The sequence below is a fragment of the Chrysoperla carnea genome, chromosome 1, assembly GCF_905475395.1.
Source record: "Chrysoperla carnea chromosome 1, inChrCarn1.1, whole genome shotgun sequence".
NCBI classification, from domain to species: Eukaryota; Metazoa; Arthropoda; class Insecta; order Neuroptera; family Chrysopidae; genus Chrysoperla; species Chrysoperla carnea.
The window spans coordinates 2574258-2718436 of NC_058337.1; the positions used below are offsets into that span (position 1 = coordinate 2574258).

The window sequence follows — 144179 nt, forward strand, 5'->3', positions numbered from 1 at the left end:
TCTTGTATGAGGAGACATTGTACCTATACATGTAACTGACTTTAAAACTTATTTAAATTTCTCACGTAACTGTCAACTAAGATTAATAGGTTATGTTTCAAACTTATCTTAACTTATATCATCATCTATCTATATAAACGAATATGAGAAGATAAAGCCATCATAATATTTTAAAGTGGAAACGAAGTGTAAATATATAATAATTTTACGAAATAATAATAGAAGAAACGCTGATAAGACATTCATGGTTCTTTTATAAATTTAATAGAAATGTTATCTTTAGCAGACAAATTTATATTTTAATTCTTCAAATCACTTGTCTTTCGTACTATACAATCATTACTTCACTTGTGATGAAAGAACATCTCACGCTATTGCGAAAATCGAACTTATTAAATCGAATTTTAAAAGTTATTAAAGTAATTTAAGGTTATAGTTCTAGTAAATTAAACTGTCTGCTGCTTGGTGAATAACTCTTGATTCGATGTGAAGGATTTTCTCTCATAGGGCATATGTATGGCAGCGCGGCCATTTTCGAGATAGAAGGAGAGGAGATTGAAACTGAAATGAGTAAAACTTGAAAAAAGTTTGGGCTCCTGGCCAAATAAGTGCCCTAACGACGGAGTGAAACGTAATGCTAGTAGACGTATCCCCCTTTCCCTTCCCGACTAAAATCAATCAAACCATGTTATCCCTTTTCGTGAGTTTGGGAAGAGGAAGGGGGTGGAATGTCAGCCAGCAATATGTTACGTTTATGCGATCAAAATGGAGCTGATTAGGCTAAGGACAGAAATTTTTCTCAATTTTTTACTAATTTTATTTTGCCCTTTCCCTCTATTTCGAAAATAGACGCTCTACCATATACATGGCCTATGAGAGAAAACGCTCCAAATTCCTAACTGTATTACTTCTCCATGCTGTTTTTCTCTGTTTACGCGATTATCAAATTCCATGATTTACCTTCTTCTCATATTTCAATTTATTATTTAATTTGAGTTCACCCTCATTTAAAACCTTATCGGGCTTCCTAATGACAGAAAATAGACCCACAGTCTGAAATGTACCGATTAGAAACAAATAAACTTGGAAAATAATATAAGGATTGAGTTTGGTTCATTATGTAATTTTCGTATCACATCTGTAATAAAATTGCCTATAAATAAAAAGAGAGTAAATTACTGACTTAAATATTATTTCTCCTTTTATCCACGAATATCGCACTGGTCGAGCTAGTAATTCGTAATGTTAAGGATGTATGAGCATGACAACAATGTTTGATTTAAAGGCTCAAAATTTGATTATAGGTAGACTTTTACTCAAAGAATATGTGGTTAAAATTTCAGCTTAGGTAACCGTGCAAATTTTTAAGAAAAAAGTCATTGAAAATCGATATAAAATACATTGGCTCTTATGGAGGAATCTCAAAAAACGAAATATTTTGGAAGTTATTGATAATTTTCATTTGGAATGAATGAAAACAAATTTAAAAAAAAACTTTTTAATAGAAAGTAAACATATTAGCAATGAATTAGAAAAGAAAAAACTAAGTGTCAACGTCCATATAAGGAATGTAAGAGCAGAGTAGATTTAGGGTTGATATTATTTTTATCTTATTTTCAACTTTGATGATGAATTTTGTTATAACTTCATGAATGTAGACGAAAAATAAGAATAAAATTTTTCGATATGTGCCTTGGTTTTCGAAATATCGAAAGCTGAATAATTAAACAAAATTTTCAATTTTCGATATTTTGAAAATTACGCCAGGTATTGAAAAATTTTATTTTTACTTTTGGTCTTGTATCGTCAAGTTATAATATAATTTATCATCAAAATTGAAAATATATATTTTTTAAATTTGTGCCCCCACTACCGTGCTGATACATCCTTAATAACGAAAAAATCAACGTTAATTCGCCGAATTTTATGAAATCATTCTGTTTACATGTTGATTACGCCACTTGATATAAAATTGTGTATTCTTCCCAACCTTTTTCTTTGTTAAATAATAACCACGCGTACCACTGAAATATAGAGATACCTATATTTCAGTGGTGCGTACACTTGTACGTCATCACTTTTAATTTTTTCTGTTTTTTATATATTCTTTTTAAAACAATATTTTTTCATTTCCTCATTAGTTGTCTGTTCTTTTTGTTTTCTCATACATATTATTATTGTTATCATAATAATAAAAGTAGTCATTTATACTAAAAACTTGAAAAAAAATAAATAATAAAGAAATGCCTATTTTTATCCACTTGACTCTCTGTCATTTGTGTGTTTTAATATAATTATATTATTTTAAATATTTTTCTCATCAGTTTTAAATATACAGGAGAAAAAAACAAAGTTTATTATTTTTTTTAAATATTTCGTTTTCATTTTATACCAATTTATCTTTTAACTTCCATAAATAGCTTTCAAGACAGTGACACACCATACCAGGCTTGGGCAAACGGGCCTCACAGAGACTGAGATAGGTAGAATAGTCGTATACTTGTTATTGACTGCTGATCGTTATCCTGCAGAATAAGCTCATAAAGACGAAGGAAAAAGTTATTTTCCACTTTTGGATTTGAGGCCTACTTTGCGAGATAATTAACAAAAAAAATTAATATATCTTTAGCGAATCACAGTTCAATAACATTTTGAATGAAACCAATAAAACACTACTTAAAGAGAGGATGTGCTTTATCATAGTGGAAGGCGTCTCTAAATGCAAAATTAATACAAAAAAACTCTATTTGGCTACTTTTGTTATTATAAAAACTAACCCATTAAAACCTACACTACGTTTCTTGGTAAATTAAGTGTTGTACGCAACTAATCGTGCGAATATCACATACGTTAGGCATATATTTGGCAAGACGGACGATTGTCCGTTTTGATAAATATATGCTGAGATACACATACACGGAGACAAACCAAAGTATGTATGTTGTGTGTTGAAGTTTTAAAGTGAGACAATGTTTAAGATTTTGTGTTCTGTATTACACTATTTATTCCCCCCTGCCCCGTACCTATATTAATATATAATTTGATACCTCCCACATCAAACTGGCTATTGGTGATTTATATTTTTGTTTTCTTTATAAATAATAACAACAAAATAGTTTTTTTTTGTATTCACTCCCCAATTAAATCAATTATTGTTTTATGATAGTCTCCTCTAAGTGACACCTACTAATTTAATGAATTTGATAGGTTTGTGAATTCATAAATCTTTCTATTTTCCCATAGGCACATCTCCCGAATCTGGCCTCAGATCGAAATTTGGTAAAGAGCTTTTTTGTTCGTCTTTATGAGCTGATTCTGTAGGAAAAAGATCTACAGTTAATAACAGAACGCCCTGTATATGTATGTCCTATGAAATAAAATTATATTATTCAACAAGTTAGGGTTCATGAATGTTTTGACACGCCATATCCTAAACTAAATTGTTATCAATTCGCAGCCTTTATAGCCACGTTATTAAATATGAGAAACTACAAAAATAGTCACCATTAAAGGACAACTACAATATAGAGGTCTTAAGAGTTTTTCACACCATTCCATTTCTTTTTCGGTACAAATTCATTTTCAACAATTTTCTTTCTATATAATTTTTTCTTTTTCATTCTTTATTATCAAAAACATTATCATTTCGGTATAAATAATTTTTGTTTTAATGAAGATTTCTGTTTTTAAATTAGACATAAATTTGTGTGCTATTATTATCCACTCTCCTCTATTCGTACAAGAGCATTGTAATTGAAATCTTTTTTTTTTTTAGTATATGAGTAAAAAAGTCTACGTTTTATTATTATACTCGTAATGTATATGGGAAGAGTTTTTAAATTGAGTTAAAATTAGCTGTAATTTGTAAGCATTACCTGTTATTTTGTACGTATAAGGAAATTTATTATAATTGAGCCAGGTTAATTTTCATTGTCATTTGAAGGGAGAATCTTTGGTAACAAGCGGTTTCAAGGACAAGTGAAGTTTAATTTTAACGAGTTGTTAAAGGAAATGAAGGTATTGCTTTTGTACTGATGAAGGAATTTTGAAAACCGCTGGGTCTAGAAGCCTGAAATTTTGTACACATGTTCCTTGAATAACGTAAGTGAGCACTAAGAAGGGATTTTTGGAAATTCATCCTCTAAGGGATAAAAAAGGGGATGTGGATTTCGTATATGAGAAACCCATGTTAATAATTTTATAGACAAATATAGATCAACGTATTTTATAATGTTACCAAGGTTTTTTTAAATATACAATATTTACAATAATCAATATCATTTTTCTCCCAAGCGGTATGATATGAATGCTTCTTTATAAATCGAAAATAATGTTTGGTTCGTTTGGAACTCCAAAACAAATTTTTGTTTTGGAATTTCATGAAACTCGATGGATGGGGTAATTTTGAACCAAAAAGTATAAAAATCAAGTGAATTTAATGATTGTATGCAGAGTTTCTGGGATATCGCAATATTTGGATTGATTTTAGTCCGTATCTCAAAAAATATTCGACAAGTAATCAAATGCACCCGATTTTTGAACTTTTCGGGTCAAAATTACCTTATATACTGATATTTGTCGAAATTGGAGATTAAAAAAATGTCTCGATTTTTTGCAATTTTTTTTAAGGGGTACCCCTTTGAAAAAATCGGGAAAATCGGAAAAAAGTTTTTGTTTTGGAATTTGATGAAACTCGGTGGATGGGGTAATTTTGATCCAAAAAGTATAAAAATCAGGTTAATTTAATGATTGGATGCAGAGTTTCTGGGATACAGCAATATTTGGATGGATTTTAGTCCGTATCTCAAAAAATATTCGACCAGTCATCAAATGCACCCGATTTTTGAACTTTTTGGGTCAAAATTACCTTAAAAACTAAATTTTATCGAAATTGGATATAAAAAAAAATGTCTCGATTTTGGCCCTTTGAAAAAATCGAGAAAATCTTCAAAAAACTTTGGTTTTGGTATTTGATGAAATTGGAGATTAAAAAAATATATATCAACGTTACAAACTTGGGACTAAACTTAAGTATACCTTGATATATTGTATATACATAGTATAAAAACTTTTAACTCTCATTGTACAAGCAACATATTTCTGAACAGTAACAAAACAACATATTTTATTTACTCTATTTATCTTTTTACTCTCCTTATTTTTGTCTCATTATATCCATTAAAAACTGGTAGAACGTCGAAGCAGAAGAATAAAATGTCTAATGTCTTTGACCATATATTCTTGTTACAACATTTCTGATATAAATAATATGTTCAGTCTGTTCTGTTTCTCTGTGTATTTATATCAAATGATAAAAATAACAACATATTACTTTTAAAAAGGATAACTTGATCCTTTTTACTTTAACTTGTTAAAGAATTGTATGTAAGTAAAGAATACGTTCACATAATATCAAGTTGTTGATATGTTAGTATGTTAGTGTATGTTCTTTACAATTGTGATTGAACTAACAAAGAATAACATTTAGTTGCCACTAAAACCAATAATATGAGATTGTATAGTTGTAACTGTTTATTGTAGGACTATCGAAAATTTAGATAAGTAATGAAAAGTCTTAAAGAGAGACAAAATGTTGAATGCATGTTTGGCAGGAACAACGAAGATCTTATCATTAACAACCAACCCATAGAGCGTGTACGACAGTTCCAATACCTCGGAAGTATTGTTTCTGAAAATGGCGGCACTGATGAAGATGTAGAACAAAGAATCAGAAAAGCCAAGGCAGCGTTTGCGCAACTTCGATCAATCTGGAGATCACACCAACTCAGAAGACATACTAAATTGAAACTATTCGAGACTAATGTCAAAAGTGTTCTTCTGTATGGATGTCAAACCTGGAAAGTCTCGCAAAGCATCACCAGACAACTGCCAGTCTTTAACAACAGTTGTCTCAGACACATCCTCAACATTTATTGGCCCAACACGATTTCCAATGAAAACCTGCTGGACACCTGTCACCAAACTCCAGTAGCACACACCATCAAGCAACGCAAATATGGTTGGATTGGTCACACACTCAGGCGAAACAACAGCATTGCCAAAGAAGCACTTGAATGGAACCCCCAAGGAAAAAGAAGGTTGGGACGACCTCGTCATACCTGGCGGAGAACCCTGGAGCAAGAAATTACTGAAGAAGGCAAATCCTGGGGAGAAGTCAAGTCCATGAGTTCGTTGGCGAGCATTTGTTGAGGCTCTACGTCCACCTCGGGATCATAGGACATAAATATGTTTGGCATACGAATAAAATGCACTAAAAAGTAATAAACGGTCCGAAACATCGGACAAGACTTTATTATATTTTAAAATTGATATATTATTCTTGTAATATTTTTATTGAAATTTTGGGTAGGGTTAATTCGACCACTTTTGATTCCATCCCCTCCAGGTCCACGACTCCAAGGCTGATACGATGTTTCACTGCTGCCCCCTCAGCCTCTCCATAGAAAATCCTGGAAATGTGGCTTAAATTTACAGAAAGAAATTATGATTTAGAGAGGGAATAAAGAACAGTTGAAATAAAGAAATTCTGAAGTTTCTATTTTCTAAATCTAGTTAATGTCTAGTAAAATTGTTATTTTACTAAATTTGTATACACAGAAGTTTTTCTACATATTGCAGCATATGTATGTACTTCTGAATGAAATAATACTTTTCTGATATGATAATATTTTCTTCAAATAAAACAAATATTCGAATAAATAACTAGAAATGATAGAAATTTCAACTGTATTTTTATATTATTAGAAATTGGATTTCAATAAAAATATAAAATTTAAAATGTCTTCTGTCTGTGTTTGTCTGTTTAATATTATCAAATCATTGTAAAAAACACACAACAAAATAAACGCTGAATACGAAAATCGAATTCATTTCTTATCAGAATAAATATGTACCAACTAGAAGCCCGTTAAGTTATTCCGTATATTTTTGTTGATAAAACTCTATAATATATACAAAGCTCAATAATCAAATAAGCTCGATGATCTTGTCGTTTTGCGACATCTCTTATACATTGTTTTGTTTTTCCTCACCAAGGGCCTGTAAAATTGGAAAAACGAGAGGCGTCGTGGGACACCCGGCTAGAACTATGTTCCTATCGTATTTTCATATATTATAAATGTAGCGCTTACTTTTTTTTACTCAGATTTGCTTTGATTTTTTTGCTAATTTGAATTATTGATTATGTACATGTTCAATTCAAAGTTTGACTGCTCAAATTTTTCGAACTTCATTGCATTTTGTTTCTGCGACAACTGCAGTTTATTTTAAAAAGACATTCTCTAGAGAAGCTCGATTAAGTACTCAATTTAAAAACTAGGTTGGTACATGTGAGTCAGAAACTTATTAAATTTGTATTATGTGTAGAGTGGAGCAGTTAGTCTATCAGACTTAGTTTCAACAATATTGGATACTATTTGGCTTGTTGGTAAAGTCTAACTTATTTTAGAACAGCGTCTAGCCTAACAGAGGATCGTGACACTATATCGTGAATGACTTTGACGGTTGTTTCACAGATTATTACAGAAATACATAGGCAATTCAACTGGACATGTCTAAAAAGTCCCTCTGGAGGAAGGCACTTAAAGTGAACTATTTTCTTAAAATAATGGAGGGAATTAGATATTATTTGAATTACTTCTATTCAGTTTATTTCCTTTTTTTGTACTTATTTATCTTCTAAATAAATAAAGTGATTAATAAAATAATAATTTATTGCAATATTTGAAACAAAATAGCATTCATTTTATTATTAACATATTTAAAATTATCATTTACTAGTTTGGTGTAAGTTAAATACAATTAAATACCATTTTAGTTCGTTGAGGATGTATGAGCATGGTAGTGGGAGCACAAATTTAAAAATAGATATTTTCAATTTTGATGATAAATTTATATTATTACTTGACGATATAAGACGAAAAGTAAGAATAAAATTTTTCGATATCTGGCTTCATTTTCAAAATATCGAAAATTGAAAATTTTGTTTAATTATTTAGCTTTCGATATTTCGAAAACCAAGACACATATCGAAAAATTTTATTCTTATTTTTCGTCTACATTCATGAAGTTATAACAAAATTCATCATCAAAGTTGAAAATAAGATAAAAATAATTTCAACCCTTAATCTACCCTGCTCTTACATCCCTTATATGGACGGTGACACTTAGTTTTTTTTCTTTTCTAATTCATTGCTAATATGTTTACTTTCTATTAAAAAGTTTTTTTTTAGTTTGTTTTCATTCATTCCAAATGAAAATTATCAAAAACTTCCAAAATATGTCGTTTTTTGAGATTTCTCCATAAGAGCCAATGTATTTTATATCGATTTTTAATGACTTTTTTCTTAAAAATTTGCCCGGTTACCTAAGCTGAAATTTTAACCCCATATTTTTTGAGTAAAAGACTACCTACAAACAAATTTTGAGCCTTTAAATCAAATTTGTTGTCATGCTCATACATCCTTAATAGTCAATAATAATCACTAATAAACACGACTTAAAGGTAATCAACACGATTTACAAGACCTAAACACTAAAATAAACACAGCATATAACATAAAAAGATTCAGAAAATATTGTAAACACACCCAAAACGACGTAAACTAAATTACACTAATTAGTTAGTAATGAACACAATGAAAACTGTATCTAAATGTGTAGATCAGATGTATAACCCTTTCGCTGAGCTAGTTCTCGGTCTATAACTATAACATTAACCTATCATCATTATTGTAGCAACATGAAGTGTAAGTATTGTAAGTATTGTACATGTATAATGCATGTCGAAGCAAAATGTTTTATTTAATGGAAACAAAAATAACACAATAATATTCTCTCTAGAGTGATATTTCTCGTCACTTTGTAATACAGCCATATTTAACTTTATTTTTCGTACAGAAAGTTAAAGAGGTAATACTTCCCTGTCTCCCAATAAGAAGGTTGTGTGGGTAATTCACATTTTTCTTGCATAATTCAAAAAATTCAGTAGCACAAGAGCTGCGTTAGCTAAGCGAATTTCCTCAGAGATTAAAAAAATAACACATTTTTCCTTAAAATCGAATACTGCATTTTTAATTTTTCAAGTATTTTAATTTCGAAAACTAACCTCCCAGAGAAAAAATTCACAATTGTATTTTTCTGCCAAAAACTGATTAAAAAAATACCACAATATTTTTTATTTTGAAAAATTCAAAATTTTGTACCTTGCTTACCTCTTTCCATCCCTTGCTTTTCGTTCGATTTTTCTCATTAACGAACTTCACCTTTCAAATACCAAAACCCATTTTAACACCAATTTTTATTCAAATCGGATTTAAGTTGCGACCGTTAGAGAGTTTGCACTTTTTCTAGGCACATAAACGTATAGATATATATTTTTAGGGGATATTTTGAGCATGCCTTCAGTCTAAAGCCGACTTTTCGAATTCGTGGAGGTGGGGGAAGATAACTGATAAAAACCCACTCATCCCTGTAATATTGGCAAGGGGTTGTATCTCCTTCCACCACCACGAATACTAAAACTCGGTTTTAGACTCAGGGCAAGCCACCAAACACTCTCTCAGCCATTAAGTTTTCAGCCATTAAGTTTTTTTTAAAGTAAAATACCTTTATTTAATTGTATTAAGGATGTATGAGCATGACAACAATGTTTGATTTAAAGGCTCAAAATTTGTTTGTAGGTAGTCTTTTACTCAAAGAATATGTGGTTAAAATTTCAGCTTAGGTAACCGTGCAAATTTTTAAGAAAAAAGTCAGATATAAAATACATTGGCTCTTATGGAGGAATCTCAAAAAACGACATATTTTGGAAGATTTTGATAATTTTCATTTGGAATGAATGAAAACAAATTTAAAAAAAACTTTTTAATAGAAAGTAAACATATTAGGAATGAATTAGAAAAGAAAAAAACTAAGTGTCACCGTCCATACAAGGGATGTAAGAGCAGGGTAGATTAAGGGTTGAAATTATTTTTATCTTATTTTCAACTTTGATGATGAATTTTGTTATAACTTCATGAATGTAGACGAAAAATAAGAATAAAATTTTTCGATATGTGTCTTGGTTTTCGAAATATCGAAAGCTAAATAATTAAACAAAATTTTCAATTTTCGATATTTTGAAAATGAAGCCAGATATCGAAAAATTTTATTCTTACTTTTCGTCTTATATCGTCAAGTAATAATATAAATTTACCATCAAAATTGAAAATATCTATTTTTAAATTTGTGCCCCCACTACCATGCTCATACATCCTTAAATGGAAGGAATAACCAAATACATGATCAATTTTCTTGGACTAAATGATAATATTACATCTTTAACATTAACATCAATCGAACTAAGCTCAGTTAACATAACCTAACATAACATTACAATTTGATTTAATATTAATAGTTTCTTTGCCTTCAAGCGCAGCTTGGAGTACATACATACATAGTTCTATTAATGTGTAGTATGAAGCTGTTCTGTTAACTAGCTTGGTTTGACTCCACTGTGTCGTTAGCTTGGCTTGCTATTCTTGAAGCTTTTAGAATAACGTATAACGTATATAGAGCTTCAATCACAGTAACAATAAATAGTTCCTATAATAAGTTCCTTTATAATCACAACAAATTGATATCATCGTACTATGAAGATGTAGAATTTTGTTGAATGTCCTATGCTTGATTGCTGAATGGAGTTCGATTGGAGAAAAATTGTCTCTAACTCGTGTTAGAGCCGGTCAATCGACTTCAAATTTTGTTGGTACATGTATTAATATATTCTTAATAAGTATAAACAAATTTAGAATTAGCTGTCGACAAGTACATAGCGAGACAACCGCCTGAACTCAGTCCATTACTTGTTTTCACTAAAATTTCTATTTATGCCCCAATTTCCTAGATCAGTTATTTGTATTTTTAAAATACGTATTTTCGACTACCAAGTAGTCATCATCAGTAAGAATTAGCTAGTGATTACTCTTATTATGAATGTTACTCTTTGCTAATTTGGTGGCGGACTGCACAATGATACTTTCGTGTATTTACAATTTATACTGTTCACAGTATCTGTCAAATTGTAGTATCAGTGGCGTTAGCCAATCAGCTTCCATCAGTTGACTAGTGCTTGGCCAATGAACGTGATACTTGTGCGCAAGCCTATTCGAGTATTTTTTGACGTTTAAAATAATAAATTACAAATCCAACCTAAATTAAAAAACTATAAATAAATCATGAAAATAAATAATCCTTTATTTTTACAACGTATTAACAATTTTAGAAATTCAACTTTGATTTTGCAATTTTTATTAGATCCGAATTTGGAATAGGTCCTTTGTCCAAGTTCATTGTTTCATTACTCAGCTTTTGAATGAAGATGCTTTCATAAGCGTCTAATTCGCAAGGATTGGGTACTGATTTCAGGAGCTTAAGACTTGATTTGTCAATTTTGTGGTCGTTTTTGATAACGTGAGCGGCTACACATGATTTTTCAATTCTTCCATATTTTAAATGGCCCATATGTTCTTTGAATCTTGTGATAATTTGTCTTCTACTTTGGCCTACATATTTCTTCGAACAATTTTGACATTAAATGCAATATATTCCCGATTGTTGTTCCATGTTGATTTTATCTTTCGGATTTCCAATTAACTGTTTTAATTTTGTTCTACTAATGGGAGCTATTTTTAGGTTATATTCTCCAAGATCTTTTGTTAATTTGTTGACGTATGGTTGAAAATATGTAAGTTTGCACCATTTCTTCTTATCGATGCCGTTCTGTTCTGGTTTCAAAGTTGTTGAATTGTTTGTTATCAAAAATTATATTATTAATTTTTCAATTAGTTTCATTCATTTTCAATTTCCTGCTAATAATATTAATAATAAGCCTAGGTAAAGGTAATGATGAGTAAATAAGTAAATAGTAAGTAACTACATTTATGCAACAACATTACATATTAAAGCATATTGATTTTATTACCTACTCTTATGTTTATGTTTATGTTTATGTACATAAATATGTAAACATAAATATGATTATATTTAATAATATTCTCTGCGATTTGTTTATAAAATAATACTAAAATCAACAAATATAATTAATTAAGATATTTCGAATACTATGGGAGAGATTAATTCAATGTTTTAAAATAATAAAAAAAACTTTTAATAATATATGTTTAACTAACCTATAAATAATGGTTATAGGTGGTGGAGGAGCAACTCTACAAGATATGCCTTCCAACGAGAGAGGACTGGAAGGTCAGCGGAGGACCAAGACATGGCCAAACCGCAGAGGGTGTTGGCGCGGGGTTTTACGGCCCAAGAAGGGCTAATGATACATCCATCAAGTTGGACAGTTACAATACTGTATTCCAGGCAGAGCTGGTAGCTATCATGAGATGTGCTGACCACCTCCAATTGGCCAATTTGAAGGATGATGTGATTAGTATCTGCACAGACAGTCAAGCAGCACTCAAAGCGCTATCAAACTGTACAGTGTCATCGCGACTCGTCAAGGAGACTAGAAACAGTCTAAACAACCTGGCGAGGCACAATACAGTCAATATTACCTGGATCTCCGGACACTCTGGTTGGAACGGTAATGAGAGAGCAGACAAGCTGACCAAACTGGGTACCACCATGGCTTCCACTCAAGACAAGCTTGCGAGGATGCCATACCAAGAAGGTCTTAACAGATTAGAAGATAATCTGAAAACTTATGCTTATCTTATGCGCATAAGAGTAGGATGGGGACATTCTCTCACTCTCTTGCACGGTACTCAGTCACCGCTGTATTTCTTATTGGTTCATAGTACATAGTAAACGCTGAGTAGGTTTTGTATGTATTTAATTCGACGTATTTTGAGCGGCTGAATCCGAATTTTTTTGCTTGCTCATCGCTCATAATGAGGAGATATTTTTACAATTACAGAATAGTTGACGCGAGTCCTGACGAGTTAACCATAGTATAATTATACGATAATCACGCTCTGCAGCCCCAAAAAACTTTATTGTTTTTAAAACCTTGCCGAACAGTAAAAACGCGTTAACTTTTCATCGAATCCTCTATTCATGTTAATAAACTTTAAACTACCATGTCTTTGCTTTTTACCGCCAACAATCGGCCACGCAAAATTTCCAAACATCCAAATCTTTTGTTACTTTTGGGACGCCCAATATACACTTTAAAACTGTATTCCCTAGAATGTTGCTCTAAACCTGAAAACACTAATTAAAAGACAGTTTTTCTTTTATGTTTTGTTTTGGTGTTTTGTTTTTTTTTTTTTAATTTAATTTATCAACTAAACTAAACTATGACTTTGCTGTATTTAATCAAGTTTTGGAAATACCTGACACAGCGCTTACACATAACGTAGGTAGGTAAAATACTAAAACTAACAAATGATTATCAACAAATTTAATTAAATCAAAGATTTTGTGTTTTAATAAGAAAGTTTTGTTACATCTAACATCAATATACTCATACTACGGGTGCAAATTTATAAGTACTGGTTAATCGAAATAGTTTGATCATAGTTGTGTTTCATTTTTGGTGTGATTCATAATCTTTTGTAATTAATTTTCCATAACATATTCAACTGTTCTATTTTAGAATATGTTAGAATTTTATTTCAGTTGACACATCATGTTTGGATAAGTTAAAAATTAGCAAAGAGTTACATTCATAATAAGAGTAATCACTAGCTAATTCTTACTGATGATGACTACTTGGTAGTCGAAAATACGTATTTTAAAAATACAAAAGACTGATCTAGGAAATTGGGGCAAAAATCGAAATTTATTAGGAATAACTTTATTTTTTTTAAATTCAAATTGTGTATCCAAAGAAAGCATTAAGATTTAGTTTTGAAATTAATCAACAGATTGCGTTGTTAATAGATCATTAAATACTTATTAGTACTTCAATATCTATTTAGACGATAAACTAATTTTATCGAATACATAACTTTAAAATAAAGTTTATGTTTTATGTAGTATACTAGCTTGATACCCGCCTGTTTCACTGGACTTAAAAGTTAAGAACACCACTTTATAACCTCCACCTCTCTTGATGTGCACAGATTACAATTTTGTTAAATGTAAAATAGTCATAATTCATTGAGTATATCAGAAAAGTTGGCCATGAATGGTTTGACATTTACTATTTTAAATTTTTACAGAATACTTTAATTTTTAGTTCAAAATGATGATTATCTGCTCTATCTATAATCATCATTTTGAACCATAAATTAAAGATTTCTGTAAAAATTTAAAATAGTAAATGTCAAACTAAATTTCATTTTTTTAAATATATATTTATAAATTATAGCTCATGTGTTATTATGAAGTATGGGCTATATTTCTGTACAGTTTCTTTAAATCCATTCGCTAGTATTTGCGTGAAAGCGTAACAAACAAACATGCTTACTTTCGGATTTAATATATATAGAGTTTGAAAATATATTTAACGTGTGTACACTGATCGGTAAAGAAAATAAAACCATGTATATATGAAATATATCAAGATATACTAAGTTTAGTCCCAAGTTTGTAAAACTTAAAAATATTGTTGATATCGAAAAGAGATGTAAGAGAAGGGTAGATTAAGGGTTGAAATTATTTTTATCTTATTTCAACTTTGATGATGAATTTTGTTATAACTTTATGAATGTAGACGAAAAATAAGAATAAAATTTTTCGATATGTGTCTTGGTTTTCGAAATATCGAAAGCTAAAAAATTAAACAAAATTTTCAATTTTCGATATTTTGAAAATTAAGCCCGATATCGAAAAATTTTATTCTTATTTTGCGTCTTATATCGTCAAGTAATAATATAAATTTATCATCAAAATTGAAAATATTTATTCTTAAATTTGTGCCCCCACTACCATGCTCATACATCCTTAACAAATCTCATTTACTATGTCTCTCAGTGTACACATAGGTACACTTATAATTCAAATGAATGATAAATAGGTAAATACGAGCTAACTAATATAATTTCCTTTTCATATATCTGTAGAACATATCTATCTAAATTAGCTTTATATATTATTAGCTACCAATTAAAGCTATATAATATCAAGAACTATATAGATATAGATAAATCTGGCCTGTATAATATCGGTAAATATTAATAGTTAGTTCGATAGGTTAATATGTAATACTGATTTATTGAATGTTAACAATAAATATTAGATAGATACTTATAATAAATATTATAGCTATATCTATTTATGTGCGATGTTCAATTTTAACAAATCATAAATTATTAAGGATAACGAACGATTTGGTAAGTAGTTAAAGTTAGAAATCGATATGTTATTAATATCTGGATATGATAAATGTGATTAAGGAGGATCCCTCACCAGTAATAGAAAAAAATAAATTAGTAGAAAATGATCCAAATTTTTAGTATGTTGTAGTTAACGATACATATTATTAAATCAAAAAAAATTTGGGTATCTTATCGATCAATTAAGAGAAATTCTTAACGATACACATTAAAATTAATTATATAACGAAGTTTCTCTTCTGTTTAAAAAAGTCATATTAGAAAGAATTTTGTTACAATTTGAATTCTTGATTTCAAAATGGATTTCGAAATTATGCAACGAAATATAAAAAAAAAATATTATATGAAATGATTTCCTCCTGGAAAACCGTAATAAACTTCCAAAATTACGTTTTTCAGTTCCAATGGCAATGAAATTTATTTACTAATAACTGACTTTTGATTTGTTGCAATAGAAGTCCTGTAGGTACACTCCATAAACAATTATGGTAGCATAATAATCCCATAAAAGTGTAAATACATTCGAACAGCATCATGTATGAGATGCTTTTAGTGGCATAAATATATATTAACGTCAACATTTAGCTTTTAAATACATCAACAAACACTTTAGATTCTAAATACCAGACTGTTGAAAATATATGAAAGAAGATTTGTGAGTTGTAGAGCTACGAGTACCTATGTACTTACGACACTTGTGGATATAGAAACCGTCTATTTTACCCGACTTCAAACAAAAACGGAGGAGGTTATCAATTCGACTGTATTTTTTTTTAATTTTTCTTTGCTTGTTACCTGAGAACTTTCGACTGGGTGAACCGATTTTGATGATTCTTTATCTATTTAAAAGCTCGTGCTTCCCGTGTGGTCTCATTTTATTTTGGTCCAGTTTTGACAACGGCATCTATGAGAAAACTATAAAAATCTTAAATTTACATTAAGTATGCACGACAAGAAGACGAATAACTCAATATCACACCAACCGATTTCGATGATTCTTGTTTTAGTGACAAATGAGCTAATGTACTTCAAATTCACTTAAATTCACTAAATAAAAAAAACTTTTAACAAAAAGAAAACCGACTTCAAAAGAAAAACTTTTCCAAAACAAATTAATATGCAGTAAAAAGTAAAAAAATAATTTATGATATAATGTAGTTAAAATTATTGTTATTTTTGGAGTCGGTGTCAGCCAAGGAAACAACTCTGACAGAACAGTTTGCTGCATCAGCTTGGCTGACACCGACTCCAAAAATAACAATAATTTTAACGACATTATATCATAAATTATTTTTTTACATTTTAGTGCATATTAATTTGTTTTGAAAAAGTTTTATTAAATCTATTTTACACACAAAAATTTGCTAAGACAATATTCAGCTATTTCAGCTAGGAGCTCGCACATCCTCAAATAAATTAAATTCTCAAATGTCTTGACTTGGTTGAACTCATGGACTATGAATTGAATTGGATTTGATTGAATCGTTTAATATTTATAACAACTTTAGGTAATAAAAAAACGAATTTTAATGACATACAAAATAATAAACACTCTGAAGCTGTTCATTGTTTTGTTTGTGTTAATATGTTTTAGACAATTTTATTTATAGCTTAGTAAATATTTATAGCTTAACTCATAAACAATATACATTTATACTTGAATTTATTTAGAAATTGTCTTCTATCTAGAGTTCTAGACGATGCGATGATGAAGATGATAGAATTGTATGAAAAGAATATTATTGGAATGGTTCTTTTATTGCTGAATTTATTGCTGAATGTATTGGATTTATATAAATCTGTGCTATGCGAACCCCTCACAGGTTAGAAAAATGGCTTTCCTAATATAGCAAAATTATTATTGCGTTAAAATAGTCAACAAATTGTTCATACAAGTTATGGTTCACCGGACATTAACCCAGCCAATAGTTTAACTTTGTAAAATATAATTTCTACTTAGGTAGGTTAGGAAAGAGTGGCTGTCCTTGGGTGGGACACACTTATAGATCATGGGGTCCGTTGTGATACCGAAAAAGGGTTGGCCCATCCATGGCCACTACTCCATGCACCGTTTGGACCTGTTTAAGAACAGCAGGAGTGATTTCACGTCAACGGACTTTAGATCAGAGAGGTCGTCAAAGAGAGGCTGGCTCAAATAAGTCCATCTCCTCATGGCAAGAGTACCACAAGTACGTTCCTCCCTCTATCAAAGATTGGCCCTTTTTAGATATCCTCTTTAAGCAGCAGCTTGCAGTTTGTAAATGGAACTCCCGGATGCTTGTGTCCGACGGCATTGCGCCATTTCTAGCAAGCGGATTCACAATTTCTACATAATTTTATTTTTTAATGCACTAGCTAATTAAAAATAGTTTGATTACGTGATTATTGAATGAAAACAAATGATTTTAACAAATTTCACCATAAACGCTTCTATCGCAAGTTTTTTTAATTTACTGAGTATGACTTATATTAAACTTACGAAAGTAATGCGAACAGGCCCGAAAAGTTCCGAAGTGAATATGTTTTTGATTGCATCTTTACTCTCTTGTGATAGGATTGAAAAAATATATTTTTAAAAACTCTATTAGTGTTATCGTGTTGACAGACAGACAGACAACCGAAAAGGAACTAATTAGGTGATTTTATAAACACCTATACCAAAATTTTGTTCATAGCTTTAATATTTCTAAGCGTTACAACTTAGGACTAAACTTAGTATATCTCGGTATATTTCATATACATGGTATAATATGTTACATCTGGTTATCAGATGGATGATGGTCGATCCTATACCAAACATTTATAACGGTGACCACTTTATTTTTTACGATCATATAGCAAGCACAACCTTTGATCGTATTCTGTAAATTAAAGATTTGCTTTTTATTCCGTTTCTTCAAATTGAATACAAGCATTTATATAAAATATATAAAACATTGAATGGGAATGGATGTTTTTATTTACTGTCTATCAAGAAGGAACTAGCCATAAAAAATATATTTAATGTGATTTTTCCACATTATGATTTTCACTGCTTTTTCAATTCCAACAACTTTATATTAATACAGAATGTCACAAACAAAAGTTTATGATTTTCAGGATGCATTAATCCGTCAGTATTCGCGTTATGATCATTTTTCTTACGCTCGACTTAAAATGATTGTAAACCTACAGTATTGTCAAAAAAAGTTTTGCTATATTGCACGGTACATACACATAAACCAAATACATGGTTCGTAGTCAATTAATGAGTTATTTTTGGATTACAATACCACGCAACTACAAAAATATATAATATATTGTGTGTAAATGATGCTTATAAATTTGATTATATAGATATCGCTCTTCAATCATTAATACTCTTACTATAGTTGTCTCTGTTCATCAAATGATGGATCTTCGATGAATTCATAATTAAATTAAAATTTTATTTTTATATTATCGACAACCTTATATTTTTATGGTATTATTATAAACTAAAAGATTGTCTAAATATTTTAGATAGTGTTTGCTAATATGATAGATATTCAATTCATTTTTTATTTTAAATTTATGACAAATTCAACAAAATCCATCTTTATTATTTTGTAAATCAAACCAACGACGATGACATACATTACATACTTCAAAATTCAAATTCTTTTGAGCAATCTCAAAATTTACTGCATACATTTTAAAATTAATATCATCTTGATAAAGATATAATTCTTCTTGATCTTGTTTTCGTCGTTTCCGATCATCACCCATTAATGATCAATTACAATCACGCTCTTTACGACCCGTCAACGTACGACGTTGGGGCATTTTATTGCTAAAATTACAATTAATTAATAAATAACTTTAAAATTATAATAACTATAATTAAAATTTTTTTATTACTCGTATTAATATCACTTAATTTTTTAAGTTATTCTACTGTAGAACTGCAAAAATTAATTGTTTATGTTTTGTTATCACGTTTTTTGTATTTTTCATTTTGACGTTTTTTAATACTTGAAAGAATCTACAGATGGCCACTCAATTAAAATTAATATTAAATGCAGCCAATTATATATTAGTATTAGATGTAGCTCACGGATGGTGCCACTGTCGCTGCATATATACATACATGTTATGAATAAAAAATACTGTTGTTTTTTATTATTTATTATTTATATAATTTTTTCTAAAAATTATGATTGATAACACATCTAGACCCAATTATATGGAACTACAACATTTCATTTCACGTCTAAATCTTTTGTATTTTTTTTGTACAGTTTACCACCAAACAGTTACATTTTAATCAGGCGAGCGAAGCGAGGGCCACTCTGTATATCTCTTTCAATTGATGTTTGTAGTGAGATATCGTCCATTATAATGAAACAAAATCATTTTAAATTAAAATGTTTATACTCACTATTATATTACTACAACACATTTATACTTATAAAATATTATCTATCATACAAATAAAAAAATATCTTTTTTACTCTGAATCTCATCTCACACATTCAATAATAAAAAGAATAAGGATCTGTCCTTCTACACTTGCTTCTTCTTCTTATATATCATAAAATTTTCATTACATCTTCATCCTTTCTAGATTCTAGATTCTGTGTGTGTTAATAAAATTTAATGTTTTATATTACATAACTATTTTTTTTTTTTTTGTGTGTGTGTTGGGATCTGCTTCTTATCTTTTACACACTAACTTAACACTAAAAAAACTAAAACTAAAAACACTAAAACTTTTTGTATATTAAATTATCATCATTCTAATACTTCCAACTCCAGTAAACGAGGCTTAAACTTCTAAAATCTTTGCTTTAGCTTTGATTGACCTGTTCACTCTCTGGATCAAAATTTATATGGAGCCGAGCGGTGCTTTTGCCTGGGGGGTGGTAACCAAACCTTCTAGGGGGTCGAAAAGTTTATGTTGAAAATGGCATCGGAAAATAAAAGAGAGATCAAATCTAACCAAAAGAGAAGAAAGTCTTATTCAAGTATATTTCGAAAATTCAATGTTTTCCGAGTTATTGGCGATTGAAATTCGGAGTATTTAACGTTAAATAACTGAAAATTTTGATGGTTTTTGAAAAAATATGTCGTATACTTTGTAAAGTACTATGAAAAAACTTAAAAATGAAAAAAGTTTCAAATCATTTCCATGAAAATTAATGGAGTTATAATGAAAAGAAAGTTTCTCGTACCATTTTTTTTAAAGTTTTATTCAGCACAAAAACTAATGAATTTACAACGGGAATTAAAATTAATGCTTGTCACTTTCCAATTTACTTTATTTAGGCAATGACAACATGCTCAAAAAGTTCTAAGAGTTTCGGATATAATTTTTTTTTAAATTACACTTTAAAGGTAAACAAATTTTTCCCAAAATAAGCAAGAAAATTTATTTTATCGTTTAATAACTGGAAAAGTTAGAAAACAGAATAGAGGAAAATTTAGGCCTTTCTCCGCATTCTGTTCTGGGTTTGATTTTCTAAAAACTAGGGGCTTAATTTTTACCTTTTTCTACCAAAAATAATATCTGTTTAAAATTTTTGTGTAGATAGATTTTTGTTTTTGCGAGTTTAAAATATTTCACGGCCATCTTTTCTGATATACTCAATGAATAATTACGACTATTATACATTTAAAAAAATAGAAAACCATACATATATTTTATCTGAGAAAAACAATCTTTACCATTATTTCGAGTGTTATAGAAAGGTAATAAGCGAGAACAATCTTTATCAATCTTTACTCTTAAACCCAGCGAAGCGGGTGAGTATCACTCTAGTATAGAAATAAAAATTACCAGTAGTTTTCGAACATTTCTAACAACAATATTATTGTAATTTAGAAAACTTTTTTCGGTATATATCTATAATAATTATCATTAAAACAAAGTTTATCTAGCTTGTACCTTTTCCCATTTTCTATGATAATAATCAAAAACTAACAACTGATGTATTGTGTATACAATCATCATTTTATACCCACAAAAACACAAACAAAAGTTTTACAAACAACAACTCAAAACATTGGATATTGGAAGTAATGATAACACATAACAGCTAAACAATTCATTTTCTATTTTCACCATTTTCAGTATAGTATAGTTATAAAACTCTAAAACCCATAAATGATTTTATTCCCTAAATAGTAATTTTTATTACAGATACAGGAATATATTCTATATGTATATATAGTTAGCCCATCCAGTGAAAATCACAGTATCAGTTCGTTAGAAAATATTCATAATATGTTGGAAATTTATTATTTACTTGATGTATTTTTATTTTTAAGTTGTAAAACACTTATTATTATACCATGTATATATGAAATATACATAGTATATTAAGTTTAGTCCCAAGTTTGTTACGCTTAAAAATAATGATGCAAGGAAAAAAATTTTGTTATAGGTGTTCATAAAATCACCTAATTAGTCCATTTCCGGTTGTCCGTCCGTCCGTCCGTCTGTGGACACGATAACTCAAAAACGAAAAAAGATATCGAGCTGAAATTTTTATAGTGTACTCAGGACGTAAAAAGTGAGGTCAAGTTCGTAAATGAGCATCATAGGTCAATTGGGTCTTGGGTCCGTAGGACCCATCTTGTAACCATTAGATATAGAACACAAGTGTTCCTTATCAAAAATTAAACAACTTTTGTTTGAAACATTTTTTCGTAAATATCACTGTTTACCCTTGAGGGCGCCAATTAGGCGAAAATTTTATAATATATACTATACTTGATTAACAGATATGTATGTGTCACATGTTTGTATGTGTAATGTGATAAAGAAATCAACACTGACTATGCATGATATTTCAACAATTAACTCGGTCAATTGTTTGTTTTCACTTGTCTTTAGTTAATTTTCCTATAAATAACGCAAATATGAGGGTGTCTTCATCTTAAATACAACACACTGTATTAGGGTTAATAATTATGGTGGGAGCGTAAATAAATATTTTGTGTGTAGTATGTGATCATATGTTGGATAACTTATCTGCGTTCCCACCATATTTATATTACAATATAGTGTGTTCATTTCAAAAGTATCCACCTTTAGTAATTCTTGATGTTATTATTGTTTTGAGTGAAAACACTTCGATTTAGACATTGAGGGGTAAGTTCAAAAATATTTAATAAATAAATTATGTGTCAAAATTTATTATGAATGAAAAACATTTATGAATTTTTTTTTTAAATAATCTCTATATATTATAAATGTGAAAGTAATAATGTTTGTTCGTTTGTTTGTTACGCTTTCGCGCAAATCTAATGAATAGATTTCAATGAAACTGAACAATAATGTAGCTCATACATCAGAATAACACATGAACTATAATTTAGAAAGATATATTTAAAAAAAAATTAAATTTAATCTGACATTTTACTGCCTCATCTATGATCATCATTTTGAACTATAAATTAAAAATTTCTGTAAAAATTTAGAATAAGAATTGTCAAACAATTCATGGCCATCTTTTCTGATATTCTCAATGAATTATGACTATTTTACACTTTAAAAATGTTATGGAAAGTCGATAAGTGAGATCAAGATAGATGGTCGCTATAAAGCGGTAGTTTTCACTTTTAAAGCGGGCGGGTATCAAGCTTGTTAAACAATATTTTAGTGATACAACAATTTTTTTTTCTTTTGCGTTGGAATTCAATTCGCTAGCATTAATCTTCTTAGCTTTGTGGTGAATTGTTATCCAACGTTAATGACGTTGGATAACTGTCCAACGTCATAATTGATGAGTCTTGGGTTAATGGGATTATTATTTTGAGTCAAAACACGTCGATTTTGATATCAACGACAAAGTTCTAATATAGTATCTAGAGAAGTTTAGGTCTCATCTCATCAACACCACCCACCGGGATTTTGAAAATTCAAATAGCATCTTTTACCTTGTGATACCTCATTTGGAAGGTAAATTTCTGAATTCTTTCTTCAACCATGGTAAAAAAAATTAAATCGATCGATTGGCTCTCAAGGTAAACTACACAGAAAGTAGAATTTGAAATGTATATTCTGAGTAGTCTATCTTAAGAACCAATAGATCGATTTGGTTTTTTTATCATGGTTGAAGAGTCAATTGTATGCAATATCAAATGAGGTATCACAAGGCAGGAGATGCAATTTGAAATTTCAAAGTTGGGTAGGGACGAAGGTATAATACCTAGAACTTTTTAGATACAAAATAAAATAAAAACATTTTGAATCAAATGTAGTGTCAGTCACATATGGAATCACCCAAAAAATTAAATTGAATAATTTGAACATTTTATTTTAGTAGAAAAAAAATGAAAGGCTACAAAAGTTTCCCTTTTGACACGCGCCATATAAATATTATATGATAAATCTGAATATATTTAAATCTCACCCCGTAATTTATCCTGTCGTTTATTTTACGGGATAAATTAGGGAAAAATATTTTATAAAATGGTGTATTTAATCATAATAATAATAAGGCATAAAAAACAATTCGTATTATTTACAAAAAAAAATAATTAATCACTATTTAAAATAATTATCATAATATGGTTTTTTTTTTAACAAAATATTACAAAATATAAATAAACAAAACAGAAACAAAAATTCTTAAAACATTCACCACAAAAAGCTAAGAAGATTAATGCTAGCGAATTGAATTCCAACGCAAAAGGAAAAAAAATTGTTGTATCATTAAAATATTATTTAACTAGCTTGATACCCGCCCGCTTTAAAAGTGAAAACTACCGCTTTATAGCGACCATCTATCTTGATCTCACTTAGCGACTTTCCATAACATTTTTAAAGTGTAAAATAGTCATAATTCATTGAGAATATCAGAAAAGATGGCCATGAATTGTTTCATATTTGCTATTATAAAATTTTACAGAAATTTTTTATTTATAGTTCAAAATGATGACCATAGATGAGGCAGTAAAATGTCAGATGAAATTTAATTTTTTTTTTTAAATATATCTTTCTAAATTATAGTTCATGTGTTATTCTGATGTATGAGCTACATTATTATTCAGTTTCATTCAAATCTATTCATTAGATTTGCGTGAAAGCTTAACAAACAAACATGATTACTTTCACATCACTACATAGTATAAAACAAAGTCGCTTTCTCTGTCCCTATGTCCCTATGTCCCTTTGTATGCTTAAATCTTTGAAACTACGCAACGGATTTTGATGCGGTTAGATAGAGTGATTCAAGAGGAAGGTTTATATGTATAATAACATCCATTAAATAGTGAAGAAGTACTGCTATTTTTGAGGTTAATAGTTAAAAATGTAAAAAGTAAATAAGTAAAAATGTAGTGTATGAATTTAGCTATTCCAAAGATAGCAGGAAATCTTCATGGTATAGGGAAAGGGGGATTGTTTTACTCCAAATTTAACGCGTGCGGGCCACGGGCAGTAATGAATAAATCAAAACTACTGGATCGATTTTAATCACACAGGCTATATATTTTATATCCGTGCGAGAGCGGGCCGCTATGTTTTTATATACAACGTTCACAGTTTTTCTGTAGTGTATTTAGTATCAGCATTGCACCCGTGCGAAGCGGGAGCGGGTCGCTAGTTTATAATATATAGAGATTATTTAAAAAAAAAATTCATAAATGTTTCATTCATAATAAATTTTGACACATAATTTATTTATTAAATATTAAATATTATATAATATTTTATTTATGTTTTCTTTAAAAACATTTATTTATTAAAATTGTTTGATATTAATTGGTATAAATATTCTGAATATTTAAATTAATTACCGTTGAAAACAATTTATTTTATAAAATATAAAATGAATGGATATAAACATGTCATCTTTATATTACATTCATCAAACGAAGATATTTATTTATTCGTTGTGTGCGTAGTTATGGTAGGGACAATAAAATCGATGCCAGCGCTTTAAGTGAAAAATTTTGGAGTTAAAGGGGGCTGTTATTACTAATTTGCAATTCTTTACATGTTAATGTAATAGAAATGTCAAATTAAAATTATTGAAAAAAACGAATTAATTAAACTTAATGCATTAAAAATTGTGAAAATAAGAAATCAAATTGCACAAATATTATTTTTCAAATGTAAATTATCATAATTATTTATTTAAATTTGTGAGACAATAATATTAAATTTTAAATGAAAGTCTTAAATACAATCCATACAATTATATATGCATCCATACAATTCTATAATTAGAGTAGTGTATCGTTACCATGGAAACGAAACTCACGCACAGAGCGAATATGAAAGGTACGATTTACTTTGATGAGTTTTATTCTAAATATTGCCATAGTAACGATTTATACATGAAAAAGATTTATGAATGATTATATAAGTCTATGGACTGCAAAATATTTTAAATGGAAAATTTTATATACTGTTTACTAACTTTCAATAACTTATTCTAACTTTCTGAACGTTGGCTTGCCGACTATTAGAGGGTTCAAAAAACGTTTTTTTCGCTATTCATTGTTCGAAAAAAATTTCTTGGAACCTAATCGCAATGCCACTTACCGGAGGATTCCATTGCGAATATAAACCAGGAACCCACTCAGACACAAACACAAAATTTTATCAATGTTGATCCATTCATAATAAATTTCGTACAAATTGCATGTAAACAACTGAAGAATTTTCATTTTTTGTATAAAACGAATTTATTGCTCATTTCATACGGTAGATAGTATTTCGATCGATTCACTTGTCTCCCAGTACGAATATAGCCCGCCTGTCACTTAAATAAGTAATAACATTTTTCCAAATAAATCGGATTCGCTCAATCGAATGGGTGATTGCTGGTTCTAGCACGAAAAAGGAACATAATTTCCGAAAAAGATGAAATACATATAAAAAAAAAATGGTTTTCTGGCTGAAGAATATTAAAAGAAAACGGAAATGAGCAAAGAAAAATATCTTGGGTCAAGAACTTTTTCTTCCGAAAATCAATAAACAAAATCATTACTTCTATGATAGAGATTGATTTTAGTTTAAAGACATGCATTTTATTGATGGAAAATAAAATTGGTTTTACTTGGAACATATAATCGTGTAAATAAAGCGAATCGACGAAAGATACGAAAGATAAATATAGAATTTGGCTACAACGAACACATACCTGTCATGTCTAGTCTATATGTGATTGTGTCAACTACATGAATATTGTTGTTACTAACTTACAGAGAGTTTGAAATAAACTTTTTTATAATTTTTATAATATATTGATACAGCGATTGACTTAATATATTGCTGGTTCAAATCCGACTCAAATAAATCTAATTTAAAAAAAAAACATAAGAAATCTGCTCATGTGGTTGTGACAATCACATCAATATTTTGTAATAATATTTATAAGTGGTAGAACCAATCAAAAAAAGATGGTTTCAAACTATGTTGCATTTCAAAACAACAATATTTGAAATTTGTTAGACAGTATATTACTTTCATAAAAACTCATGCGTTTGTGTCAACTTCACCACTCAACACCGTACGGTAGTTGTATCATATTCGTGGTCCCATTCACTATATTTGACCTCGTGATGAAGTTTAGACAACCTCATATCGGTGTACATTAAGAAATTTTTTTCGCAGTGTGTATATTTCGAAAATACGCTAGAAAAAGTATATCTTTGCTAGAAAATAAAAAAATAATGTTCAATGTTTTTACTCACCTTGCAAATAGTAACGAAAAATTACCCTGCGCTCCATATAACGATGCTGATGATATTGTACTATTATTATTATTATTAATATTATTATTATTATTATCTTTATATTTACCCCCACTATTCACCCCATCATCACTTCTCCCCGCACTTTTAACCCCTGCACTTCCGTCACTATTAAATTTATTGAAATCAGCATTATTACTAAATGGAAAATTATGCCAACACGATGCATACCATTCTTTAACTTGTACCGTTCGCGTAACAATCCATTCTGGCGGACATTTTGCTAAAACATTTCGTAACGTAATCGCTAATAATCGTACAGCACCTTTAATTAAATGACGATCTAATTTCAATGGTTGTACTTTAATTGCTAATAAACCAACAGGTAAATCATTTTTAAATTCATCATCATTAAATAAATCATCATCATCATCATTTATTCCCCCACTACCACTGCTTCCACTATGTTTATATTTATTATTTTTTGAAGATGTAAATATTACACGATTTTTTTTCTTATTTGTTTCCAAATTATTGAAATTATTAAATAGTAAAAATTTATCATTTTTTAATAAATAATTCTCATTATTTTGTGTCATACCATATGACGTCATGATAGTTTGACGTTTATCACGTGATCTTTGTGTTTTAATTGTTGGCCACATATCTTCTGTATGATAATACATTTTATTAGGCACACGATTATTTAGATTCTTTGTTATTTGTTGTGGAGGTGATGGCAACGAAGATTCCGTTGACGATTTGTTTATATTATTTAAATTTGTTTGAATTTGAGGCACATTCCCTATATCACTTTGTAAATTATTTATTATATCACTAAAATTTATTAAATTAGACTTATTATTTAATTTATGGACATTTTTTATTAAATCACGTTTTAATCTGTTTTTTTCACTATTGCTATTTATTGTTAAAGATGCGCGGCCATCTTGTTCTTGTGAATAATTGGTGTCGTCAGTATTTTTTGATGAAAAATCATTATTAATTATTGAGGAAGACGAAGCAGCGGCTGAGGATGAAGATGCGGATGATATTATATGTGGATTGATGTTTGAATGTTCTGTTATTGGTGGATTGATATTGTTGGTACTACCACCGGTATCTAGCCATAACCATACAAAATGACCATCAACCATATTTAAACGTTTTGCTTCGTCAAGGACACGTCTTGCTTGCAATAAATCACTCATTAATATGACAACTCCACGTGTTGCCCTCGATATATCGGCCAAACGTCTAGAAAAAAAAGAGAAAAAAGAAATATTATTAATTTTCATTTTCGAATTATACCACCGCGGTTTAATAAGGCCAAAAGAAAGGATTTTAAAAAGACAAATTTATTTTTTCAATAAAATCTACAAACAATGCAGGAAAGTAAATTTTGTCTTCTTAACTCTCGTTATATGCTTTTGATAGCGTTGCTAATTTCGGTGAATAATAAATGCCGCAAGTATCTTATAAAATTTCGTTAATTATAACTTGGGACACCCTGTATAAAAAGGTTGAGTAATAAAATTTTTGTAATATCTTTGTGAGTGGTTTGTTGATAAAAATATTTGATATTACTCATAAATTTGGAAATGACGCACAATTCTCAAAAAAAAAAAAAGATTTTTGAATATCAAATTATGCGGTAAGGAAAAACCAATTTGTTTAATTTCTTGTACACATCAAAGTACCTACTTCAAACTACAGAGGGAAGTGCTGTCATTTTGAGAAAAATCGTTACTGCCTATAACACTGTAACCATACGTTTTAAGTCATTTTTTTTTAAATCTTAAAAAAAAATTTTGAAGGATGAGCGCTGCTTTTGCAGTTAAGAAAGCAGATTATTTATTGCTAATTATGTCACCGACATCAACATTTTTCATATATTTATTGAATTTTTATCATTACGCTATGTATAAAAAAAAACTTTGAGTTTTTGAGTTTTTTTGGTTAGTTAGTTTTTTGGCCCTTGCGTTTACCCTGTGATCTACAGGTTGGCCATGCCTTTAATGAGGTCAAGTTAGCACAGGTCTGCGGGTTTTTTGGCCCTTGCGTTCACTCTGTAATAACGTCCACCCTTTGATTAATGGATTAACTATGCGTTTAAGTGAATCAAATGAGCACGAGTCTGTGTTTTTTAGTTCTTGTACTTAGTTTACGATTCCCTTGTAGAAATATTTCAAATAAATGGCTTACTAATTTTGAAAGTCTTACTAATTTTAATACTCTCTTTGGTAAATGTAAATCTTTTGTCTGAAATATTTTTACATGGAATGCGTCTACCGTTTGACTCCAAAGTTATATAAAAATGCATAATATCAAAAAATTACTTATTTATTTTATTTACCTGATTATTTGATGGCCAATATAACAAAAATACCACTGTTTGTATTAAATATGTTTTTTTTTTTTTAAATTAATATTTGAAATAAACAATTGAACGCTGATGACGCTTCTGCGCAGAAATGTCATCATACGTTAATATATTATAAAATACATTTTAATTTGAAATAAATTAGTTATTAATATTATTAATAAATTAGGAAACATTTGCTATTCATAATATTATCTTTTATATGAAATTAAATTATTAAATTAAAATATGAATTTCTATATAAATTTATTTATTAAGGAAAAAAAATAATTGAGTATATATTTTAGATTTTTTGAAATACGCGCATTTTCTATACATTTATACACATACAGAACATAAATTAATGTCGGTAAAGCAGATTTTTTGACATATGCACAATGTGTGTATACACAAACATGGTAAATGTCACTTAAGTCACTTGTTGAGTCATATTTGCTTTGATACCTACTTAATACTTAAATATTTAAAAATATTATTTTATTGAAAATATTCTATAATTTTAACAAATTTAATAATAAATAAGGTAAATAAAATATCATAAAAACATATGTTTAATTAACTTAACCCATATATTCCATTTTAGGCTTAAAATATAACTTGTATTAACCAAGAAAATTCATATTTTCAAAAAGCAAATTTTCCTGAATTAAAGAATTTTTCGGTATCGTCGCATATGAATTCGAAATCTACGTAAAAAATGCTTGAAAATGTTTTTGTTCCTGATGTTCCAGGATGATTTATAAGAAAAAGTGCTAAAACTCAACATTTACCATTTTTAAGGTTAGTCCCAAGTTTGTAACGCTTAAAAATATTGATACTATGAACAAAATTTTAGTATAGGTGTTCATAAAATCACCTAATTAGTCCATTTTCGGTTGTTCGTCCGTCCATCTGTGAACATGATAACTCAAAAACGAAAAAACATATCAAGCTGAAATTTTTACAGCGTACACAGGATGTAAAAAGTGAGATCGAGTTCGTAAATGAGCAACATAGGTCAATTGGGTCTTCGGTCCGTAGGACCCATCTTGTAAACCGTTAGAGATAGAACAAAAATTTACATGTAAAAAAAGTTCCTTACAAAAAAATAAAAAACTTTTGTATGAAACATTTTTTCGTAAACATCACTGTTTACCCGCGAGGGTGAAAATTAGACGCAGATTGTATAGTATGTATTATATGGAATATCAGTTATGTATGTGTGACATGTATGTATGTGTAATGTGACAGAGTCATTAACACTGTCTATACATCGTATTTTAACCAGGGTTCGAAAATATCCGATATTTATTATAAATATCAAAATATCGGATATTTTTGATATATATCCGATATATATCAAAATTTTGATATTTAAAAAAAACTAAAATGTTTTAAAGTTTTTATTTACTTAGGCACTTTAAATCAGACAAATGAAACCAAAACATAAAATATTCTTCTAGATCAGGCAAAATCAAATAAAAATAAGAAAATTTTTATAAATAAAAATCAACTTTAAAACAAAAAACAATTTTATAAATTGTTATCAGTCAATGGTCATACCTACACTGAGGCAACAAAACAATAAACATTACAAATAATAACTCTAGAGTAAAATCAGTCTTTTAATTATCAAATCAGTCATCAGGCATTCGTAATAACCTGTTAATTATCAAATAAAAAGTAAAAAAATGTCGTTTCATAATTGTGCTTGGTTTGACTGCAAGGAAGATAAAGCTGGATCATCTTCCGATTCTGAATCTTACTTAAACTTACTCTCTAGTAACGAACTTCTGACACGACACGATTTGAGCTTAGTATTAGTAGGTTTTAACTCTGCTCCAATGCCATCAAAATTTGGGAAGTAGAAATATGGTAACAAACGCCAAAAATTACTAAATAATATTAAATTTTTTCAAATCATTTTTGTATTGATATATATCATAAAAATTCACGTGATATATATCAGATATATATCATGATATATATCCATTGATATATATCCTCGAATCCTGATTTTAACAATTAACTCGGTCAATTTTCATTTGTTTACAGTGTAAATTAACTGAAAGAAATCTGTGATTGTACGAGATTAAATTTTCTTTCTGAAATATAAAATTATTGAAAATGAGTGATCTAAAAGTCAAACGTAAACAAAATGATTTACAAAGACTTATTAACATGTTTACACAAATTAGTGAGTTAAAAGTGGACGCATCGCACACTCAGTTAATACAAATATTAATAAATATTGGTGAGCAATCTGGAAAAATCTCCTTCAATAACCACGACTCTGAATGCATAAGAAACAAATATGGATACGAGCAGAGAATTCAAGTCGAAGGAACATCTGGAACAAAATTGAAAATAAATAATGATGGTATAGATTTCAAAAAATTATATCACTTGAAACAAACTTTACCAAAATTAAATGATGGCGAGAAGGAATTAATTTTTATTGAAAATGATAAAAAACAAATACTGATAACTGAACTATTTCATTTGCAAATGAAAATAGCTCAAGTGATCTGGGAAGAAAATGCTATACCATCAGATTTTGATTTAGAAACTCAAATAAAATCATTGAAATCAGAATATGATCCAAAACTTCATCAAGTTTTAAATATTTTCCAATTGTCTGGTGATCTTTATAAACAAAGGGCGTTAAAGAAAATTCATGATGAATTTTCGTCTTTCGATAATGTTGATTTATCCAGTAGAGATGATTTCTATTACATCGGAAGAATCTTTACAATAACTGGTGAGTTAATTCATGAAATTAGAGATGAAAAATCAATTGATGAGAATAAAGATTTGAAGAGTGCGTTTAAGAATTTAAATAACACTAGGGATTTATTAATCCATCACCACAGACCAGTGGAAGATTACGAAGAATATCAACAAGAAATGGAAGAATGTATTTCCAACATAAAAATAAATTTATTAAAAATTATTAAAATTGATGGCAACAGAAGTTTTTATATAAGTAATGAGGACTTGGAAAATACAACGTTATTGAAACTTAATTCGGAAAAATTAAATAAAATTATTGGAAATAAATCTATTGTTTCTAAATCAACTGTTGCAATCGTTATCAAAAATAAAAATAGTGTTATTAAAATCATAAAAGTTCTAATAAATAAATTAAAATATGTTAATTCTGAAGATCGCGACAAATTATGGAAAACATTAAGAATAAATTATCAAAAAATTATAAATTTACCAGTTATAGAGCCTGAACCTTATTCTCAAGAAAATGTGGATAAATTTATAGAAGGACTTATAACTTATTTAAATGAAAGTCAGAAAAAATTAATTAAAGAAAGAGAAAATAATGATGATGTAACCTTTGCAAAACTGGGAACTTTAGTAATATCATGGGCAAATACGTTAAAATCGCATAACTCTCAAGATTCTGATTTATTAAAAATAAGTATTAAGAATGATGAAGATAATAATTTGATTATAACGAATAATGAATATGGAGATGAATTCATATTTAAAATTTATACCAGTAATGTTAATCTAATTAATAAAAGTAAATCTATAGTCAGTGAAGGCATTGCCAAATCAATGAACATTTTAATTAACTTAATAATACTTCTGGCAAACACTTTAAAATCTGAAAATTCTCAAGTTGGTGGTGAAAAAACATGGAAATCATTGAGTTTAAAGTTCCAGAATATTAAAAATCCATCAGTTAAGAATCCAGAGCCATATCCTGAAAAAAATATGGAGAAATTAATTAAAGGCTTAGAAACTTATTATGAAGAAATTGAAAAAAAATTAATTCTTGAACAAGAAAATATTGATGAAAATGATTTACAAAAATTAATGACAGAATTAAAAAGATTAAATTTTGTTAAAACTTTGTCAAAGAATGATAAAGAAACAATAATTAAGTTGGGTGATGATTTGGAAACAAAACGAGAACAAGAAGCTTCTGATAGAAAAATAAAAATTGATGAAGAAGCGAAGAATCAAGAAATAACAAAAATACGTTTTAAAATAAATGATCTTTTAAATAAAATTAATTATGAAATGGAATATTTAAATGAATTTGAACAACAAGAAGTTATGAATAAAAAGCAAGAATATATAAGAAATCATATTATGGCAGTCAATGGTCAACACCAAAGGGATATAGATGAAGTTCATCATAAATTATTGAATCTTGGAGATGATTTCATTCCACCAAGACCCACAAATATTACTTATAAAGCCAGTTGTTCATCGAAAAGAGCAAGATCTTCAGAATTAGTTCACGATGTGTTTAATTTCAATCAAAAATCTTTATCACAAAGAATTAAAAATGATATATTACCTTCGAGGATACATTTTCAGTCAATATTTTATATATATAATCATAAGTGTGGTTATCTTTCTAATTCCATTATGTTTTATTTTAAATTAGGATTTAGTTATTCTAATTTAAAAATGTATCATGAAGGTGTAAAGTACTTTGAACAATGTTTGAAACGTATTAAGCAGAATCAAAATGATTTTAATTTATTTAATTATTTAATTTGTAAAAATGATCAAATTAATTGTATTCATTTTAATACAAAAACTGATTTGAATGAAAACAATAATATAAATGATTTATATTTACGATTAATATATTTGTTATCAGTTTCTTATATTCAAATTAATGAATATGAGAAATGTTATAAATTGATAAAATCAATTTATAAACAAATTGAATCAATACGAATAAATGATATTAATAATTTATGTGAATATTGTTATAAATTTATTTATTATAAATGTTATTTTATTATAAAATGTTTCAATAATAAACAAGATAATGATTGTAAAGAAGCTTTAAAATTATTTGCAAAGATAAAAAAATTAAAAATTTATGAAGATGATTTTAAAGTTACTGTTAAAGTACTTGATTTAATTGACATTTATATTGAATTAAAAAAATTTAATGAAGCAAAAGAATTAATTTTTATGTTAAATGATTCAAATTTAGATATTCATCAAAAGATACAAGTTTCATATTTTAAATATAAAACAATAAATATGCTTTCAAATAATGATTTTGAAATTGTGAATGAATTAAAAGAAAGGATATTAGAATTAAATTATTTAAAAGAAAATGAACATTTATTAGAGCAATCAGATCTTGATGATATTCAATTATTTGATTTTATTTTTAATGTTGAATTAATCTATAAATGTATTGAATCAAAACAAAAACAGCTCAATTGTGAAATAAATATAAAATCAATATTAATTGAAATAGAAAATCAAATGAATCAATTAATTAATTCTTATAAATTAAAAATAATAATACCTTACATGAATTCTGTATTATTTGAAATGGTAAAGGTTTATTATTGTATTATTATTAAAAGTAAAATAATTCATTGTGAAAATGATTTTATAGAAATATTTAAAAAAATGAATTATTATTTAAATAAAATTAATAATAATGATTTATTAACATATGATGGTGCATTAATGTTATTGAGTGCTTGTGTGTTTTATGCTAATAATTATGTATCAGATAATGAATATGAAATATCATTAAAATATTTAAAACAAGCACTAAATTTAAGAAACCAATACAAATTAAATATAAATGATATTAATTTTAAGAAATTGAAATTACGTCATGAGCATTTTAATATTGGTTTTAATTTTATATTTATATTATTAGCTGATCGATATTTTTTTTTATATCAAAAACAAAAATTTTTAGAATATTTTAATGAATCAATAAATTATTTAAATGATTCTAATAATATAGAAATTAATCATAAACATCTATTTTACAGCTGCTTAGCTGATTGTTATATAAAAAAAGCACTTTTAGAACAAGATTTAAAATTAATACAAGAAGCATTATCTTATTTAAATAAATCTATAGAATTAATAAACAAACAAATACAAGAATTAAATAATAATGATGAAATTAAAAAATTAGAAAAACAAAAAGAAGGAAATGAAATTTGTAAAGAAGAATGTCGACGATTACAATTATGTGATACTTTAGAATTTGAATATGAATTACTTTTAATCAAATGTTATATTAAATTTAAAAAATTTAAAGAAGCAAACAATTTAATTGCAATTATTTTAATGAATTCCAATAAATCATTAATTATATATCGTACTTATGAATTAAAATATGAGTTATTAAAAAAAACAAATAAAGATTCAAATATAATTAATGTTCTTCATGAAATGATAAAAGAATTAAATAATTTAAAAGAAAATAAATTAAAAATTAAAAATATGAATGATGAAGATTATAATTTCATTAATTTATTAATTATTCAATTAAAACTTACAGTAATTATTAATACTGACAATAAAATGAATTGTAATGTAAAGAAATTAAAATTTGAATTAATTGAAATTGAAAATGAATTTAATAAAATTAATTATGTAACAATTATCAAAGATTTACAAAATGATATTTATGAACGTTTTACTATTTGCTATTCTTTGATAGCTAAATTTACAAATTGTGAAAATGATTTTATAGAATTAATTAAAAAAGCAAACAATTATTTAAATAAAATAAATAATGGTTTAGATAAACATGAATGTGTATTTCGGTTAGCATATGCTTTTTTGTATTATGCCTTAAAGCACGAATCAGAAAATGGACCAGAAAAATCAATTAAATATTTAAAACAAGGATTAGATTTAATAAAACAATACAAATTAAATTTAAATGATACTATTAAGGAATTAAATTTTTATATTTTAAAAAATTTATGTAGAGTACATTGTAATTCAGGTCATAAATATAAGTTACATAAAAACATAAAAGAAGCTTTAGAATTTTATAATGAATCAATAAATTATTTTAAACAAATTGAATTAAATGATTCAAATTTAGAATTTATTAAAAAAAGTGAACTCTACATGATTTTAGGTGAATGTTATAAAGCTAAAGGATTTTTAATACGAGATTTAGATTTACTGCAAAAAGCATTACTTTACTTTAAGAAATCGAATGAATTAATAAACATACAAATAAATGAATTAAATAAAGATACAAATAAAGATAATGAAATAAAAAAATTAGAAGAACAAAAAATAGATAATGAATTTCGTGAAAAAAATTGTTTAGATATTTTGATAACATTTGTAGAAAAATCTGTAGATTATTGGTTTTTTTTACGAAAAGTTTTTTACAAAATTCACAAAAATTGTCCTGACGATCAACCTTAACTAATTAGATTTAATAAAATTATTTTAAAAATAATTATTATAATAATTTTGCAATATTTGTTTAATCATTGTAAGCAAGCACATCACATAACATGACTATAAATAAATCAATATTATATGCCATACCAATAAAATAATGACATTAGTTTTATTTTAATTTAATTCAACAAATTCTGTTCTCTCAGCATGAATTACAATTTCAATAAAATTTTTCTGTTTACAGTCAGCTACAAAAATTATATAAAAAATTTTATTAAAAATTTGTTTTCAAAAGTCCACGTGCAAAGTTTCACTGACAAAAAAAATTCTTAATACCAACCGATATGAGGCTGTCTCAACCTCATCGCGAGATCAAATATGACGAAATGGTGCTACGAATGTGATACAACTAGCGTACGGGATTGAGTGGTGAAGTTGACACAAACGCATGAGGTGTTTGTATGAAAGTAATATACTGTATAAAAATTACAAATAGTTTTGTTTTGAAATACAACATAGTTTTAAACAAACATTTGTGATTGTCACAACTACATGATAAGATAAAAATAAATAAAAAGTTGAGACCTGCTAATAGAATTATTTAAAAAAAAATTGATTTCTTCGAGTCGGATTTGAAACAGCGAAATGGATTTCTATTGATTTTTGTATCCTAAGTCTACAGATTAACCAACTGCGCGCTATCGATTCCTGTTACATACTAAAAAACATGGTATATTTTATAAAAATTATCAATAAGTTTAATTTCAAACTTTCTGTAAGTTAGTAACAACAATCTTCATGTAGTTGGCTCAATCACATATGGACTAGCATGATCGATATGCGATCAAAATAATTAAATCTTCTGTTTAAAACAAACGCAAAGAAATTTACTTTGTTACTGTTAGGTTTGGTTGTATAGGCTGTCCACGAAGGACACACTCAGGCTATAGAGGCCATTGTGATACCATATATGTGTTTTACTACCTTTCCGCTGATAATTTTATTTATCAGCGCCTCAATTTCAAAGGCTGAGTGCACCTTCTTTATGCATATAAAATGCACTACACCATCCCATCACAACTATTAATTAAATTAATTTTGTTGCGATGGCGGGAATCGAACCTGCTACCCTCAGCATACCGCGGACGGAATTGGTTACGCCTTAACCAACTGAACTAATAGGACGACGTTTGCACAAATCTTAATAAAATTTTGTTACTGTTAGTTTTCAAATAAATTTTGTCGTAGAACTGTAGGTACTCGAGAATAGAAGTAGGTTCGTAATATTTAAAATTCTAATTTTATATGGGTTACATAAATAGATAAATTTAATTATGAAAAATACGAGAATATATATCACCATTTTAAAATTCATTTTATGTTGGGAGATATATTCGTTGTGTGCGTAGTCATGGTAGGGATAATAAAATCGATGCCAGCGCTTCCAGTGAAAAATTTTGGCGTTAAAGGGGGCTGTTATTACTAATTTGCAGTTCTTTACATGTTAATGTTATAGAAATGTCAAATTAAAATTATTGTAAACTTAATGCATTAAAAATTGTGAAAATAAGAAATCAAATTGAACAAATATTATTTTTCAAATGTAAATTATCATAATTATTTATTTAAATTTGTGAGACAATAATATTAAATTTTCAATGTAAGTCTTAAATGCAATCCATACAATTATATATACATCCATACAATTCTATAATTAAAGTAGTGTATCGTTACCATAGAAACGACACTCACGCACGGAGCGAATAGGTACACAAACTTGCCATAAATAATACGAAAAAATTTTATACCCTGTGTATATATGAATCCATGAATGTAAAATATTAAATATTTTCCAAAGATATTTTTTGACGATACGAAATATCTCCCTTCATACTTTTAATCAATTTTAAATAATTTGCGTTTATGTCATTTTGACATTTTTTAATATTGAATATTTTAAAAATAGGTCGAAGAAAAAAGCACAAAATGATCTTACAAAATTGTACATGTACACTAACCGAGTGTCCCCCCACGACACCTCTCGTTTTTATACCATGTATATATGAAATATACATAGTATATTAAGTTTAGTCCCAAGTTTGTAAGGCTTAAAACTAATGGTGCTGGGAAAAAAATTTTGTCATAGGTGCCCATAAAATCACCTAATTAGTCCATTTCCGGTTATCCGTCCGTCCGTTTGTGGACACGATAACTCAAAAACGAAAAAAGATATCGAGCTGAAATTTTTACAGCGTACTCAGGACGTAAAAAGTGAGGTCAAGTTCGTAAATGAGCATCATAGGTCAATTGAGTCTTGTAAACCGTTAGAGATAGAACAAAAGTTTAAATACAAAAAATGTTCCTCATCAAAAATTAAACAACTTTTGTTTGAAACATTTTTTCGTAAGCAACACTGTTTACCCGTGAGGGCGCCAATTAGGCGGAAATTTTATAATATGTACTATACTTGATTATCAGTTATGTATGTGCCACATGTTTGTATGTGTTATGTGATAAAGAAATCAACACTGACTATGCATGGTATTTCAACAGTTAACACAGTCAATTGTTTGTTTTCACTTGTTTTGTACTTAAATCTGCTTTATCGAGTAAAAATATGTTCAAATGTAGGTACAGATTGAAAATTATACACAAGATATATGAATAATTGACTATTTCAGTTAATTGTCTCCCTATAAGAACTTTATTTTATTATTTAACACATGTAATTGTTGTAATGTATAAATTGTATAAAATGGCATTAATTTTACATGTTTTTTTTTGTCCCAATTTTATACGAGTAAAATTTTTTTGCTTTCATTTAAAGTGATTACTTTTTAAATTAACATATTTTGTAAAATAATCTATCCTTGGCCTAAATTTTAATATCAGTTAAATAATAAAAAAACTTTTAACAAAAAGAAAACCGACTTCAAAAGAAAAACTTTTCCAAAATAAGTTAATATGCACTAAAAAGTAAAAACTAACGATAATATAATGTAGTTATAATTATTGTTATTTTTGGAGTCGGTGTCAGCCAAGCTAATGTAGCAAACTGTTCTGTCAGAGTTGTTTCCTTGGCTGACACCGACTCCAAAAATAACAATAATTTTAACTACATTATATTATCGTCATTTTTTACTTTTTAGTGCCTTTTAACTTATTTTGGAAAAGTTTTTCTTTTGAAGTCGGTTTTCTTTTTGTTAAAAGTTTTTTTTATTTTGTGAGTTTTAGTGAATCTGAAGTACGCTAACTAATTCGTCACTAAAAAAAGAATCATCGAAATCGGTTGGCTTGGTATTGAGTTATTCGTCCTCTTGTCGTGCATACTTAATGAAAATATAAGACTTTTATGATTTTTCATGGAAACCGTTGTCAGAACTGGATCAAAATGAAATGGAACCACACGGTCACCAGACACCAGCTCTCAAACAGTTAAAGAATTATCAAAATCGGTTCACCCAGTCAAAAGTTCTGAGGTAACAAACATACAAAAAAAAAATACAGTCGAATCGATAACCTCCTCCGTTTTTGTTTGAAGTCGGTTAAAAATGTAGGAAAAAGTTTAGTTATCTGTTAAGAAACGAGAAATTTTTTACCCGACTGAGCATCGCGAAAGAGTGGCAATGTGTTTATCAGGTTATATGTGTGTATTCTTATATGGCACAATAGCGACAAAACTCATAGGTCGATTTATATGTTCAACTGAAGATATGGTAGTAATGAAAATTCAATATGGCGACCACCAGACGCCATATTGTGAAAAAAGAATGTGTGTGTTTTTATGTGGCACACTAGAGATCAAACACGCAGACCGATTTTGATGATTCTGACGTAAATCGATTTGTCTTAACCTTGCGAGTGCTACTAAAGATAAGGTTGTCATGCAAATCCAATACTACGACCACCATACGACATATTGTAAATTTGTTAAGAAGCCAGAATTTTTTTTTTTTTTTTTTTTATTAATATATCTTTATAATTTATAGCTCATGTGTTATTCAGTAGTATGAGCTATATTGCTGTATAGTTTCATTAAAAACCATTCGCTAGTTTTAGTCTGAAAGCGTAACAAATAAACAAACAAACAAACATGCTTACTTTCGCATTTATAATATAAAGAGGATGGAGGATTGCCTAGGACACATAAACTTTGGTAATAAACACTAATTTTAGTTTGTAATAATTACAGTAATTTTTGCAACATAATCTGTTTAATTAGTACAAAAATAGAAATTAAAATAAATGGTAGAACTCTCATGAACATTTACACCAAAATAAACAAAAAAGTTTTTATTCTAGTAAACAAAATTCTCATATTACTAGACCAACTCTAATTAGTAATTCAATCAATATTTTATAAAACTAGTGCCTCTTAATTATTTCACGTATAAAGAGTTTAAAAAATATTGGAGGGATAATTTTGTACAGTGTGTCACATTTAAGATGAAGACATACTCATATTTTCGTTATTTATTGAAATATTGATTTGAAATTCCTTTTACAAAACACTTAATCTGGGCTTTAAACTCAGCCTACAACAAATTGACAAATTAGGCCGATTCATAATATTTTGCCTAGTGTCAGAGATGGTTTGAGATAAATGTCCATTTTAAAATTTTTTCAAACTTTAAACAATCTTGTTTCTGTTCTGTCTTGTTAGAGGGCTGTACAAAGCTTGGACCAATGCAGATTCTGGCAACATCCGGAATATTAATCTATAAGCTTTCCTGAACAACAATAAATTGACATTTTGCAAACTGAAATACTGGCTTCTGGTAACCAAATAAATAGTTATCGAACAACAAGTGAGGTAAATAAATAATTAAATGCGAAAGATAAAGATAACAAATTGTTAATGTATTGGATTTTTACTGTCCAATTAAATTTTATAATTTTTTATTGTCCCTTCCAAATAAGATAATATTTGCATACCAGTCTTATTGACATTGTGAATGGTTAAATTTTTTGATTTCTCCCATTTTGTTTTTGATTTGTACCATAGCCACAACAGCTGATAGCTTCTATTTTCTACCACCACAGCTCTAGAATCAGTTCCCATGGCGAATTACAGACCAGGCTGCATATATTTTTTGTTCTACTCAGCAAACATAAGAACTACATAAAATTTCATAGACATATAAAATATTAGAATCAAAGATTAACAAAATATGATTGCCATTTAAGAATGAATAAATATGACGTATTTATATTATATTAAATATGATATCGATATCTAATATATTAAATAAAACCAAAACGTTGTAGGGCAACTTTGGTAACAGCAACAACTTTCTTAAAAACAAATGTAATTTTGAAGATTATAGAATTATCTAGAATTCCAGACAATTCTAAAAAGAAAAAAACAATATCTTTTTATATTACTCAAACAGAGATAGAAAACATATACAAATAAAATATATGCAATAGATTTCACGTGAATGTTCTAGAATTTGCAAGATTCTACGGTAATAATTGACTGTAACTATATAAACGACGCACAGCGTGCGATACAGTCAGATAACAATACAGACTCTTCAAGTTAACTACAGTACAATATATAAGTTCATTTTAATCAAGTTAACAATCAAAATTAGTGCAAGATCTTGTAGTGAAATATGTTAAACGTCAATAAAACAAATAATTTTTTTTTTGTGATATTAATTGTTCACTACAACGACATAAAATATGAGTAAATAATATTTATATACATACCTAAATATAGCATGTGTATTAGCATTTCTTGGTAAATACGAGATTGTTGGATTCAATGGTGGTGTCGATAGTATCGATGATAACTCTCTACGTAACAATATGGTTGAGGTGGTAGAATCATCTGCTAATATTGTAAATGAATGCCAATGTGTTTGTAGAAATAATGAACGTAATGCTTGTAATGTTTCATATGCAGATGGTTCTAAATAGATTTCATATGGATGCATATCCTGAAACAAACAAATACAATGAAAATAGTTTCAATTCATATTATTTACATATTTACATTTTAAGACCCAATACATAAATTCATTTCTACAGTGAAAAAAAAAAGTTTAATATCAATCGATATGAAATTGTCTCAACCTCATCGCGAGATTAAATATGGCGAATGGGACGACGAATGTCATATAAATACCCTACGAAGTTGAGTGGTGAAGTTGACACAAACGCATGAGTAGCTTGTATGCAAGTAACATGCGGTGTAACAAATTTCAAATTTTGTTGTGTTGAAATGGAACATGTGACCAAAGCACAAAGAGTACTTTATGTCTAAAACGCCACTGCTTGCAGTACTAAAATAAGTACTTAAAACGTTTTTCTGACATGTTGAGAGTGGAGGTCACACAATCAGCCCAATATATTTGCTGGCCACTATTATTCTCTTATTATATTCATTAAAAAAAAAGTACATACTGGCCTACATATTTCATGAGCCGTTTTCTCAGGCCTACGTCAGTTTAACGACTATATGTTTTATTATGCTAACGCCCCAATTTCCGAAGTTTTCGTAAATACAAATGCTACAGGTTACACTGAAATGATGCCACTCACGAAGTTTTGTAAGTGTGCTAGTCACGAAATCATACCCCCCCCCCTCTGTTCTATAGACTATGAGGACACAAGTTCTTAAAATTTTATATTATAACCTAAAAATTATAAGTCACTTGTCCAATATTTTTAAAAATAAGTTTATATTTAGTATCCCGATTCAAATTTCCAATTCATTCCGATTGAATTCCAATTCAATCCAATTGAATGACCGTTTTCAACAAATTTTAACTTGCCATCCGTAAATAAACTCAACAAATTAACTTCAATGTTATTTTTTATTCTCTGTTCGCAGTAAGTGTAATGTTTTCAACCAGAAATAATTGTATTATTAACACAGACTAAAACAAACTTAAAAGCACACAATATTACCTACCCAAAACTGTAAAAAATTAATTATGTATGAAATGGTAATTTAATTTAATTAATTAAATAAAAATAATATTTTTATAAAAAAACAAAAAATATAAATTTTATTAAACGTAAAAAATGAATATTTTATTCCACAGAGTTGGCTTATCCATATTAGTGCATTACATGCTTCTAAAAAAAATGTATCGACTTGATACTGTGTTAAAACAATACCGAGGAAGTATATCAATTTTGCTACTAAATCGTCATTCAATTTTGGTCGTTATAAGCGATATGTACATTTTTATATTGAAGTGATAAACAGTATAGTCATACGGACACATGTTGGTCGTTATCATTTGCTATGCGCAAGACAAAATGTTCCCGAAAAAATCCAAATTTTCTATGAAAAAGAGTGAAAAATTCCTTAGCCGAAAGTCAATCTTCCTGACCGAATTCAATTCTAGAAACAGTGGCTTTTGTGACTACAATTTCTCACTTGTAGTATGTTAGGACTACTTTTTACACCACGTTCTCCTACTTTATTGACGTGATTTTGAACCTAACCTCACAACCAGGGAGTCAATAGTAGGTGAAAGGGGTAGCAAAATCGACCGCAGCGCTGTTATCTTATAAAGTTTGCAATAAATCATGCGTTTTATTTCAAATGTGTCTGAATTACAATTGTTTACATATATTAAAATGTTTTGAGGAAAAGGTGTATCATGTTGCTACATTTTTTGATGGCATGTGATGGACTATATATTCAGTTCTCCCTTTTTAATAATTTCTTTTGAAATGTGTTTGAGTGTATTTTAATAAATGTTCAGATTGGTAAGTTTATTTTAAATAAATTCGATTAAAAATTTACCCCCAAAAAAATTTGATTTTAATGCAATACAAAGATCGTTTTTGTAAATTTTCTCTAAATGTAGACAATTGTATTACTTGAATTGTTAGTTGGATAATGGAATACCTAAAATAGCCATCCTTAGAGAGTCCTCAAGAACAGCTCCGATTTTGATGATTTTTTTTTTCAAAATGATTCTTTTTCAATATTATTTAAAATTTGAAAAATTTCAGACGGGAAATGGGCAATAGTTTGACACCCAGCCTAAATCGCTAATGATAGAAGTTTGAAATTTCAAGAAGATGTTGTTTTTCTACTGTAGGTGACTCATAGGTTAGGTTAGAGGTTATATTGACTGTCCACGGAGGTACACATTTAGGCTATAGAGCCCATTGTGATATGTGTTTTACCACCTTTTCGCTGATAATTTCATTTATCAGCTCCTCAATTTCAGAGGCTGAGTGCACCTTCTTTATGCATATATCATGCACTACACCAGCCCATCACAACTATTAATTAAATTAATTTTGTTGCGATGGCGGGAATCGAACCCGCTACCCTATGAAAATCGCGTACGGAATTGGTTACGCCTTAACCAACTGAGCTAATAGGGTGACTAGGTGTCACATAAGAAAGGATTTCCCGAAATAGGGGATACAATTTTGTATGGAAATATATCACAAATCTTCAAGTTACTGATAGTTTAACATTTGGAAAAACTTCTAAAATGATATTTATGGCATACAAAATGTTCGATTTACATTTAGGCATACAAATATCACGAGTATGACAGAATACATGCATTAAGCAATGCATCTAAGTAAGAGTTATTATATAGGTGATATATGAAATTTGCAAAAGTGACTTTTATCGTTGCTTATTTGTTGTAGTTCATCTATTCAACTAATAAAGCCCCACTCTCCAAGCGTCTTACAACTATCTCAACGCATATCGAATCTTCAACATATGTATATAATAACTCTCACTTAGATGCATTGCTTAACGCATGTATTTTAACATACTCGTGATATTTATATACCTAGATGTAAATCGAACATTCTGTATATGACAAAAATGTATAGAGATTGTTAATTGTTTTCGTTCTTCTTTAGATATAAAATCAAAAAGTGTAAGATTCGGCCATCTGGGGTGTGACACTTTATCTTTCTACGGACCAAGGACTATACACTATTGACAATACATATACCCATCGCATCGCGTTTTTTGTTTGTATTTTATAAAAAATTACATTCAATATTTCAACTTCCGTTTAGTATTTCCCTAAATTTAAATTCTATTATCAGTAATAAATCACAATAAACTAATAAATCTTTTTCCTAGAATCCCTTGTAAAGTTTACATACCTACATTTTTTTTTTTTTTGGGATAGAAATAAGTTATCAGTTTTATTTTGCTAATAACATTGTACTAACAGTATGTAATAGTTAAATGTTTTGTATAAAATTTCTTTTATATTGATTCAAAATGGTTCTAATAAACTGTCATATGTAGGTGTCAAAATTTATCTCCTTTGAATTTATATTAACCCATCAGCACTCGCGTTATGAGCAGTTTGTTCACGCTCGATTTAAAACATAAATAACTTTCATTTTTCAATTGGTATTTGTGGATATGAATTCTTCAGATTTTTTTTAACTTATCTACAGTTTTTAATTTTTTTCAAGACCTTGAGAAATTCTGAGAATTTCTCTCATCACGGGAGCAAAAGAGTAAGCAAAAAAAATATTAACATCGGAAATTTTCGGATCTGTTTGTGCAGGATCTTTCGTTTATTTAATATAAGTCTAAAACTGGTAATAGAAATCTGGTGAAAATAGTGTACTAATATTTTGACTGAAATATCATTCAATAATCAAGTAATCAAACTATTTTTAATTAGCAGGTTCCAAAATTCGTAGCGCAAGAGCTGGGTTAGCTACGCGACATTTTCTATTTTGTGTCCTCCCCACCCCTGTCGATTTTTCTCATTAACGAATTTGACCTTTCAAATGTCAAAACCCTTCTTGATATCAAATTTTATGGAAATCGGACTTGAATTGCGACCGCTAGAGAGTCTACAGACACATAAACGTATAGATTCATACATACATTCATTTATAAATTTTAACGATGGTCATTTTTGACATCTATTAAGTAGGTGAAGAAATTTTTCAAAGCCATTTAGTACGGAAATTCCTTAATATTTGCAGAACGTGTGAGTAAATCTCTCATAACGCGGCTAAAGATTTCCGAACGCCTGACGTGAGTGCAGACGGCACATTTTTCTAGGCATACATTGTATTGTTGTAAAAATGTATATTATCTTACATCCCATAAATTCAATTGGTACGTGACCAATTGACCTGATATATTTATTGTGCGTGATCTGAATAGCGTATATTAGTATCAATCGAACAATCGAACCCTATACGCTACACTACACTATGCTATGCTCTAAATATATATTTACAATATTCAATTACATTTTGGAATTTTATCAATTTAATGTTCTGATATGATTTCATGCTCCCATTTCCTTAGTAATCGATTAACAAGGCTGTATTAATCATAAATTATTATTTATTATATTACAGTAATGCTAGACGAAATGCTACATAGTAAATAGCATGTTTGGAGTGAAGTCCGATTTTTTGGTTACGGTTAGGATGGTCACAGATAAGTTTAAATGCTACTCTTTGGGGGAAGAGAGCCATCTTGGTTTAAAGGTATTATTTGCCATAACTGCTACACTATTTTCTTTGTCTTGGTACGACCAATTAAACCGAAGAGATGGTTTAAATTGTAAACAAAATTGATACGACATAAGGTCGGCGCGCAGTGCTTGGTTTGAAACATTGGCCAGTAAATATTTGTGTACTTTAAGGTACTCAATTTAAAGTTATGAGTCAATTTTTTAATGTTATGCAAATAAAAATTTGTTTTATGCAATTGTTTTGAAGCGGGTCAAAATACTTCGAAATGTAAAGGGATACGAAACCCACTCAGCTCCTACACTAATAAGGTAGTAACAGGCAGTTTTGTGTTACTTATATCTCGTGTCATATTCCCATGTCTTTACCGCTTTATAGCCTCCACTTCTCTTGATCTCATTTATTCCCCTTCCATAACACTTGAAGGGATTGTTTTACGCAGCTCAAAGATATGAACAGTTTTCAATTCTTTAAATTGTAAAATAGTCATAATTTATTGAGTATATCAGAAAAGGTGGCCATGAGTTGTTTGACATTTACTATTTTAAATTTTTACAGAAATCTTTATGGTTCAAAATCATGATAATTCTGTTCCATCTGTGATCATCATTTTGAACCATAAATTAAAGATGCCTGTCAAAATTTAAAATAGTAAAAAAAAAGAAGGTAAAATTTTTTTTAAAAATATTTATATCTTTATAATTTAAAGCTCATAAGTTATTCTGATGTATGAGCTATATTGCTGTACAGTTTCATTAAAAACCATTCGCTAGTTTTAATGTGAAAGCGTAACAAACAAACAAACAAACATCTTTACTTTCGCATTTATATATTACAGTTGTAGGTTAATTTAATAGAACAAATTTTATTATAAGGTTCTACAATAATCAACAAACAATGTTATGCAAATATTTGGTTGATGAAAATGAAAAGAGAAGAAACCTTTAGTTCTATACCTAAGTGTTCTTTGAAGATGAAGAAGTCTTACTTATTGTATATAGTCTTGAAATGTTTAGGTACAATATTCTCTATGTTTTTAACGTCTATATATAAACTTATTATAAAATACGTTTACAATTTATAGAAGTTATATTAAATTAAAGAAGCTATTTTAAATTGTTAAATTGTTTTTACAAATATATAAAACTTTTTTTAATAATGAATTCATTTTAAGTTCTATGACTTGTGAACTACGCGATATATTTAGCGATTATTGTTTTGGAGAATTGCCATGTAGAGTCGAAGAAAAAATGAAGTTTGAAAAATTTTAGCAGTATAACTCGGATTTGAATGCATTCAACATCGGCATTCAATTCGTTAAAGTGTCCCGAAATTTGATGACCCAATCTGATGAAGAAATTAAAAATAGGCAATTAAACTAATTAATATGCATTTGATAATTGCATTTTAAATTGACCGTAAATACTAAATTCACAATTCGATTACAGAATTACACTTATTACAGAATTGGTCAGTACCTGGTGCCCAATGCAAACGATTCCTCGCCGTTTCCTGGAGATTTCGGGAAATTTGTTATATAATTGGTCCAAACTCATTACTCAAGGTTTTTTTGTGGGCGATGAATACGAATATCGTTACAGAATAACGAATTTGGACCGATTTTAAAACAAATTCTTTGATAACGACGAATGTACATTTCATCTTGGGCCCCAGGAGCCTCTGAGACCAATTATATCGCGATATTCGTGTTCAGCGACCCCAAAAACAAGCGTGTAACGAGTTTGGACTGATTATATTACGAATTTTTCGAAAACTCCAGAAAGCGACGGGGATACATTTCATCTTAGACATCAGACGACTCTGACACCAATTCTGTCGTGATATTCGTGTTCAGCAGACTGATAAAAAAGGGTGTTATAAGTTTGACGGCTATGTGTGTGTGTCTGCCTGTCTGTGGCATCTTAGCGCCTAAACGGATGAACCAATTTTGATTTTTTTGGTTTCGCTTGAAAGATAATTTAATAGAGAGTGTTTTTAGTTATGTTTCAAGTGCGCGTTTAGGGTGCCGTATCCGAAAAAACAAAAAAATTGGCGATGATCTTAAATTTCACTTGTCATCACTATTAATTGCAGCCTTAGTATTTCCTACCTATGCCTTATGCGTGATTGGTCGTATCTTAAAAGATTTTTCGTTATTCTTAGCATGCTTTCAAAGTATCCCAACGAAAGCAACCACCACACGGAGGCTATGTGGGGCTGTGTGTTTATTTTGAGAGGATTGTTTTTAACAAAATGAATAAAGAAACATTAAAACATATATTGTTAGTTAAACTTTTATGAATATTTTCTTTATATTATATTTTCATTTAGGTAAATAATAATAATTTAGTTTTTTATTTTTTTTTTATCAAAGAATGAAGGTAAGTAAGTATATATTTGTTTGCTCCCATATAATGTCAAATTATGAATATAAAAATATTTATTTACAGAAAAAAAAAAAAACACAAAAAAGTAAAAAAGTTAAGTAAATATATAACAAATGTCAAAAAGAATAAATAACTAAAATGTAAAAATAAAAAGAATAAAAAAGAAAATTATATACTTTAAAAAACTTTCTATTTCATTTTTTATTTAAAGTTTTATATGTTTTATTCTGTATTCGAAATTCTATTTTATTCATGTAAAGTGAATGTATATTTTCTGAAAATTCCGTGTGCGGAAATATATATTTGTACATTTAATGGAAGTTGTTAGAATGTTGTTAATTTGTGTATATTCATACTTTGTATGTCCTCCAATTTTTTTTGTAACTATTCTCTTTTTGGCACGTTATGATTTGTTTGTTGGTTGGTTTGCTCGTTCTCAATAACGTGGAGTCCTGGCCCTGATCGTAAGCATATCGGTGATAGGTAGCGAAAAACTAATACCACAACTGAGTTTGGCCCAAAATAAGTGGGTTTCAAAAAAAATTCCTATAAAATTGCCTGAGTTAGCAGAAAAATCAAATTTTGGAACTTAATGACGTCATCAAAATCCAAAAAATTTCATTTTGCTGTATTTTATTTAAATTTTTTCCAATTTTAATAAACCAAGTATGTAATAATACTAAATTTGGGTCATACTTTTCAAATTTTTGGTCAAATTTAGCCTAGCTATAATAGGTCTTAGTAATGTGGAGTCCTGGGCCCGATTGCAAGCATATCTGCGATAGGTAGAGAAAAATTAATACCACTTTTCGTGAAACATTTTTTCATAAATAACTTTGTTTTCCCGTTAAAGTTTCCCTTTTCTCTTCACTATAAAAGATGGTTAGTTTAAAATTTGTTGGTAGCTTGATTGATTCGAATTCCATACTTAACTCATCCGATAACTAAAATTTTGAATTCCAGCCTGTATGATTTTAATAAATTTATGTAACACGTAAAGTTCATAGCATGATGCTATCAATATGACGCTTAATATTGTTATATATTTTTTAATGCGACTAATAAAAAAATTAACACGTTTTTATTACGAGCATCAGCAACAATGTTTGTAACGTTACTTTACATAAATATCGTTAAATATTAGCTATATGATGTTAGAGCTATAATTAGTCGTAATCATTTTTTACATGAATTTATGATCTGTAAAAAAAATGTAAAATTCAATTATTATTGCTTTATTCTTGCTTGTAATTCTGAACTATTTTAATTTTTACACCTTGCATATATGAAGATATACAAAGTTTAGTTCCACGTTTGTAACACCTAAAAATATTGATGCCATGAACAAGTTTTCGGTAAAGGTGTTCTTAAAATCAAATAATTATTCATCCGCCCGTCTGTTAACACGATAACTCAAAAACGAAGGGACATAACAAGTTGAAATTTTTATAGCGTGCTCAGAATATAAAAAGTGAGGTCGAGTTCGTTCGTAAATAGGCAACATAGGTCAGTGAATCTTGTAAACCGTTGGAGATAGAACAAAAATTTAAATATAAGTGATCCTTATGAAAAAATAAACAACTTTTGTTTGAAACACTTTTTCGTAAACATCAGTGTTTACCCTTGTGGCACAAATTAGCTTAGAAGATTATCTTGTATGTAAATATACAGGTACCTATTGTTTATATTTTAAATTTATACGTTACATATATAATATATGCGTTTGTATGTTTATCTTTCTTTACTTACATGACGTAAAAAACCGGAACAGTTGTTTAAGTTGTCATTTTTACATTAATTTAATGGCTAAACTATTGGGTTTTGGACAAAAGCATATAAGGCACTTTTGTCTTAAAATTGCCCAAAGAATACGCTCTTAAACTATCTAGATCAAGTCACAGAACACCCTGTATATTTTGTTTTTTATTAAGATTTTCTTGATCTGTTGTTTATTACAATTTGGGATATCAATAAAAAAAAAAAAAAAAACCAGGGATAAGGGTTTGTTTTCTATATAATCTGACCATGTCATCAAATTATGTACAGAAATGATATAAGGACGATATTTGGCGAAGAAAGGGTCTTCTATGTAAACAGTTTTTATATATTTATGATATTTTTGTATGCAATTTCTGTGATATACATCTTTTTTCGTATTAAGGTCAGGGACATTTAACGAACGAATTTTATTCGATAAACTAGAAAAATATTTTGTATAAACAAAATAAAAGCATGCCTTGGTGTTTTCGAATCGAAAATTATTTCGTCTTTCAGTGAAATATGTTAAAAGTTTTATTATGAATTCACGCAACGTTAGCAAAATGTTTAACATTTTAAACAAATATTTGCTTTAGGCAAGTGAATACAATCAATTGACTGAGTTAACTATTGAAATACCCTGTACAGAAAGTGTTTTATCATATATATTATTATTATAGCAAGTATTTTTCTGTCCTATCCTCATCTTACTTATTTCTTTATCAAATTCCATGATTCACCTCTCATTTTCGAGTTTATTATGTCTAGCTTTGACGCAAAATATACTCACGGTCAAAAAATGTACCGCTTAGAAAAAATCATATTCGTTTTTACAGATGCCCTCCTAATACTCTACATATATAATTACTTTTTCTACGATATTTGTTGTTTTTTGTTTTTTGGGTTGGGTTGGGTTGGCTACCCTTTTCTTTATCCCGTTGGTACGCCGAAGCGATAAATTTTAATCAGTTTATCGTGTATTTTAATAGAAAAGATATGTATTGTCATTGAGAATATAATATTAACTTTCTTTTGAATAAAAACACGTAAAATTTCCCAGTGGAAATCATATATGTATGGTGAGTGTTAAAAGCCAAATCTTCAAAACAGGGAAATACAAGGTTTTTGATCAAACAAAAATATCAATTGACTTCAATGATTCTGTTAACAGAAAACGTTTTTTCTATTTTTTTTTATACTTTTCCGATTTCGATAAAGCACTATATATAAGGTAATTTTGACCCAAAAAAAATACAAAAATCGGGTTTATGGATCGATTGGATGCATAATTTCTGAGAAAATCGCGATTCGTATCCAATTTTGGACTATATCTCTATAGCCACGCAGCTAATCATTAATATAACCCGATTTTTGGATTTTTTTGGGTCAAAATTATCTTATATAATGATTTTTATCGATATCGAAGGCAAAAAAAATTTTTCGATTTTTTGCAATTTTCTCAATGGGTACCCCTTAGAAAAAATCGGGAAAAAATTTTAGTTTCCAATTTCGATAAAACACTATATATAAGGTAATTTTGACCCAAAAAATAAAAAAATCGGGTTTATGGATCGATTAGATGCATAGTTCCTGAGAAAATCGCTCTTCGGGTCTTTACACGATCTTTTACGAACATTTGTACTGTCAGGCCTTTTCGCTTTTCCTTTGAAAAGTTCTTTTAAAACTGTCGGTAACTTCAAAATTATCATGAAAAAATAAAAACAGTTTTCCATTTCCATTTTTGATAACAAAATTTTTTTTTACAAAATCTCAATTCAATGCGAAGAATGATTACAGAATTTATAAGTTATTCCGATAGTTCGGTATTATTGACAGAATAAAACATAAAAGATAAAAAAATAACAACAGATCATCATCAATGGTGTTGAAAACTAAACTAAAAACTCAACAATAACCAACAGAATACAATTCCCAATAGAAATTACACAACACAACGAGTTACGATTACAAAATAACAAAACAACCATATTCAACCATGTATTCAATATACATATATTTGTAATTTTGTATTATGTTGTTTTTTATGGTCATATTCTATAGAGTATACACCTTAAGTTGGCTAAAGGATGTATGAGCATGACAACAATGTTTGATTTAAAGGCTCAAAATTTATTTGTAGGTAGTCTTTTACTCAAAGAATATGTGGTTAAAATTTCAGCTTAGGTAACCGTGCAAATTTTTAAGAAAAAAGTCATTAAAAATCGATATAAAATACATTGGCTCTTATGGAGGAATCTCAAAAAACGACATATTTTGGAAGTTTTTGATAATTTTCATTTGGAATGAATGAAAACAAATTTAAAAAAAAACTTTTTAATAGAAAGTAAACATATTAGCAATGAATTAGAAAAAAAAAACTAAGTGTCACCGTCCATATAAGGGATGTAAGAGCAGGGAAGATTAAGGGTTGAAGTTATTTTTATCTTATTTTCAACTTTGATGATGAATTTTGCTATAACTTCATGAATGTAGACGAAAAATAAGAATAAAATTTTTCGATATGTGTCTTGGTTTTCGAAATATCGAAAGCTAAATAATTAAACAAAAGTTTCAATTTTCGATATTTTGAAAATTAAGCCAGATATCGAAACATTTTATTCTTACTTTTCGTCTTATATCGTCAAGTAATAATATAAATTTATCAACAAAATTGAAAATATCTATTTTTAAATTTGTGCCCCCACTACCATGCTCATACATCCTAAATAAGGTTAAAGAAAAAAGTTATACTTTATCTTTGCTTTCAAAAATATTAACATTCAGCTAATCACTTTTGACATCGAATGTACAGGATGTCACAAATTAAAAAAGTTCGATAGGAATGTGAATGGTTGTTTAGAAATGTAGACCATTTTGAACAGACTGTAAGGGAAACAGTTCAAGAAATCATTTTCGAGATATGCAGGAGTGTATTTAAAGATTTTTGTAAAAAAAAAACAATTTCATGCATTGAACACAAACGTGAATAGTATTTTCATGCATGAAATTGTTAACGATGGGAATGTTTTGACATTCATAACAAAATAATTAATATAGAATATTTATTTTTCATATTGACGTAAATATGGGAACTACCATGGCTCCCACTCAAGAAAAGCTTGCGAGGATGCCATACCAGGAAGGTCTTAACAGATTAGGAGATAATCTGAAAAACCAACAATTAAAGGCATGGACCAGCTACGAGGGAGGGCGAATCGCCAAAAGCCTGTTGGGTGAAGGAAACTCGCTCGGTAACACAGCCGAGGAGATCTTGAAACTAAACAGAGCTGATATTAGAGTCATCGTAGAGCTACTTACAGGGCATGCTATAACCTGAACAAGTTTCAACATCAGATTGGAAAAAGACAATCTCCCGCGTGTGACAGATGCGGACAAAAATTAGAAGGAACATCGATCATTTTTCTCTGTTACTGCCCGGCGCTCATACAGAAGCGAAAGAATAGTCGAACCAGAAGAAATTAGGAAACTCAGCGCTAGGCAAATCCTGGGTTTCAGTACATCAGTTGGTTATAATAGCCACTGAAAAGTGCATCGGGGATAGAGTACAAGTATCTATTTGGCTAGGTGCTCTGAACCATTGCTTCGAGGCCCGATGCTCGAGCATGGCCCACTAACCTCCATACCCATACCCAAGTAAAAACAGTTATCTTTAGTTTGTTTTTGCCTCAACGTATCCACTTTTGTGTTCCACACATGTAATTGGTCTACATTTCTAAACGACCATTAACATTCCTATCGAACTTTTTCAATTTGCGGACACTCTGTACATTCCATGTAAAAAGTGATTAGCTGTATGTTAATATTTTTGAAAGCAGAAATTTTTATAAAGAATAACTTTTTATCATAAACCTTATAATAAAAAAGTTACGGTGAACACCCTGTAAACATTACATGTGTATTGTAATACACTTTTTGAATATTTCACATCAAAATTTTCTAGTTGTAATAAAATCCAATATTATATACTTTTTATCCAATAGAAAAAACAAAGTTCAAAACTAAACAAGTGAAAAAATATACAATTGACTGACTTAACTGTTGAAATACCATCTACAGACAGTATTGATTACGCAATCGTTTGTTTTGATACGTCATGTTAGTAAAGAAAGATAGTAATTCCTACACACAAAGTAATAAGACAATCTTTCTTCTCACTTCCTCAGTGTAATAAACAAACACATACATATGCACAAACATGCAAACTTGATACATTGAAATACATATTGTATTTGTTACAACCTAATTTACGCCCTCACGGATAAACAGTGATGTTTAAGAAAAAAATGTTTCAAACAAAAGTTGTTTATGTTTTAAAAGAAACATTGTTTACATTTAAACTTTTGTTCTATCTCTAACGGTTTACAAGATGGGTCCTACAGACCCAAAACTCAATTGATTGATGACGTATTTTTGTATCGATTAGTTTCTAAAAAAAAAATTCTAAAAGTAGAAAACTTACCAACTGCTCCACAAATTTGAAGTCGGTTAAAAATCAACCACAAAAAAACAATATCCCATAAAAAAACCTTTTTTTTTATAGGCAATGTATTTTGATTGAATTGTTGAAGTAGCCATAGCAGAATCATGCATTTTATTATTGTTTTTACGATTGATTATTTTAATTATTTTTACATAATCATTTTGTTATAAGTGAGGTTATAGTAGGTTTGATTGAAGGTAAATAAAGGATATTATACCTATATCTATCTATAGTCCAAGTGAAACGAGTAACAATTTCTCAAATTTCTCGATATATATACCAGAAAAGAATTAAAATAATGACAAACTCATGCCGAAGTGCCATTTCATTTTGAAATAAAGTAAAAATATTTTCAAACAATTTTCTTATGATTGGAACAAATACAGCTTAATATTTGTATTTACAATAGAATGGGATTGAATTTAAAATATGAATTCATTGATACAAAATCATTGAAGTTAAATAAACAAAATCATTACTTCTATAAAAGAGATTGTTATACCATGTACATATTAAATATACTTAGTATATTAAGTTTAGTCCCAAGTTTGTAACGCTTAAAAATAATGATGCTAGGAAAAATATTTTGTCGAAGGTAATATCATAGGTAATATAAAATCACCTAATTAGTCCATTTCCGGCTGTCCGTCCGTCCGTCCGTCCGTCTGTGGACACGATAACTCAAAAACGAAAAAAGATATCGAGCTGAAATTTTTACAGCGTACTCAGGACGTAAAAAGTGAGGTCAAGTTCGTAAATGAGCATCATAGGTCAATTGGGTCTTGGGTCCGTAGGACCTATCTTGTAAACCGTTAGAGATAGAACAAAAGTTTAAATGTAAAAAATGTTCCTTATCAAAAATTAAACAACTTTTGTTTGAAACATTTTTTCGTAAACATCACTGTTTACCCGTGAGGGCGCCAATTAGGCGGGCATTTTATAATATGTACTATACTTGATTATCAGTTATGTATGTGTCACATGTTTGTATGTGTAATGTGATAAAGAAATCAACACTGATTATGCATGGTATTTCAACAACTAACTCCGTCAATTGTTTGTTTTCACTTGTTTTTAAATTAAAGTCATGCATTTTATTGGTGTAAAATAAATGTGTACTTAGTTGGAATCGTGTAAATGAATCGATTAGAATAATTAAAAGTACATATCTTTACGTTTGCTCTAAATATAGGATTGGCTTGCCACGAACACATGTACCTGTCATGTCTAGTCTTTATGTGGTTGGTTCAACTGCATGAAGATTGTTATTACTAAATTATAGAAGTATAGAGGATTGTATTAATAAATTATCCCCTATTGAAGTAACGAAAGTCTTATTTGCTTGGAGTATATAAATAGTGATGTTTATAGAGTTATCGAGTTTGATCGTTAAGTGCAGTTCAATGTGATAGCTGATCATACTAATATAAAACTATATCGAAATCTATTTATTACCTTGGGTACCATAAATTTTATGACTTTTATGACTTTAACAGACATTTAAGATCGGATAAACTTAAGACCGTTGATCGTTGAATTTATTCATTGTGTGTGTACAAGCTGGGAAATAAAAAAATTGTGTGATTTTGAAATCACTGTAGTAATACAAAATAACAGAAACTTTCCAAATTAATTCCATTTACATAAAATTTGGGTTTATTGTGAAAAAAAACGATATTTTGAAATCAATAACAATTATATCCGTTTTTGAGTTTTAGCGAGACAATTTATTTTTATATATACAGATAATTAACGGATTGTGGTTATGATTATCAAACGATTGACGGGAGTGCTGACAGGTCAAATTTTTAATTAATGTTTTTTTTCTGTAGCCCTGCTAAACGTATTTTTCTACAAGACAATTTCACTTTAGAGTAAAGAGTTTCACAAAATATAAATTTGTTTCGTTTGTATGAAAAATAATTTAGGCCAAGGTTTGTCAAACATGTCAAATTTTTAAATCGATAGTAATTAATTATTAGTATTAAAAATCTAGTAATACTTTTTTTATATTCTACATAAAAAAAATGATAAATCCATTTAATAAATTAACATAAAAATACCATAATTTTTTTTTTTTTTCAAAAGACAGATTATCCAGTCAAAAAAAAATTCTTCTTTTATATTCATTTATCAATTTTAATGCTATGAGTGCTACGAATATGTTGTGGGAGGCTATATCAACTTTTTTTAAACATATTTATTTATTGGTGAACCTCAATATTGACAGATCAATATGTAGGTAACAGGCGGAAAGCTCGTTGGAAAATAAAAAGTTTTCTTTCAAAGATTTCAAAAAAAAAAAAAAAACTCCACAATTTTAGAAATGAAAATGACTTTCTGTGAAAAATTTTTTAACTCATTATAAAATGTTCTCATATAAAGGATGTATGAGCATGACAACAATGTTTGATTTAAAGGCTCAAAATTTGTTTGTAGGTAGTCTTTTACTCAAAGAATATGTGGTTAAAAAGTCATTAAAAATCGATATAAAATACATTGGCTCTTATGGAGGAATCTCAAAAAACGACATATTTTGGAAGTTTTTGATAATTTGCATTTGGATTGAATGAAAACAAATTTAAAAAACTTTTTGATAAAAAGTAAACATATTAGCAATGAATTAGAAAAGAAAAAAACTGAGTGTCACCGTCCATATAAGGGATGTAAGAGCAGGGTAGATTAAGGGTTGAAATTATTTTTATCTTATTTTCAACTTTGATGATGAATTTTGTTATAACTTCATGAATGTAGACGAAAAATAAGAATAAAATTTTTCGATTTGTGTCTTGGTTTTCGAAATATCGAAAGGTAAATAATTAAACAAAATTTTCAATTTTCGATATTTTGAAAATTAAGCCAGATATCGAAAAATTTTATTCTTACTTTTCGTCTTATATCGTCAAGTAATAATATAAATTTATCATCAAAATTGAAAATATCTATTTTTAAATTTGTGCCCCCACTACCATGCTCATACATTCTTAAGCTACGGGTTAGTTTAAAATTAAGCTACGGGTGTTTAGCTACGAATATATTATAGTGTTAGTATATGACTTGGAAAATGACAATCTGTGAAGCTTATTCAAACCGCCCCAAAATATTGATCGGTTTGTTCTGCTCAAAAACTCTCACAGCCACAAAATTTTTTAATTGGTAGTTTTCGAGCTACGGGCAATCAAAGCTACTCATACATTATAGTTTCATAGAATATAGCTCAAAAACTAATCGTAAACCAATTTAGTGGCCCCGAAAACTTTCTAGAATGATCCAAAGAACATTTAAGAGTAGCTTAGAAAAAATTTCACCGAAAGCCATTTTTCGATCTTATATTGCAGGATCCTTTCTTGAAATACTTCTATCGAAATTATCGTGCTGGTGTTAGTTAACTTATTGGCGTCATCAGTTTGTTGTGTAGTTAACCAATCAAAAAATACCTTTGCATAAAAGTTGCACAGTGTGATTGGTGACATCAGGTTCTGATATCAGATTAGACTTATTTCTCTGGGTTGTTTTAATACATATATTTCAAAAATCATTAGCCTTCAGAGGAAATGGGACTAAAAATATGTCATAATTGCATTTAATCGAAAAAAAAAAACACGCTAGCTACAGAAAAAACCTAGAGGATATTCGTCTGTGTCCATGACTTTAAGCTTTCTTTATTAAATAGTAAAACATATCAAAGTTTCAAAGAATTCACCATGCTGTTTTTAATTATATCGAATCTGGAAAAATCGCGTCAGTATAGATGGCATCCTACATTGAATGATCAAGGAAATAAATAAACACACAAAAAGTGGTGAGATTACATGGTTTTTTTTCTCTTTTAAAAAAAAAACCATTTCAAAAGACCGATTTCGATGTCATGGTAGATAGACACTTTGGTTGACATCCGCATTAATGTATTACATTACTGGTAAATAAATATCTTCTTAAAAAAAATGAGTTTTTCAAAAATTTATTTATATCCTTTGATAATTTAAAAATTTATTGATAATATATTTATGTTCGGTATACACTACATGTTTGTATGAGTGTATACAAACTTAATTTATTGAATTTAACGCTTCAATAATTTACAAACATGTTTGTGTTAACTGAAAAAATATTATGTAATTTTATTTCCATGAAAAAAAAAATTAATGTGTTACCAATATCAGCGAATTTCCGAAGGAAATGAAGCTATTGCTTTTGTACTGAAGATGGAAATTTAAAAAAATTTCTTCAAATTTCAATAAAAGATGTCCATCGTGAAAAAAATGTCTCTAGTGGTCGCAATTTAAGTCCGATTTGAATAAAATTTGGATAAACAAGAGGTGGAGAATGCACAAAGGACAAAATTTGGAATTTTTGCTAAATAACAAATACTTTTTTTATCAGTTTTAAGCAAAAAAGTACTCTTGTGATTTTGTTTCTAGACGCTTGAATTTCGAAATTTTTGAATAATAAAATGCAGTATTCGATTTTAAGAAAAATGTGTTATTTTTTCAATCTTTGCGGAAATTCGCTTAGCTAACGCAATTCCCGCGCTACATTTTTTTAAGTATGAATTTTATATTTTAAAAAAAATATTTGTATTTATTGAAAATAAAAATAAATTTTTAACAGATGAATTATATATAAAAGTTCATGGAAAATTGGAAAAAATTTATACAGCCCAAGAATCGAACACTGCATATTTTGCATTCACATAAAACGTCTTGACCAGTTCTAGTTAACAAGTTCAAAATTGGTTAAATATAGAGAAAATGGTCGTAAAAATACTTGGATTTAGAATGAATGTCTAGAAAAATGTGCCAGAAGCTTTTTTCAGCACATTAAAAATTGCAAAAGTTATAAACAATTAAAGATGAAAAAAAGGTATTTCGCTTTTCGTCAATATATTATAAAATATTAACAAGAAATTTTAATAAAATAGAGTTCAAAAACTAAAACCTCGTCACGCTCTTACAAAATCGTGCTCTTAAAAGTATGAAAACAAATAATTTATTTTCATCTGAAATTATTATTATAAGTAAAATCGTCATTACAGTCGAGGGACCTCTAAGAGTAGGTAACCACAGTTTTCCACAGAACGAAAAAGAAATCCTCCGACTGTAATGATGATTTTACTTATAATAATATTTTATTGTTTCCATACTTTTAAGACCAAGATTTTATAAGAGCGTTGGGGTTTTTGTTTTTGAACTTATTTTATTTAAACTAGCAATAAATTTCTTTAAGGTATTAAATATTAATTTTTAAACTTTGAAAAATCTATGGTGTTTTCTGAACACTCTAAGAACTTTATTATCGTTGGCAAATCTTAAAGTTAATCTTTCCACGAGTTAGACCAGTACCTTTTTCTGTACTCTACAAGTATATAGTTCTATACTTTCTTCATTTTCGGTGGAAAAAGTACATGTATTGAAATTTCCAAAAGGAACATGTACCCCAATTAAATCAGAGAGTTCTTGAATAAAGCATAATAAAATTGGACCACTAAAATCCTAATGAAACAAAGAGAAAAATATCATTCATATATATGATATCATAATATTTATATTCAATTTGTGAAACAAAATGAATTCTAGTTCAAATATTCTTTATATTATATTATCGTTCGGAAAATATATGAAGTGATTTTTAAGACAGTTTCCACCCTATTATTTTTATACCATGTATATATGCAATATACATAGTATATTAAGTTTAGTCCCAAGTTTGTAACGCTTAAAAATAATGATGCTAGGAAAAAAATTTTGTCATAGGTTCATAAAATCACCTAATAAGTCCATTTCCGGTTGTCCGTCCGTCCGTCTGTCCGTCTGTGGACACGATAACTCAAAAACGAAAAAAGATATCGAACTGAAATTTTTATAGCGTACTCAGGACGTAAAAAGTGAGGTCAAGTTCGTAAATGAGCATCATAGATCAATTGGGTCTTGGGTCCGTAGGACCCATCTTGTAAACCGTTAGAGAACAAAAGTTTAAATGTAAAAAATGTTCCTCAAAAATTAAACAACTTTTGTTTGAAATATTTTTTCGTAAACATCTCTGTCTACCCGTGAGGGCGCCAATTAGGCGGAAATTTTATAATATGTACTATACTTGATTATCAGTTATGTATGTGTCACATGTTTGTATGTGTTATGTGATAAAGAAATCAACACTGACTATGCATGGTATTTCAACAATTAACTCAGTCAATTGTTTGTTTTCACTTGTTTATATTATATTATCTTGCGACAAATATGTATATGTTGTAATCATGTTAAAAGACGACTACAATGCACACATACAAAACAATGTCAGAAAAAAATACGCACACACACACACACACAAAAGAAAATTGCATTAACTTACTACATTTTTTGTTTTTTCTGTAATCATTTTTCTTTTTATACTCTCATACAATTTTCATTGTTTCGTAGGCAATAAGGAAAAGCCTTCGAACAAGGCACATTTAACTATCTATGTATATATATATTCTATATAAATATAATTGTCAAACAAAGCCTATATATAGTTACATTTTTTATTTCCTCTTCTGTATAGATACAGTGCGTCAATTTAGTTCATTATTTTCTGTAAAATGTGTAACAATTATACGATATTTTACTTCGTTATGGATTTGACTTAAAATCACTTTGAAAGATTTCGATGAAATTAAAAAAAAAATTCCTCATTTTATGTTTGAATTATATAATAATAGGTTTTAGTCTCCGTTTTTCAGATATCTTTCTATCACAGAAGCCACCCACATCATTATTTTTCATTTTTGATTTATTTTTTAAATTATATTCAATGTACAATTAAATTTTCATGATATGTAGTGGAGTCGGTTACTTCGTTCTGATCCAAGCGACGGAAGTGTGATCAATGTTACCGCCCCATTAATTATCATGTTTATTCTTCCTGGATTCGAACCCGAAACATCCTAGTCAATACTCGAATGTTTTAAAGACGATTTAATTAGCATGACCAATGAGTTGGTTTTGAATTAAAGAATAAGAAGTTCGTGAGGATTTATACCCACATATGGGCGACATCCTAGAGGGATTTCTTTTACGAATGTGATTTTTTCTTTATGGGAAACTTCAAGGCTAGTTTTTACTATTCATTTAGAATATTCATTAGAAAAAGAATGAAAAATCATTTCCTATTAAGAAAATTTAACAAGCGGCACCCGTTTCTCCATAAAATACATTTATAGTGATGAAATTAATGGCATTTGAGTGTTGGTTGTTCTAGAAACGATTTTCTCTAAATCATTAGGCATAAATATTAAACAAATTATGGTAAATATCGAAAAATTTTACTGTTAAATATCGTTTAATTTTTCCAAGTTCTCTCAAAATTTGAAAAGTAAGTCTCAAATATTTTAATTTCATCGTGATCATCAAGCAATTTTCACACGGTATAAACTCAGATTCAAGCAATTGCGATGATAAAGTATTCATTATCGATATAAATTCACATTATTTTTAATGTGGGAAATAAAAAAAATTTGTCACTATTTTTAATATACACTGATTGTCACAGAAAATGAAATTACTTTCAACATTTTGATGTCAAAAATACTATAATGAGTCTGGTATTGTGGACGGCTGTGAAAGTCTTTTCTAGAAAGAATGCTAAGGTAGCCGTGGATAACGAATGTTGAACTTGGTTTTCGTGAAAACGGTAGTAACTAGTGGTGCATTTACTGTCAAACCCACAGGATTAAACCGTTATCATAGTTTAAACATTTGAACTCATTTTGTGATTTTCTTTATCATCATTTAAATGTTAATCAAAATATTTATTCTCGTGTAAAAATCATATTTTTAGCTGACTTTTAAGTGTCTCATTTTTCATACCCATTATTTTATCTCTTTTTTTCCATTGATTAAGTAAGAAAATTATATGATGCGGAATCAAATAAAATATCTTGCTTTGTACTAGCAGATAAAAGAGTCTTTGGTTTATCTTTAACGATAAAAACGTTAATTTTTTTTTACTAAAATAGAGTTATTAGAAATATTTCTTTATTTTTCTTGTTTTTTAACTTCCCAGAGGAAGTTGATGCAATGGGGCCGATTTTGAACGTATGTGCGTATGTTCGGATTCTTTCGCCTCGATTATCTCGCGAACCAATTATGATATTAACACATGACTGGCCTTATTCGACGCGTAATCGCGTATTTAAGAACTGAAAGAGTTTTTAGCAGAATTAGTTCAAAAATCTAGGGAAAAACTAAATAAACAGAATGTGAAGAGTGGAAAAAAACACATAATTTATCTATGGAGATAATGATCGTTCAAGCATAAGCTGCAGTACATGTTTGAAGAATAATCTATGAGGACTAACAAGGCCTCTGTTTTAATGCTTTTCCCCCTCTGGGAAGTTAGCCGTGTGGACTACAGGGGTCGCACTCACACTTCAGTACCACACCGACTATGTACTGCCAATTTCTTTCTTGCATTTCCCTTTGTTTTAAAATCTATACTCTAAAATTAAATAGTTATTGAAAGACTTGGGAAACCCTTGAATAGTGATTTTTGATTTTTTGGATGAAAACAATATATTTTCTATTAGAAAGGTAACATAACAAATAAATTTTGTATGACTTATCAAGTGGACACACAAATAGAGATATGGATTATCTGCATGTCTATTGCTTGTCAGTTTTGTGTTTTTGACAAATTCGTGATAATTTGACTGCAAAACAAATATGTAGAAATGAACAAACATACATCAGTTTGTGTATTCTGTAGGAGTTATATTACGATTTTGTATTTGCATTCAACCAACAAAATTTTATGTATCGGATATATCTGCAGTAGACTTTCTAATTCCTAGTTAAATAAAGGATGCTTTGTTAAAAGGTTCACATCTTTGAGTTAATAACACTCTTGTTTCGTGTTGAGTTTGGATTGCCATTTTATAACGCTTGCAAATTAATGAAAATTTGTATTTTTTTGTGAAAACTTTAGGATTTGAGGGCGTATAAAGTCCTTTATTTTTTTGAATAGATATCGCGGCAAGTTGAAAATATGAGATATTATTAATTTCTGCATCGACCTAACCTGCTATCAAATACTGAATACAGCAAACTAACCTCAAAATCTCAAGAAAACCGCGGTATTTCTTGAGATTTTGAGGTTAGTTTGCTGTATTCAGTGTTTGATAGCAGGTTAGGTCGATGCAGAAATTAATAACAAATCATTTTTTTCTTATTCGCCTCAATCCGATCCGAACAGAAGCTGAAATATTACAGAAAACGTCACCTACGAAAACAATGAATATAATAATAATAATAATGGGGTTTAACCTCCGTTTCTCTGATATATACGCCTATAACAGAGGCCACCCACATCATTATTTGTTAATCTTTATTTATTTAATTACAAACATATTTACAATTACATTTAGTAGGTGGGTGGAGTCGGTTACTTCATTCTTATCCAAGCGACGACAATGTGATCAATTCTGCACTCCCATTAATTATAAATTGTTCACACTGCCGCTGCCTGGATTCGTACCCGCAACCTAAGTCTAAATGGACAAACAGACAAAGACAAACGCCTTAGACCTCTCGGCCATTTAGGCTCTAAAAAAACAATGAATATATAAATTGTCCCAAACTGCGTGCAGAAGATCGTTCCGAAATAGAACGAAACGAAACGTTCCAGAATAGAAAAACTAATTTTTTCTATTTTTTACAACGAAAAAGATCAATTTCAAAAATGTTTCTTCAAAAATTTTCCGAATTGATTATCGGAATTCAGTAGATTAAATCACACTTTATGCGTTTGATTTAGAACATCCCGTATAATAAAATTTCTAGTTTACTGTTAAGTTTTATTCATTGAAATTCACTACACAAATAGGGGTTTGTTTATATATCTACACCACCATACAATACCTGCATATCATGATTTCCAAATTCACATTATTTAACTATTAGCACAGTAAAAGATGCTACAAAAATCGGCTAATAAAGAAAAATGAAAGAAACCATTCGCATTTTACTAATATCACATAGCATGTGTTTCTTAGGTGTCAAATATCATTAGTAACGCATGAGTTAGTGGTGCAAATGTTCATATTTGTTAATAAACAATAAATATTTAATTTAAAAGAACGATCAATGCTAAAGTTCATTTAAAAAATTAATATTTAGGCAACTTGTATGACGTAAATGTTAAGTGTTTGTCAAATAATCGAAAACTATTATACATGTATAACGTATACGTAATTTAAGTTGCCTATTTATTAATCAATTGAATGAATAATAATTTATTGTTAATTAACAAATATTTGCGTCACTAACGCATGCGTTACAAATGATATTTGACACCTAAAAAACATATTCCATGAGGTTTTAGCAAAATGTAAGCGGTTTCTTTCATTTGCCTTTATTTGTAACATCTTTAACTGTACTATACATATATGTAGGTGTTCGATATGTGCATCTATCTATGCTATGTGGTGAACAAACATTGTGTCTGAAGGAGGTGTCCGATTGTAACACGTTTGCATCACATGGATGAATATTAATTGGATATATTTCAGAGGAATCAATTGTTAAATTAACAAGATCACGGATGTAGTCTTATTACATACAGAAGAGATGTGTTATTTGGTTAATTGATTCTTTGTTTAAATGGAAAATTAGACGAACAAGAGGTCAAGACTATTGTGTTCAGTTTTAAACAGGTCCAGTTTTTAACCTGTTAGCCATTGCGCTTTGAAAAAAAACATCTTTCCACGTAAAACAAAAGAGTCGAATTTTGTCGAGAAGGATTCGAAAATGCTGCTTAAAAATAACACTAGTTTATCGCAACAACATATTTTCATTAGAACGCACCATGTTTTACCATGTTATCTAAAACCATCTTTACTTCTATTTTATATAATAAATGAAAACTTATGTAATAAATTAAAATTTAAATAAATAACAATGTTACGCTGCTTTAACTTTAAGGTTGTTGAGACGCTATTTTGAGAAATTGTTCTTAGCATTTCAAGTAGTTACAATTAAATTTTTCAAAAGATTGTATGAAAATTATGCGTGTTTTTCAGAAAATAAGTTCCCGAAATAATATAATTTTAAATGAATCCTTAAAATTCATTTAAATAGTTTTTTCCTAAATAGAAACCATATTCCTAAATTTATACCAGCTAGAATGCTTTCAATAAAAATTCTAATATAAATAAATTATTACAAAGTTACTAATAGTCATCTGCATTTATTAAGCTTTTTATTAAAATTAATTAATGATTATTGATGTCAAATTTGCCAGATTATCCACAAAACAATTGTAAGTAAACTTGATACCATAACAAAATTTGAAAAAATAAGCATTCAAAGATTGTTTCTCATCTCTCTTTAGCAAAACAAAGTTCTATTTGTAATCTCTGTGGTGCTACCGTTCAATGACGTCACTAAACTATATCTTATTCCTTGTTTAATATGAAATTTTATGCGTGTATATGTTGCATACTACTAAAGATTTTAAAAAACCAACTTCACTTTGCTACCTGCACAGTGAGAATTCTTCACCTGACAGGTTAAGAACGATTTTTCAAAATATAAAGTTCATGATTTTTATACCATGTATATATGAAATATACATAGTATATTAAGTTTAGTCCCAAGTTTGTAACGCTTAAAAATAATGATGCTAGGAAAAAATTTTGGTATAGGTGTTCATAAAATGACCTAATTAGTCCATTTCCGGTTGTCCGTCCGTCCGTCCGTCTGTGGACACGATAACTCAAAAACGAAAAAAGATATCGAGCTGAAATTTTTACAGCGTACTCAGGACGTAAAAAGTGAGGTCAAGTTCGTAAATGAGCATCATAGGTCAATTGGGTCTTGGGTCCGTAGGACCCATCTTGTAAACCGTTAGAGATAGAACAAAAGTTTAAATGTAAAAAATGTTCCTTATCAAAAATTTTTTTTGAAACAACTTTTGTTTGAAACATTTTTTCGTAAACATCACTGTTTACCCGTGAGGGCGCCAATTAGGCGAAAATTTTATAATATGTACTATACTTGATTATCAGTTATGTATGTGTCACATGTTTGTATGTGTAATGTGATAAAGAAATCAACACTGACTATGCATGGTATTTCAACAACTAACTCAGTCAATTGTTTGTTTTCACTTGTTTAGTATGAAATTTTATGCGTGCATATGTTGCATGCTACTTAAGATTTTAAAAAACCAACTTAACTTTTCTACCTACACAGTGAGAATTCTTCACCGGACAAAATATAAAGTTCATGGTTTTTTTTTTTGTTTCTGTAGCGCCTCAACTACCTTAAGTACTATCTATAACTTGAGCTAAATATTTTATCTTGTTATTGTTAAGTACTCTAACCCTTATTTATATTATAATTAACAATTGCATATGTACATACATTGTACATATAGTTACGTATATAGAATACATAAAGGTATTATAAGGTTAGTCTGTAAGTATTTATAATGTTTATCATGTATATAAATATATATTATATAAATTAATTATATATCTTATTGTATATATGAGATTACAACATTACATGTCAGCTGTTTATAACAACACTCAAATTATATCTATCTTATGTGAATATACAGGGTGCGACATTTTAATCTGTATTGGTTAATAGTTCGTTTTGTAGGTAAGCAATCACAGAAAAACTTAAACAAACGTTGTTGAGTTTGATGGAGGACTTCATCTTCTGATATCAGATTGGACCTAGTTATTCGAGTCTTTTAAATAGCTAATTTAGATTCTAAACGGTAAGAGATAGCATATCACTTCGACTTAAAAAGTTTACCCTTATGGGTATGGGAGTATGGGTATGGAGGTTAGCGGGCCATGCTCGAGCATCGGGCCTGGAAATAGATCCTTGTACTCTATCCCCGCTACGCTTTTCCGTGGCTATTATAACCAACTGATGTACTGAAACCCAGGATTTACCTAGCGCTGAGTTTCCTAATTTCTTCTGGTTCGACTATGGTCGGACCAAACCCTTTCCTTCGCTTCTGTATGAGCGCCGGGCAGTAACAGAGAAAGTGGATCGATGTTTCTTCTGAATTTTCTCCGCATCTGTCACACGCGGGAGATTGTCTTTTCCAATCTGATGTTGGAACTTGTTCAGGTTATCATGCCCTGTGAGTAACTCTACGATGACTCTAATATCAGCTCTGTTTAGTTTTAAGATCTTCTCGGCTCTGTTACCAAGCGAGTTTCCTTCACCCAACAGGCTTTTGGCGATTCGAAGTTTATACTCATATAGAACTAACATTTTTCATTCGATCTCTTTTTTCTGTCCTACTCTTATCTTTCTTATTCCTTTATCAAATTCCATGGTTCACTCCTTATTTTCAAGCTTATTATGTCTAAGCTTGGCGGAAAATATACACACGGTCTAAAAATGTACCGGTTAGTAAAAAACACGCTAGACAAATAATTTGAGCGAAAAAATATCATGAATTAAAATAAATAGATGTTCTCCTATTACTCTAGATATATAATACTCAAAACATTATTTGGCAAACATGTTAGTTTTTACAGACACTTTCCCCAGTACTCTAGACATATAATTACTATTTTTAATACAAGTCAAACCACCCTTTTGATTTTTTTTCACCAATTTTCTACGAAATAAGTTGTTCGTTGTTTTTGGCCATGGGTTCATTGTAGCCACGGGCTACGGTAGCCACACAATATCAATATCATTACTATAATATATCATTTCTATATATATCTAAGTAAATATTATATAATTAATTGAATACAATATTTACACTTATATAATCCTATATAATTATATTTGTAGAGGCTTGTATGCAAGGCCTATCATTTACCAAGGCCTATCATCAGATAGTAGTTAGCTCTATCTAGTGATCAATTGCTGCTTTATAATTTACATATCATTTACGATGTGATGATTTATCATAATAAATTGAACACACATTTGAACCCATTGTAAATTGAATTGAACCATTTATACACAATGAATGGTACCATACGTGTATTTGATATGTAATTTTAGATTATACAGTTTAAACATGGCTTTATAGTTATTCTAGAAGTCCTGAACGAAGCAAATTATAGTTATTACTAGACTAATATCCGCCCGCTTCACTGGGTTTAAGGATGTATGAGCATGACAACAATGTTTGATTTAAAGGCTCAAAATTTGTTTGTAGGTAGTCTTTTACTCAAAGAATATGTGGTTAAAATTTCAGCTTAGGTATCCGTGCAAATTTTTAAGAAAAAAGTCATTAAAAATCGATAAAAAATACATTGGCTCTTATGGAGGAATCTCGAAAAACGACATATTTTGGAAGTTTTTGATAATTTTCATTTGGAATGAATGAAAACAAATTAAAAAAAAACTTTTTAATAGAAAGTAAACATATTAGCAATGAATTAGAAAAGAAAAAAACTAAGTGTCACCGTCCATATAAGAGATGTAAGAGCAGGGTAGATTAAGGGTTGAAATTTTTTTATCTTATTTTCAACTTTGATGATGAATTTTGTTATAACTTCATGAATGTAGACGAAAAATAAAAATAAAATTTTTCGATATGTGTCTTGGTTTTCGAAATATCGAAAGCTAAATAATTAAACAAAATTTTCAATTTTCGATATTTTGAAAATTAAGCCAGATATCAAAAAATTTTATTCTTACTTTTCGTCTTATATCGTCAAGTAATAACATAAATTTATCATCAAAATTGAAAACATATATTTTTAAATTTGTGCCCCCACTACCATGCTCATACATCCTTAATTACCATTAGATCTTATATGTTATCAAAATTTTATAATAATTAATTTAGAGATTAAAATATTTTAATTTCTCTATAAAAATAATTTAAATTATACTGCCCGATCAACCTTAAGGTATGTATATCAAACACGCTATATCAAACATTCAATCAAAATTCCATTGAACTTCCACAAAAAATTCCATTTTCCAGAATATAATGAATGTAAAATTAATTAACATATAAAAAGTTTATTTTCATTATCAAAATAAATTGAAAACTAAATAACAAATAGAATGAAAAACTATGTGCATGGATAAGAAAAGTAGCGTAAAATAACAAATTTTATGTTTTAGGAATTTGAACACAAAAAGTAGTTAGTTAAACTTCCTAATAATGCATGAATAACACTATCTATGCGTACGATACTCTGTTTTTGTGTATTATTTTTACAAGAAGTTTACTAAATATTGGAGGGAAACGGTACAACATTAAACAAGTAATTTGATTGTAATATTTGATGCTAGTACAGTTAATAAGCCGAGATGCATAGAATAGTTGGGAAAGTGCACCGATTTTAATAAAACTTTTTGTAACGTGTTTATCAGACTCCGAGGAACATTCAGTCAACTCAATCTAGTCATAGGATGACATAGGGCCCTGATGGAGGGCCCTATTGATCACTGAATACGAATCATACGAATCAAATTACATGGATTTTGTCACGTATTTCCACTTTTTAGCACCCTGAGTATATTTCGTCCAGGCTGTGTTTTAGTCGCTGATTACGGAAAGCACGATTTTTATTTCACATCGGATTCTTAATCAGCGACCAAAAACACCCTCTAGAGTACAGTTTAAACGATAAACACTTAGATTGCCGTTTCTGAACTAAAAGTGAAAATTTTGATCAGAAATGGAACGATTTTCGAAAAACGTGACAGAATTTGTGTAAGCTGACATTGTTTTCGGACAATTTTAAGCCAAATCAATCGATTTTAGTTTTGATTTCAGATCTTGTTATCGTTTCTCACACCTAAACGAATTTTTCTGATAAATTTCAACAGCTCGTACAGTACTTTCGCATAGTTTCGCTTTATCAAAATCCGGTAGATTTATTCAACTAAAAAGAAAAATAAAATCAACAATAATTTGATAAATTTTGTCCACCTTTATAATTTAAAGAACACCTAGTACAAAAATAACTAATTTATAATAATATTAAGAAATAAGTAATTACAGTTTCCTTATCTAATACTAACATTATTATAGTCTTATTACACATAAGAAGAATAAGAACACAGTATAGGGACGGAAGTAAAGACAAGCGTTATAATCAACAAAATTTAATGAGATAAATTATTGTTTTAATTAAAATTATATTTTGGGGATAAGAAAATTTAATTTCTGAACATTAATACAATAGTTTGTTTACATGTTAGGAAATTTCACTTATATTTACGGAAGTGAAAGTCTGATATCTGATATCTGATATATCCCTCATATATTATAAATGTGAAAGTAAGGATGTTTGTTTGTTTGTTTGTTACGCTTTCACATAAAATCTTCCAAATGGATTTGAATAAAAACTGTACAACAACATATCTCATAAATCAGAATAACACATGCGCTATAATTTATAAAGATATATTAAAACTGACGGTAATGACAATTTTACTTTTCATAACTAATTCAGATTAGAATATTTTCTTGTTTTATACTTTTTAGAGCATGATTTACGTTGTGGTCGGGTTTTAGTTTTTGAATTTTATTTGTATTAAATTTTATTATACGAATACATAGAAAGTGAGTTATTTTTGATATTTGCATTCAAAGTAGAATGAATAATAATAATTTATTCACTTCTAGAATTTTTATACATTTGAATCAAAATCCAGGACCGATATTAGTTTGAATCCTATACAAAAACCGAAAATTAGTTTAATAACAGGAAAAATTGATCACATTGTATTATTAATTCATACAGACTTTGGTACCATACACTACAGCTATTAAACCACGAAAAGGTCAAAATTTTCCATCCAGGTAAGTCACCTGTTTTCCCGCGTGTGACAGATGTGGAGAAAATTCAGAAGAAACATCGATTCACTTTGTCTGTTATTGCCAGGCGCTCATACAGAAGCGAAGGAAATGATTTGGTCCGGCCGTAGTCGAACCAGAATAAATTAGGAAACTCAGCGCTAGGCAAATCCTGGATTTCAGTACATCAGTTGGTTATAATAGCCACTGAAAAGCGTAGCGGGGATAGAGTACAATGTTCTGTTTGGCTAGGTGCTCTGAACCATTGCTTCGATGCTCGATGCTCGAGCATGGCCCGCTAACCTCCATACCCATTCCCATACCCAAGTCACCTATTAGAAATTCTGGATATTTCAAAGTTCCATCAACTTTTTTCATTCCTGTCCTTCAGTACATTTTTGGGGAATGCAACAACATTCTTCCGAATGAGCGTATCCGACTTTTAGCCTAAGAAAGATGGATAAAACCGGAATTTCGGACTATTATTTCGTTAAGGATTGGGGGCAATTACTCTCATATACCCTGCATTCTCATATACACTTATACTCTTTCTTCAATCTACGAAAATCTATTGACAGAAATTCTGTCACAGAATACGAATAAACTAAAAAATTAAGAATTTTACAATTTTATATAGTCTCTTCTAGATTTTCACTAAATTCCAGTATAATTTGCGAAATACGAACTTCAATTATGAAAATATATTTAAGTAGAAAATTTCATTTAAATAAAAAGAAAACTTTTGAAAATATGTATTTCTATATCAAATTTATTCATTATATATTTTCTTTTCATCCATCAAAACATCTTTTTGTCATTATTATGTTAATAATTCATAATTTTAATATTTAAAGTCTATATTTTATTAACACTCTTTCTATTCAAACGAGCTGCTATTAAAAAGGTTTTTTTGAAAATTATTAAAATATTTATATATCCATGAAGGTAGATTTGTTTCTTTTCAAACTTTCTTCTAAAATAAATTATCTTGTTTCGACTTTAATCGCGATCAAAAATTATAAATCGAAATAGGTACTTATTTCTTTTATATCCTAAAAAAAACCATAAGCTTTCACAAAAATGATCGTGCTCATTGATTATTTTTATCAAAATTCATTTTTAGAAAACGTCGTTTTATACGTGTTTTCAGGTAAAACTGAAACATTGAAGTATGACTGTTCATGACATCTATTGGCGACAAAATAAAGTAAATTACCGGGACATTCAAATTTTTATTTGTGTGGAGACATTTTAACTCAAAAAATTACCAGGTAAACCTCGATCATCTAAGTACCGCAAAAACCGAGACCCAATTCTCATAACATTTTCGTAAGATCCATTACATTGGTATGTGTCAAAAAATAACATTTTCCTTATTACAACTAAAGAAAAATATATATTTTAAAAACTAAATCGATACATTTTATAAAATAAAAAAAAATAAACTTTACTAAGTAGATCTTATTATCTGTTGGGTAAAGTTATGACCGAACTAAATAACCATTAAACCGTTCATAGAAACCACTATTAAATTTTCGTAAAAATAAAAATGTCTACATTCATGTTAGGTATTATTGTACATTAAAGTCATAGACTAGGAGATTCTGGCAGAACAATTTAAAATCATTTATTACAAGTATTACGATTTTTAAGGTATTTCGATACCAAAAAAAAAAACTTTTAACAAAAAGAAAACCAACTTCAAAAGAAAAACTTTTCCAAAACAAGTTAATATGCACTAAAAAGTAAAACATAACGATAATATAATGTAGTTTAAATTATTGTTATTTTTGGAGTCGGTGTCAGCCAAGGAAACAACTTAGACAGAACAGTTTGCTACATTAGTTTGGCTGACACCGATTACAAAAATAACAATAATATTAACTACATTATATTATCGTTATTTTTTTACTTTTAAGTGCATATTAATATGTTTTGGAAAAGTTTTTCTTTTGAAGTCGGTTTTCTTTTTATTAAAAGTTATTTTTTTGTTGTGTTTTTTAGAGAATCTGAAGTACACTAACTAATTTGTCGCTAAAAACGAATCATCGAAATCGGTTGGCGTGACTTTGAGTTATTCATCCTCTTGTCGTGCATACTTAATGCAAATTTAAGACTTTTATGGTTTTCTCATGAATACCGTTATCGAAACTGGACCAAAATGAAATGGGACGACACGGGAAGCACCAACTTTCAAATAGATGCAGAAAATCGTATAATAGACTGGGATTCACGATTGACCCAGTCTATTATACGGTATACGAAATAGAGGACGCAGAAGATGGAGCGATGACTTGATTGAGCGTAAATGACTTGAAATTCTGTAAGAGTGTCTCCAAGTCTATCATGGAAAAAAGATATAATAATGAACTTAATATACACAACAATAGCAAGTGCACATTTTTAAAAAGTATATAAATATTTTTTTTTTTCTTTTTTAATTTTTGTGTGTAGTAAATAAAACGGCTCACAATACACGAACATCTATAGAGAGATAGTAATTACTGCCTTTTTTTTAGAAAAAAAAGTATTGTTAAAAATGGTTGAACATTATTTTCAAAGGCCTACAATCTATTTTACATACCATGCCTTTACAGAGTGTTTAAAGATTTCCATACTTCGATTAACCTGATTTTTTTCATTTATCAAATTTAGACGGAAGTTTAATGTATAAGTTTTTTAGTATCTGAATAACCGAGCTTTACTCGATATTTTTTGAGTGAAAAAGACTCAAAATTGTGTCACTTATACCAATTTGAATATCCCGGTAAAGTACTTTATTTCGTCGCCAATAGATGTCAGGAAGACTCATATTTTGCAGTCAATGTTTCAGTTTTTCCTGAAAAAACTAGCAAAACGATATTTTCTAAAAATTAAACTTAGCTAAATCAATTTTTCGCCGCAAAAATCCCCTGCATACTAAGTTTCATGAAAATCGTTGGAGACGTTTTCGAGATTGCTGATTTCTTTACATAATTGGATAAATCTACCGGATTTTGATAACTATTAGCTAAATTCTGAGAAATGGCTAATTTGTTTAAAATAGGTTTCTTTTGACCTTCTGCACGCGATTTTTATCTCTGGCGTTTTCCTAAATAATAGAAGCAGAGGTGGTTCTATTGATCAGATTGAAACAAATAAAAAAAGAATTGTGTGTTAAGAATTTTTGGATCGACTTTGCTTGCTATTGAACACTTTTTTCAAATCGAAGGTAACGATTGTTATTATTTGTGACATTGAAATCTTAATTGAAAAACTCGATACACTTATGAAATGAAAATATCCCCTGAAGCATTCTGTAAGTATATACTTTTTGTTCATTTTAAACTATACTATTATCTCGAAAATAATAAACGTTTTCTACATAGAAAGTAAATATACAGAATATAGAGTAACGTTTTGAAACATAGTAGATATAGAAATAAAAACTTAATTATACAAAGTGATTCATGTGTAATGGGAAACATTTTTATATACAAAAGGGATCTTCATTCACATTTTTTGAAATAATTTAAAACTCAAAATGAAAGTAAATAAGCTTTTAATTAAAAAAATTTTATTAAAGAGTTTTTATTTTACGTAAATATTTTTTATAAATTTGATATCAAGATTTATCATATATTGAAACAATTTTTTTGAATCAATTTATATCCTAAATTAGTGTTGTTTTTTAATTTTGTTTGGTAGAGGACATTTTTATTCCAGGTATTTAAGTGAACTCCTCTTAAAAATGTTTTTATACTTTGTATACAGTGCTTAGTCACTGCCCAGTTCTTGGCATGAGAAGATGGACTTACTTAAGCCAGCCTCTCTTTGACGACCACTCCGACCTAGAGTCAGTCGACGTCAAAGCCCTCCTGCAGCTCCAAAGGGTTCATGGAGTAATGGCCGCGGATGGGTCAACCCTTTTACGGTATCACAATGGACCCTATGGTCTATGTGTATCCCACCCCCAGGACAGGCACATTAACCTTACCTTACCTAACCTGTATACAGTCAAACCTGGGTAAGTGAGAACTGAATAAGTGACAAAACTCTATAAGTGAGAGTAATAGCCAGGACCCGCCATTTTAAGCTCCCAAAACCTCTATTAGCGAGAAACAGAAACCTCTGTAAGAGAAAGTCGTTTTTCCCTCATGGACCATTGTAAGTGAGACTGCTACTTATCTATACCCTCTATAAGCGACAGTCGAGCTTTATTTATTTATATTATTTAGGAGAAACTATGGCTACAATTTACTTTATTCGTACTTGCTGTGATTTGTTATTGCTGCGTATCTCTATAAGAGAGAAACGTTACCCATGTACCTGCATTAGCGAGAAACTCGGCTTAGTGAGAAACCTCTATAAGCGAGAATGAGATTGTACTCCCTTGCACTCTCACTTATCCAGGTTTGACTGTATATGAATTAAGCAGAGTGCTTTTTTTAATTACACATTTGCTTGGAACTCGAAAAATAACTTTTATCGACAAAAAAGCTTCAAGCTTCAAAATCTGTTGGATCTATAGGCGCACCTAGACATAATAAGCTTGAAAATGAGGATAAAGGAGTTAGAAAGATAATGGTAGGAGAGAAAAAAACTTGGTAGGGTAATTATATACAAGATTTGCTCAATAAATCCAAAATTAATATGATTCGACATTTTTCCAATAACCAATAAATAGAAAATATTCAACAGATAAAATAAATAAACGATAATGTTTACGATAATAAACGATCTATTGATTCCCATAAACCAATGTGATTATAAGTTCGATATTTATTGGATAAAGGATATTAAACTGATATTGAGAAGGTATTTAAGGACAGATAAATAACAGCTTATTTAGTTTAGGAGATGGTAGGAGATTATTTAATAGGACTAAAAGTTATATAAAGATAAGCATATTGATTTCTACAAATATCAAATATGTAAGAATAATATTATTGTAGTTCGAAAAGGTTTCTAACTTAAATAAGGGTAAGAAAATGAGGGAAAAAATTTTACTCACAAATTATTATTTTTTCGAACTATGTTCTTTATCGTACGTTGTGATTTGCCTGCTGGTTGGGAGGTAAAGCCAAAAAATGTGTAACAATTTAACGACCCCAAAATCCGATGATGTGTTACCTAGGAAACTAAAACTTGTTTAATCGATTCAGCTTGCCATGAATTTTAATAGAATATTTTGAAAATAATGTACAATCTTTCAATTTACATTTGGTGTCCAAAGTTTATGTTTTTCATTCAAAAAAATGAGTTCTGAGTTATCAGAAGAAGTTAAATAAAATAGAGATAATTTTAAGTTAGAACAAGGAAATTTTATGTTATGTCATAAAAAATATCTTGATCAAGCCAAATGAAGGTAATGTACACACAAATTGGATTGACTACTAAATCAGAAGTATGTCTTTTTTAAACTAATATTACAATTTATTCATAAAGTATAGAGTTAAAGTAACTTTAATTATTAATTCTTTAAACAATTAAACAAGTATTTGACTTCTTAAGCTAATACCACTTTGAATCAAACGTGAGCAAAATGTTCACAATGCAAGTGCTAACGGGGTTTATTAGATAATTTTTTTTCAAAATAATAATCAAGTATTGATGAATCAGTTATTTGGTAAGGTTATATAGGCTGTCCACGAAGGACACACTTAGGCTATAGAGCCCATTGTGATACCATATGTGTTTTACCACCTTTCCGCTGATAATTTCATTTATCAGCTCCTCAATTTCAGAGGCTGAGTGCACCTCCTTCAAGCATATATCATGCACAACACCAGCCCATCACAGCTATTAATTAAATTAATTTTGTTGCGACGGAGGGAATTGGTTACGCCTTAACCAACTGAGCTAATAGGGCGACTAAATCAGTTATTACTTTTTATTCAATTTCAATTATTTTCCAATTATTGACATTTTCACAATAATATTATTATATTATGAGTAATAACTGAGAATAAAATCGAAGAAAAAAAAAACATTCGACTCTACGAATTTGTGTGTAAATACAACATTCTGACATACCAATGCAAACATTATATTTTAAGGTGTGAATTGAATAAGAAAATGAGCAGAGAGAAAAAAAAAACGTTTTTGAACATTAATCAAAGTCATTTACAACAATACACAAAGCAAAGATAATTGATAAAAGAAAAAAAAAATACCAAGATACGTTTAAAAAATTAGTAATTTTTTTCTATAATCTTTCAAATGTTGGAAAATTGTTTAGTTACACGATAGCATCCAAAAAGTCACAAGTTTCGAATGGTAAAAATTGAGTAATAGAAGAGAAACTCTTGAATTTCAAAAGTCTTGTAGGTAATCTCCGATAAATCCTGAGGAAACTTAACAGATAAATTAAAAGCTTTTTTCAGTCTGTAGCTTTTTTCTTCTTCTTAAATTTAATTGGAATAAAGAGAAAGCTTCAAGAAGATGTTATGGGCCATTTAAAAATCGTCAGCTATTTTTATAATTATTGGCTTTACGAAATGTAATATCGGGATAAATCTAATGGTTTCACGGCAACCACATGCTATGAATATAGCTACAGATATAACACTGTAATCTAGGAAACAAAAATATTTATGTAGTAATGATTAAAGCTGTACAATTAACTATTAAGTAAGTGATTCTAATTCTTAGTAACTTCTGATTACTGTTCATAAATGGCGTTAGATATAAAATTTGAAAAACCCCATTTTTTTACCATTGCTTCATTGTGCTTACTGTTTGCACTTCTGTCGGCAGTCCTCATGAAAGCCTCCGAACTTTTTTTTTTAATTTTAAAGTGATTTTGACGTGCGAATTTTGATGGAAAGTACATTTTATGATACCGTGTAAATGGAAACAATGTGAAATAATTTATTCTATGTAATCTGTCGTTATATTAAAAAGTCTTTTTTTAATTCATGTCGGTTAAATTGACTGTAATATAATGCAAACGCTTTGGTATTTTTCACGATTTACAGACTGTGATTTTTTTTTTAAAATGCACATCTTATGTTGAATGGTTTCAAAGCCCTACGGTCTTCGGAAATTCTTCGAGTTCTTTAAAATGGATTATTATTTAAGCGTCATTTATGTTAATACAATTATGAAAATGCTTGGTAAAATGCAAATAATTCAAAAAAGAGCCAAGAATTTGATATAAATAGACTTTTGCTTAATAAATTGGTTTTGAAAGGCTTAAAATCTTGCCAACGTTTATCAGTTTCCAGTTTTGCATCATTTATCGATAATATAAACGGAATCAAGATTCAATTTACGAAATAAAAAATTAAAGTCGGGGTACTCGGGGACAGAAATGAAGCTCGCTTTGTATTGAAACAAACTTTATATAATCTATAAATATTTATGATTGATTATGTAGAATGGTAATAAATTGCCATCTGTTAATTGGAAATAGAACTATTGTTAAATTTTTGCGCACGAGTGCCATCTATGAATGAGAAGTGAAAATAGAAAAAGAAGAAGAAAAAGGCGCGGAGTTTCAAGTTTTATAGCATTCCAATAAAATAAAGGTTTTTTGGAGAGATAACAATCGATTTCAGTGGCGTTCAGAATACAGTCTCAACCAATTTTTCGGACTAGGAGCTGGTCATCATCGAAGCTTCTAAAAAGGCTTCTCTAAAAGCTTTTAAAATAGCTCGAAGTCAATTAGAATAAAAATTAAAAAAAAAGAAGAAGTAATTGTATGAATCGAATTGTTTGATAAACTATCTATCTCGAATAATCGAATTGAACCTAACCTATAAATCATTTAAAATTATCTCATGTGTTTAATTACTATTTAAAATAGTAAAACACGATTTAATAAGACCCAAGTGTATAAAATCATTCATTAATTACATATTGATTAACTATCTGCATGTGAAACCTGGAATCTGGATGGATATTGCTTTAGGCTATATAAAGCTACTATGTACGTAGAGGTGCTGTTACATACAGGAGCTGTTGGATAATATTATACACATATAAATAATTGAACAATTCGATTTTTATGATTTGTATGTTCAGTTTATTTCATTTTTTGAGAATAATCTGCCATAGAAATACTCTTTTCAAAATAATTTTTTTCCAATAAAATAAAAAACATTAAAAAAATTACCCTTACAAAAATATTAATTCCCATGTACAAAATTCACACCCCTTTTTGAGCCTCTTAAGCGATGAATTTCCAAAAAACCCTTCTTAGGGCTCACTTACGTTACTTATATAACGTATGTACAAAATTTTAAGCTTCTAAACGTATCGATCAGTCAGCTTCCATTCTTATATATACAGGGTGTTCTGTTATTGACTGCAGATCGTCGGCCTACAGAATAAGCTCATAAAGACGAAGAAAAAAGTCATTTACCAATTTTGGATTTGAGCCCTAGTTTGGGCGCTACAGGTATGGCAAAAATTGATAAATTTGTTCATTCACTGACTATGATTCGATAACCAGCAGCCAATGATAATCAGTAGATATTAGTACATTTCATTCAAGAATATTAAACTAAAGAAGGGATATGAACTGATTTCAATTGGATTATATCATTTTGAAAAAAAATTAAAAAAAGTATTGGATTGGTTTGGTCAAATCCTACTTTTTTTTATTTTTAATATATTTTTCCAAGAAAACATTAGATTCTTAGTAAAAAAATAAATTAAGTCATAAAAGGCGTTGTTTTAATTTAACGTATACAAACAAAAAAACGCCTATGCTGACGTAATTGTTTTTTTACCAATTGCATTTTAAGTTTTAATAATTTTGTTTGTTTACGATAAATTAAAACAACGCCTTTTATGACGTTATTTGTTTTTTTACTAAGAATCTAATGTTTTCTTGGAAAAATATAATTAAAAAAAAAAGTAGGATTTGACTAAACCAATCAAATACTTTTTTAAAATGTTTTTTCAAAATGATATAATCCAATTGAAATCAGTTCATATCCCTTCTTTAGTTTAATATTCTTGAATGAAATATACTAATATGTACTGATTATCATTGGCTGCTGGTTATCGAATCATAGTCAGTGAATGAACAAATTTATCAATTTTTGCCATACCTGTAGCGCCCAAACTAGGGCTCAAATCCAAAATTGGTAAATGACTTTTTCCTTCGTCTTTATGACCTTATTCTGTAGGCCGACGATCTGCAGTCAATAACAGAACACCCTGTATATAGAAGAAATAATTTGACAAAAAACTATATAAATTCAAGATGGCACCAGTAAAGTATTTCCGTTTCGTCTATATTCCAGTCTCTTTAAATAACATAAATATATATATATATCGTAGAAAATATGCGTTTATATAAAGTAGTGTTTATTACATTTTTCCTGGTCTATATGTGAGAATGAATGAACAGCGTCGGCTGGTGCTTATAGCTACCTACGTACCAAAAAAGATGATCATAATATATACTAGGTATATATTACAAACTAAGTTCCGCTTTAGGATTTCGAAGATAGTTTTCGTTGTCGTTTTCGCCTTGGATGAAAAGCTTACAATATTTAATATTATACGTTTCATTATATTTTATTTATATCATATACTTTTACAGAAAGTACTAACACACATGGTGGTGCTAAAGTATGGTGTAGTCATTATAGACGCGTACACATCAACCATAGTCGCCATTTTCAATCAGATTTTATTAACCGACTTCAAACAAAAACGGAGGAGGTTATCAATTCGACTGTATTTTTTTTTATGTTCGTTACATCAGAGCTTTTGACTGGGTGAAGAGATTTTGATAATTCTTCATCTATTTAAAAGCTAGTGCTTCCCGTGTGGCCCCATTTCATTTTGGTTGAGTTCTGATAACGGCATCCATGAGAAAATCATAAAAGTCTTAAATTTGCATTCATTATGCACGACAAGAGGACGAATTACTCAATATCACGCCAACCGATTTCGATGATTCTTTGTTTAGTGAAAAATTAGTTCGTGTACTTCAGGTTCACTAAAAGTCACAAAATAAAAAAAACTTTTAACAAAAAGAAAACCGACTTCAAAAGAAAAAAAATTTTCCAAAACAAATTAAGATGCACTAAAAAGTACAAAAATAATGATAATATAATGTAGTTAAAATTATTGTTATTTTTGGAGTCAGTGTCAGCCATGCTAATGTTGTTGTCAGCCAAGCTGTTCTGTCCGAGTTGTTTCTTTGGCCGATACCGACTCCAAAAATAACAATAATTGTAACTACATTATATTATCGTTATTTTTTTACTTTTTAGTGCATTTTAATTTGTTTTGGAAAATTTTTCTTTTGAAGTCGGTTTTCTTTTTGTTAAAAGTTTTTTCTATTTATAATTATGTAACAATCACAACATTAACCATAATGGCTTAATGAATTATTTTAAACATGGCGTTAATACATCGAATGAACAGATAGCAGTGGATAGAAATTCTATTTAGTGTCCGTAGTTTTGCATCATCCTGTATATATTAATGTGTATCTATCTAATAATATACACACCCTGTTCTAAGTGAGGTGTTAACGGTCATTTTTCTTCTTATTTTATTTTCTTAGTATTTACACACTAAACAACGTTTCACAACAACATATAAGCCTTCATCATGATCTTCTAAAATACACCTCACACCGAAAAAAAAGAAATAATCCTGTATTTATCGTAATCCGTGGTTTCCCGTGGCTAACAACAACAAACAACAAATTTCGTAGAAAAGTGATGAAGAAAATCAAAAGTTCTTAGGATTGGAAAAAGACAATCTCCCGCGTGTGACAGATGCGGAGAAAATTCAGAAGAAACATCGATTCACTTTCTCTGTTACTGCCCGGCGCTCATACAGCAACGAAGGAAATGGTTTGGTCCGGCCATAGTCGAACCAGAAGAAATTAGGAAACTCAGCGCTAGGCAAATATTAAGTTTCAGTACATCAGTTGGTTATGATAGCCACTGAAAAGCGTAGCGGGGATAGAGTACAAGGGTCTACTTGGCTAGGTGCTCTGAACCATTGCTTCGAGGCGCGATCCTCGAGCATGGCCCGCTAACCTCCATACCCATACCCCATACCCATACCCATACCCATTAGGAGAGTATCTGTAAAACCTGACATGTTTCCCTAATATAACCTTTACCTCAGCGGTAAATTTTTAGATCGTAAGATATTTTTCGTTAAACCTAGACATAATAAGCTTGAAAATGAGTGGTGAATCATGGAATTTGATAAAGTAATAAGGAAGATAAGGATAGGACAGAAAAAAACTTGCTAGAGTAAAATAATATATAAGATAAAAATGACAAAATATGAGAGAAAGTTTTATGTACGGTTTTTGTAAGAGCGCGTGAACAAAAAACGTAGGTCTACATCTTATAGGCTTCCATTCTATATGGCTTCAAAGGTATATACAAAGAACAAAAAAATTGATGTTATCTCTTTAAATATACATTTTATAAATATATATATATATATATATATATATATATATATATATATATATATATACAGGGCGTTCTGTTATTAACTGCAGATCGTTGGCCTACAGAATAAGCTCATAAAGATGAACAAAAAAGCTCTTTACCAAATTTCGGTCTGAGGCCAGATTCGGGAGATGTGACTATGGGAAAATAGAAAGATTTATGAATTCACAAACCTATCAAATTCATTAAATTAGTAGGTGTCACTTAGAGGAGACTATCATAAAACAATAATTGATTTAATTGGGTAGTGAATACTAAAAAAAATATTTTGTTGTTATTATTTATAAAGAAAACAAAAATATAAATCACCAATAGCCAGTTAGATGTGGGAGGTATCAAATTATATATTAATATAGGTACGGGGCAGGGGGAATAAATTGTGTAATACAGAACACAAAATCTTAAACATTCTATCACTTTACAACTTCAACACACAACATACATACTTTGGTTTGTGTCGGTGTATGTGTATCTCAGCATATATTTATCAAAACGGACAATTGTCCGTCTTGCCAAATATATGCCTAACGCATGTGATATTCGCACGATTAGTTGCGTACAACACTTAATTTACCAAGAAACGTAGTGTAGGTTTTAATGGGTTAGTTTTTATAATAACAAAAGTAGCCAAATAGAGTTTTTTTGTAATAATTTTGCATTTATAGACGCCTTCCACTATGATAAAACACATCCTCTCTTTAAATAGTGTTTTATTGGTTTCATTCAAAATGTTATTGAACTGTGATTCGCTAAAGATATATTAATTTATTTTGTTAATTATCTCGCAAAATAGGCCTCATATCCAAAAGTGGAAAATAACTTTTGTCTTCGTCTTTATGAGCTTATTCTGCAGGATAACGATCTGCAGTCAATAACAGAACGCCCTGTATATAATATAATCGAAAATCAGCAGCTTAAACGTTTTTCCACATATTTGTGTGTGTACAGAGTGTCTAGCTAAGTTGGCTACATAAGGAAAACTTATTATAAGGTTTAGATGGTTACGAAGAAAATTTATTCTCTATAAGAAGCTCTGCTTTCAAAAATAATAACATTCAGCTATTCACTTTTGGCTTCGAATTTACAGGGTGCTACGAAATTGAGAAAGTTCGGAAGGAATGTTTATGATCGTTTAGAAATGTCGACCATTCTGAACAGATAATAAGGGAAACTGTTCAAGAAATCACTCTCGAGATTAGGAGTGTATTTCAAGAATTTTGTAAAAGAACAAGTACATCTATGGAACGTTCCAGGTGGATTTGTTTGATTCAAAAACGAACTGATGTTAGTAATGGGACTCCGTTGATTACACTTCGGATACGGAATTCTTAACAAGTCATACAACTATACGGCTCATGTTGAACGATTGTGTGAAATCTCTGTATAATAAAGCAATACATATTACTTTGTTTTTGTTTCCTGTTCTGAATTATTTCTTTTAACATTGTTTGTTTTGTGCTGTCAATATTTGAAAAATTACTGTTCAAATTCTTGCAATGAGAAACAACAATAATTTAAATTCATTTCTGCTGACTAAAACGAGATTTATTGGTTGTGATTTTCACACAAAAACGACTTCACACACAAGTGTTGCTCTTAGGTTTTTTTTTTAACCGACTTCAAACAAAAAAGGAGGATCAATTCGACTGTTTTTTTTTAATCTGCGTTACCTCAGAATTTGAATGAAATGTGCTGACCACCTCCAATTGGCCAATTTGAAGAATGATGAGATTAGTATCTGCACAGACAGTCAAGCAGCACTCAAAGCGCTATCAAACTGTACAGTGTCATCGCAACTCGTCAAAGAGACTAGAAACAGTCTAAACAACCTGGCGAGGCACAATAAAGTCAATATTATCTGGATCCCCGGACACTCTGGTTGGAACGGTAATGAGAGAGCAGACAAGCTGGCCAAACTGGGAACCACCATGGCTCCCACTCAAGAAAAGCTTGCGAGGATACCATACCAAGAAGGTCCTAACAGATTAGGAGATAATCTGAAAAACCAACAATTATAGGCATGGACCAGCTACAAGAGAGGGCGAATCGCCAAAAGCCTTTTGGGTGAAGGAAACTCGCTCGGTAACAGAGCCGAGGAGATCTTGAAACTAAACAGAGCTGATATTAGAGTCATCGTAGAGCTACTCACAGGGCATGATAACCGGAACAAGTTCCAACATTAGATTGGAAAAAGACAATCTCCCGCGTGTGACAGATGCGGAGAAAACTCGATCCACTTTCTCTGTTACTGCCCGGCGCTCATACAGCAGCGAAGTAAATGGTTTGGTCCGGCCATAGTCGAACCAGAAGAAATTAGGAAACTCAGCGCTAGGCAAATCCTCTGTTTCAGTACATCAGTTGGTTATAAAAGCCACTGAAAAGCGTAGCGGGGATAGAGTACAATGGTCTACTTGGTTAGGTGCTCTGAACCATTGCTTCGAGGCGCGATCCTCGAGCATGGCCCGCAAACCTCCATACCCATACCCATACCCATCCAAAGTTTATGTTTTTCATTCAAAAAATGAGTTGTGAGTTACCAGAAAAAGTTCAATCATTCCTTGAATTCCATCAATAGCAAAATTAGTAAATTAATTTTTAAAAAAAATCCAAACTTACCCGATGTGTTAACGTTGTCATAAAATTCGAATATCCACGCGCCCATAAAATCGGTACACTCGAACTACTTGCAACCAAGGCAACCGTAAAAGCAGCCGGTGAACTACCAACGATTAACATTGCCGCAACATGTCGTCCCTCCAATTGTACACACAATCGTTCCAGAAAATTACTCGAAAACGCTCCATTCTCCGGTAACTCAATTACCAATGGTTCCAGTGTAATATTATACGTAAACACATTTTCCCCTTTCGAATCCGCCGTAATATCATCGAGATTTTTATGACTCCAAAACGATTGAGTGATATTCGAGAGTGTTTTATTGAAAGCACGTGTGAAAGATGTTACAGAACCACCGGTTTCTGAATCGTGAGCTTGTGGACTTACAGCAATGGCAAAATACATTCGACGATCCACGATATTACTATTTTTTGCACGGGATGTTCGGGTCCGAGTTTCATTTGTTCCATTGACTTGCATTATTACAAATAATAGATAATATAGCAATAAATAATTTTTTATACAAAATTGAAAATAATTAGTCATTTTGGATAAATATTTGTGAAAAAAATTAATTTTTTTTTTTTTAAATTTTGATTTTTTTTTTTTTGTTAAATTTTTTTAAGTAATTATCATTTTATTGAATTTTTTTTCCTATTTATTTTGAATAAAATATTATTATAAATTATAGTATCTAAGTCAATAATCAATAATAATTGCTTAGACATTATTAATTAGTTTTGTTTTTTTGTTCTTGTGTCTAAATTAATTAATTTAATTTTTCTAAAACGTAATTTTAATTATTATTGCTTGAGAAATGTTTTTATTATACATTTTTGTTTTTCATTTTGCTTTTATGCATGGGACGTTTTTATTAGCTATCATTTTTTTATTTTTTTTATTCCATCTTTTGTGTTTTTGTGTGTTGTTGTGTGACCAATTGTTTTTCGCTGACATGAAGGTATGGTGAGAATTTATCTGTAAAAATAAAAAAAATTAAATTAATAAAATTATTTTGTTTTTGTTATACCATGTATATATGAAATATACATAGTATATTAAGTTTAGTCCCAAGTTTGTAACGCTTAAAAATAATGATGCTAGGAAAAAAATTTTGTCATAGGTGTTCATAAAATCACCTAATTAGTCCATTTCCGGTTGTCCGTCCGTTCGTCCATCTGTGGACACGATAACTCAAAAACGAATAAAGATATCGAGCTGAAATATTTTATAGCGTACTCAGGACGTAAAAAGTGAGGTCGAGTTCGTAAATGAGCATCATAGGCCAATTGGGTCTTGGGTCCGTAGGATCCATCTTGTAAACCGTTAGAGATAGAACAAAAGTTTAAATGGGAAAAATGTTCCTTATCAAAAAATAAACAACTTTTGTTTGAAACATTTTTTTGTAAACATCACTTTTTACCCGTGAGGGCGCCAATTAGGCGGAAATTTTATAATATGTACTATACTTGATTATCAGTTATGTTTGTGTCACATGTTTGTATGTGAAATGTGATAAAGAGATCATCACTGACTATGCATGGTATTTCAACAATTAACTCAGTCAATTGTTTGTTTTCACTTGTTTTTTTGTTAAAATTAATTATGTATGAATTATATTATTTTATTTATTTATTTTTTTTTGTTAGATTTTATGTTTTTAAAATCGAATATTAAAATTTATTTTATGATAAATGGGTGACCACCGAGACAATATTGAGTCATAAATTATACGCTTTTATGTCATTTTAATGGTTTTAGGGGTTCCGTATAGAAAAGTTGGAGCTTTTGTACCAGTTGGATTGGGGAAATCACTAATGATGCCAAACAATCATTATAGCAGTCATATGCAGCCTTAAATTTTAAACACGTGAAATTTACAAAATTTAAAAAACCACCGACGAATTTTTCGTGTAGGGAATCCTTCACTCGCACTAAAAACATAACTAAGAACACTCTTCATTTAATTACATATCAAACGAAACAAAAAAATCAAAATCTGTACGTTTTTGCGCTACGATGCCACAGACAGGCAGGAAGGTACACACATACATGGCAGTCAAACTTATAACATCCCCTTTTTTAGTTCAGGGGATAAAAAACAACATTGATCTACGGAATGATTAGACCATTAAAAAAATCAGCTTTGGAAGACAAGTAATCATATTCATACATTGGAACAGTATTGTTCTAAATTACTATGGATTCTGAATATTCATCTATTTAACGAGCTGAAACTCTGTTAAAATTTGTTATCATAGTTCTATGTTTATGCAAAACATTTTGAGATATCGACTTAAATTTGCTCCAGAATATCGCCTTTGATATACTTTTTTGGGTTAAATATCGGAAACTAAGAGTTCAATCGTCAAATGGACTCGATTTTTGTTCTTTAAAACATGTTTTTCACCAAAATCCAAGAGATCCCCCCCCCATTTCGTAATTTTCTTAAGGAGTGGGTATCTCCTTCAAAAAATCAAGAATATAATTGAAAAAATTTTGTTTCAGAATTCGATGAAACTTGGTATATATGGTAATATTGACCAAAACAAACAAGATTTTGAGATATTGACTGAAATTGCTCCTGATGGATATGAACCTTCATATACGATTTTTTATTAATTACAGAACCCTTTTCTATGTGGTTTACCATCCACTCTATACAAAATTTTTATTAATTGGATTTGAATTCATATCATACAGATATCATATCATACCATTCATCCTCTGAGGAAACTCAATATACCCTAATTAATTTTAATATTGATTTTTTAACAAGAATTAATACAAAAAGCTTTTGTCAATAAAGTATATTTATTATTTTATATCTTTTGGAAAATATGACAACAGAAATTTTAATGCTATTTAATCAATTTAATCAATTTTTAGACACCGAAAATTTGAAAAAATTACGTATCTTAGTGCAGGGTCAATATTTATACATATAAGGGATTAAGGATGTATGAGCATGACAACAATGTTTGATTTAAAGGCTCAAAATTTGTTTGTAGGTAGCCTTTTACTCAAAGAATATGTGGTTAAAATTTCAGCTTAGGTAACCGTGCAAATTTTTAAGAAAAAAGTCATTAAAAATCGATATAAAATACATTGGCTCTTATGGAGGAATCTCAAAAAACGACATATTTTGGAAGTTTTTGATAATTTTCATTTGGAATGAATGAAAACAAATTTAAAAAAAAAACTTTTTAATAGAAAGTAAACATATTAGCAATGAATTCGAAAAGAAAAATACTAAGTGTCACCGTCCATATAAGGGATGTAAGAGCAGAGTAGATTAAGGGTTGAAATTATTTTTATCTTATTTTCAACTTTGATGATGAATTTTGTTATAACTTCATGAATGTAGTCGAAAAATATGAATAAAATTTTTCGATATGTGTCTTGGTTTTCGAAATATCGAAAGCTAAATAATTAAACAAAATTTTCAATTTTCGATATTTTTAAAATTAAGCCAGATATCGAAAAATTTTATTCTTACTTTTCGTCTTATATCGTCAAGTAATAATATAAATTTATCATCAAAATTGAAAATATCTATTTTTAAATTTGTGCCCCCACTACCATGCTCATACATCCTTAAGTAATTATTTTAGGAGTATTTAATGTATAATTAAGTAAAGAAAAACCGCTTAATAAACTGGGATTCACGATTGACCCAGTATATTATGCAGTCATAAGTAATTATTTTATAACTTATATTTGTAAGTTTTATGTTAGCGTGTCAGCGTAACAGCTTTCAACCAAATTTAAAAGTAATTTGTGGTTAAAAGCATATACTTTTTAATAATAACATCAAGAATAAGCATTTCTCTCTCATTTTAAACCTTTTGTGAGCTATATATATTTATTATAAAGGTACACATACTCGTAGAGCAATTTACATACCCTTTTTAAAGTTAAAAGTATCATATATCTTAACAAAAACAAATGAGGGCTATAGAATAGAGTAAGTATAAGGCCTTTTTGTACATTGTTACTACAATATGAAAGTATATTTATTTGTATGAAGTCTTTGTGCTGATTTTTACATTGTTCTTTAATGAGATCGCAACTTTATAAAAAGTGATACACCGAAAATTTAACAATCCAGTCGCCCTATTAGCTCAGTTGGTTAGACGTAACCAATTTCGTCGCGGTATGCTTAGGGTAGCGAGTTCGATTCTCGCCGTCGCAACAAAATTAATTTAATTAATAGTTGTGATGGGCTGGTGTAGTGCATTTCATATGCATGAAGGAGGTGCACTCAGCCTCTGAAATTGAGGAACTGATAAATGAAATTATCAGCAGAAAGTATGGTATCACAATGGGCTCTATAGCCTAAGTGGACAGCCAATATAACCTAACGAAACCTAACAATCCAGTATGAAAATTTCTTCTACCAAGCTTCTTTTTTTTTTGGTAAATCATCCAAGTCAAATTTGTATTATTCGAAAGATTCATCTCGTGGGGGCCTTAAACAAAAAAATTTATACATATGCAACTATGTGTGTATAATTTCTATATGTAAACATACAATGTATACGTATTATGTACAGTTACACGTTGTCACAAATAGTGTACGTATATATATTCGTTGTGTGCGTAGTCATGGTAGGGACAATAAAATCGATGCCAGCGCATTTACATGTTAATGTTATAGAAATGTCAAATCAAAATTATTGTAAAACACGAATTAATTAAACTTAATGCATTAAAAATTGTGAAAATAAGAAATCAAATTGGACAAATATTATTTTTCAAATGTAAATTATCATAATTATTTATTTAAATTTATGAGACAATAATATTAAATTTTCAATGAAAGTCAAAAATGCAATCCATACAATTATATATGCATCCATACAATTCTATAATTAAAGTAGTGTGTCGTTACCATGAAAACGAAACTCACGCACGGAGCGAATAGCAGAAACGAAGCTATGACGTTCGAAAAACTTGAACAGTAAATCGAACTTTTTATATGAAAATATATGCGACTATTGAAGGGTGAAAACAAATTAATCCCTTAGAAATATATAGAAATTAATGATGCTTGAACGAATTTTTATCGAATTTAGTTATAAAAGTATATATTCAACTCAATTTAAATTCGATAATTTGTTGTAGGATATATTCTTATCTCGAATTGAACATATTTTCATAATAACAAAAAAAAGCATATAAATTAAATCGATAAAATGTTTAAATGGCTTTTAGAAATATATGTTCTTCAATGTTTGAAAATTTACTTTAAAATATTAAGATTATTTAAAAAGATCTTGCTAAAAACATTGGCGTTATTATATGTTGCAACCATATTCTTTTAGATAAAGTTGTCTAGACATTATAAGTATCGAAATTAATGGACGGGTAACTGATTTATTAATTTCTTTGCTTAAATTTTATCAGTTTTTACAAACTGTTAGTTTATTTTTTGGAGAAATTGGCCATGTTTGAACGGTATCTCATTTTTTCTCAATTTTCATTTCGCACGTTTTAATCTGTTTGCTGTCAAAAGTTGTTTATTTTTCGATAAGGAACATTTTTTACATTTAAACTTTTGTTCTATCTCTAACGGTTTACAAGATGGATCCTACGGACTCGACCTATGATGCTCATTTACGAACTCGACCTCACTTTTTACGTCCTGAGTACGCTGTAAAAATTTCAGCTCGATATCTTTTTTCGTTTTTGAGTTATCGTGTCTATAGACGGACGGACAGCCGGAAATGGACTAATTAGGTGATTCTATGAACACCTATAGCATAATTTTGTGCGTGGCATCAATATTCTTAAGCGTTACAAACTTGGGACTAAACTTAGTGTACCTTGCATATTACATATATGCATGGTATAAAAATATGATTGGATATAAAATTGAAATTTTTATTAAAATAATATTATATTTTTAAGTTTTTTAAAATATATTTCGAAATCATTCGGATATATTCGATATGTATTCATTCGAATATAAAACTATTGAATATAGAAGCATTTTGTGCATCATGCAATTCGTATGATGATAGATAGTTTATAAGTATTAATAAATGCATGACAAAGTTTTCAATTTGCTTCTGAAAATACTTTTTCGATAACCATCTTTTGAGAAGAAGAAGAAGAACGAACTGAACTTCTCTAATCCATTAGAGAATATAGACTAATGTGCTGTGAGAATACACACATGTGCTGTGAGAATACAGACTATTCTCACAGCACATGTGAATGTGAATACATGAATTTTAAATTAGATATATTGAAAATCAATTAAAATTTCAAGAAAACAGTTATACAGGCGGTGATAAAACTCAGAATATAAGGTAATTTTGATCCATAAAGTTCAAAAATCGGGTGCATTTGATGACTGGTCGCATAGTTTTTTAGATACGGGCTAAAATCGATCCAAATATTGCGATATCTTAGAAACTCTGCATCTAATCATTAAATTAACCTGATTTTTATATTTTTTGGATCAAAATTATCCCATCCACCGAGTTCCATCGAATTCCAAAACAAAAATTTTTTTTGGTTTTCTCAATTTTTTACAAGGGGTACTCCTTAAAAAAATTCCAAAAAATCGAGACATTTTTTTTATCTTCAATTTCGATAAAACTCAGTATATAAGGTAATTTTGAACCAAAAAGTTCAAAAATCGGGAGTATTTGATGACTGGTCGAATATTTTTCGAGGTTCAGACTAAAATCGATCCAAAACTTGCGGTATCCCAGAAACTCTGCATCCAATCATTAAATTAACCTGATTTTTATACTTTTTGGATCAAAATTACCCCACCCAGTGAGTTTCATCAAATTCCAAAACAAAAACTTTTTTGCGTTTTCTCGATTTTCTCAAAAACCTTAAAAAGTTCCAAAAATGCAAGAAACTTTTTTATCTCCAATTTCGATAAAACTCAGTATATAAGGTAATTTTGACCCAAAAAGTTCAAAAATCGGGTGCATTTGATGACTGGTCGAATAATTTTTTAGATACGGACTTAATCGAACCAAACATTGCGTTATTTCTATTTTCGATTTATAAAGAAGCATTCATATCATACCGCTTGGGAGAAGAATGATAATTTTTTGAAAATTGTAAATATTGCATATTAAAAAAAACTTACCCCTTAAAAAGTTCCAAAAATTCAAGAAACTTTTTTATCTCCAATTTCGATAAAACTCAGTATATAAGGTAATTTTGACCCAAAAAGTTCAAAAATCTGGTCATTTGATGACTGGTCGAATAATTTTTTAGATACGGACTAATTCGAACCAAACATTGCGTTATTTTTATTTTCGATTTATAAAGAAGCATTCATATCATCCCGCTTGGGAGAAGAATGATAATTTTTTGAATATTGTAAATATTGTATATTAAATAAAGCCTGATAACTTGTGTACAAAATCAGGCTTCCAGATCCAGCGGTTCGAGCTGTGGGTTGATCGATCAGTCATCTTGAATTCTTATAGATAAATGGTATTCCCGAAACAAAAATAAAAAATTTTAAAAACGGTTTTTTTTTTTAACTCGCAACTGGATAAAATCCCTTAAGTCCCATGTAAATTACGTGATACGTCATATACAAGTTATTTGAGCTAAAAGTTCTATAACCTTAAATGAAAAAATCGCTTTATTATTTCCAACATTAGTAATTAATTGACTCTTCTCTATTCAAAAGCTGAATAGGTAACATTATTAGTTGATATCATATACATTTAAATAGATAGGATCATATTGTAGTTCCTACAGGAACATATTATTATTGTTATAAACAAAAAGTCTTTTACAACAATATAATAAATGATATGAACTTTAAGCTAAATAACTACCTACTTACTTATTATAGCTAAAGAAGTTAGTTATACACTCATTTCTAACTGTTTGTGATTGTTTAATTTCTCTTTTCATCTTACATATTGTTATAGTACCTACCATTGTTCATTGTTATTCTGTCAGGTATTATAAAGGTCCGAATTGGGGATCGTATTTGGAAAAAAAGGTCCAGATTACTAGATTATTGAGTTTACAAACTACGAGCGCCAAGGCCAAGTTCAGACTTGTAGTTTAAATTATTTGTACCTTATTTTCAACTTTAATGATGAATTTGGGTATAACTTCATGAATGTAGACGAAAAATAAGATAATTTTTTTTCGATATTTGCCTTGGTTTTCGAAATATCGAAAGATTAATAATTAAACAAGGTTTTCAATTTTCGATATTTTCAGAACAATCCCCCCCCCCCTAAAATTTTCAGAATTGTTTTAGACTTAGTCTTCATTAAAAAAAAACCAACCCTTATATCTAAAATTGCCCTCCTGCTCGTACATTCTTAACATTTTAAGCCATGGAAGCTCAGGATAATCTATTTTCTTTTCTTTTTTTCATGGAAATCTGAATGATAAATATGTTAAAGCCTGGTATGGGTACCGGGACACAGGGACATTCCAGGAAATTGCGAAGCCGGCAAGCTTGCCAAAATGGCACAATGCTGCCGGCCACAAGCATCAATAAATATTCGGGATTTCCATTTGCTAACTGCAGATTGCTTTTCAAAGAGGATATCTTAAAAAAGGGTCAGTCGTAGATGCAAAGAGGAACGTATTTGTGGTACTACATGACAGATATGGTCCGAGTACAATCGCAAGCGTTCCGTAGATCTTATATCACTTCCAAGGGCCTCTGTTCGCAAAATTGTTGCGGCTATTACAGGACACTGGTTGGGCGGCAGGCATGTAGAACGCTTGGGCCTGGCAGTGTATCACGTCTACTGAAAGAGCTATCACAGTGGTGAAGAGGAGAAGACAACGTCCCATCTCCCATGAGGAAATGGACTTACTTGAGCCAGCCTCTCTTTGATGACCTCTCCGACCTAAAGTCCATCGACGTCAAACCTGCTGTTCTTAAACAGCTCCAAATGGTGCATAGAGTAGTGGCTGGGGATGGCCCAACCCTTTTTCGGTATCACAACGGACTCTATGGTCTAAGTGTGTCCCACGCCAGGACAGCCACTCTAACCTTACCCAACCTAAATTAAAAATTATTATTTCGACATTTGATAATTTCACAATATAGTCGTAATTGTCTAAGAAGGGAAATTGATCTGAAAATTTTTTTGACTGTATTTTCGGACTTGTCGGATAAAATTGGGATTCTTTTCCAACATTTCCATATACATTTCAGCTTCTCTGCATACAACACCAAAACCTTATTATATTCATTTGAGATAATGTTCTCATACCATTCTTATACATATTATGTTAAAATAAATATATAAATTTTCATTTTAATTCAGTGAGTGCTATTCTGCCAACTCAACTCAACTCAATGTAGCTATTTTCATTAGAGAATGGTAAATGCATAGTCTAGGGACTGTCGGAGTATTTGACAGACATAACAGAACTGCAGAGAATTTGAAAAACTGATGGCATATGATGTACAAATTTGTTTAAATACGAAACGTAACTTTTAACCTTTCAGCACTTCCGTTAACCGTTCGATAATCTTTAGTCACGTGATAAGAACTGTGCTCACTTGTTCTGCACTCGCTTCAAATTTTTTGTGCATTATATTGGGTGAGTTATTTTAATTTATAAATCTAAATATACACTTTTTTCTTACAAATTTATTCTCATGATGAGAGAAATTCTCACCAATTTCCGTAGGAATTATAAAAAAATATATTTTTTTAAACTGAAGTTAAAAAATTCATAATTCTATAAAGAGAGACAAAGTTTTAACCACATATACCAGTGGAAAATTAAAAGACGAGCTTGAGCATGACGGGTTAATGGTTAAGGATTTATGAGCATGGTAGTGGGGGCACAAATTTAAAAATAGATATTTTCAATTTTGATGATAAATTTATATTATTACTTGACGATATAAGACGAAAAGTAAGAATAAAATTTTTCGATATCTGGCTTAATTTTCAAAATATCGAAAATTGAAAATTTTGTTCAATTATTTAGCTTTCGATATTTCGAAAACCAAGACACATATCGAAAAATTTTATTCTTATTTTTCGTCTACATTCATGAAGTTATAACAAAATTCATCATCAAAGTTGAAAATAAGATAAAAATAATATCAACCCTTAATCTACCCTGCTCTTACATCCCTTATATGGACGGTAACACTTAGTTTTTTTCTTTTCTAATTCATTGCTAATATGTTTACTTTCTATTAAAAAGTTTTTTTAAAATTTGTTTTCATTCGTTCCAAATGAAAATTATCAAAAACTTCCAAAATATGTCGTTTTTTGAGATTCCTCCATAAGAGCCCATGTATTTTATATCGATTTTTAATGACTTTTTTCTTAAAAATTTGCACGGATACCTAAGCTGAAATTTTAACCACATATTCTTTGAGTAAAAAGACTATCTACAAACAAATTTTGAGCCTTTAAATCAAACATTGTTGTCATGCTCATACATCCTTAACGCTTTCGATATCTTGTGGTCTAGTATCAAAACCACGCTTGGCACTGATTCCAAAGATTTTGTCTATGTATGTTATATGCATGAGAAACTTCGAACATTGTATAAGAGAGTAGAAATATTTGACAACAATTCCTAAGGCATTCTTTATTATTATACTTTAAACTAACACATTCTATATCTCTATCCACGTATCTAGTAACAGTTCGAAACAGGAGTTCAACTCACGTTACCATTTTCATCTTTTTATAATATCAACACCGAGTGATTTAAGAAAACATCGAAACAGGTTTTCGCTGTTCTTCTTATAAGAAGGGAGAAATATTTTCTCATTAATATTCGAAACAGGTAGATATTAAACGGGAATATTTTTTTAGATAAGAGAAAAATTGAGATATTTTTGTTATCATATTCTTTTTTATGACAGCAGGAAATAAAAATATCAAATTAATTTTAGTTTTAATAGCAGAAGGTTTTAAGATATTTCCAAACTATATCAGCTGAATACGAGTAACAGATCAATAAAAATTTTTTGAGCGTATAATTCATAACAAGTGAAATTTACAAAATTTAAAAATTATTCAGGTACGGAACCCTGAACTCGCACTTGAAACTTATTTCAGAACACGATCCATTAAATTACCCTTTTCTTTATAGCCTTCTCTAAACTGAAACGTATTTGTTTTGGGTACAGAACCCTAAACTCACACTTGAAACATAGGTAAGAACGCTCCCTACTAAATTACCTTTCAATCGAAACTAAATCGATTTTCGAATGAATTTTTCAGATTTTTTTAACGTACTTACAGTTTTTTCATGTTCTTCAGAAATTGTGATCATTTCTCTCATCACAATACCAAAGGTGTAAGCAAAAAATTTTAACTTCGAAAATTTTCGGGCCTGTATTGGAAAATGTTTTCTTAAAATTTATTTTCCCCGAAATTTATTTTCTTATAATTTATTTTTGAAATATTTCGAATTAACTAACATAAAATTATCCATACCGGAAGAGGAAAAACTATTTGATTTCAAAAACAAATTCTTTACAAATTGTAATTTTACGGATATTTCTATTTTATTTCTGCTTTCGATTATTCTATTTATATTTGGTATTTGAGTGTATAGATATATAATTTAATGGTTGTAGTCTCATGAGGGCGTCCGTGAAAACAGAAGCTCAGAACAATGATTTAACAGTCTGTCGAATCAAATTATCTAATTATTTGACTCATTGAACCGAGAATTTTATCGAAATATACTTAAAATTACCGAAAAATGTTGAACATTTAATTCGAATTAATATAATAACTATTCGAACATAGAAACCGGAAAACTTTCTAAATTCTCTTCTAAGTCAATTCGAATTCGAAACGGAAAAATTTCGACGGCTAGAAATCAAGATGATATATTTTGGGTGATTTTTCTCATTTTTTGAGAGTTTATATGTATTGAAAATTAATTTATTTTGATTTTTACCCTAATGTGAAATATGTTTCTAGCATGCAAAGAAGAGCATTCAGAATCTCGATTTCTCGAAATAAGCTTTCATAACTGTAATGTAATTGAACTATTCGTAAAGCTTTTTCAATTCCAAAAGTATAAAAAAGTTATAAAATCTTAATTAAAGAGAATTGAACATGATATACATACCAGGAGTCGAACCTGGGTCTCTCAGATTCACGTTAAACTCCTTAACCATCTGGGCCATATGTGCTCTAGGCCCAATGAGTAATTTTTCCAAATCAAAGAGTTTTCTTTGTGTTGTTTGTCAACATATATATTCCGAACTCATTGTTCGCAGAAAACCGCCAGAAAACGAATTGGATAATTGACATTCATGAAAAAAGTTTGAACGAAAAGAACGTTCTGAATTGTTATAGAATATCTAATGAAATTATAGATTAGGTTTACATTTCAGTGTCTCAAACCATTTTCAATTCTTTTTTTGAATAAAATTAACTACTGAAAAGTAAAATTTATTATAAACTTTAACATTTTTTGTATACAATGGTGACCTTGTACTTTTCAAGCAATTCACTACCAAAAACTTTTTACGATATTCTTTTTATTCAACTTCATAAAATACTAAAATTATTATTAAAATCTGGTTTTCATATTAATTTCCTGATAGAAAGGCATATTATATTCGCCACGAAAAACAAGTGCTCCGATTAACTCGTCAGCACTAGCGTCAACCGTTCGATAATGCAAATGCGTCAAATATTTCGCGTGTTAATAAATCAGAACACATCAGAAACTGAACCAGAAACATCAGAAAGTGACGTATAAACCAATTTTTCAAATTTAGGATAAAAATTTGTTTAAATTAAAAAATATTTTAAATTTTTTTTTATATTTTGATTTTGTAAGCAAAAAACGACATTTCGTTTGTGATTACAAAATCAAAACTTTCTTCGAAATTCATGTTTCGATATGATGATCACGTGGCAATTTCTCAAATTTTCCACGAATAATACTAGTTTTGACAAATCTTTTACTTTTCTCGAATCCAAGATAAACTGTTTTATTTTAGTGTAATGTAAAAATGTATTTATTACGATACGCAAGAATGTACTAGATTAATCTGAAAGTTGCAGGTCTGACTACAAAGTGTCACACTTTCCAGGGTTTGTAATAATTTAAATTTTAATGACTGTTGCATGTATTTGATTTAATAATATAATAATTTTATAAAAGAGGTTATGAAATATATGATACTCAATAAAATTTTCTTTTTAAAAACAAAACCGCATACTTTATCATCGTTCAAGATCGGTTCTCTTCTGTCTTTTATGTTTGATATACTTTTAATTTTGATAAATTTATGAAAATTTTATTAAAATTAAAATAAAATTCATTAAAGTGAATCATCATGGATTACGAAAATTAAACGGCCGGACACTTTTGTAAACGCCTTTGGTTAAAAACAAGCTTGTAAATATTTCATTGTTTTTTAAAATTATACATTAAAAACGAGTTTAATTATGTTTGGATTTTCGAAAAATTTAAAAAGTATTTCCTAGAATTTTGTTTCGTTCTTCGAGAATCTTACACAAGACCACTAATTGAAGCTACCTCTAAATTTTCAACTGCTTATCTTTTATATTTTTGGAGAAAATGGACACTAAACGAGTGAACAGTGATTAAATTTTTTTGCACTATAGCTTTGTGATGAGATACTAGGGGATCTCACTTCAAGAATAGTAAAGTGAAGTTGATTTTTTAAAATATTTTCTAGTATGCAAGATATAAACGTTTAAAGTTCCGACTTAAATAAAGAGGAAAATACCCACTAGTGACGTCATATTTCTCTCTGTTATATGCAGAACAATAATACATACCTGATAGTTACGTTAATAAATCTGACCTATTCACTACAATCACGGATCGTTAATAACATTACACGTTATTATCTAATAGATAATAGATAATAGATAATAGATAATAGATAATAGATAATAGATAATAGATAATAAAACTAATCATCAACACAGTAGTTATGGTTACCTATAGTTCCTATCTTAGTACAACATCAAAACCAAGTCATATAAATTAAGGTGTTCACACTAAATATCAAAAAAAATTCAAACATCTTCATATAATTTGTAACTATTTGCCCCAAATATCTTTGTCGAAAATATCATCTGAAAATGAACTATTGTATATACTTTAAAGTTTATCACAATGGTACATTAATCGTTGCAATTAAAATCAATTTACAATCTGGATATCCACAATCAATATATTTCACAATAATTCAACAACAGTGGAAAACGTGCTGAAAAAATTAAACGAAGAATATTCTTCAATTTCAGATCTTTAGAACATGAAATAGTGCGAGACTAGAATGCTTAATTTTTTTTTGCAGTCCCGTCTCAGTATATTTCTATGCTGATCCAAATTTGATAACGTTTTTTCAGGATGTCAATTTTAGTTGCAGTTTATAATTATCTAATATAATTTTTCATAAATTTCGTAACATTTCAGAGATTTACTCTCTCTGTGATTAAGTGATTTGCCGATTCACTCTCTATATTACTTTTTTAGGGTTGCGCGTGAAGAAGTTTTACTGTAAAAAGTGAAAAATAATACTGAAAAAGGTAGACTACTTGTTAAACTAAACGCTTTTGTTACAAGTAAACTTCCAACTTCAATTTCCAAAACCTTGTCGCTAGAACCCCATAGTAAAAGAATGACATTCAACAAGAATGACAAACCTTTAACAGGCATTTAGAACATCGGATAGTACGACACTAGTATGCCTTTTTTTCACGTCCATCGCAGTGTGTTTCTGAGATGATCAAAATTTGTTTTCCTTTTTCCCGTCCGGCAAACGTTCTTGCATATAACGTTAATTATGCCCTTCGCCACAATTTTATATGCCACTCCTCTTCAATTCGATAAGTCTATAAAACTCTAGTTTTCTAATATAATTTGGTACAAATTTCGTAACATTCCCTTGTGGCGACGTCACTTTTTTCGACCGATCATATATTACAAGTTTCACTTTTAAAAAGTGTAACTTAAAAAAGGCAAGATACGTTCTGAACGCTTTTTTTAAAACTCAACTCAACTTTTATTACAAGTGCACCTTATTTTCGATTCGAACAAACCTCCTACTTTTATTTCCAAAATCACATCATTAGGACCTCACGGTAAAGACGTCAATTTTTGTGTGTCAAATTTACCTAATCAATTCAGCAATAGACTATCAAAGAGAATCAAGAATTGTTTTAACTTTTATTAACCGACTTCAAACAAAAACGGAGGAGGTTATCAATTCGACTGTATTTATTTTTTATTTTTTTTATTTTTGTTACCTCAGAACTTTTGACTGGGTGAACCGATTTTGATGATTCTTTATCTGTTTGAAAGCTGGTGCTTCTCGTTTGGTCCCATTTTATTTTGGTACAGTTCTGACAACGGCATCCATGAGAAAACCATAAAAGTCTTAAATTTGCATTAAGTTTGCACGACAAGAGGACGAATAACTCAATATCACTTCGATGGTTCTTTTTTTAGTGACAAGTTAGTGAGTGTACTTCAGATTCACTAAAAATCACAAAATAAAAAAGACTTTTAACAAAAAGAAAACCGATTTCAAAAGGAAAACTTTTCCAAAATATATTAAAATGCACTAAAAAGTAAAAAAATAACGTTAATATAATGTAGTTCTTAAATCGTAAATTCTTGTTTTTTTTGGAGTCGGTGTCAGTCAAGGAAACAACTCTGAAACAACAGTTTGCTACATTAGCTTGGCTGAAACCGACTCCAAAAATAACAAGAATTTAACTACATTATATTATCGTTATTTTTTTACTTTTTAGTGCATTTTAATATATTTTGGAAAAGTTTTCCTTTTGAAGTCGGTTTTCTTTTTGTTAAAAGTTTTTTTTATTTATATAGACTCCATATTTTGATTCAACTTTATTGAATTACGTTATCTAGAAATGTAGGCTCATTCTTATTCTCCACATTCGTAGTTCATAGTTCGTAAAGATATATAGTTCTACGCCCTCTCCCTTCCACTGCTCCCCTAACATCACATCAGTCTACCTGCTGCAATCAAATTAAGTACCAGTTTTACATCGTCTATTTTCATTCAATGAATTGTTACACATATTTCCACATCATTTACTAATAAAATTGCAATGTCAGAAATGTTCTGTGTAGCGATATGTAATTGTGTATTGTTGTAAATGCATTAACCATGTTTCTTTCTAACTAGATTCTATTTTTCTTCTCTTTCTGAGTTGGTTTATTTTTTTTATTTTTTTTTACTTATTTTTCTTTTTTTTATCTACACATTTTATCTATTATTTACTTATATATTGTTAAATAATAATGATTATCTACACAATCTGAATCTATTAATTGAGTTTGGTTATTTGATTATCAAGTTCATTCGTTTTAACCCCCGACTACTAAAGAAGGGTGTTATATATGCTTAACGTGTCTTTGTAACTATGTATTTGGCCGTGTCATCGTTGCTCCCAAACGGGTGAACCAATTTTGATTTTAGGACCATGTTCTTTCTCGCACGTTATAATTTGTTTGTAAGTCACAAAATCCGACGATGTGTTACCTAGGAAACTAAACCAGGTTTAGTCGATTCAACTTGCCATGAATTTTGAGAATATTTTGATAGTAATTTTTTCAAAACTTTATGTTTTTCATCCAAAAAAAATGAGTTGTGTGTTATCAGAAATAATTTTAAGTAAGAACAAGGAAATGTTATGTCATTATAAATGTCACGATGAAGTCAAATGAAGGTAATGTACGCAAATGTTGGGTTGACTCCTATAAACCAGAAGTATGTCTTTTTTAAACTAATATTACAATTAATTCATAAAGTATAAAGTTAAATTAGTTTTAATAATAAATTCTTTAAACAATAAACCAAGTAGTTGACTTCTTAAATTAATACTTTAAATTTTCAGAATTATCAATGCACAGAAAAGCGAACAGTATCGTGAGAGAAAAATTAAAAAAAAAAAAGAACCGTCTACAAGAAACTAATTACACTAAACCTGCAAAGTTGCGTATCACAAAATAAATATTTGCAATTAATTTCTCACACAGTTACTTGTATTTTCAAATAATCTTGCTGTATATTTTTCATTTTTTTGGAATTGTGTTTTTTTTATAGCAAATCGATTACAAGTCACACTGATTATTCAAAAAAATAGACAGAAAAAAAAGCACAAAATGATCTTACAAAATTGAACATGTGCAGATTCAATCATTCAAACCAGCAAAAAAATCAAAGCAAATCTGTGTAAAAAAAGTAAGCACTGCATTTATAATACGAACGATACGATACGAAAGGTACATAATTCCAACCGGGTGTTCCACGACACTTCTCTTTTTTTATTTATTTATAGTTTTTCAATAAAAACTAAAAATATATAAAATATTAAAAACAAAAACTATATTTATTTCTATGGGGATTAAACTATCAATAATCACTATTGTTTTAAACACTATATTATTGTAATACTGTCAACATTTTATTTTAATCCCAAATGAATTATTGATTGATTGAAATATCGATGATGATAATTTGTTTTCAAAATGACATATTTTTTTCACGGATTATTCTCACTTCAAATGAATTTTCGACAAGCATAAAATAGAGTGAGTGAATTTGTAATTTTTTTTTTTTGAAAATAAGTATATATTAAATATTTTTAGATTTGATTGTCAAAATAGTCAAATTAAAGTCAGCCTACCGTGCCAATGGTAACCAATTGTTCTAGAACAGTTGAATTGTTTATTATCCATTATAATTATAATCGAAAAACACATTCGGTAACAATTTGGTTCAAAAAATTTCCGCATAAATAAATATACTTTTCGATATATTCTGGCCATGTTAGTAATCCGAGCTATGATGAAAAAAAAGCAGTAGGTATAATTTTTTGATAATATTTTGAACAAATTAATAACAGGACGATTTCAGGGAGATTCTTGCACTACCATAAAAAATCATTCTTCTAGAATGTCTAGAAGTTTGATTTAATATGGTTGTATTACTACAAGTTTCCACAAACTTCAGTTACAAGTGAACAGGCAAGCGATACAATAGAGTATTCTACTATATTTGAAAAATTACTTCAAAATGTTAATTTTGCTAATAAAAAGCCACCAAAAATTTATTTCGGAAAAATACACACGCTTTCTTGCCAAAAAATTAAATTTTAAACCTTTTTTAAACTGTCAAAAACGTGGGCATCCAATTTGGTGACGTAATATCATTATAGGAAATAACACAAATAAGTTTGACAGTTATATTCATAGACATCTGATTATAACAAATATAAATACTTATTATCTATGGATATATTATACCCAACAGTCTACACTGAACTAACTGATGGTCTATGAATCATACCGATATGACATCACAGCAGAGCTTGCCCGCATTTTAAGTCACGTGATATACAGTTTAAGAATTACGATTTTTAATTTTAATATTATAAAAGAAAAATGTGCTTTTATGACTCGAAATCAGAATATTTAAGTATATTTTTACATAAATTTTAACTTTTTTCAAATTTCATAATTTATTTTTCACTATCGAAAGTACTCTATTACATGCCCTAGAGTACCGATGATTAATTAACAACAAATTAAAGATTTCTCAAACTGCTTGTGCTTAAGATGAATAATGACAAATGATGAAGTGAAAAACAATCAATTTCTTTTTTCGATGTACGTTTTGAAGACGAATAAGTTGAATGCAAGGTTAACATATTTAAATGGAAGGTATAAAAATATCATAAAAATAAAAGGTTTAAAAATAAAATAAAAACGTATTCTAAAATAAAGAATATGGCAATAAACAAAAATGTAATAAGAAATTTAAAAACAAACGGAAAAATAAAATAGTAAATAGTGGTCAATTTTTAATATCCATGATGAAAATTTACTTTTTTTTTATAGCACATAGTAAACTGGTGAAAATAGTTTACTGTTGTTTTCCATGTTAATATATATTTAGGAAAATTGTCTAGGATATTCGCTTTCTAGGCCCGGTGGAATTTTTTAAAAAAAAGTTAACATGGTTCGATTATCCTAATCAAAATATTCATTAACACGCTTATAAAAAGTAGTAAATAATAGAAGTTTAAAAAAAAAGGATGATAAAAAAAAACAGATCGAGAAGTGTCGTGGGACACCCGATAGGAACTATATTCCTTTCGTAGATGTTTTTCTGAAAATTTAAGGTATTCATTTTAGAAGACAAATACTTGTTTGATTAAAGAATTTAATTTTATAGCTTCTAAATGTTTACTGTTTGAAATAAATCTAATAGTAGCTTAAAGAAGACATACTTTTAATTTAGTAGTCAACACAATATGTGAGTACATTACGTTTGGTTTGATTTGGATATTTATTATGGCATAGCATAAAAATTACATTGTACTTACTTTTAATTATCTTTGTTTTCTTTAACTTCTAATAATTTTCACATTTCAATTGTTTTAAATGATAAAACATAAAATTTTGACAAATTTGGCAATGTTTTTGCATTTTCTCAAAATTAATGGCAACTTGAATCGATTGAAAAAGTTTTAGTTTCCTAGTTAACCTATATGTCGGTTTTTGGTGTCTGTTGAAGTTTTTTTTTGTTGAAGTCCCAACCAGCAAACAAATATCGAGCTGAAATTCAGCGTACTCAGGACGTAAAAAGTGAGGTCAAGTTCGTAAATGAGCATTATAAGTCAATTGGGTCTTGGATGCGTAGGACCCATCTTGTAAACCGTTAGAGATAGAACAAAAGTTCAAATATAAAAAATGTTCCTTATCAAAAATTATACAACTTGTGTTTGAAACATTTTTTCGTAAACATTACTGTTTACCCGTGAGGGCGCCAATTAGGCGGAAAATTTATAATATGTACTATACTTGATTATCAGTTATGTATGTGTCACATGTTTGTATGTGTAATGTGATAAAGAAATCAACACTGACTATGCATGGTATTTCAACAATTAACTCAGTCAATTGTTTGCTTTCATTGGTTGTATAATAATTTAAAAGTCTAAATCTTTCGATTCTGGTCTACCTTGACGATCTTCTCGTCTATAATATGTACACATACATATTGATTTTGAATGTTTGCCAAAAATTATTGTCACACTACACTTTACTAGCAAATAGCAATAGCATATATAGACAAGCAAAACAGTATCTACACTTACCCACCTTTCAACTGAAAGCTTTCCATATAACAACACACAGCCACAGTCATAGTAGCAGCATACCAACTGTCAGAATTTTTAAGATACGAAGTTTTTGGTTAGCAACTGTATTATAGTAAAATATGTTTGTTTACTGCATGTAACAGAACCCAGGAAATTAAAGTATAATAAAATTTTAAAAAATATTTTGCACATTGTAAAAATTTGCTATCTTGTCATAAGGAATATTCATGAATTTTTTTAGTTGCTTTAATAAAACCTTATAACAAACAGCATAGAAAAAATATTTTTCGAATAACTATCTACAAAAATTACCAAGATAAAGCTCTTTCTAGCAAAACCTTATTTTACTACGTCTAATTTATGTCTATAGTCCGGGGGTACGGTAGTGCCTTCGCCAAGTCGAGCGCGAAGCAAACAGTGTTGTACCATCCTTTACTGGAACCATTTCGCCCTATTTTAGAATCTCTGGATAAGACCAGAAAGAAAAAATTTTCGTCATCCTGTAAGCAATTTCAAGTCTGTAGATCATTTAGTTCCGAAGTTAAGCGAAAGCAAATTTTCGCATTTATGACACTCACTCATGATCATCAGAATAGAACTAGTACTTCCCATAAACTCAGGAAACTGAGATTTGGTACCGAGTTAGGATTTAATGGCCACATAAAGGGAAAACTATAATCAAAGATCTGGAGTACCAGGTGACCCTGATTAGAAAACCCAAGAGCCCAGCCAAACTATTAGAGATCGACATACCGTCTTTAAAAAGGCGTAAATGTAGAACACTCCGGATGTAAAGCACGCAGGTGTAAATGGCTTAAATACCGCGCAGATCTTTCAGAAATTTAAGCATCTAAACCGTCTAAAAGAATAAATAAGAACACGAGTGGGCAATACGAAAAACTGTTGCTACTGTACAAGAATCAGAGCCGGAAAAAAAGGAAAGAAAGATTTGTAATAAAAAAAAAACTACTCCTAAACAGTTTTCTACTAAAACAAGGGAAATCCCACCAAAAACATTCTGTAAAAAACTAGCAAAGTCTCGATAGAACTGCTTGTTTATTTCTAAAAAGTAATGAAATCTAGACAAAGTCGTGCCAAGTCTTATTATAGTATTATTATAGTTAATGTTGTGTGACTTGTCCGTTGAAGGGTGTACATGGTTACCAAACCAGGTGCTCCATGACACCATTGCACCAATCTGAGACCACGTCAACGTCCACGACCAAGTCACACAACATTAACTATACTAATAAAGAAATCAGTGGTAAGGAACCTTAGATTTGGCACGACTTTGCCTAGATTTCATTACTTTTTACGAGATAAACAAGCAGTTCCATCGAGACTTGGCTAGTTTTTTTAAATAATGTTTTTGGTGGGATATGTTTGATTGGATTTACATATATTGGTGTTCAATGTCTCTTTGTTTCCCATAGAACGTATGATTTACTGTTGATTCTGTTACATTAACACCCTGTATAAATGAGTTATACATATAATATGTATTCATTTCACAATTTGAACAAACTATTCATTATTTGTGTATTTTATACGTATTTTAGTTTTTCTTTGGTTATCTCGGTAAAACATTTATGTTGTAATATACCTAGAATACATACATACAAAGGTACCTACGTACATACATAGGTAGGTAACTACATACAAACGTAGATACTTTTTTATTTAAATCTACTACCTATGTTGAGATAGTTATTTGTTTGTTACCACATAAATTTTATACATAAAGTAACCATTTTACAATGGGGTTTTACATTAAGAGCAAATTTAAAATTTTTAAAAGTTGTATATGAGATATAAAACAAAATTTATTTTATTTAGCGAATTTCCGAAGGAAATGAAGATGCCAAAAATGATCATCGTTAAAATGTATATATACACGGTGTTCTGTTATTGACTGCAGATCGTTATCCTGCAGAATAAGCTCATAAAGACGAAGGAAAAAGTTATTTTCCACTTTTGGATATGAGGCCTACCTTGCGAGATAATTAACAAAATAAATTAATATATCTTTAGCGAATCACAGTTCAATAACATTTTGAATGAAACCAATAAAACATTACTTAAAGAGAAGATGTGTTTTATCATAGTGGAAGGCGTCTCTAAATGCAAAATTATTACAAAAAAACTCTATTTGGCTACTTTTGTTATTATAAAAACTAACCCATTAAAACCTACACAACGTTTCTTGGTAAATTAAGTGTTGTACGCAACTAATCGTGCGAATATCACATACGTTAGACATATATTTGGCAAGACAGACAATTGTCCTTTTGTTTAGTTTAAATTTAAAACTCGGGCACTCTTAATGGAAAACTCTCTGTATTAGAGTGGTATCAACATGGGTACTAACTACACCTTTCAAATTCAATATTGATGTAGGTGTTTGTATTAAATGGTCATTTTATATTTTATTTAAATGCCTTAAAGCAAAAAAATTTATGTATGTAACAGAAAAAGTATTGTTTAATTTCTCTTTATATAGTATACAAGAAAATCGCCTTTCGCGTTTGCCTGTTTATCCGGTTGCTCATTCTAAACTTTGAAATGGTTTTTGAAACGGTTTTCACCAGCATGAAATAATTTTTTTCTGAAAGGTATGTACGTGTTGCACATTTTAATAAAAAAACGTACAAAGCCACACCGGGTGGCTAGTTTCAATATAAAGTTTTAGAAAATGATAGAAAGTTGATCTATTGCTAAAGCCAAGTTGCTCTATTTTCTCATTTCTGGCTAGGATTGAGCAAAGCTGCAAAGCTTTGCATGGTATGGTATGGTATGGTAAAGAGGTTAGCGGGCCATGCTCGAGCATCGCGCCTCGAAGCAATGGTTCTGAGCACCTAACCAAATAGATCCTTGTACTCTATCCCCGCTACGCTTTTCAGTGACTATTATAACCATCTGATGTACTGAAACCCAGGATTTGCCTAGCGCTGAGTTTTCTAATTTCTTCTGGTTCGATTATGGTCGGACCAAACCATTTCCTTCGCTGCTGTATGAGCGCCGGGGCAGTAACAGAGAAAGCGGAATTTTCTCCGCATTTGTCACACGCGGGAGGTTGTCTTTTTCCAATCTGATGTTGGAACTTGTTCAGGTTAGTGCCCTGTGAGTTACTCTACGATGACTCTAATATCAGCTCTGTTTAGTTTCAAGATCTCCTCGGCTTTGTTACCGAGCGAGTTTCCTTCACCCAACAGGCTTTTGGCGATTCGCCCCCCCCTCGTAGCTGGCCCATGCCTTTAATTAAAAGCTTTGCATAGGATTAGACAAAAATTTGCAATTATTTTGTATCAATTTCAAAAAAATACTTTTTCCTAATTACTTACACATTTTGCTGCAAAATTTGAGATAGCAAAGAGAACTTTACGTACCTGAAACAAAAAGAAAATAGTTAAAATTATCTCAAAAGTTTTTGAATCCATAATCGAACAATTCCGCCACAGATGATATTCACCAAATGGTAGTTTGAATGAATATCATCAGCGCGTAAGTTGAATTTATAAAATTATTAGAACTGTTCGATTCAGCAACGGATTCTGCAAAACGTTGAGTTCGGTTGAAAATCAAATTATATAAACGTGATTTTTGTAAGAGTTTTTATGCCAAAAAAATCCTGTTATACAATGTCACGAATCACGGTTTGTCAAACAATAAAAAAAAAAAAAACAATAAATTGTAATTGAATAATGACAACCCGCAAGGCATAATAATTGAATTGAAGTGTCAATTGTTTTTCTCGATTGATATTTTCACAATCATTTTCCTATTCCGTTATTTCGAACTATATAATAAAAGTTCATATTCTGTATTCTATGAACGTTCTTCTATACATCGAAACCACTATATAGGTATAAAGCTAGAAAAGATTTCTTGAAATTTTATTTGCAAGAAATGTGGGAATGGCGTTCTTGTGAGAGACGCACTTTTCAAGTTCTGAACCGGCAAATGTCCGGTAGGATAAAATTGATGAGCATATCAGATGGGAGTTTAGTATGAAATTATTAATAATAAACTATTTAAAGGGATTTATTGTTTTTTTTTTTTTTTTAATTTTATGCCCTTTGGCCATGCTTAATTCTGTTTTGCTAGAAAGAGATACATATAAATCTTTGATGGTTTTTATGTTGGTTGTCTTTATAGTTATTTGAAAAATAATTTTTCTTTGCTGTTTGTTAAACGGATGAGCTTTTTTTAGAGCAAAAACAAATTCATGAATATCAAAAGTTATATGCAACATGTTAATTTTTAATTTAAAACTAAAAAACGTATGTATATCAAATCTCTGGTTGGAACGGTAATGAGAGAGCAGACAAGCTAGCCAAACTGGGAACCACCATGGCTCCCACTCAAGAAAAGCTTGCGAGGATGCCATACCAAGAAGGTCTTAACAGATTAGGAGATAATCTGAAAAACCAACAATTAAAGGCATAGACCAGCTACGAGGGAGGGCGAATCGCCAAAAGCTTGTTGGGTGAAGGAAACTCGCTCGGTAACAGAGCCGAGGAGATCTTGAAACTAAACAGAGCTGATATTAGAGTCATCGTAGAGTTCCTCACAGGGCATGATAACCTGAACAAGTTCCAACATCAGATTGGAAAAAGACAATCTCCCGCGTGTGACAGATGCGGAAATTCAGAAGAAACATCGATCCACTTTCTCTGTTACTGCCTGGCGCTCATACAGCAGCGAAGGAAATGGTTTGGTCCGGCCATAGCCGAACCAAGAAGAAATTAGGAAACTCAGCGCTAGGCAGATCCTGGGTTTCAGTACATCAGTTGGTTATAATAGCCACTGAAAATCGTAGCGGGGATAGAGTACAAGGGTCTATTTGGCTAAGTGCTCTGAACCATTGCTTCGATTCCCGATGCTCGAGCATGGCCCGCTAACCTCCATACTCATACTCATATGGGTGTATCCATCCCTGAACTTTTTAGAAATAATTCTTAATTATGTACGCCAGCTTTATACTTAATATTTAGAAAATAGCCACTGCTTGACTGACTCCAGCTTGAATCAATGTTACATTTCAATTAATAGCTCGTTTCGTTTCTCGTTATTAAAAAGATTTTCTTTTCATTTTCATCATCATCTTTGTAATTATTAGAAATAAAATAATATAAAAGATTTTCAACTAAATAAAACTTTTTAATTTAATTTCTTTCCACTGTTTTAACAATTTTAATTTTTTTTTTCTAAAGAATCTTAAAACAACAACAATACGCCATGTTATTAGTAAGAACTTTACGAATTATACTCAAGTAGATTTTATTAAAAAAATTTTTTTTACAGAAATTAAAGTGCTACGATCACGGTAAAACAATCCCTTCGACTATTATGGAAAGGGGATAAGTGAGAGCAAGACATGTGGAGGCTATAAAGCGTGGTGGTTTTTATTTTTAAGCCCAGTGAAGCGGGCGGGTATCAAGCTAGTTTTATATAAATTTATTGAATAATATATTAGCTAATTAAAAATGGTTGATCACGAACAGTCCCGAAAATTTCCGAAGATAATAATTTTTTCTAACACGTTTACTGTCGTGATGAGAGATATTCTCACAATTTCTGAAGGAATTGAAAAAAATATATTTTTAAAAACTGTAGAAAGGGTAAAAGAACCTGAAAAATTCATAATTCGTAAATAGATAAAATTCTATGAAGGTAGGAAAATTTTCAACCACATATACCATTTGAAAAATAAAACTTAATTATGGCTTAAATCGAGTCTGAGCAAAATGCTCATAGCGCAAGTGTTGATATATTAAAATTGGTTGATTCTGTAGAGCAATATCTTTACTTTTATGACGTCAGTAAGTACAAAAACCAACTTTTTCTCAATACCTTACCTTACACCTATTTGTCGGGGAAGTATGGCATGCAAATTTTCTTGAATAGAAGGTGGAATATCATTGGTTTTAATTATTAAGTCTACAGCTAATAAAACAACACCTTTTAAACGTCTTCAGATTTAACCCCAACTGCCCAACAAATCCCAGTGATCTATTCGACCTATTTAATGGATCGCCGCATTCTATATAACAAATTTTTTGAAGTGTTTTGTCAGTCTCTTTAAGAATGTGTAAGTATCAAAACTATCTAAAATTTATACTTGATTCTCAAAAGAAAACTAAGAATTTATCTAAAAAAAACATTGATTGTAATAATTTTTCGAAATTGAGGCGTGATATCAAAACCGTAGACTGCAGTATTTTTTGTTGGCATAAAGAAATTAAAAACATTAGATTAATAAAATACAGAAAAACTCACCATTACAATACATGTTGGTATATTTATCGCAAAGTTATTAAAGTTTAAACGTAACGTAAATTTTATTAAAAAAGTTAATTTTAATATTTGAATGTGGATGTATTTGTTAACCGACTTCAAACAAAAACGGAGGAGGTTATCAATTCGACTGTATTTTTTTTTATGTTTGTTACCTCAGAACTTTCGACTGGGTGAACCGATTTTTATGATTCTTTATCTATTCGAAAGGTAGTGCTTCCCGTGTGATCCATTTCATTTTGGTCGAGTTCTGATAACGGCGTCCATGAGAAAATCATAAATGTCTTAAATTTGCATAAAGTATGCACGACAAGAAGACGAATAACTCAATATCACGCTAACCGATTTCGATGATTGTTTTTTTAGTCACAAATTAGTTAGTGCACTTCAGATTCACTAAAAATCACAAAATAAAAAAAAACTTTTAACAAAAAGAAAACCGACTTCAAAAGAAAAACTTTTCCAAAATAAATTAAAGTGCACTAAAAAGTAAAAAAATAACGATAATATAATGTAGTTAAATTCATGTTATTTTTGGAGTTGGTGTCAGCCAAGGAAACAACTCTGACAGAACAATTTGCTACATTAGCTTGGCTGACACCGACTCCAAAAATAACAATAATTTTAACTACATTATATTGTCGTTATTTTTTTACTTTTTGGTGCATTTTGATATATTTTGGAAAAGTTTTTCTTTTGAAGTCGGTTTTCTTTTTGTTAAAAGTTTTTTTTATCCGCATACCAACCCAACATTGGTGACTTTGAAATAAACATTTTGTTTTGTAATAAAATCAATCCTTAATTAAACAATAAAATGTAAATATATTGGAAAAGTATTTTTTCACGCTTAAAATAACAAAAACAATTTAGAAAATAAATAAACAATCCTTATTTTGTATTAAACAATTATTTACAAATACAAAAGAAATAATAAATATAGAAATAAAATTTGGTTCAGACGATTCAGTTTTTTATACCGAATTTTTGTCTCGACAAACTGCGAAATTGTTTTGAAGCAGAAGAAATTTTGGATATTAGAAAAATATTTTTTGCCAAGTTAGGGTTCCGAAAATATATTTCTTATTAAACAATTCTAGTTATTTTTAGTTGCAAAGTATGTACACACTTTGTCATGGCACTGAAAACTAAAAACTTAAGTAAAATGGCTTCATATTTGTGTATAGGTGGGGTAGCCTTCTTACCTGAGATAGTTTTTATCGCTACCTGCCGTTACCTGAATTCAAACTCGCGAGGAACCGATATCATTGAGTAATAAACATCCATCCATTCAAACTTTTTCGATTTTAATATATATCAGATGGAAATCCGCGATTTATTTTCAAACATTCATAATTCATAGTTGAGTTAATCGATATTATTATAATCGTGGACCGTTATATGAACCACTCAGTTATCGTATATATTATATTTAAAAGGTATTAAATAACAATTGAATATTGGAGTTGATAAAGTGGCTGATATAGTGTAGAGTACGAATTTAATTAATATGCTTGCTACCAATGAGAATCACTCTGGGTTGTATTTGACAGAAAATAATATCGTTCGAAATTCGATCGTTACAGTCATATCTCTTTAAATATTTATATAGTGCAATCATGTTCCGATGCAAATACAATAATTTAATAATTTAATACCAGTACCCTGCCAGCAGTACCAGTATTAACGATCGATAATCCTATTTTGATTGCTCTACTTATATTAATGGATATAGAGAGCATCCTACTGTTTAAATTTTACATTCCCTGGTAGAAATGATTTGGGGCACCTGATAGTAGGTTTCGTTGAATTTGCCCAGTTTGATATTAGGGCTTGACTAACCAACCCGGCTATTTCCCTGACCAGAATGTAATGCGTTTTGGGAGGGTCTTAGGAGGATACTTTCCACCAGGGTTACAATTAAAATTATTATTCACTTTTAAGTATGTGTTTCAAACAAGCATGTGTTTTCTAGTTTTTAGAAAATAATTGATATTTTTACAAAGTCTCTGCTGTGTTTATAATTCAAGAACTACAATTATAAAGAAGTTTCACTGTAGTTATTTGTCTTTTTCATTCTCTACAAATATAATATACATGTATATTGGAATAATAATTAATCCATTAGCGGCCTGGCGTGGTTCACATTGTGTTATATATATTAAAGTAAATATACATTACAAGAAAATTTTTTTCCAATATTTAAACTTTATGATTATGAAATACACAGGGCAAACGAAACTTATCTTAACGGTTCAATTTTCTTCAAAATAAAGTTCATCCTGGATATGTTTGTTTTTATACCCTTATAGAGTATACACGATTTCCATTAAATGCGTGTAAAATAAATTATAGTTAAAAAAAACAAACCGCCTAATTTCACTAAAAGTGGATACTAATTTTAGTTATAATGTAAAATCCATAGCGTGGAGTGCTCTCTAGATTGATAATTTTAATTATCTGATTTGATAAATATCTATCATCCCACGCTTTTAGGCTTTTAGTTTTACATTACATTGTCGGTCAAGTTTGTTTAATTTTGAGCTCAATGTTAATTTTTCGTAATCGAGCACCCCAATACATGTAAAAATTCGGAAATCCGTAAAAATCAAGTGGAATATGATGAAACTCGGTGGATGGTGTAGTTTTGATTACCCGATTTTTGAACTCTTTGGGTCAAAATTACTTTATATACTGAGTTTTATCGAAATTTAAGATAAAAAAATTTTTTCGATTTTTTGCAATTTTTTTAAGGTACCCCTTTGAAAAAACCGAGAAAAACGAAAAAAAAAATTTCTGTTGGAATTTGATGAAACTGGGTGGAGGGGGTAATTTTGACCCAAAAAGTATAAAAATCGGATTACTTTAATGATTGGATGCAAGTTTTCTGAGATATCGCAATATTTGGATAAATTTTAGTCCGTATCTCAAAAACTATTCAACCAGTCATCAAATGCACCCGATTTATGAATTATTTGGGTCAAAATTACTTAATAAACTGAGTTTTATCGAAATTGGAGATAAAAAAAATTTCTCGATTTTTTGTAATTTTTTTAAGGGGTACCCCTTTGAAAAAATCGAGAAAAACGAAAAAAAAATTTTGTTTTGGAATCTGATGAAAGTCGGTGGAGTGGGTAATTTTGATCCAAAAAGTATAAAAATCGGGTTAATTTAATGATTGAATGCAGGTTTTCTGAGATATCGCAATATTTGGATCAATTTTAGCACGTATCTCAAAAACTATTCGACCAGTCATCAAATGCACCCGATTTTTGTACTTTTTGGGTCAAAATTACCTTATATACTGAGTTTTATCGAAATTGAAGATAAATGTCTCGAGTTATTGGATTTTTTTAAGGTACACGCCTTTGAAAGAATCGAGAAAAATGCAAAAAAAAAATTTGTTTTGGATTTTGATGAAACTCAGTGGATGGGGTAATTTTGATCCAAAAAGTATAAAAATTAGGTTAATTTAATGATTGGACCTATAGAAAGTTACAATGTCAACAATGGCAAACCTAATAGTCTTTGTTTTAAAACGGGCGAAATGACCCAGCAAAGCGGCGGGATATCTGCTAGTATTACTATAAAATGTATAAAAATGGCAAATTCTAAAATGTTTCTTAGGCTTGTGAGCATCATTATTTTTACTTACACACACTGTTCAAAAATTAAGTTAAAAAGAACAAAACTCGTTATATTGTTTGTGTTGCTTGCTCTATGATTTAGTTATTTAGGTCAAGTATTTAATATTTAATGTATTCCTTTTATTTTAAATTTGTCGCTAGATTAATTCTTTTTTTAATGTTATTTTTATAATAAAACATTGTTTAAAAAAAGAATTTATGGGATTATTTACTTTGTGAGCTTTTTAAAAAATATTTTAAAGCACTTATAAAAATAAATATACAACCACAGTACAATGTACTTAAAATATGTAAGCTCTAATAAAATAGATGCTTATTGTGTTAAAGATATTATTTCACTGTAAAAAGTTATCAAGAATGTAAAAGAGATAATTAAGTTAATAGTACGACATTTTATGTTAAGGCTTTTTGATACTAAAACGAAAGTGTTACCAAGAACTAAAATTTTGTTTATCAATTAATAAGTATTTAATACGTCTTCTGTATAAATTTCAAGTCGATTCTCTGTACGGTTTACGATAAATTAATTATTAAAAACAGCCTTTTTTACATGGTTTTATATGAAGAAATCGTAATAAATTATGGTTTTTTAGCCAATAAGTGCTTTTAAAAATGTTTTACCAATTACATAAAAAACTTTTATAAAAAGCCTAAATGGCCGAGCGGTCTAAGGCGTTTGCCTTGGATTGTTAGTCCATTTAGAGACTAACGCACAGCAATTTATTTTTATATATACAGATCAATAAAATTGAAAAAAAAACCCAACTCAACCCACACCCACACCCACACCCACACCCACACTCAACCCAACCCAACCCAACCCAGCCTAACCCAGCCTAACCCAGCCTAACCCAGCCTAACCCAACCTAACCCAACCTAACCCAACCTAACCCAACCTAACCCAACCCAACCCAACCAAAAATTACAAAAATAGTGTTTTTTTGAATTTTTTATGATTTTTTCGAATTTTACAAATTGCAAAAAGTGTAAAAAAAGTTTTTGTTTCCGATTTCGATAAAACCAAGTTTATAAGGTAATTTTGACCCGAAAATTACAAAAATCGTGTTAATTTGACCCTTAAATGAGTAATTTTCGAGATATTTTATGAAACTGACTGTAGAGCCAACATTTTCATTCCGTTCAGTCTCTGAAATTATTCCGCATTGAATCTAATTATTCCGAAATTGTCCTTTTCATTTCAATTACGATTCATTACTGTTTCGGACACACAGTAATAATCAATTTTTAAAATGAAAATGATTTTTTTTCTAAGCCATCCCTGAACTATAGCGAACAAAACAAAAACAAAATTTGAAAATTTATTTTTATATATACAGATTTGAATTAACAGGTAATTCATAAAAATATAACCGATTTAAGATCATCCGCAAGGCAAAATAATTTGGTTCTGTTTCATCAGAAAACTGATTTTAGAATACCTGAAAATCTTCTTACATGAAGAACTAAGTCAAAAAAAAACATAAAAATAATATCATCCGAAATTTAGATGGAAGAATCTTGGAATTTAGTCAGTACGCAATCAGAAAAATGATTTTTACAATTTTTAGGTATAAATCTTCATGTGAGCAGATTTTCAGCCATTCTGGAATTAAACTCCTGAAGACACAGAACCGATATATTTAGTTTTGTGGACGACTCTCACATCGACTATATTTTTATATAATACTTTCTGAAACCCTTCTGAAAGCTGCCATAATTGTGTTGGTTAATCGATAAAGAAAGACAGTGATCCTTTTAAAAGATCTTCGTTTTAAAAGAGCTTCATGCAATTTATTAAAATTGATAGTTATAATCCTTGTAGGAAATAATTGATAACTTAAACTAAGGTCATCATGATTGGCTTGCTTCAATAAACAGATTCTAAATTAAATTGATTTAGTTTTTTTTCTACAATTAATCTAAAATTTAATCCATATAGAAATTAATTTGATTTTCTATCATAAACAAACAATAATTTAACGTTGTTGTCATATATGGTATATAGAAAAAAAGGTCCTTCGAGATCGTCGACAACATACATACAAGGATTAAGGGGCAAAGAATAAGAACAAGACGTATATAATGTAAAGTAAATATGAAGGCACAGAACAACAACAGCACCAAGAGAGCACCAAGTTACATGGTAATAAAGTTTTAAACTATAAAAACGTCACGTCTTCTTATATACGTATCGAGAAATCGAGAGCCAGCTTTTTCTATATAGAATTGACTATCAATGCATATTATACAGATGGGTAAAATATAGTACCTAGAATACAATGTTCCTTGAATCATTCTGTAGTTTATATACAGGTACTGATTTTTACTGTACAGCATTTGAAATATTGGATATTTTATTATAATGTAGGTAGGCTGGAGACTGATGGCAATGTGGTTTTATTTAGGTATAAATGAATCATGCATTGGTTAGCAAGTTGTTTTTTACTGTATTATAGTTTTAAAAACAAGTGGAAACAAACAATTGAGTTTAATTTTGATTACGCAATCCTTTGTTTTTTCACGTCATGTTAGTAAAGAAAGGTATCCACTCTTAGAAAGTCAGCCATTTTTATTCCATGTATATATGAAATATACATAGTATATTAAGTTTAGTCCCAAGTTTGTAACGCTTAAAAATAATGATGCTAGGAAAAAAATTTTGTCATAGGTGTTCATAAAATCACTTAATTAGTCCATTTCCGGCTGTCCGTCCGTCCGTCCGTCTGTGGACACGATAACTGAAAAACGAAAAAAGATATCGAGATGAAATTTTTACAGCGTACTCAAGACGTAAAAAGTGAGGTCAAGTTCGTAAATAAGCATCATAGGTCAATTGGGTCTTGGGTCCGTAGGACTATGCATGGTATTTCAACAATTAACTCAGTCAATTGTTTGTTTTCACTTGTTTATATTAAACTTTTGTTCTATATAACGGTTCACCAGATGGGTCCTATGGATCATAGACCCAATTGACCTATGATGCTCATTTACGAACTTGGCCTCACTTTTTACGTCCTGAGTACGCTGTAAAAATTTCAGTTTGATATCTTTTTTCGTTTCCTGAGTTATCGTGTTATCAGACAGACAGACGTACACGAAAATTTTGTTCGTAGTATCAATATTTGGAGTGATTCGAGGCTCAATATGATATTGTACCATGGTTCACACATCTTATACTATGATAAATTTTTATCGATAATTGTTTCGATTCAGTGAAAGAGAAAATAGTGTTGAGGAATGACAGTTCCATAAACCTGTACTATTTCCATTGTGATATATATTAATGCATGATTTTATAAAATATATTAATTATTGTAAATTTTGATTCTAGATACGACACATTCCCCTGCTTGTAGCCAGAGCTATAAGTGCTTGCAGGCTTCGATGTATATGTTATAATTCAAACTGGTTCCAGTTAAGTACAGAAGCTTCTGGTGTGTGTTCGGGGAAAACTCTGTGCACACACAAAACATACAAAGTATTCAAAAATTTTAAAAATTATGTTTAACTATACCAAAGATGCTAGATCGGACATTAAGGCAAGATAAACGAATTCATTTGATTTATTTATAGTTTTTGAAAATTTTCGAAAGTATTATACAGAATTTTCTTTCGATCATGTTCCACAAGACCATTAATTACCTGCAAATTTTCAACTCCCAATTTTTTATAGAGTTTTCATTCTTGCTCTAGCGCGAGCGGATTACAAGATTGGTTTTGAGTTATTGTGTTGACAGTTGTACAGACGCACAGATCAAGAGGAAAGGACTAATCAGGTGATTTTATGAACACCTATTCCAAAAATTTGTTCGTCGCATCAATATTTTAAAGCGTTACTAACTAACGGACTAAGAACCAGAAGAAATTAGGAAACTCAGCGCTAGGCAGATGGGTTTCAGTACATCAGTTGGTTATAATAGCCACTGAAAAGCGTAGCGGGGATAGAGTACAAGCGTCTATTTGGGTAGGTGCTCTGAACCATTGCTTCGACGCCCGATGCTCCAGCATGGCCCGCTAACCTCCATACCCATACCCATACCCAACTTCGGACTAAATTTAGTTTACCTTGATATATATTTCCTAAAAGATGAAAACAGTGGTGTAAGGTAAAATTAGATAAAATTTCACCTTGGCATGGCATTTTTGAAACACTTTGTCTAAAAGCACGCTCTCTCCAATACAGTAGGTTAATAATATGAAACGGATGAATGCGAGAATGGATGGCAATAAAGACATACACACACACAAATACACGGTGGCGCCACATTTTGTATGATTACGTCATAACACACCCTATGCATGACGTCAAAATAACAAAGAAGATTCTACTTCTTTACCTATGTATATACAAAATAATTTTCAACCTGTTCTTTTTGTAGTCTAGTGTAAACACCACTCACACTGAGTGTAAAGTAGAGAAAGATAGCTTGATATAACATTGTGATAGCAGCATCCTTTTCTACTTACAATCAGTGTATTACACGCAGACAAAAAGAACAATCGCATTTTATGTAAATTATTACATTATACTCCCCCAGAATGTATAGAATTTTCGGGGAAAGTTTTTTTATCCAGTTTTACATATTTTTAAAATTTGTTAAAAATATGAATATTAATGTGATACATTATTTATTTATTTTTATAATAAAACTGATAAAGTTTGTTGGGAAAAACAGTATTAGCAAAAAAATGTTTTATTAGCTGAATCTTCAAACATTTTGGGCGTTAAAGGTCAAAGGGCACAGGAGCTTAAAGGTCAAAGGGTACCATAAACATCTCTTTCTATTCATTTATTGATTGTATTTATATCTTTGTTTATTGAATCCCAACCCAAGGATGTTTTTGATTTTTTCTCTGTATTTTTCCTTAGCGGAGAAATAGTTTGGCTTCCTGTTTCTGATCTGTGAGAAAAAATGAGCTTTTAGAGAGTTTGATGATCAATAAAATTCATAAATACTTCTGGAGGTATCAAAGAGTCAGTGGGGAAAAAATTAAAAATGCCATATCCGACATATTTTTTTAAATGAAATCCAAAGGTGGCATTGAATTTGACCTTGTACTGAAACTTATAGTTACAGCGAACCAAAAATCGATTTTCCAAATGGGAATTCCTATTTTTATGGTGGATTTAGAAACAGGAGGAAATTTTACGTCCAAATATGACTTATAATAAATATGACCATGATCTTCAAGGTCATATCAAGGTCAAAGATCTTATTTAATAGAAAACTCTAAGGCAAGAGGGACAATCCTGAACAAACCTTTCCATCCCGATAAATCTGCGAGATCTTCAGGGGTTTCCATACTTTTGAGACACTCGGAACATTTCCATTTCATGGTTATAGGTGGCTTATAATGATTGAAGCTCCATAATAGACAATCATGAAGGTTTTCTGACATTTTACTCGATATTTTCTTCGATATTTATCTATAAATAACTAATATATATATAAAACCTCAAATTTAATTTTGTTATTAACACGTCTATTTACTTAATTCATAGTGATTTTCTATTTTCCTTTCATAGGAAATATTATATTTAAATAATTTCTTAAACAATAAACGATAAACCCAACCCAACTCAACCCACAAACTAAAATAGTAAAGTAAGTATAATGAGTCGTCTGTAAACAGTGAAAGTAAAGTTTCTTGTGCAAGCACGAGCAAAGCATTGGAAAAATAGGTCAAGTATAAACTATAAAGTGGTTCATTTACAGATTACATTTCTATTAAATACAAAAGGCAATAGTTATGGGGTATGGAATGGGGCAGGATGGTAACTAGAATTCTTTACTTGATTTTGCTTTATTATATTTTCTTCATTAGTCGTCTGTGCTTTGTATGTAGATACTTAATAAACATCGAACAGGATGCATATTAAAATTGATATTAAGAATGTACAAGCGCCAAGGAAAGTTTAGGCATGGGGTTGAAAATATTTGTAATTTATTTTCAACTTTGATGAAAAATTTTGTTATAACTTCATGAATGTCGACGAAAAATAAGAATAAAATTTTTTGATATTTGCCTTGGTTTTCGAAATATTAAAAGCCAAAGAATTAATCAAAATTTTCAATTTTCCATATTATGAAAATTACTCCAGATATCGAAAAGTTTTATTCTTACTTTTCGTCCTATATTGTCAAGTTATAACATAATTCACCATCAAAATTGAAAAAAATTTATTTTTTAATTTGTGTCCTCACTACCGTGCTCATACATTCTTAATTAGTCGGACACAACGCATTTTGTTTTTGTTTTTAATAGTTTTTTAAGGTTTAAATTTAAATAGTTTTTATTTTTTTTAATTTCCATCGACTAGTTTTAGAGAAATCTATGAAAACATTTCTTCCATTCAGAAATAGATTTAGACTTATTTATTTAAAATTGCCCTGGCGCTCGTACATCCTTAAATATATTATTATGTTCAATATTATGAAAGTATGGAATATTTACGCTTTATTAATAATAAATAAATCAATAAATTGAATATTTAATTGAAGCAAGAGTGTCTGATAGTTATTTAATTCGTTGGAAAATAGAATATTATATGACATCTTCCTCTACGGTTCATCATCTTCAAAGCATTTTCATTCAGCAGATTCATCATCTTCTTCAGCAGATTTTACTCACCAGAATCGTGGATAGATATATATTTTTTTTATATTTATGTCCTATGATCCCGAGGGGGACGTAGCGCCTCAACAAATGCTCGCCAACGAACTCGATTCTGTGCCATGGACTTGACTTCTCAGAATTTGCCTTCTTCAGTAATTTCTTGCTCCAGGGTTCTTCGCCAGGTGTGACGAGGTCGGCCCACTCTTTCCTTTTTCCTTAGGGGTTCCACTCAAGTGCTTCTTTGGCAATGCTGTTGTTTCGCCTGAGTGTGTGACCAATCCAACCATATTTGCGTTGCTTGATGGTGTGTGCTACTGGAGTTTGGTGACAGGTGTCCAGTAGGTTTTCATTGGAAATCGTGTTGGGCCAATAAATGTTGAGGATGTTGTCTGGTGATGCTTTGCGAGACTTTCCAAGTTTGACATCCATACAGAAGAACACTTTTGACATTAGTTTCGAATATTTTCAATTTAGTGTGTCCTCTTAGTTCTGAGTGTGATCTCCAGGGTCTTGGCTTTTCTGATTCTTTGTTCTACATCTTCATCAGTGCCGCCGTTTTCAGAAACAATACTTCCGAGGTATTGGAACGGTCGTACTCGGATAAATATATGATATGGAAATTGGAATAATTCAAAAGCTATCATCGTTAATGTATTACATTTTTTTTAATATGATCATAAATATGATTAATGGATATTTATGAATTTCAAGATTGATAAATTTCGATATAAAATACTTAATTCCAATATATTTAGCTATGTTCACCTGTGCCGTTCCAAGAAAACAATAAAAGGTTTTTCATGTTGTACCAAAATAAAATTAACAGTATTTCCCAAATATATAAAACTTAAATATGATATTTATTATAAGATATATTATGATTTTTATGCTCATAAAATTTTAAAAATATATATAATACTAAAACTTAATATATAACACTGAAATGTAAAAAAGTATATATGAAGTATTTATTATATATTGTATGAAAAGTTATGCTTTTTAAATTTTTTGTATTTATTTGGTGAAAAATTTTGTAGCATGTTTTCAAAAATGTTACCTATTTTTCGAAGTAAAGAGTGTTCAACATATACATTCTAGAAGCGGATATCGAAAATAGCATGTATAGAATGGTTCAAGAATAAGTGGAAAAATAAACTGCGACAATTTATTAAAAGAACAATATCTTTACACAAAATTTATTTAATTTTAAAAAAGCTGTATCGCCGCGAAAAATCATCAAAAATCGCGAAGAATATGGAACTTCAGTAGCTAATTTGAAAACTTGTACTTTGTTTAAACCCTCGGAAATCAATTGTTTATTTTTCTTGAAAATGAGCAATAAAAACATCCAACATTCGTAATCCAAGAATAAGTTTTTATTAAAATGTTAAATAAAGTTTAGCATGTATTGTGTTTGTGAATTCGTGTTATTTTAGGAAAGTTGAACAATTTTGTGTTGCCATAGATAAAACATAAAAGAATATTAAAATCTCAAAATTGCTTGGACTGGGAATATCTTGATTTAAAAAGTTCGTACGGGAATTTGTTTAAGCTCATTTTCAAGACAAATCGACGAACTTACCCTCTGTACAAAGCGGCAAGGAATGATAACAACTTTTGAGCAATAGATTGCATAACTAGAAAGTACAAGTTTTCTAATGATCGCATGATAAGAATTTAGATAACGATTTAAAAATATGTAAAAATTTTGTATGTTTTAAAATCGAAAATTGGGCGAGTCATAAAAGTTTTTACTAAACAATATGCCAGGGCTTACAATGAGGTAGTTTAAGTTTTCGAACGAAATGAAATAAATTTCGGTGCGATGATTATTTCCAAAGATGGATTTAAGAAACAAAAGTGTCGATTTTTATTGGAAAGCAAATATCTTGGTCCAATAATCTCGTACAAGAGTTTTTTTATAGCTCAATTTCATGAAAAATAAACAAGCTTTCGTTGTGACAATATTTGTTGAAACATCGAATACAATTTTGCCACGATCATCCCATTATAACCATATTCTCTCCTATACAGTTCTGTTGTTGAATAAACTTTGTTAGTAAAAAGTTTTTTTATTAAATTTAATATTAGTATTTCAGTATTTCACATTCACATATAATTATATCAACAACAAATTTTATAGCAAATTTTACAATTCAATTCTATTCAAATTAAAGTGAGAATTATTTTACTTTTACGAAAAAAAAGTTATATTTTATCAAAAAGTAAGAAATAATTTTTATAATATATATACAGGGCCGTTCTGTTATTGACTGCAGATCGTTATCCTGCAGAATAAGCTCATAAAGACGAAGAAAAAAGTTATTTTCCCTTTTGGATATGAGGCCCACTTTGCGAGATAATTAACAAAATAAAGTAATATATCTTTAGCGAATCACAGTTCAATAACATTTTGAATGAAACCAATAAAACACGACTTAAAGAGAGGATGTGTTTTATCATAGTGGAAGGCGTCTCTAAATGCAAAATTATTACAAAAAAATTATATTTGGCTACTTTTGTTATTATAAAGACTAACCCATTAAAACCTATACTACGTTTCTTGGTAAATTAAGTGTTGTACGCAACTAATCGTGCGAATATCACAAACGTTAGGCATATATTTGGCAAGACGGACAATTGTCCGTTTAATAAATAATAATAGATTTAATATCTGTATAAAGTTATAATCTCATTTTTATTTTTCTGATGTTTTTAACTGCTTACGTGTTACGATATAAATATAAACCATTTATGGATTTCATAAAATTATAAATATACATTTTATCGGTTATATAAGAACAGTACTTTAAAACTCTGTGTTCTTATTTTATTTAAAATTATATACATTTTTATACGAAACGTAAATTTTATTACTATAAGAATTCTTTTTACTATTTCTTGAAGTTATAACAAAGTGCAATTGCACTTTGTTTTATAATTCGATATGCAAGCGTTAATAAAACATTGGTATGTCATCAAGTGCCTTTAGAAAATCGAGCATTTATTTTTGTTTTTGATTTTGATAAAATAACGTTTATGCGTCAACGATATTAGTAAAGAAATAAAAAAAAATTATGATAGTACAAAAGTTTAAAAGATTTTGAATGATTTGCGGAAGTTCTCAAAAAGTTTCGAGCGCAAATAAATACATTTGAATAGTAAGATGTACTGTAATATATTATTTATATGCGTTTCTACATCAAAAATATTTTGTAGTCGACCGAATTGTGAATCTAAACCATCCTCCCATCCACTGCAACACCATCGGTCTTTCCGTTTACGAGGTCAATTACAAACACACGCGATGGCCGTGGCGGTAATGATGACGCGAGTTCCATGATTTTTGCTCACCGAAAAAGTGCTCAACGTTCTCAAAGAAGTTTTCACTTCAATCGAATACATTTAAAGTGATGAAATGAATGGAATTTGTGAGTTAATTCATCTTTAATTGATTTTCCCTAAATCTTTAGGTATCAATTTTTTAAAAATTATGGTATAAATCGAAAAATTTTACTCTTAATTTTCGTCTAAATTTCTCAAAGTCTAAGAGAATCCTCGCTTCAAATAACGTAACGGAAGTCTTCATTAATCATACTTAATAATTTCATCACTCAGTTGGAAACGCGCATAAAGAAAATCAGAAAATTTTGTCATCAATTTTGATAAAAAAATTATTAAGAATGTGCAACAAGTAGATGAAAAGTTTGCTGATTACTGGCCGTTTTTGATTATCGAGTGTGCCGATTATCGAGATTCTATTGCCTTTACAAGCAAGACTGATGTTTTTTATAGATTGGATTAAGGAAATTTCTAAAAAAACGAAAAGAGTTATAAAAATTTTTATTTTAAATAAAAAGAAAACATTTGACGTTACAAAAATCATTCAGAATGATAAGATCATAGATAAATAAACAAAAATGTAAAAAAGACTAAAGATAAACTTTAAGAAAAAACATTTCTTCTCTTTTTCTTACTTTCTGTGCAAAAATGTTTACCATTTTGATGGTTGGATGGTTGCTAATAGTAATATGGTTTACCATATCATGGTTATGTTATCACACAAATAAAAACATGTATTTTAAATGCAATGGTTCTTGGTAGGCTATGGTAAACTGTTGTACCTTGATGCTAATGCAAATATATATGCTATAAAACAATAGCGAATAAAATATATTTAGTGACCCTTTACTCATTTAATTTTAAACCTTTTTTAAAATGTCAAAAACGCGGGCATCCAATTTGATGACGTAATATCGATATCATTATACGAAATAACACAAATAAGTTTGACAGATATATTCATAGACAACTAATTATAATAAATGTAAATATTTATTATCTATGGATATATTATACCCAGTTGTCTACACTGAACTAACTGATGGTCTATGGTTCATACCGATATGACATCACATCAGGGCTTGCCCGCGTTTTAGGTCACGTGATATACAGTTTAAAAATTACGATATGTAATTTTAATATTATAAAAGAAAAATGTGCTTTTATGACTCGAAATCAGAATATTTAAGTATATTTTTACATAAATTTTAACTTTTTTCAATTTATTTTTCACTACCGAAAGTACCCTATTGTACCAAGGTACAACGGTCTCTCGAATATAGTATGATACTATAAATGTATTCCTCTTAATACCTACGACTACTTTTTTTTTAGCAGTTTAAATACCGACTTATACTTATAGTGAGAAAAACAGCCACATAAGAATTATAAAACTCGACAGTTCTATCTATGTTTGGGGAATAAAAATATGATATTCATTGTTTTTTTTTTATGTGATACAAGATCTGGTGCACAGAGATCTTACTTACTTCTGTGCTGTGTACTTAGAAAAACAAATAAAAATGTTATTTTACATACAAAGTATACCTATTTAATGGATGGATATTACCTGCAGCTTTGTATTCGGGGATTACTTGAATCATATACATAATTTATTTTTTAATTCCATTTAGATTAAGAAAATTATTTATAAGAAAATACTTTTTGGATGGAAAATACATCAAAAAGTTTCAATAGCACAATGAAACTAAATGTTTCAAAGGAAAAATTGTTTAATGGGTTATAATAATTTCATACGAAGAAGTAGTCTTCTCAGGGACGCGCCAAACCCCATTTTTGGGGGGATACTGGGAGATTTGATCAGTTTTTTACAAATAACAAAAAAATTATGTATAAAATAAAAAAAGTTCAGCTAATTCACTTTTTTGTTCACATTTTTTCGACTTTTTAGCTTCAAAATTGACCGAGACATGCTAATTCTAAAATGGACTTTTTTTGCTCATTCAATCAAATGAAAAAGAATCCATCTTGCTAACCGTTAGAGATAGAACAAAAGATTAAGCGTAAAAAGTATTCTTTATAAAAAACTAACATAGCTGTTTACCCGTGTGGACGCCACTTAAGAAGAAACTTTGGTGTCCATTTCCAAAACTATAAAAAAAAGTGCGTTGAAAATTTTAAGGTTAACTTCAACTGATTTTGTGTAAAAATTCCAGAAAATACTTTCAAAAAGTTCGAAATTCTCAATTTTTTGCAAATTATCACATCTTTTCTAGTCGGACATAGAGCCCTAGGTAAGAACACTCTCCATCAAATTCAACTAATCCTTTGAAGTTTATCACATTTTTTCTTGTCGTTATCAGGTACGGAACCCGAAAACCAGCCATTCTTAGGCCCTCCGATTGTGTTTTTTGTGGTCATCACGACTTCTGAGGTAGACTTTCCCTCAGAAGTCGTGATGCCACCCAAATCATCAAAATAGGAAAGAGATTTTCATTTGCATTATTTTACCCTCTGCAAATTTTCATTTTCCGATGTAAAACTGATATCATAGTATCCTACTTAGAAAAAAAAAAATGCCTAGAGATTGAGATACAGTCAAATATAGAAGAAATAACTCACAAATGCCATTCATTACTTCAAATGTATTTTATGGAAAAACGAGTGCCGTTTGTTATAATTTTCTTTAACGGAAAATATTTATAAGAAAATTAGCCTTGTTACATAAAATAATCATACTAATGCTAATAAAAAAGAGTACCAATAACTTCTAATTACTAAGTATAATAAATACTTCTATAAAAAGCAATTATTCCTCGTTATTTTCTCAACAAGTACCTACTCCCCAATATTCCCTTTGCTAATATTCCAAAACAAACATATATATATAGCATTCTCATTTGAAAACAACAAAATAAAAGACATACCAACTTCAACTCGACTGTTAAGTTGAGCTTTTGTATTCAATTAATAAAATAATATGTTATGTTTGTTTCAAGTACAAAAAGTACAAAAATCAAAAAAACTTTATTAATGTTAATTTCTGTAACTAATTAAAAAGCAATTAAATTATATTCAAGTTGGATGAATGTTCACGATGACATGGAGTTTTATAAAAGGACTACACAGAGAGTTAGTTACATACATAGAGCTATTATATACAGAGAAATGAATAAATAACAAGGATATGAAAGAGGGACTAAAGGGAAGAAGGCAAAATTTATTTTTTACTTTAATATAGTAGGGGAGAGTAGCGGAATTACGAGGAACACTTAAGAAAAATGAGAATTGTGAAATTTAATTAAGGATGTATGAGCATGACAACAATGTTTGATTTAAAGGCTCACAATTTTTGTATAGGCAGATTTTTACTCAAAGAATATGTGGTTAAAATTTTAGCTTAGGTATCCGTGCAAATTTTTAAGAAAAAAGTCATTAAAAATCGATTTAAAATACATTGGCTCTTATGGAGGAATCTCAAAAAACCACATATTTCGGAAGTTTTTGATAATTTTCATTTGGAATGAATGAAAACAAATTTAAAAAGAACTTTTTAATAGAAAGTAAACATATTAGCAATGAATTAGAAAAGAAAAAAACTAAGTGTCACCGTCCATATAAGGGATGTAACAGCAAGGTAGATTAAGGGTTGACATTATTTTTATCTTATTTTCAACTTTGATGATGAATTTTGTTATAACTTCATGAATGTAGACGAAAAATAAGAATAAAATTTTTCGATATGTGCCTTGGATTTCGAAATATCGAAAGCTGAATAATTAAACAAAATTTTCAATTTTCGATATTTCGAAAATAACGCCAGATATTGAAAAGTTTTATTCTTATTTTTCGTCTTATATCGTCAAGTTAAAATATAATTTATCATCAAAATTGAAAATATATATTTTTTAAATTTGTGCTCCCACTACCGTGCTCATACATCCTTAAGCGGGACTGCAAAATAAGAAAATATAGTACAAAAACACTTTATGGCAGTAAAAAAGGAATACTTATTTTAATTGTACTGTAAAATTTAAAGCGTGGGGTGCTCTCTATATCCATACTTTAAATTAGTATGGTAATTGAATGATCGGAAAAAATTTTGTAAAGTTGTTTTCGATTTTTCGAAAATAATTCTCAAATTTTAAAGAATAAGTTCTAACTTGCAAAGTATAAATATACACAAGGTATAAAATTTACTTTAAGAGATTTATATTCTACACGGTGAAAAAACATTAAAAGCTATAAAAACTATTTTTTTTTTTTAAGTTTTTTTATTTATTTTAAAAACATGCATTTTACACGACCACTAGCAGCCATCTTTTAAATAATAAAATGATGTTAACTTTCAACTTTTAATTATGTAAATTATCTTTATGTCTCCATTTAACATATTATAAAATTACATTTATACGGAATACGGTTAAATGAAAATGTTTTACAAAAGATTCATTTTATATATTTGTATAAAGCTGATGTACTTGAAATTACGTACAATTTAGAAATTTGTGTAGGCCAGGCGAGCAAACGACGTACTTTTAAAGACGTTTCGATACCAAAATGAAAGTGGTACCAAATAACTGAAATTTTGGGTGTCAATTGATGAGTACTTAATACGCTTTCTGCTGAGTTTCCTAATTTCTTCTGATTCAACTATGGCCGGACCAAACCATTTCCTTCGCTGCGGTATGAGCGCCGGGCAGTAACAGAGAAAGTGGATCGATATTTCTTCTGAATTTTCTCCGCATCTGTCACACGCGGGAGATTGTCTTTTTCCAATCTGATGTTGGAACTTGTTCAGGTTATCATGCCCTGTGAGTAGCTCTACGATGACTCTAATATCAGCTCTGTTTAGTTTCAAGATCTCCTCGGCTATGTTACCGAGCGAGTTTCCTTCACCCAACAGGCTTTTGGCGATTCACCCTCCCTCGTAGCTGATCCATGCCTTTAATTGTTGGTTTTTCAGATTATCTCCTAATCTGTTAAGACCTTCTTGGTATGGCATCCTCGCAAGCTTTTCTTGAGTGGGAGCCATGGTGGTTCCCAGTTTGGCCAGCTTGTCTGCTCTCTCATTACCGTTCCAACCAGAGATTAAAGACAACCACGATAAAAACCATCAAAGATTTTTTGTATCTCTTCCTAGCAAAACAGAATTAAGCATGGCATTCTTATAAGCAACCATAGTATATGATGTCACAATATCTGTCGAATCTCTCTGTCTAATATCTGTCCTATTAGTAGTTTAAAACACTTATTCCTTCGTCGATTTCAATTTTAATTTCACATTTTGTCATCGATTTTACTATATTTTTATATTTTGTTGAGAAATGCGAAAAAAAATTTAATGAATATTTCCTATTCCACAAAATGTTTGCGCTAGCTTTATACAATTTTATTGTAAAATTAAAAGTCCAATGAAAATGTTAGAGAAAATATTTCATTCATATATTATTCTGTGGTGATGTAAAAAGTACTGTAGCTACTTTTTAATGCACATACTATCACCCAATTATAACTGCATAAAATTGTACTATTTTAATGTTTTTATTTCATTTATGAAATAAATTGGTTTTATGTGAGTCCATTTCAAATATTTAATGGTGGTTTTAAAGTCTCAGTTACTGGTCCCACAGGACACCAACACAACATTTAAACTTACTATATAGTTTCATATTTTTTATTTAATTTTTACAATGTTGACACATTTTAACCAATATTTCAAAAACTATTCCTGGATTTCATAATAAAGTTTTGCGTGATGATCATACATTTAACCCATCACAGCACTTACGCGTTCTGCACGTTTGTTTAAGTTTTTAAATAAAAGTAAAAACCAAACAATTGGCTGAGTTAATTGTTGAAATACCATGTATAGACAGTGTTGATTACGCAATCGTATACATACTATATGTTCCTACCCTTATTTGTGCATTCACGGGTAAACAGTGATGTTTACGAAAAAATGTTTCAAACAAAAGTTGTTAATTTTTTTATAAGAAACATTTTTTATATTTAAACTTTTGTTTTATATCTAACGATTTACAAGAGGGATCCCACGGACCCAAGACCCAATTGACCTGTGTTACTCATTTACGAACTCCTTTCTTTGCACGTCCTAAGCACGCTTTAAAGATATCAGCTTGATATCTATTTTCGTTTTTCAGTTATCGTGTCCACAGACAGACGACAGACGACAGACGGAAAACCGGAAATGGACTAATGAAGTGATTTTATAAACAACTATACCAAAATTTTGTTATACATACATAACGCCAGTACTGACGGGTTAAAAAAGTAATATACCGGTAAACTTCTAGAACATGCCCCTTTTTTGTCGGTTTAAAAGAAGATTTTCCAGTAAAGATTAAAATATTTCGCTGCACTTTCATTAAAGTAGTAAAATTTCATTTGTTTTACGAGTTTTTCAACGTTTTTTAAACAGGTATGATTTTTATTTTTAAATAATAATTTTTTGATTTTTTCATTTAAAATCCAACTCTCATGTTTGTGATTTTTTATTTTTAGATTGGCATATGAATATTAATAATTTTAACAGTTAAATCAACTGTCCTTAAGGCATTTCATTTATAGCTAAAGCTATAATTTTCATTTTTTTTTTTTGAAAAATACTTCAAATAATAAATTTTTGTACAATAAAAGATTGAAATTAAAAAACATACACATGCTAGATAGGTAGATTTGTGTGTGTTATTAACGGTTGGTTAATTTCATAAAATATTTTGTCATATTATAAAATTACATACTCATACGAAATAATATTACCATATCTAAATAAGATCAGGTGTTGTACCTTAGAATGAAGTACTTTGATCTACTCTTCAATTTCTTGAAAAAATATCTACAAGAAAGTAAGAAGAAGGTATCCCACTCAAGAAAAGCTTGCGACGATGGCATACCAAGAAGGTTCTAACAGATTAGGAGATAATCTGAAAAGCCAATAATTAAAGGCATGGACCAGCTACGAGGGTGATCGAATCGCCAAAAGCCTGTTGGGTGAAGGAAACTCGCTCGGTAACAGAGCTGAGGAGATCTTGAAACTAAACAGAGCTGATATTAGAGTCATCGTAGAGTTACTCACAGGGCATGATAACCTGAACAAGTTCCAACATCAGATTGGAAAAAGACAATCTCCCGCGTGTGACAGATGCGGAGAAAATTCAGAAGAAACATCGATCCACTTTCTCTGTTACTGCCCGGCGCTCATACAGCAGCGAAGGAAATGGTTTGGTCCGGCCATAGTCGAACCAGAAGAAATTAGGAAACTCAGCTCTAGGCAAATTCTGGGTTTCAGTACGTCAGTTAGTTATAATAGCCACTGAAAAGCGTAGCGGGGATAGAGTACAAGGGTCTATTTGGCTAGGTGCTCTGAACCATTGCTTCGAGGCCCGATGCTCGAGCATGGCCCGCTAACCTCCATACCATAGCATACCACCCAGAAGAAGGTGGCGTGTTTTTGCTGAAATCAGTGTAGCCGGACAGTATAACGGAAAATGGGTGCAGTGATCATAAATTTGTTCGCGTATCAAGCACACCTTCCGTTTTTCTGTGTGAAGAGAAAATTTTCTAGTCTAGAACACAAGCAAGCGAGAGAATTCATATAAGTCATAGTTCATGTGCATTTGTTTTCAAGTAAAATAGAAATAACATTTTTTAATGACAAAATTAGAATGTTGAAATTTTGGGATTTATTGATAATTTCTTTTTATAAATAGTTCGTAAGTTCCATACAATAAGAAAAATTCATAGCGCATGAGCTGCGTTAGCTAAGCGAATTACCTCAGAGATTGGCAAAAATAACACATTGTTCTTCAAAATCAAATATTGCATTTTTATTTTTTCAAGAATTTAAGTCATATTTTAGTTTAAAACATAATCGAAAATGTTGTGGAAGTAAAGTTTCAACAGAACAGGCAACGTCATGTACTTTGAATCTAATTAAGGTTGTGTACAACTAATCTATGATAACAGGAAGGTTCGAAATTTTACCATTTAGCCAATTTTATAAATAAGTGTAGTAAAAGTGGGTAAAAAAGAAGTTCTTTCTACTATAGTTGATTCAGTGCAAAAAAAAAGCAGTTGATTGTAAATTGTGATCATACAAGATACAACACTCTCTCCTCTACATAAATTTAATGCCTTTATTACCGTACAGAGGCTTATAAAAGTATCATAATATAAAATAAAATTTATCATTACACGGGGATAAAATGAAAATTGAAAATATTTTGTGATATGTTTATGATGACAAGTAAACGTCAAACGTATGAATATATAACAGATGTTTATTGGAAAATTCGATGGATTTATATCAGAAAAGGGTTATTCGAGATTAATATATTGATGTGAAAAATTGTATGACTCTCTCGGGAAGATGTACTGGCACTAGTGAGTTATGTAAATTGATCTTTACATATTGGCAGGCCTTATTTACATGAAGTTTATCTCTTACAGACAGTAGATAGCATTATGGAAATGAATTATTCAAGCTAAAATTCTCTTAAACCTTGAAAAGTGATACTAAGTAATTAATAGTGGGAGTATTTTTTTGCATTTCTTTCTGAATTTCGTGACATATTTTAGTGCACCTGAATAAAAAGTATGCCTTATTCTTATTCCTTCCCATTAGTTTTTTTTTTTACAGTTAGTATCTGGTATCCAATGAAAAGCTATTTTCTTTTTTCTTGTAATACTGTAACGTTCTCTCGTAGGTTCGATAAAACACCACTAGGCGAATTGTTTTAAAACTTTGATATACTATAATGATTATTGAAACAAAACCAATTAATAATTATTGTTCTTAAAGGCTTAGTTTTTCCAAATATTAAGTTTTACTAAGTCTAAAACCATTCTAAAAATTTAGGGAGGGAGATGCCCAAGTTGTAAAATAATTCACCATCAAAATTGAAATTATATATTTTTTTTATATTTGTGTCCCCACTACTGTGCTTATACATCCTTAATTAGTCAGGCACAACTGGTTTTTTTTTCAATAGATTAAGGCTTCAACTTAAATTTACATAGTTTTTTTTTAATTTCCACTGACAAGCTTTGGAGAAATCTATGAAAACATAACCTCCATCTACCGTTTTACTATAAAACCAATGTTAAATATGCCTACTTTTAAGTTCATTTATTTATTTAAATAATCGGGCAACTTCCCCTAAAATTATCAGAATTGATTTGGACCTATCCCAACTTTATAAAACAAAAAAAGTTTTTATTTAAAATTGCCTTGGTTCTCGTACATCCTTAAAGACAGGTATTCGAACAAGTTTTGGAGACAGATAACCAATATTTGCCAATCGCGAACCTTTGAATAAAATTAATTGTCCACCATTTGTGAAATTCATAAATTTAGATTGTAAATAATGTTCTGTCGATGACGGTACACTGTACACATATGTATTATAAACACAAAATTCTATTTCTATATGTACAAGCTGAGCTTGTGGATAATATAAATGTGTATAATTCAAAATGTTGATGTAATGATGGATTACTACTTTTACTCTTTTGTGAGAGTAGAATGAGAGTAAAGAGTGATTATGGTGAAAGTACTCACATACACACACACACACACACACACACACATGTACTCTATGTAAACTGATACATATCTCTGTAACCACATATAAAACTTAAAACTTACATATTTTACAAAGTGATCCAGATACTAAATTTTTATACCCTTTATATATGAAATATATACAGGGCGTTTTGTTATTGACTGCAGATCGTTATCATGCAGAATAAGCTCATAAAGACGAAGGAAAAAGTTATTTTCCACTTTTGGATATGAGGCCTACTTTGCGAGATAATTAACAAAATAAATTAATATATCTTTAGCGAATCACAGTTCAATAACATTTTGAATGAAACCAATAAAACACTACTTAAAGAGAGGATGTGTTTTATCATAGTGGAAGGCGTCTCTAAATGCAAAATTATTACAAAAAAACTCTATTTGGCTACTTTTGTAATTATAAAAACTAACCCATTAAAACCTACACTACGTTTCTTGGTAAATTAAGTGTTGTACGCAGCTTATCGTGCGAATATCACATACGTTAGGTCTAGTTAATCTAGTAGCTTTAAATAATTAGAAGTAGAGAAAAAACGTGTTGTCAAATGTATTCCTAAATATATTTAAGCCATTTCTAAAATACCCATTAAATATAGAAATGAAACTTTAATAGGGGACACACATTAATTTTTTGAAATAAATTTCCATACATGTATATGAATTACGTTACAATGTGTTGTAACATTTGCCTGCCTAATGCTTGCCTTGCTTCAGTTAAAGGCTACAAAGCAAATTTATTATACTCCTTAGTCCTTAATACATATTGCTTTATTTCATGCCTATAGTTGATTCAAGCTTATCGCTAAAAATTACTTTTCTGATCAGTCTCATCAAATCAGATGAAACTTAGAAACGTTTTACTAAGTATTGAAGGCAGCAATGCCACCTATATTCGGCATTAGCTCTTCTTCCATTCTTTTGGAAAAAAAGTTGGCCAGTCCTAAGAAATCAGGCTTAAAATTTCCGTTGGACTCGAATATGTATACAGGTTAGACCTCAAATGACCACAACAAAAGCTGTAGAGTTTGATGAAGGATATCAAGTTCTGATATCAGATTTGACCTAGTTCTTCGGGGTTCTTTGAAAGCCAATTTCGATCCTGAACGGTAAGAGATAGAGTAACACTTTAAATGAGAAAATTGATCCTCATAAAAACTAACATTTTTCATATAGAAAATTTTTTCGAAAGTCGTCAACTTTCGGAGCAAATGCGATTTAAAAATCATTAGTGTATTTTATCGAAAGACACTAACGAAGAAAGTCTTCATCCAAAAGTTGACAAGTGTCCTTGACTTTAACCTACAATTATCGATAAACTTATGCATATTTTTTCTCAATTACATTTCTTCCGAAACCTAACGTTTTTCGAAAAAATGTTTTAAAGAAAAATTGTTCGTTTTTTTATGAGGATAAATTTCCAATTTAAACTGTTGATCAACTTTCTAATTGAAACATTTCTTATCGTTTAGAATCTGAATTTACTACTAAAAGCAGCTCAAAGAACTAGACTTAATCTGAGGTTGAAAAATGATGTCACCCATCAAATTTTTACTTAGGTCATTTTTTAAATATGTGGCACTTCTGGTGAAATATTCAGATGCATATATTAAAATGACCCACTCGTGACTGCCAGACTAGATTAAACCTGTAGTTGGAGAGAATCCACACAATTAACTTTAAACAAAACTTGTAAGTCCATTTGGAACCGCTGAGAATCCATAAGTTTAAAACAAGTGTATTCTCAAAACTTCACGGCCTTTAGCTAGTGTAACACGTTCAGCGCTTAAATCTCATTCCAAATAAGAATGTACGCTTTCACATTTTCACATTTAGTTGAGCTACGCTATCAGATACGTTGAACTAAATGCCAACCCAGTTTTCAGATCTGCGTAGCGACTAAGAACATCGGCTTACAGTAGCTAAATTTATAAAGGGTTTGAAAGAAAATCTGTTGGAAGTTTTGAACGAAGTATAGATCACATATTATAAGTATGTGAATATTTGCATTGCTTATACATAACTCAAAACCATATGCTACTCACAATGTACAACTCATTTCTATATGTCATCTATCTGAAGAGAATAATATTATAATATATTCACATTTGAGATGAACCAACCAACCATCTTCTTCTATTCTCATCTCTCACAAACGGTTTTGGTACAATATAATTGTGGTTTTACAAATGATAGATATAACATAATATACAATACCATCATCTGCTTCTTCTTCTTTTAACACCCACACAAAAACCTCATCAAATCTCATCAACCTTGATTACACACATTCACAGTGTCTTATACATTAATTCATCATCATGTGGATGTCGCTATGGTGGATAACAACGATTCATTTAACCTATAAACTCTTAAAGGTTAAATGTAATAAATGTACTATATGAAATGTTTTTATCTATAAAACTGTGAGAAAAATACTCTATAAAAAGTAATCAAGCAATTGCATCGAAGTTAGTGGAAAAGGTTTGATGAGAATTTGATTTTATTCGTGATTTTTATACTGTAATAACTGTAAGTTTAATGGGAAAAAATGCATTTTAATAGCTATTAACGTTCATAAACGACTTTGAAACTTAGGTAAAAGTTGGTTGCTGAACGATTTACTTCTTTTTGTTTGTCTTTGAAGGGTTGAAAAATGAAATTTTTGCAATATAAATTTGGTAAAGTTTAGCTATGATCCAAATGTCGTCGTTATAAAACTCGTCAAGGAAATTAGTTCATTTTGGTTCCAAAGGGAAGAAAGCAAAAGAGATGTTTTTGGACGTCTCACAAATCAGGCATCTTTGACCTGAAAACATCATAAATATAACACTATGTTCGTATAAACACTTACTTAGGCAAATAAATAATTTTGGGAAGTCCCTGTCAAGTAAAAAGTAGAAATTATTCGAAGACTTACCAATGAAAACAAACAATTGACTGAGTTATGTGTTGAAATACCATGTATATAATGTGTTGATAACACTGTCATATTACACATACATATATGTCACACATAAACATATAACTGATATACTCATATAATACTATACAATTTGCGCATAATTTGCGCTGTCACGGGTAAACAGGGACGTTTACGAAAAAATGTTTGAAACAAAAGTTGTTTATTTTTTTATAAAGAATATTTTTCACACTTAAACTTTTGTTCTATCTTCAAACGATTTACAAGATGGGTCCTACGAATCCAAGACCCAATTGATCTATGTTGCTCAACTTGACCTCACTTTTTACGTCCTCACCACGCTATAAAGATTTCAACTTGATATCTCTTTTCGTTTTTGAGTAATCGTGATGACAGACGGCCAGACGGCAAACAGTCGTCTCAATTCTGATGAGATAATTTTTATTATCGTAAAATTATCTAGAGGGACAATCAGTTTTACACGCTTGTACCCTCGAAATCGCGAACTTTCAGCTGATTATCTCGCTGTCTCTAAACGATGAAAAATTCTACAATTTCGATATCTCACAGCTAACACTCTTCTGAGCCTGAGAAAAGAATAGGCGAAATCTGTTGACAAGTGCTTTTATACAGAAAATACCTTAAAATGAGTCAAGTTATTTGGTACAATCTATGAAAAGTCGAAAATCAATATAAAAGTTTTACTCATTTGCACTTGTTAAATAAAAAAGATTTAACGAGCAAAACTCAATTTAACTGAAATATAATAAAAAATAAACTAGATATTTGGTCTTAAAATATTTTATCGAGATGATATTTCGCTGGAATTAATTTTTTAAACATGGTTTAAGATCATCAAAATCCTCCAAATTGGACTTTTGTGATACTGTTTTAATCAAACGATTTCAATTTCAAACCTTTATGATTTCGTTTCTAATTTCCTTTTCTTATGGACTTACCACTTCGATATATAAATATTTCTATCTTCTTCGTTATAATGCCATCAATTATGAAATATAGAATATATAGAATATTTAAATGATTCGTGAATGATGAATATTTCATAAATTCAAGGTTTTGTAGTAACAACTTTAGGTTTAGTATAAAATATAATTTACTTAGCACATAATTTCTCTAACATTGAGAAGGTAGAATATAATATAGGTTAGGATTGATGTCGATGGGTTTTCGCACTTATATATAGCTCTCTAACACTATAACTCTGTATATATAATTAAATAGGTCTAGGACCAAGTGTGATATTTGTGGAGTTTGAAAGAGTGGCTGCCAAGGTTGTGTCTAATAACGATTTAAAAAACGAAAATTTTCACAACTGGGTACTTCTTTGTCAAGGAACATTTTTAATTGGGAAGCAAGCTTAAAATTTACTGTTATAACGAATCAATAAGAATAAAAATTGTCAAGCAGTCTTGGTCTTTTAAACTCAGTAAAATCCATCATTGATTATGAATAATTTCCGCAAGCAAATTTGTTGCAGGATCCCGTTTCAAAACTGCTCCTGAACGTAAAAGTGCAGGTTGAGTATGGGTAAGGCGGTTGGATATTGCTCAAACTAATTTTTTCTAACAAAAATTGCCCTTGTAGAAAGTGCCCGATTACTGCCTGACTTGCAACCAGGGCCCGATCAGGGAATGAAAAGAAGGCCCAATGACGTGAACCATGAAAGGTGACAGACCGGGGCTGATTATACTGCCCCAACTTATGCAAACCCTGCAAGGTAACTAGTATCGCTAGCCCGAATATTTTAACCCAACCGGGGCAACTGATCGAGTATATACAGTGAACCCGAGTACGTGCGCCTGAACAGGCAACCGCAAGAGCTGAACGCGCTATCCTGATTACTATTTACCCAACCAGGCAACCAACCCGGCAAAATATCGTTAATCCCAGAGTATAAATTTAGACATGTCTAACAAAATTAACAAAAAATTATCTTAGACGTTTTTCTCTTAACCCTCCTAGTTTTGGAATAAAAAAAATGTAAAATTTTAAAAAACGCAAATTTTATGATTTTCATCTCTCAAAAAGTGAATTCGTAGTGTATTTACTTTAGTACTTGGACTCAAATTCAGATGGCATTCATGACTGTGTATGTGACCTCTTCCCTCTCTTTTACTCTTTGGTAGGGATTTAGTAGTATATGAGTAGCCAGACTGCAATATAATGCAATGTGGGGAAGACACGACATGAAATAGTAATGACTAGCCTTTTTTAGGCCATTTTTTTTAGATGAATGCGTCATTTATGTTTATCTCTATTGCAAAAGACTGTCTTACTGATAGTTTTAAGTGCATCAATCCAAGCGAGTCTCCCGAATTCCCGAAGGACTATAACTTGTACATTTTTCGTATTTTATAAGTTTCGATTTGATAATGGCCTCAAACTTTTATCAAATACTATGCGTGACTCTAGACTAAATAATAAATAGGAATAAGTAATAATTGTAATATATCATATCAGGATATATATATGAAATGATAACTAGTGACATCTATCTTTCTACATTTATTATTATAATTTATGTAATAATATATTACTATTATTATTATTAATATTTATACTTATGTTATGTGTGTATATCCCAGAATAAACTTAGCTATATATTTCTGGATTTGATATCCATAATATCATTTTATAATAAATACATATTTATTGTATACAGAATGTGTTAAGGATTGGGTGGAAAAATCGCAAAAGCACAAAATTCCTATTCTTAAAACTGCGTGGTTAAGATCTGGTCACAATGATTTGACAGTTAAAGTAATAGCATAGGTGGTTAAAATACTATTGAGGAATGAATAATTGGGATGATGACTGTAAAAAAGTGAAGTTGGTATCAGAGAAGTGAAGTTTTTGAAAATCGTGAATAGCACATAATTTAAAAATTTTAATTAGACAAACTGATTACATACAAAACTCTCTGCAAGAAAGAGACGGGTAACAATCTTTAAATGCTTATAACTTCTTCTTGGCAATGATACGAATTCTATATCAGTCATTTACCCAAATTATTGAACTTTACATGCTCAGATTCCTGCACAAATTTCAAATGAATGTTTGTACAGTTCTAAATTTTTTGAAATATTAACTAAAGTGGCTACTCCTGCCTTTAAACACGATTTTAGGCCATAGCACCGCCTTTTATACCCGATTTTAGGCGATACTAGCTGTGAACTACCCGCTTTGCTGGGCAACATCCCCACTTGCACCCCTCCCTCCACATTTCCTTGCGTGGGATAACAGTTTTGTAATGTACACGTCATGCTCTTTTATTTGATACCCCACTTAGGTATATTTGTAAATATTCGATAATTCCTTCCCACTTTCTCGCTACACCTTTCTACCCTCCGAAGGTTAAAAGTAGACAAAAACAATAGATCTTTGAAGCTGGTTGTATATCGTGTCAATATTTGAGCTTAATCGATGCACAACTTTTTTAGTTTTTGAAGCATATCCCTTTCAACCCCTATTTCAACCTCTTACTCTACTATAATATGGATGTATTATACATAAAAACCTTCCTCTTGAATCACTCTATCTATTAAAAAAACCGCATCAAAATCCGTTGCGTAGTTTCAAAGATTTAAGCGTACAAAGGGACATAGGGACATAGGGACATAAGGACAGAAAAAGCGACTTTGTTTTATATTATGTAGTGATGATAGCACAAAATGTTCGTCTAATAAGCAAATTAAATTTGTAGTATCCTTTAGTAAAAATTACTCTAGACAATTAGTTTTATACATATCGAGGAGTACTCTGAAAAATCAAGGAAATAATCTGGAAAATCACTAAAAACTTAGTCTTCGAAATTTGTTAAACATTAATTAATAATCACGTAATGAAACTTTTTTTAATTAGCGTGTGCAATTAAAAAGTAAATTTATATAAAATTATGTAGAGGTTATCTGTTACTGCCCGGCGCTCATACAGCAGCGAAGGAAATGGTTTGGTCCGACCATAGTCGAACTAAAAGAAATTAGGAAACTCAGCGCTAGGCAGATTCTGGGTTTCAGTACATCAGTTGGTTATAATAGCCACTGAAAAACGTAGCGGGGATAGAGTACAAGGGTCTATTTGGCTAGGTGCTCTGAACCATTGCTTCGAGGCCTGATGCTCGAGCATGGCCCGCTAACCTCCATACCCATGTAGAGGCTATGATTTACAAATCTCTAATCAAGAGACTAAAGATTATCGAACTGTAAAATGCTGACAGGGTAAACTTTTTATTAGGTCAACCGTTCAATTTCCTAAGATTTTTGACTAGAAAAACTTTGGCAAATTTCATCTAACACATCCAGTAGTTTATTTTAATTTCCGTTAAACTTCGTATAACTTACATTTAACTAACTGTATAACTAAACTTAAAGTAACTATATAAGTGTATATAAGATTCAATACTTATATTTAACAAATATCTTTATATATTATTATAGTTACATTTATAGTTACATTTATATATTTATTTATATGTGAGAAATGAATGGTATTTAAATGTTCTCTTATACTTCTTACATTCTGACAACTTTATTTAATATAAAAATAAATTGTTTTAATAAAATAAACAGTTTTATGTCCCGAAATTATGAACATATACACTGTGTATACTTTGGTTTGTGTCGGTGTATGAGTATCTCAGCATATATTTATCAAAACGGACAATTGTCCGTCTTGCCAAATATATGCCTAACGTATGTGATCCTCGCACGATTAGTTGCGTGCAACACTTAATTTACCAAGAAACGCAGTGTAGGCAGTTAGTTTAATGGGTTAGTTTTTATAATAACAAAAGTAACCAAATAGAGTTTTTTTGTAATAATTTTGCATTTAGAGACGCCTTCCACGATGATAAACACATCCTCTCTTAAAGTAGTGTTCGCTAAAGATATGTTAATTTATTTTGTTAATGATCTCGCAAAGTAGGCCTCATATCCAAAAGTGGAAAAAAACTTTTTTATGTCCCGAAATTATGAAAACTATTTTAAAATTTTCATCGACACACGACAAGTAAAATTTTTTAAATAAATTATTTATAGAGTTTTTATCGCAATAATTTTCTTGTTAGGGTAGAATTTCCATTGTACTAAGTTAATAAAAATATGATGCTATAGGACGTTCAAACCCTAACGCAGACGTAGTAGATTTTAATAATAATACCATGCTTAAAGAGCAGATTTTTTCATTGAATCAGAAGGC

The 144179-nt window shown here is 29.6% G+C and overlaps 1 protein-coding gene across 1 annotated transcript; it reads right to left on the reverse strand.

The window, feature by feature from the left end:
• Positions 1-22985: 22985 nt before the first annotated feature.
• On the reverse strand, positions 22986-86944 carry LOC123290427. Its single transcript, XM_044870601.1, has 4 exons — positions 86436-86944; positions 42223-42452; positions 27082-28229; positions 22986-23056 (listed from the first exon to the last, which is right to left on the reverse strand). The coding sequence occupies exons 1-4, from the start codon at positions 86913-86915 to the stop codon at positions 22986-22988; spliced, it is 1929 nt and encodes a 642-aa protein (XP_044726536.1). The 5' UTR covers positions 86916-86944.
• Between the last annotated feature and the right edge of the window lie 57235 nt (positions 86945-144179).

Excerpts from the sequence above, each read along its gene's own strand:
- LOC123290427 (XM_044870601.1), bottom strand. The coding sequence starts at position 86,915 with ATGCAAGTCAATGGAACAAATGAAACTCGGACCCGAACATCCCGTGCA. Across the intron at positions 42,453-86,435 it reads TGACAACGTTAACACATCGG|GATATGCATCCATATGAAAT; the intron begins GTAAGTTTGGAT and ends TGTTTGTTTCAG. Across the intron at positions 23,057-27,081 it reads TGATGGGGTGAATAGTGGGG|ACTCATCAATTATGACGTTG; the intron begins GTAAATATAAAG and ends CATTAACCCAAG.